Genomic DNA, 144,179 nt, shown 5'->3' with positions numbered 1-144,179 from the left:
CAAGGGGCTGCTTATAAGATGCCAGTAAATTGCCAGAGGGTGCAGGATAGCCCTCCTGTCCTCTGCTTCCCACCCCAGGTCACAGCAAAGGAGAGAGATGGCAGTACCACCACCTCAGCCACAGTTGCTGCTTCTGTCAGCTTCCACCCTAGAAGAATCCAAACAGGAACAATCATTTACTGAACAGATTTCCTAGGTACAAGGCACATATTAAACCTGGGAATAGAGGCTTCAGCCAGTGGTGATATAGCTATTGATAATCGCAATGCCCATTTAATTATTTTTTAAAAAGGTTGAATCAAAGTATGCAGCAAAGTATTTTCTTTATTTTTTAAACTCCAACACAATGAAAACCTAGCACATATATTACAGGATATGTATTTCGCTTCACTGTCTCTGTCCATTCTAACCTTGGAGAAGATTACAAAATCCTAAGAGAAAGATTCTTTTTAACTCTGTCTCCTACCACTGCAACTCTTAAGTACGTAAGAGAAACTCAATATATTTTTAAATTCTACTACTGTTTTTATTTGTTTCTAAATAAAATGCTAATGCCAGTCAAAGATATCTGTGATGCTGTTTGTTGGGCGCACAGACATTGGAGCTCCCACATTACTTCTCTATGTTGATAATCTCCCTCTACCTTCATCCAAATACACTTGTAACCAAGATTCTTTCTTTCCACACTGCATGAAAGAGGTGTCTTGGTTTGTGGCAACAACTGATACCTGCAATTTGAGGCTGCCTGGGATGGTGACTTGCTGATTTTTCGCTTCAGTTTTCCAGTGCTCCTATTTGCTTCCATGGAAATTCACCCTCAAGATGTCTGTCCTTCAACAGTGTCATCTTCCACCCCTCTTGTGGCTTTTGCCAGTGTCATTTGTCTACAGTGACAGGCTGTGCTGTGAACTGATTTTATTCAATGATAGGAACACACATTTTCCATGGACCTGGAGGCTGACCTTAACAAAGTAGGGCTTTCAAAAACACAGAGGAACCCTCCCTACCGCAGCAGGCCGAGGTCCTGTCGCTCAGCAGCCTTCTTGGTTCTCGCGTTATCAGCTTACTGTCCCAGGCTCAGTGTTTATGTACAAATAACCTTTATTTTACTGAAAATGACCCCAAAGCACAAGATGCTGACATTTAGGATATGCCTAAAAGGATCTATGAAGTGCTTCCTTTAAGTAAAAAGGTGAAAGTTCTCTAAGAATGTAAGAAAAAAATTGTGTGCACAGGTTGCTAAAATCTGTGGTTAAGAACGAATCTTCTATCCATGGAATTCTGAATAAGGAAAAAGATATTTGTTCTAAGTACATCAAAAGTTACAGCCACCGTGTGTGACAAGTGCTTAGTTAAGATAAAAAGGACATTACATTTGTGGGTAGAAGACATGAACAAAAAACACGCCCCGGTTGACGGCAACATGTTGCATCAGAAAGCACCGAGCCTACATGAAGACTTCAGGTAAAAACTTAGAGTATATAGGGTTCAGTACTGTCCATGGTTTCAGGCATCCACTGGGGGTCTTGGAATGTATATCCCATGGATAACGGGGAACAACCGTATATGTAAATAAATGTATATAATCTGAAAAAAATATGTAACATCTAGGTTATATTTATAACAATTTATTATAAAACACATTTAAACAATAAAACCAATAACTATAATGCAGATTCTAGACAGGTATGTGGTATTTATTAACAAATTCACTCTCTTTTTTTATTTATTTATTTATTTTTATTTAATTAATTAATATATTTTTGTTACAGATGTTTCTCCTTTTGCCCTCACTGATATCCACCCCTTCCCTCCCCGTCCTGTCCCCAGCTTTGTTGTCCATGTCCATTGTTCATGCAGACATGCATATAAGTTCTCTGGTTTATCTCCCCCCCTACCCCTTCTTCTGGGGGTTGTCAGTCTGTACCCCACTTTTTCTGGGACTACCCCATTCCTCAGACTGTTATGTTCATTATATTCCACAAATGAGTGAGATCATACACCTGTTTCTCTGTTTGGCTTGTTTCACTTAGGATAAAACTTTCCAGGTCCCTCCATGTCATCTCAAAAGATAAGAGATCTTTCTTTCTTACAGCTGCATAGTACTCCATTGTGTATATATACCACTGCTTTTTTATCCATTCGTCTACTGATGAACATTTGGGCTATTTTCAGATCTTAGCTATTGTAAATAGTGCTGCTACAAACATGGGAGTACATACATTCTTTCTGATTGGTGTTTCAGGCTTCTTATGGTATATTCCTAAAAGTGGGATCACTGGGTCAAATGGCAATTCCATTTTTAATTTTTTGAGGTAACACCACAGTGTTTTCCATAGTGGCTGCACCAGTCTGCATTCCCACCAGCAGTGTACTAGAGTCCCCTTTTCTCCACACCCGCACAAACACTTGTTGTTTGACGATTTATTGATGGTGGCCATTCTGACAGGTTTGAGGTGATACCTCATTGTTGTTTTAATTTGCATCTCTCTGATGATTAGTGATATTGAGCATTTCTTCATACGTCTCTTAACCATTTGTATGTCCTGTTTCGAGAGGTGTCTATTTAGTTCCTCTGCCCATTTTTTAATTGGGTTCTTTGTCTTCCTTTTGTTGAGCTGTATGAGCACTCAATATATGTATGAAATTAACCCCTTATCTGATGTATCATTGGCAATTTTGTTCTCCCATACAGTGGGTTGCCTTTCCATTTTAGTGTTGTTTCTTTTGCTGTGCAGAAGCTTTTTAGTTTGATGTAGTCCCATGTGTTCATTTTCTCCTTTGTTCCTGTTGCCTTAGGGGATGTATCGGTGAAAATTCTGCTGCGTATGACGTCTGAAACTCTGTTGCCTAAATTTTCTTCTTGGATTTTTATAGATTCTGAGTCACATTATGCCTTTTATCCATTTTGAGTTTATTCTTCTGTATGGTGTAAATTGATGGTCTAGTTTCATTTTTTTGCATATAGCAGTCCAATTGTCTCAAGAACATTTATTAAAGAGGCTTTCTTTACTCCACTGTATGCTCTTGCGCCCTTTGTCAAATATTAATTGAGCATATTGTTTTGGATCCATTTCTGGATTCTCTATTCTGTTCCATTGATCTATCTGCCTGTTCTTGTGCCAGTACCAGGCTGTTTTGATTACAGTGGCTTTGTAGTATAACTTGAATTCTGGTAATGTGATCCCTCAAACTTTGTTCTTCTTTTTCAAGATTGCTGTGGCTATTTGGAGATTTATTTGGTTCCATATGAACTTTTGAAGTACTTGTTCTAGTTCCATGAAGTATGTCGTTGGTATTTTGATGGGGATTGCATTGAATCTATAGATTGCTTTGGGTAGTATGGACATTTTAATGATGTTAATTCTTCCAAACCATGAACAAGGTATGTGCTTCCACTTTTTTATCTCTCTCTCTATTTCTTTTTTCAATGACCTGTAGTTCTCTGAGAATAGGTCCTTTATTTCTTTGGTTAAGTTTTTTCCCAGGTATCTTAAATTTTTTTGCTGCGATGGTAAATGGGATTGTTTTTTTAGTTTCTCTTTGTGTGAGTTCATCATTGATGTATAAGAATGCAGTCGATTTCTTGACATTAATTTTGTACCTTGTTACTTTGCCAAATTTATTATGAAGTTTAGTATATTTTTGATGGAGTCTTTGTTGTTTTCTACATATAGTATCATGTCATATGCAAATAATGACAGTTTCACTTCCTCCTTTCCAATTTGGATCCTTTTTATTTTTCTTCCTGTCTGATTGCTGTGGCTGAGAGTTCCAGTACTATGTTAAATAGCAGTGGCAAGAGTGGGCATCCTTGTCTTGTTCCTGTTTTGAAGGGAAATGCTTTTAGTTTTTGCCCATTGAGTATGATGTTGGCTATAGATGTTTCATATATGGCCTTTATTATGTTGAGATATGATCCCTCTATTTACAGATTGCTGAGTGTTTTTATCAGATATGGATGTTGGATTTTGTAAAATGCTTTTTCCACATCTATTGATATGATCATATGATTTTTATCTTTCCTTTTGTTTATGTGTTGTATCACATTTATTGATTTGCAAATATTGTACCAGCCTTGCTTCCCTGGGATGAATCCCACTTGGTCATTGTGAATAATGTTTTTGATGTATTGCTGGATTCTACTTGCTAGTATTTTGTTCAGGATTTTGACATCTATGTTCATCAGGGATATTGGTTTGTAGTTTTTTTTTCTTTATAGTGTCTTTTTCTGGTTTTGGAATTAGAATTTTGCTTGCCTCATAAAAGGAGTTTGGAAGTCTTCCTTCTTCTTAAATTTTTTGAAATAGTTTGAGGAGAATGGGAATTAGTTCTTCTTTGAATGTTGGTAAAATTATCCCGTGAAGCCGTCCAGGCCTGGGCTTTTGTTTGCTGGGAGAGTCTTGATTACATCTTTAATTTCTTTCGTTGTTATTTGTCTGTTCAAGTTTTCTATCTCTTCCCAGTTCAGTTTTGGGAGACTATGTGTTTCTAGAAATATGTCCATTTTCCTTAGGTTGTCAAATTTGTTGCCGTATAATTGTTCATAACATTAGTTAATGATCCTTTGTATTTCTGTGGTGTCAGTTATTATTTCTCCTCTTTCATTTCTGATTTTGTGTATTTGGGTTCTCTCTCTTTGTTTCTTGATGAATCTAGCTAAGGGTTCATCAATCTTGTTTATCTTTTCGAAAAACCAGCTCTTTGTTTCATTGATCCTTTGAATTGTTTTTTTTGGTCTCTATGTCATTTATTTCTGCTCTGATCTTTACTATTTCCTTCCTTCTACTTGCTCTGGGGTTTTCTTTTTGTTTGCTCTCTAGTTCTTTAAGTTGTGAGGTTAGATAATCTATTAAAGATTTTTCTTGTTTTTTGAGGTAGGCCTGTAGTACTATGAACTTCCTTCTCAGAACTGCTTTCGCTGCATCCCATAGATTTTGTGTTGTCATGTGTTCATTTTCATTGGTTTCCAGGAAGTTTTTAATTTCTTCCTGGATCTCCATGGTAACCCGTTCATTATTCAATAACATGCCATTTAACCTCCATGTGTTCAAATGTCTTTGCATGTTCTTGTTGCAATTGATTTCTAGTTTCATGCCATTGTGATCTGAGAAGATGCTTGATATGATTTCAATCTTCTTGAACTTGTAGAGACTTAGTTTGTGCCCTAACATGTGGTCTATCTTTGAGAATGTTCCATGTGCACTTGAGAAGAATGTGAATTCTGCAGTTTTGGGGTGTAATTTTTTGTAGATATCTATTAAATCCATTTGATGTAGCGCTTCATTTAGAGTCTGATTTTCCTTGTTAATTTTTTGTCTAGAAGATCTATCCAGTGATGTGAGTGGGGTATTGTAGTCCCCTGCTCTGATTGTATTGCTGTTGATTTCTCCTTTGAAGTCCTCCAGAAGATTTCTAATTATGTTGGTGCTCCTATATTGGTTGCATATATGTTTACTAAGGTTATATCTTTTTGTTGGACAGATCCTTTCAATATTTTGTAGTGGCCTCCTTTGTCTCTAGCTATGGCCTTTATTTTGAAATCTACTTTATCAGATATGAGTATTGCTAACCCAGCTTATTTTTTCTTTCCATTTGCTTGAAAGATTTTTTCCATCTCTTCACTTTCAACCAATGTGAGTCCTTTGTTTTGAGGTGTGTCTCTTGTAAACAACATATATGTGAGTCATGCTTTCTTATCCAGTCAGCTACTCTGTGTCTTTTTATCAGAGCATTCAGACCATTCATATTTAAGGTGATAATTGATATGTACTTATTTATTGCCATTTTTGTTTAGTGTGGTTCTTTTTTTCTTCCTATTTCTTCCACTAATTACAGTGGTCTTTTTGCATATCTTGCAGTGCTGGTTTGCTGTTAATATATTCACTTAGCCTTATAATGTCTGGGAAGCTGTTTATTTTATGTTCTATTATGAATGATAGCCTTGCTGGGTAGAGTAATCTTGGATTCAAATTCTTGGTTTTCATGACTTTGATTACTTCATGCCACTCCCTTCTGGCCTGTAGTGTTTCTGTTGAGAAGTCAGCTGAGAGCCTTATGGGGTTTTCTTTGTAGGTAACCTATTGCTTAACTCTTGCTACCTTTAGGATTCTCTCGTTGTCTTTAATTTTGGGCATTTTAATCACTATGTGTCTTGGTGTGGGCCTGTTTGGGTTCTTCTTACTTGAGGCTCTCTGTGCTTCTTGAACTTGAAAGCCTTCTTCCTTCACCAAGTTAGGAAAGTTTTCTGTCACTATTTCCTCAAATATATTCTCTAACCCTTCTGCTGTTTCTTCCTCTTCGGGGACTCCTATGATGCAAGTGTTATTATGTTTCCAGTTGTCCCACAGTTCTCTTAAGTTATCTTCCTGTTTTTTAATTGTTTTTTCCTTTTGGTTTTCTGTTTGGTTGATTTTTTCTACCCTGTCTTTTAATTCACTGATCCGGTCTTCAGCTTCCTCTACTCTGCTGATTAGTCCTTCCAATGTGTTCCTTATTTCTGCTAAGTCAGTCTTCATTTCCACTTTGTTGGTTTTCAATGTTTCTATATCTTTATTCATGGTGCTGATGTCCTTACTCATGCTGTTGAGCTTCCTCAAGATCATGGCTCAGGACTCTACCTCTGATCATTTGCTTAACTACATTTCATTGATCTCATGTTTGATAGAGTTCTCTTGTTCTTTCATTTGGGATTTGTTTATTTGTTTCACCAATTTAGATATCTCAGTGGGTTTTGAAGCCTGCCAAATTTTCTCTTTGGGTGTTGGTGTTCTGCTGTTTGTGGCTCCCTCTCCTTGGTGTGGATGGGCCTGGGCGGGCCCACGTTAAACACCACTGTCATGTCTTACTTTCCTGGTTAGATTTGCAAGCCAAGGAAAGGTTCAGTTATCCTTTAGCTTTTTCCTGGAGGCTAATAGTCTCAGTTACTCCTTGCCTTGAAATGTAGCCCTGGTGTTCTGCATAAGAGAATTCCAGAGGGTGGGATAGATGCTGGTTTTTAATGAGCCTCAATTTGCATTTCTTTGCCTCACCTGGGAAAGGCTGACTCTCAGAGGGGTGTGGGATTCTGCTTTTCCCCACAGCTCTGGGAAGGAGCACACTGGCCATTGGCCTTTGTGGCCACAACTCAGCAAAAACTCTGAGTGCCCTCCAAATCTGGGTGTTCCCATAGAGTTCCAGCCCAGTCTGCCCTACCTCTGAGGTAGCCCCCAGGTGAGTGGCTGTGGCTATTTTAGAGCTCTGTCCAGGCTCTCTGCACTGTGGAGCTGGCTTGGTCTTTATTTCTCAACGGTGCTGCTCACAGCTAAGACAGCTGCTGACCATAGATTCCCAGCCCACCACCCTTTCACACCTCCACAGATCCTACCACTGTCCCTGGTTATATGTTCCTCTCCTGCTCTTTTCTGTTGCTTTATTCCCGTTTGGGGGAATTCTCATTTTAATTCCCTTTTGGTCCTGGGAGATTGTCTGTGTAGCTTCCATTCATTCCAACTCCATTTCACATCCTCTATGCCTATCTTGTATGCAGCTGTGTTGCACAGGCCTCTTTGGTGCTTCAGCACTCTGCAGTTCCTGCAGGTAACTAGATCGCACAGTCCCTGCTGGGTCCCACAGGCCTCTCTGGTGTTTCAGCACTCTGCAAGTCCCATGAGTAACTAGATAGCACGGTCCCTGCTGGGTCGCGCAGTCCTCTCTGGTGCTTCAGCACCCCACAGGTCCTGCGGGTAACTGGATGGCACAGTCCCTGCTGGGTCACACAGGCCTCTCTGGTGCCCTGCACCCTGCAGGTCCCAAGGGCAGGCAGCTGGATAGCACCATTCTCTATGGGGCTCAGGCTTCCCACTGTTATTGCGAGCTGCTGGATTGCACAGGCCTCTGTGGAGCCCCAGGTCCCACAGCTGGTGGCTGGGGAATACTGCTGCCCTGTGGGTCTCAACTCCTGCTCAGCTTTTGCTGTAGTTTTGGGGGATGGGTCTCTGCTGCTGGTCTGTGCTTCTGTTGCCTGGGGATGGATGTCTCCTTCCCAGCCTCTGTTGCTGGGGGTATATCTCAACTGTGATGGGGCTGCTACTATGGGGGATGGTGCTGGGCTTCGGTTGTCCAAGTCTTCTGCGACTAGCACCTTGGGAGCTCCACTACCGTGCAGTGGTCTGAGTTGACACAGAGTGTCCACTGGTCCGATGGTGCCAGGTATGCTGGTGGGCTTCAGTTCCTGGGCCCTAGTCGCTCCCACTGCCTCCTCCTAGGGAAGACTTGGGATCTTCCAAAATGATGGGACCTCCCCACGGTGCAGGGAGAAGTGCCCTGAAGAGCTGCTTACTGTGGTAGCCGGCTGCTCCCATCCACAGCACAGGAACCTTCTGCTCCACGTCTCTGCACTGCAACACTTTGGTCATCCACCTTCACGTCCACACACTAGCTCACTCTCTCACACATTCACCCTCCCTCTGGTCCTGCCTGCTGCCATCTTCCTCCAATAACTTCACTCTTGCTGAGTATATCAGTAAGAGTTCAGTAACACAAAAGTTGCTCTACATAGATAGCTTCTGAAATGTATAGATTACAAACTTCCAGATGCTAGAATTACCTTGAGATTTAACCCTGAATCCAATTAAACATTGCCTTTGCTCTCATCACAAAAACTGTAAGATTCTACTCTGCTCAAGAAGGGCCTCCCCATCCCAAATTTTAGAGAGAAAAAACTTTAAATTTCGAGTGCAGATATAGAAATAAGGCAGCAATTAAAGTTTATATCATGTACTGGTCAATATTTCCTAACCCCTTTCACAATCCTACTTCAAACCCTAATCACTTTGGATCTACACTGCAGCAAAAATCTTCTATCAAATCCAACCCTGATCCTCCTCTTGCTCCTACTGCACTTGGTCACGCTCAGTGCCATCGACTGAGGAATATCAATGATTCAACCCAGGGGCAGGGAATTTACCAGAGTGGATTTTGCTGGACACAATGCTGCTTTTACAGTGACCCTGCATACACATTCTTTAGTGCTTCTATCTCAAAAACCTCATTTCTGGTGATGGCTAAAAAATAATTCTCACATCCCAACTCCAGATTTCTTCTCTGGATAGCTTTATTGAACTTATTTAATTTATTTTTTAAAAAAAACACACAAAAAAACTCTGGTAGCCACCTGGCAGCCATAAATTTCCAATAGCAGTTCGAAAGACTGCAATTTAATCTATGTTACGATTCATCATTCAACTGTCCTTACTCGTCAGTTTATAAAATGCAACATTTTATAAACTGACGAGTAAGGACAGTTGAATGATGAATCTGCGTATTTTTCCTAGACACGTATTAGCATGATTATAAATTAATTAAATATTATTAATCCAAGACTGTAACTGGCTACTATCTGATGCTGCTTAGTGACTTAATTATGTTAGACAGAATAAATTGTTTCAAATGAACCTTCACACAGGTCCTTAATAAAATCAAACAGTGATTTTATTTTGTGTTATCTACTTTCTGCCAGAAGGTTCTCTAGGGGCTTCTGCAGTTTTCTTTCCTTTCCTATTAGCTAGAAAGCACAATCTAGTAAGCCTGTGGAACTTGCAGGAGCTTACACTGAAAACATTTCTCTCCCTTTGACAAGCACTGTGGTAAGATTTGGGGCTTCTGTGTAAGCAGCAAGATTTACTGGTTTTACTCTTAGGAGCCCGTTACTGAAGTGACTCGGACTGCGGGAGGAAGGAAAGGGAGGAGAAGGTTCGTATTGACAGTGTGTGGCGGGGTAACTTCAGATACAATTTTGAGTGGAGTGGATACTTGAAATAGGAAATTTTAGAATTTTTAAATATCAGCAGATTCATAGCAGAACTGCCTCAGACAGCAGGCTGCAAAGACACTAAATTCTGAAATAAATTGTTTCCCTGGGTTGTCCTGCACAGCATCGGATGAATGCACACAGGCAGCCCGTCTGTTATTTCTAAGACACACGTGTATTAGCCAGTGACTTGGCTCAGGAGGCCCCTTACCTCGAGAGGCACGATGAGGTTCAGTGTGCTCAAAGTCGTTCTCACTCCCACAGCAGTTTTGCCAGGCAGGTCAAGTATGTGGAAAGGGATAATGGAATAATAAAGTTACTACACTCTGAGCAGGACGCGCAATGCAGCAGAGTGTGGTTCTTTGTGGGGAAGGAGCAGACAAAGGTGGTTCTCATGGGAAGAACTGCTTGGGAAGGGGGATGCTTTCTAGACTGGATGTTGCTATTCTTAGTCTTCCCTTAGTAGGACACATGTGCTCAGCAGAGCCAGGCCATCGTGCAGAATTAATTTATTTTGCCTTCCCCTGCACATTTCCAAGAAAATGCCACATGCACACCAACAGAGATCTCTCACATTTTGAAACTCTTCAATTCCCAACACGCCTTGCTTATCGAGGACCAAATCACACTGGGATTTTCCAGATGGTCTAGTCCTCTGTTTCTGAGGCCCACGCCCCTCATGTGGCGCACAGTGAGGCTGCCTGGAAAGCTGACAATAGGAATAAGGATTCCATTTATTGTCATTGAAATGTCCGTGCATACCAGAGCTCCTAGCAGGTAAATTTATATCAAGAATATATTTCTAGTTCTATGTTGATCTTTACAAAATTTAATTGGGCAATATTAACAAAGATAAAAAGCACATTGAATCTAAAAAAAATTTAAAATTAGCCCAAGTAAGTAGCTTCAGTTAAAGCTCAATTTTTTGTATGTTTTACTAAAGAAAGGAAAAAACATAAATATGATTTATTCCACATAGTTAAAGTAGGAAGACACAAACAAGGAAGTAAACAACTTACCAGCTAGTTGGGAGAAACATTAACAAAGAATTCACCAAATTTTAAACACAATTAGTGCTCATAAGAGGCCTAGTAGGCATTGATAATTGAGCTCCTGGGGGGAACCTAAGAAATACAAAATTAAGGCAGTATAAAGGAAAGTCAGTTTTCAAAAATGTGTTGTCAGATAACAAGAACTAGTTTTGACAGAAACTGAGCCAAGTTACTGGCCTGAATCTATATTGGAATATATGTTCGTCAGTACTCCAATGTTTCCTGGGCAGAGAAAAGCAACATATGCAAATGATAAGGCGGGTCATCTCTTTCATTTCGTTCAAGCAACTTCAGAACTGGTCGCCTACCCTCTTTATCACTCATTTTTCTTCTATTTCTAGAAGAGAGAATCCTTTCTGAGGCAGATTCTCCCAGAAACCAGGAGTAAGGATGTGCGCAGGAGGAGACAGGATGGAGGTAGCATAGGCCGTCTGCTCAAGTGTCCATCTCACACAAACCATGCTCAGTGCCATTGGTGCATTTTGGAAATCAGATTTTCACGTACCTTTCCTCATGTAAGTGTCATAAAGCTAGTCAAAATACATAGATTTATTAGTACATGAGTCTAGTATAACTATACTAGATGAACACATTCTTAGGTTGCACTAAGAGCAATGCATATTAATGTGTGTTGTTGATATTTTTCTACCAGTGAGTAGATTCAGTTTTTCCCCAGATGAACTGAAAAGAAGATTAAGCATTCTAACTTTTGGCAAACTTTTGGTCTGGAGAGGCCTTTTGTTCTTTGATAATAAAGTAACAGAAAATAGCAATACCAATTAAATTAATAATACAAGACTCCTGAATAAACATTGAAATATAAGTTTTGTTTTAGTTCTTTCAAAGTTGAGTTTGTGATTATCAAAATGTGTGAATTTGTGATGCAAAAATAAAGCAAGTGTCTGGCTTTGTGTGGGAAATTCCTCACATGGAATATTGACTTTTCTTCCATTGAAAAGAAAAGCAAAAGCAGTACAAACATGTGTATGTCAGAAAGTGAGCATGTTCAGACCTAAAATGTCTCAATATGGACCAGAGGATTGTGGTTATTCAATATCTCCCACTAAAGAAGATTTGTAAGAAGTTGAGCCAACTGTAAGTACAATTTCTCTGCTCTAATAGGCTCTCTTAAGAAAAAAATAATAAACAAAAGAAAATTAGATCCTCTTACCCTTATACCTGCACCCCTGCATTCCCCAGTGCACACATACACACACACTCACACATGCACACAAACACACACACACTACTCACACACATGTAATACACATAGATACTTCTCAAATATCTATGGTAAAATAAGAACCAGGAAAGGCCTAATTATAGTTCAGTTTAAAAGATCCAGGGAGGTGAGCAGGGGTAGGAGATCATATAAAATATCTGAAGCCTAATTACAGCTTTTATTCTGGGTTTGCTTTTTATCTAATGATTGTTGAGAATTAATCACATTCTGCTGAATAACTGAAAACGAGAGAAATAAGAAGCTAAGACATAGTCTAGGACAACTGAGTCACATTATCACAGGGATATAAATCCCAAAGAAAAGAATAGTTGAACAATGGAAATATTTCACTCTGGCATTAAGGAAAGAAAATAAGGATTGAGTGGTCTCTGACACATCTGTTTTTGCCCTTTTTATTAAATAACCATTTACTTTTGTTTTTAAAGTGCCCAAATAATTAGTCTGATTGATTAATAAAGATAGCCTGGCCGGTGTGGCTCAGCAGTTGAGCATCGACCCATGCACCAAGAGCTCTCCAGTTCGATTCCTGGTCAGAGCACATGCCCAGGTTGTGGGCCTGATCCCCAGTGGGGGGGCGTGCAGGAGGTGGCCAATCAATGTTCTTTCTCAATGATATTTCTATCTCTTTCTCCCTCTCTCTTTAAAATCAATGAAGAAAAAAGTATGTATATAAATGGGGAGAACTGAAAGAGGCAACGGAAATTAGCTGAGGAACCATTTGCCCATCGTTTGCCATGTGTTGCCAATATATTCCTCAGTCTATTCCTATTTTTCAAATTTTTAATTTGTTAAAATATTTTAAAACATAAATGCTATATTTTTATATATTAAAATCTGATCTTCCTTTTAATGATTTCACCTTTATTGTGAAGCTTAGATTATCCTTTCCCAATCAATAATCTTGTTATTATTAGTTCATCTAATTATTAGACAATGTAGATGAATTAAAAAGTAAGTATTAGCAACTCTTGGAAAATGCTATGTAATCAACATATTTTACTAAAAGTTGCTCAATAAAGAGAAAGTCAAGCATGTATTTTTTTTCCTATAAAACTGTACCTCAAAGTAACCAAATTGCTGCTAAGGAAAAAATTTTTTTCATGAAAGGTTTATGGAATTAGAATTTTATCATTTTTATAATCCTTACTGGAATAATGCATCTAGGCAATGATAATCCATGGGCAGTCACAACAAAAAGAAAGTACGTCTTATATTTCCCCTAGAAGCATATCACAGTATCTGTGAAGTAGTGTTGACAGAAAAAAATAGAACTTGAATCTGATCCAGCTTCTATCTTTAACTGAAAATTTAAAGGAAATACACGGTTGAGAGGAATATGTTAAATAAAAAATAATGACCCAAATTCTGAACAACTGAAGTACAAGGAAAAATTAGAAAGGGATATTAGAGGAGATCAATGAGATATATTAACCAAGTGTAATATATTGATCTAATTTATGCCTAATTTAAACAAATACGCTATTAAAAATATTAGACAGCTGAGGAAATGTGAACACTGACTAGATACTTAATAATATTGATTGTTATATGAGGTTTATTGCATAAAATCCTTTCTACATTTATATATGCTTGAAAATAAAGAAAACAAGCTGGCTCCTATGCCATAGGAACTGTTACAGATAGATGGATGCACTTTTTGATTAAATTTATTGGGGCAACATTGGTTAATAACATTTATATATATAGTTCCGGTGTACATTATAATTCAATATCTGTATATTCTGTTCAGTGCTCAGCACCCAAAGCCTACATATTTGACCTCCTTTACCCAATTCACCTCCGCCACCCGCCTTTTCCTCTGCTAATCACCATTCTGTTGTTAGTATCCATGAATTTGTTTTTGCTTGTTTTGTTAGTTCTTTTGTTACTTTTTTTGTTTTCTATTCCACATGAGTGAAATGACATGTTTTTTGTCTTTTCCTGTCTGACTTCACTTAGCATAATCCCCTCAAGATCTATCCATATTGTTGCAAAGGGCTATACTTCATCTTGTTATGGCTGAATATATATATATATATATATATATATATATATATATATATATATATATTCCTTACTTATGTCTTGTCTTTTTGACATTAGTCATTCTAACAGGTGTGAGATGATAGATGGATGCACTTTTAATTAAAACTCATTTCCATTTGTTTAATCCTGCTAATAAAGTATGAACCAAAACCAGAAAACTATCCAATGATCAAATTATTGATATATGTTTTCTCACCTCCCACTAAGACTCTTCACCAATAATATAACTTTTTCCAAGGGCATTCCAGGCAGACAGAACATTCAGTGCAAAAATCCGGCGGCAGATGTAGTCGGCTGATAAGGAAGCAGTAAAGGCCAGTGCGTGCAGAGTGGACTGTGCACGAGGAGAGACAGGAGGTGAGGGCTGCATGGGGCGTGGCCACAATTCGAAGGCCTCCTCCGACAGGAGCAAAGTGTTTTCTCCAAGTACGGGAGGGATCTAAGCACGCAGGTGACAAATTTTTATTATGAGAGTGCTTAGACTGTTTTGTGGAGAATTGATCAAAAGGGAACAAAAAAAAGTAGAAGAAGGAAAACAGTTTCGAGGTTTCTTCATTAATCCTGGCAAGAACTGGATTCAGATTAAACACAATGATAGGACCATTGATAAGTAACATGTTAAACATTCACTCTGTAAAATATTCTACAGCCTTTATTAATAATAATTGCGAATCTATGGAGCGACAAAAATACTGAATTTAAGACTTAAAATAAAATAGTTCAAATCTGTGAGTATAATTATAAAAATTCATTAGTGAAAATAAGACAGGAAGAGAAAAATAATCATTGATATTTTAGTACCATTTATTTTTAATTTCCAAATATTCTGTGATATTGTTATTATTTTGTTATGATAGTAAAATTTAAATGCCTGATAGTAGACTTTGGCATATCAAATTCCACATTGCAAAATTTATTTTTGTTTATAGGTCTGTTTTTGGTGAAGCCAGTCAAGGACATTTTAAATTTGCATGTGTGAATCAGCTATATTTAAAAGACAGTTAATCATGGTTTTGGATAAATTCACTCCCTTTCCTGTTTTATTGTTCTAGTAGGTAACATGAAGGATAAAGACAAAAGTGGGTAAGTCTGATTAATTATTTGATTTTTCACATTTATCACCTTTCATTATATGAGAAGTTTATTTAACTCCTGTTAAAATTACTGCAAATTTTAATAGATCACTGAAGTAATTAACCAGAACTCTCAGCTCTTTCAAAATCCTCATTCATTTGCAGAAACATCTGAACATTGTCTTAAATGACAGCATATCTAAATACTTGAAATATAGTCATATTTTTCTGCAATTTAGATTGATATGTGTTAATTTCACTCTTGTGTAATGAATACGATAGTAAAATATTCAAAATCTAAAGCTACAAAAAATAGTTTTCATTTGGCCTTTCTCTTCTCTTTTTAAACTAAGCATAGCACAGATATAAAATTATCTTGGTACTTTTAAGTTTAAACCGTTTCATTTAATGTTAGAAAACTAACAATTGGCTTTATGGCATCCTGTGTTATACGTAGACTTCTAAAATTATGCCATTCTTCATTGAATAATATCTTTTGTGAATCTCACTGTTGAAGTCTAAACTGGTTTTTAAAATTTTAATTTGTATTATTCCTTGAGGTTTTGTCCTTAACTTTAGCAAATTCTATTATGGTAACAGACCATAAAACATAGCTTTCAACTCCTCTAAAATCCATATTCACATTCAACTGAAACAGAAATTGTTTTTATTATTTGGGGTTCTTTACATTTTTTAAAATAACAGTGTCCTGAACTATTTAGCATTCAAATCTGTGACTTCTGCACAGCTTCCTATTTCAACTGACACACAAGGAGAAAGCCAAACATTAAAATCAGACTGTGCAGGACTTCCAAGGAACACACGCAGGGGGACTTCTTTCCTTTTTTTTTTTTTTTGGTAGAAAAATTCTTTACTCAAAACAAGTTTACATTTCGACACTTATGGCTTAACTAGAATAGTCTGTACAAATTTTAATTGTAGTAAGAACCAAACATATAATATAAGAGTTCCCTCAAAACAGTGGGTCCTACTTTCCATTGTAAGACCTCTCAAAAGTAAAAGTCCAATTATCGAAATAATTCAACTTTTCACGTACAGATTAAAACAAATTATCTGAGAGGTCAAAACATATAATGGATGCCACATGCAAACAATTAAGAATTAAATGCCTTTTTTCCATATTCATAGCTTCAAAACAGAAGCGTCATTTAGTTTAGAAACTATCCAACTGACCTAAAAATGATCTTAGAAATATTGTTAAAAGTTATGCTTAAAAGTTTTGGGTTAAGTTTGGTTCACCCTGAATTAGTCTGTATACACAGACTACCAAAATCAACTCTTTTACTTTTTCTACTGCCTCAGAGCAACTAATGTTTCCACTCTGTGCAATCCTGTCACATGCAATAAAGAAATAAAAATTCTTCTGATACAGCCATGTATTCAAAGAGGTTAATTTCCTTATATTGTATATACTTTTATTTACTGCATAAGCATCTCGGATTGTTTTCTTTCTTTTTTCAAAATGTATCTTTATTTTTGGAAGTATTACACATGTCCCTCCTTTTTTCCTCATGGCTTGTTTTCCAATGAAAAAGAAAAAAACAGAACTACTTGGTGGCATTCTTAATGAGTGTGACTTTTTTAAGATTTTAGAACTGGCCCAGCCGGTGTGGCTCAGTGGTTGAGCATCGACCCATACACCAGGAGGTTTTCAGTTCGATTCCCGGTCAGGGCACATGCCCAGGTTGTGGGCTTGATTCCCAGTGGGGGACATGCAGGAGACGGCCTATTGATGTTCTCTCTCATTGATGTTTGTATCTCTCTCTCCCTCTCCCTTCCTCTCTAAGTTAATAAAGAAAAAATAAAAATAAATAAAATTTCAGAAATGTCTCAAAAATAAACTTTTATCATTTAGTTTCCCATGCCATCTACTAGTGCCTATAGAGGATCTCAGATGGCTGAGCCCTAGAGCAGAGTCATTCCTGCACACACCATCCTGCTCTATGCAGGAAAGTCACGCGACTTTACTGACTTCCCAGCCACAGAATTAAATTGCCTTCTAAAGTTAACATGAGGTTTGTACCTTGTAGAATTGTCACTTCAATGTCAGTTGGCTATCCAGTTGTCATACAAAAAGGCATACAGACCGCTCATTGTTACAAAGCAGCAGGATAATGTAGCACAATATAGACTGAGATTAATTTCAGATAGAAGAAAGGAATAATTATGTAGACACAACATTTTATCTAACATAAAAATGTATAACTTCTACAAAAACCACAGTGAAAAGACATTCTGGTAAATCCAAGATTTATAAAAATCTCGCATGCACACATGCACAAAACCCACAGTATTAGGGCAAAAAGGAAAGGTTTAATACAAGTACCAGTTTATAAATGCAACTTTTTTTCTACTATCAATTGCACATTAAGATACACATGCTAATTGAAAATATGCTGCAGCCAATGTCTGGAAAGGCCGTTCTGCATTTCCTAAATGGATTTTCCCTCACATTTACTGTATAATGTAGCTGTCAATACTGCACAAGTTCCATTAAGCAATGTTAATTACTTTTAAACAAAAATAAAGGGATTTTCTCCCTCAAAGCATGCTTTAAACATCAAAACCTATACTTATAAAAATTTAGAACTTTCAGTAGTCTATTTCAAATGAAAACTATTACAAGCGTCTCAAATGATCTTTATATTCCAGGTATGTCAACCTAGATATCTAGTGTAGAACCTTTCAGCGATCGCTCAGCCTCTCTTCCCGGATGGCTTTTCTTACTGCAGGCCTTGTCTTTGCTTCTCCATTACGCTGTGGTTGATGACTGTCTTGAGCATCAGATCCTCCATTTAAGTCTTTGAACCTGTTTGTTCCATTGCTGGTTTTTGGTTTGGTCCTTTCTTCCTTTGATCTGTGGTCTTATCTGCTTCTTCACACTGTCTTTGTTCGGCAAGAGATTTATTCTGCACTTGTGTGATTACAAAATCACCGTCACCAACCAAAAACATGTTCTGAAATAAAAAAATCACTCAAAATGTATCATCTTGATGTGAACAGATGTACTGAGGCCTTGGGTGAACTCGCTTCACTTCAGGTCACAATGCAACAAGCTCAGAAACACCCAGAGATGATTAACACTGAAAAAGTGCTGTTCAAAGTGAGTCAGACTATCATGGAAAAATCTGCAATGTTGTATGAAATTTTTAAGAACAAGCAGGTTCCTTTATTCTAGACAAAAAGGAATCTTAGCACAATAGCCTGACACTGCACACCACCAAGTTAGCCACACGTGAGGAACCAATTGGCCAAGAGAAACTAAGAACACCTACTGTCTGATATGTCAAACATCATGTGTCCTGAGAGATGTGTGGTCAGTTACAGCACTTCTTTTAAAATCAGTGATGCTAGGGGATGTAACTATTTCCTATACAAATAGAACATTTATAAATGACAATTTAGGCAGTGAATTGGTTGCACTAGAAATGTAATAATTGGCTTTCATTTACATGTTCCAATGGAGAAATTAAGGAGTGCATTCACAGATGTTTTAAATTAGCAGAACATTTAAATATCAATCATACTTAACTTTGAAGTTTACAAATTAATATCTTTGTATCAAACATCTATGTGTATTAAATGGCTATCCAAATCCACTGTGAAGGCTAATGTAATCATGATTTTATATCCTGAAAACACCTATCAACTGACTAAGGGGAAGGTGATCCAAACACCATCTGTTCCTCGGCAGGAGGCTGGCAACTTGCATCTAAAATTTTCTACAGAGATAATTGAAAGTTAACCCTAAGTATAGAATTCATTACCCCAAATTTAGCTGCATGGAAATAAAAATGCAACCAATGTTAAATGCTAGCTTGCTATAAATAAATAAATATATATATATATTTATTATCGTAGCCTACGGTAAATTAGGTAGAGATGCCAGAACTGCATTATGGAGTATTGCTGAAGGGAGCAGAGGGGTGGGCATGCTAGAATAAATTCATACCTGTCACCACAGAACCCACCCGTTGCCTGTGCTCCCTTTGAAGCCCCAGAGGATGCTTCAATAAAACAAGAGGTGATGAGAGTAGCCGTGGCATGGTGAGCAGCTCAGTGTGGCTGTCCTTTGCAGACTAAGGTTGCCAGTAGGGAAGACTATGATGGAACTAAAGTATTTAACATGATTGGCAATGATAGAATTCAGAATAGCAGGAGACTTTGGGAAGCAGGTAACTATCAGAGGGAGATTAATATAATTACCATAAAAGAAGCAAATTCAGAATGATAATCAGTGAGCCAGGACTCACATGAATTCTTCACCACATTTAATAGACAATGGCATTCCTAAATGTCCTGAATATGTATGTAACATATTACTGTTACATAATAGGGGACAGGAATGAGAATGTCTGGATCCAACAAAGATTTACTGAGGTGCTTTTTGTGGTTTCTACAACCAGTGTAAACTCTAACCAGTCATTTGCAGCCACTGAAACCCGAAAGAAATGGTAACCACAAGTTTAGACAGCCACTGATGGAAACAAATCTAAAAAATCACAGGTGCTTCTTCAGAGTGAGAGGAATCCAGATCTGGTGGAAGAGAAAGATTATCCATGGTATCCATGACAGCCTTAGTACCAACTACACTGTACTGGTTAGCTATCGTATCCCTGCTCCCCAGCCCAAAGCAACCACTAATGTACTTTCTGTCTCTATAGATCTGTCTATTCTGGACATAATGTATAAATGGAATCACATCATATTGTCTTTATGAGTGCATTCTTTTGCTTAGCATATTGTTTCCAAGGCTCATCCATGTTGTAGCATATACCAGAATTTCATTCCTTTTATGGTTGAATCATATTTGTCTGCTTGCCATTTTACTTGTGGTTTCCATGTGTCTCATGTCTTTTCATTCCTCTGTTCCTCCTTTATTGCTTTATTTTTCATTAAGTAAATTATTTCTGACATAGCATTTTAATTTATTTAATGATATTTTCACAAATTTTTCTGAGTTATTTCCTTAGTGTTTGCTCTATGTCTTACCATATACATCTTAGCTTATCAGAATCAGCTTCAGATGTGTTCTAACTTAATTCCAGTGAGATATATAAATGTTACTCTTACATAACTCTATTCCCTTTCTCCCTTTTTATGATATTGTTATACATGTTACATCTATAAATATTATAAAATCAATAACACAGTTATTAATTTATATAACTTTGTCTTTTCATATATTTATAACTTTTGTTATATTAACCTTCTTATCATTTCTTCATTTGTTCTTGTGGATTCAAATTATATTCTGGTATCATTTTTTTACTCTAGTACATGTTTTCTCTCATTCACCTCCTTTGTTATTGGGAAATATAATGCATATCCATATGTTATAGGCTTAACAATACAGTATATACATAATTGAGAGATTGTGTGGGTGTGTGTGTGTGTGTGTGCGTGCGTGTGTGTGTGCACACACGTGCATGCAGAATGTCTTCTAAGGTCTTTTTTATTCCCACCTTTATTACTTTTGAACGATACTAAAGATAAAACTTTTCCCAGATCATTCACTAATTAGGTGACAAAATTAACCAACCAACTAAAAACAAAAACAAAAAAAACATAACTGATAAGCTGTTTTCTGAAATAACCCTGTGATCCCCTGTAATGTTAAATAAACGACCAGTTGGCAGAAGATGGTAAGAATGTAGCAATATTTTAAATGCCATTTATTCTGAACACTTATATTAGAATAGTTATAATACCAACTACATGAAAAGGTTACAATTATTCCATGTTAACAAAAACAAATTTCTCTTAACTTGATATTAGGAGAAAAAAAGTAAAGAAATTATATAACTATAATTAAGGTGCTTTCTTTAATGTTTATTGGTAAATTTAATAAACAGTTAAATGAATGTTCATTCTTTTTAATAAATTGAAAAAAAAAACACACTTTTCTATGGTGATTGTACTTACTATAATAAATGTGTTCATTCAATCCAGTGAGTAGAACAACTCCAAAGTTTTTTTTTTTAATGTGCTTGAACAACACACAGCATTATATTCTGTGATTGGATGGAAATTGACAGAAGACTTAAGTTACAACCTTAAATCTCCCAATAATCTAATTTGTAATTTCAGATGATCATTTTACTCATTTCTTGTACCTTATTTGTAAAATAAATGTATTCTTTGAAATGATGTACAATAATATTTCCTGTTCTAAAATTTTGAAGGGTTGTTAAATTTAAGAATCTTTTATTGAAATATAAACACTCATAATCTATTATTTTCTGTCACTTCCAAACTTTCCTTCCTTTAACTTATAATACACATGGTGTATATCTTACATATTTGAACAAAATATGTAAATTATACAGCTTTAATTAAATCACATTTTCATAGAGTAAAGCACCTGCTTAATGTGAAAGACACTTCTTTCTTTTCTCTTTTGCTTTATCTTTAAAAGTACTGTTCTTGGTCCTCTGAGTTCATATCACAGACAGGTTTTGATCCTCCATGTAACAAAATAACTACATCTTTGTGCAGGTTGGCAAGCCCTGTACTCAGTTTACTCTGTGGGTACTGATAGGTTTTATAAGATTCAGTGTATGAAAGCTGAATAATCACACAGTTAGAATATTCTGTTGCAGCCAAAGAAAGTAGGCAGCAAAGTGAGTGATGTACATATTCATTAAATCAATAAATGAGTTAGAGAAAGAGAGGAGTGACAAGCCATTGCATACTTTTTATATTCCATACATTGTGTAGGAAAACATAATGTTCTTAACATTATGTAGACAAACAATCATTTAGGGGTTAAAAACATGGGATACTATCTAAAAGAAGACAGTGTTAGGAGGATCATTGTTCAGTGATAAATGTTAAAAATAAAAATAAAAAACCCGAAAGTAACCCAAAGTAAGCATTGGCAGTGTCTATTGTAGCAGTGACCAAAACAAACAAACAAACAAAAAAACCTGATTCACTTATTTACTGAAGTGGTATTTATTAAATACCTACTATTGAGTAATTCCTATTTAATAATAATTAATGGGTAATGTTCTAATTATTGAAGAGTGCATTGAACAAGACAGACAAAAATCTTCCCTTAAAGGCTTTTCATTTTCTGCTCCGTATGATGTCCGAAATTTTGTTGCCTACATTTTCTTCTAGAATTTTTATGGATTCACGGGTCACATTTAAGTCTTTTATCCATGTTGAGTTTATTTTTGTGTATGGTGTAAGCTGATGGTCCAGTTTCATTTTTTTGCATGTAGCTGTCCAATTTTCCCAACACCATTTATTAAGAAGCTGTCTTTACTCTACTGTATGCTCTTGCCACCTTTGCCAAATATTAATTGAGTATATTGACTTGGGTCCATTTCTGGATTCTCAGTTCTGTTCCACTGGTCTATATGCCTGTTCTTGTGCCAGTACCAGGCTGTTTTGATTACAGTCGCTTTGTAGTATAACCTGATATCTGGTATTGCGATCCCACCTACTTTGTACTTCTTTCTCAAAATTGCTGTGGCTATTCATGGACTTTTTTGGTTCCATATGAACTTTTGAAGTATTTGTTCTAGTTCTGTGAAATATATCATTGGTATTTTGATGGGGATTGCATTGAATCTATAGACTGCTTTGGGTAGTATGGACATTTTAATGATGTTAATTCTTCCAATTCATGAACAAGGTATGTGCTTCCACTTTTTTATACCTTCCTCTACTTCTTTTTTCAATGTCCTGTAGTTTTCTGCAAATAGGTCCTTTACTTCTTTGTTTAAGTTTATTCCTAGGAATCTTAATTTTTTTGCCAAGATGGTAAATGGGATTGTTTTTCAGTATCTCTTTCTGTGAGTTCATCACTAGTGTATACGAATGCCGTCAGTTTCTTGACATTAATTTTGTATCCTGCTACTTTGCCAAATTCATTTATTAAGTATAGTAGATTTTTGATGGAGTCTTTAGGGTTTTCTATGTATAATATCATGTCATCTGCAAATAATGACAGTTTCACTTCATCCTTTCCAATTAGGATCCCTTTTATTTTTTCCTCATGTGTGATTGCTGTGGCTAAGACTTCCAGTACTATGTTAAATAAGAGTGGCAAAAGTGGACATCCCTGTCTTGTTCCTGTTCTTAATGGAAATGCTTTTAGTTTCTGCCCATTGAGTATGATGTTGGCTGTAGGTCTTTCATATATGGCCTTTATTATGTGGAGATATGATCCCTCTATTCACACATTGCTGAGCGTTTTTATCAGAAATGGATGCTGGATTTTGTCAAATGCTTTTTCAGCGTTTATTGATATGATCATGCGGTTTTTATTCTTCATTTTATTTATGTGATGTATCACATTTATGGATTTGCGAATATTGTACCAGCCTTGCATCCCTGGAATGAATCCCACTTGGTCATGGTGAATAATTTTTTTGATGTATTGCTGGATCCGATTTGCTAATATTTTGTTCAGGATTTTGGCATCCATGTTCATCAGGGATATTGGACTGTATTTTTCTTTCTTTGTAGTGTCTTTTTCTGGTTTTGGAATTAGAATTATGCTGGCCTCATAGAACAAGTTCGGAAGTCTTCCTTCTTCTTGAATATTTTGAAATAGTTTGAAGAGAATGGGTGTTAGTTCTTTTTTGAATGTTCGGTAAAACTCCCCCTTGAAGCCATCTGGGCCTGGGCTTTTGTTTGCTGGGAGAGTCTTGATTACATCTTCAATTTCCTTAGTTGTTATTGGTCTGTTCAAGTTTTTTTTCTTTTCCCGGTCCAGTTTTGGGAGACTGTGTGTTTCTAGAAATTTGTCCATTTCGCTTAGATTGTCGAATTTGTTGCCATATAGTTGTTCATAGTAGCTGTTAACAATCCGTTGTATTTCTGTGGTGTCGGTTGTTACTTCTCCTCTTTCATTTCTGATTTTGTGTATTTGGGTTCTCTCTCTTTGTTTCTTGGTGAGTCTAGCTAAGTAAGGGTCCATCAATCTCGTTTATCTTTTCAAAAAACCAGCTCTTTGTTTCATTGATCCTTTGAATTGTTTTTTTGGTCTCTATGTCATTTATTTCTGCTCTGATCTTACTATTTTTTTCCTTCTACTTGCTCTGGGGTTTTCTTTTTGTTTGCTTTCTAATTCTTTAAGTTGTGAAGTTAGACAGTCAATGATACATCACCTTAGGCAACAGAAACAAAGGAAAAATTGAACACATGGGACTACATCAAACTAAAAAGCTTCTTCACAGCAAAAGAAACAATCATCAAAATGGAAAGGCAACCCACTGTATGGGAGAACATCATTGCTAATGATATATCAGATAAGGGATTAATTTTCAATATATAGAGAATGCTCATACAAGTCAACAAAAGGAAGACAAAGAACCCAATTAAAAAATGAGCAAAGGAGCTGAATCGACACCTCTCCAAACAGGACATACAAATGGCCAAGACATATGAAGAAATTCTCAACATCACTAATCATCAGAGAGATGCAAATTAAAACAATAATGAGGAATCACCTCACACCTGTCAGAATGGCCGCCATCAACAAATCATCAAACAAGTGTTGGTGAGGGTGTGGAGAAAAGGGGACTCTAATACACTGCTGGTGGGAATGCAGACTGGTGCAGCCAGTATGGAAAACAATATGGTGTTACCTCAAAAATTAAAAATGGAATTGCCATTTGACCCAGTGATCCCGCTTCTAGGAATATACCCTAAGAAGCCTGAAACACCAATCACGAAGAATATATGTACCCCCATGTTCATAGCAGTACTATTTATAATAGCTACGATCTGGAAACAGCCCAAGTGTCCATCAGTAGATGAATGGATAAAAAAGCAGTGGTACATATACACAGTGGAGTACTATGCAGCTGTAAGAAAGAAAGATCTCTTATCCTTTGAGACAACATGAAGGGACCTGGAAAGCATTATCCTAAGTGAAATAAGCCAAGCAGAAAAAGACAAATATCACATGATCTTACTTATATAGGGAATATAATGAACATAACAGTCTGAGGAATACTATAGACCCAGAAACATGGAAGTAGGGCACAGACTGACATCCCTCAGAAGAGGGGGTGGGGGTGTGGGAAGAGACAAACCACAGAACTTATATGCATGTATGCATAACCAATGGACATGGACAACAAAGCCAGCGACGGGGTTGGAAGGATGGGGAGGGGGGTGCCAATGGGGTAAAAAAGGAGAAATATCTGTAACAACAACAACAACAAAAAAGACTTTTTATTTTATTATGATGAAACAAATTAGGCAAGTGAGACAAGTACAACTTTATGAGAGCCCCATCTTTGGTTTTAGTTAAAAGTATGTCTGAAGGGCCCTGGCTAGATGCCAGGTTAAAGCATCTAACCAGATGGTTAGAGTATCACCCCAGTACACCAAAGTTGTGGGTTCGATCCCCTGTCAAGGCAGGAATCAACCAATGAATGCATAAATAAGTGGAACAACAAACCCATCTTTCTCTCTCTCTCATATGTGTAAATATATATATATATACCCATATATATGTATATATACACACACTTATATATCTCATATATATATACATACATATATATAAATACATACACATATAAGAAATATATGTGTATGTGTATATATATTTTAAGTAAGTCTGAAGAAGATTCAGTTATGCAGGATTTCTGCCAACAAAGAAGAGTAGATGTTCGCCAAAAATTTTAAAACTCTACTCTGCTTATAAAATTGATTCATTGGAATATTCTATTGACTTGGTCAGTGTTTCTCGGATCCCCAAGATCACCTGGACTTTATAGCTGTGCTTGTTTCTAGGGCTTATTACAGTGAAGGGAGACACAATAGGATCTACATGGGAAAATGCCTCAAATGAAGTCTGGAAAAATTCAAACACAGGCTTCAGTCCAATGTTCTCAACCTCCCATAGGAGAACACACCAAGCATGCTCTTTTTCCCAGCAATAAAAAATGCAGTAAAAAAAAAAAATATATATATATATATATATATATATATATATATATATATATATATATAATGTTTCTACAAAAGTGCCTATTAAAGACTCAGATCATTAGTTTAGTTAGATTTACAAATACCACAGACTGGGTGGCTTATACAACAGAAATTTATATTCTCGTAATTCTGTAGGCTAGAAGTTTGAGATCAAGGTATTGGCAGGGTTGGATTATTCTGAGGCCTCTCTCCTTGACTTATAGATGGTCTCTTCCCCATGTCTTCACATGGTCTTCCCTCTGGGCCCGTCTGTGTCCTACACTCTTTATAAGGATACCAGGCATATTAGATTAAAGCTCACCCTAATGACCTCATTGTAAATTAATGACCTCTTTAAGGATTCTCTCTCCAAATACGGTGACATGCTGAGGTACTGTGGGTTAGGATTTCAATAAGTGAATTTTAGGTGGCCACAATTCAATGCATAACAACTCCAATAGAGCTATTTGCATGTGGTAGTTTTATTGCTGGTTTTCTATTATTTTCCCTAATTTTATACTAGTCTATTCAACATGAGAAGCACCTATGTACATAGTTTTTCAAGATTTTAGGAAAGAAGGAATTGGAGAAATGTGGCCAAAAGATATCAAACACCAGTTATATGATAAATAAGCCTAAGGATGTATTGTACAGCATGATAACTATAGTTTACACTAGTATATGATATATATACAAGTTGTTATGAGAGTAAATTCTATCAGTTCTCATTCACAAGGAATTTCTTTTTCTTATTTTGCTTTCTCTTTTTATTGTATCCATATGAGACAATGGATGCTAACTAAACTTATTTCAGCAATCACTTTATAATATATGATAGTCAAACCATTATACTGTATATCTTAAACTTATACAGTGATGTATATCAATTATATTTAATAAAACTGAAAAAATATTTAAGATGTAGTAAATAACTTTATTTTCAAAATGATGAGGAGAAAGAATAATTGTTTGCTGGTTAAGAACTCTTAGAACTTTGAAAAGCAAATTAATTTCTCCAAGCCCAAATTTCCTGTTTGGAAAATGGAGATTGTAAAAACTACCTCACAGTGTTAATGAAAGGATTTAACGGTATATGCACTGGTAGATGCCTAACACAGTGACTGGTACACAGTAAGCTTTAGTTATCTATTGCTGTGTAAAAAATCGCCCCCAAATTTCTCCATTTAAAATGACAAACATTTCGTATTTCACAAGTCCCATGCTTCAGGAATCTGGGCACAGCTTGGCCACGTGCATCTGGCTCAAGGTCTCTCACAAGGTCATGGTCAAGCAGTTGGCCAGCGCTGATGTTTTAAAAACAAACCATAGCTACTTGAATAATAGAGCAAAAATACTCATTTTTCTGGATAATACTTTCCAAATCTTTTTCAAACTCTTCTTCCCCAAACACACCAAATGTATACAACATCCTATCATTAGTAACTGAAATCAGGATCGTGGGGGCAATGTAATCCAACAATTAAAATGAAAAGAAATAAATCTATAATAATCAGAAAGTTCAGTCCTTCAGTGTCTGTGTGATTTTAAGCTAGAAGACATGGTACAGTGGCCAGGACTACACTGAGCTGGGGCAGACTGCCCACTATTTAAATTAATCATGCTCCTATTAATGCCACTCAATCATAGTAATGCTAATAATAAAATTATTGCTGATAGAGCATCTCTATGGGTTGGACAAAATGTACGAAGTAATAGTTTTCATGCAGTGGGCATTAGGCAATGCAGGACAATGATCTCTGAGAGACAATAAACAGAAGAGATGAGGCATACTATTGTCCCTGTTACCAACTTGAGGGAGTTTCCAGACCACAGCATCTCCCAAACCCAGGGGGGCCAACATGGCTGGAGTGCATGGAACAGAGAACTAGGGGGACAAGATGCACAGATCAAGAACTCCCAAGATGTGCAGAAGGTCCTCGTTGAGTAGTCCCTGCCGATCGGTCAGCATGCATGTGTGAGAGAAATACCAGACACCATGGAGAGAAGCACTCAAAAGGATTTGAACTATTGCTGGGCACTCACCACAGAGCTTAAAAGAGTAGTACCTATTCCCACCAGGTACTGCATAGAGAACACAGAAGTTTCTTGCCTCAGGATTGGGCAAAAATTAACACTAGACTATTCTTGTTTTTCCTGACAAATCTTAAAAATAAAATCCAAAAGAATTTCCTAATAACTTTAAAAAGAGCCAATTCCAGCTCTAAGCCTTCATTCTTCGAGCTGAAATTCCAAACTTTAGTCTTTTAAGACTAAAGTATTTGGAAAATTTATTACTTAGCTATAGTTAAGTTCATAGATCTCTAAATTAACAAAGACAGTATCTAAGGAACTTCCCCTAGACATGACTGTAGATCACAAGATACTGAACTGATAATTGAATGAAATTTCATAATTGAATAAAAGTTTTGGTAATCTTACAAGTGGTAGTTTTTAAATATGGAAGGGGCATGAATCATAGGGATCAGAGAATGAACTATAATGATTTTTGTAGTAATGATTTCCATGCCAAGGAAGCAAACCTTATGGCAACCAAACCCTCCTATGCTGACTTGGCTTGGCTATGTAACTTGCTTGGGCCAAGGTGGTGATAGAAAATGTGATGCAAGCAAAGATTTGAAACACACAAAAGCACATTAATGTTTACCAACTCTCTTGATGCTAGGAACACTGAGAATTCCATGTAAAAAGCATGGTCTAACCACCTGGTGGATGAAAAGAACATCTGCAGAAAGTGGCCCAGCAATCCCAACCGCTCCAGCCATCCCATCCGAGGCCCTGGACATGTGAGTGAAGCCATACTAGGTAACTCAGCCCTAGCTGAGCCAGCCCAGGCCAAAAGAAATACAGCAAACCCAGAGTTGTGAGAAATAATAAATCATTGTTTAAAGCCATTCAGTTTTGTGAATGGTTTGTTATGAAACAAATGCCAATAAATATGGTCTCTGAAGAGACCCCAAACTACATAAAACCCAGATACATTCTCATTTTTAACAGCTCCAAGAATGCATCAAATCCTTCGTTACACATAAATGTAGATTCCTGCCTCTCTATTCTCAGCTTCCCATGGCTTTCCTATAAAAACAGCTCACATATTTGATATGCTTCTTTAGGGAACTCATTTACTTTTCTGGCTTAACTGTTCCCTCTACAATCCACATTTGTCATCTACCCTTACCAGCTTCACAACAGCAATCATTCCCTCCAACTCTGTTGTTTTCAAGTAAGTGAGATGAGGAAACCCCGTTATGACAATTTGCCTCACATGTCTCTCAAATCCATTTTCTTCCCTTCATTCTGATCACCTTTGACGCATTTCTGTACATGTTTGTTTCTTGCCTATGTGACTACATGTCATGAATTCTCCCAGGCTTCCAGTCGCTCCCCTACAAATACACCCTCCATATTGTCATCAGAATAATCTTCTAAAATTAGAAACGCTCCATAGGTTCTCATTCAGGTTGGCTAATGACATTAAAAATAGACGTAGGGCTCACTAAATGCTTGCTGGACACTCTGGTAGCTGCTGTGCACATAGAGCTGAATAAGCCAACACCTGCTTTCAAGGAGCTTCCACTCTATTAAAGTGAGACTGACAGGTAAAGAGATATTTTTTAGGTAACGTGAAAAATGCTTTATGAAGTGAAACAGAAAGAATTGGTCAGAAAGCCTTTCTAGAGGTGACAATACTTAACAAGTCTGAAAGGCTGACTGAAATTAGCCAGGACTGGAATCAGCAGGCTCGGTGTAGGAAACTAACTGCCAACAATTCTGCATCATTCCAGGTTCAATTTTGAAAGTGGTATATGGAAGCTGAGTCTTAAAAAGGGAGAAAATATCTGAGATAGGTAGCATGACATCACCCAAAGTTGTCTACACTTTAACTTCTAAGACCTGTGAATGTTATGTTTCATAGCAATGGGGAATTAAGATTCCTTATGGAATTAAGGTTGCTCATCAACTGGCCTTAAAATAAAGAAATTATCCTGGGTCATCTAGATAGGCCCAGTATAATCAAAATATTTTTAGTTATGGAAAAGGGAAGCAGGGGTCAGAGTCAGAGAGAGAACTGATGATGTTACACACTGAATTTGAAGAGGGAGAAAAGGGAAGCTTCTAGAAGCCAGAAAGAACAGGAGATAGATGGTATCCTACAGACTCCAGAGAAACTCAGCCTTGCCAACACCTTCATCTCAGCACAGTGAGATTCATTTCAGACTGGTGACCTCACTTACTATAAGATGGCACCTGTGTGTTATTTTAAGCCACTAAGATTGTGGTAATTTATTACAGCAGCAATTAGAAACTAATACAGGGACCAAGTCACAGAGGCTGTTATATTCAGTGTGTTGTCTTCCTGGGAGAAATTAAGAGTTTAATGCAGGGTCGAGAAAAGACATCAAAGATCAATTTGACAAAAGACTGACTGTTGAGAATAAATGGTGGTAGGTAGGAAGATGTTTGTTATAAGGCTGTGGCAATCACACAGAGCAAAACAAAACAAAACAAAAAAACAAGAAGAGTGGTTTAACTGTGGGAGGACCATAGAGATAGAGAAGAAAGGACCAGTTAATTTCAGTGATAAAATCAGTAGGACTACGAGATCAAATAAATGTGGGGAAGAGGGGGAAAGGAAAGTATCCAGGAGCATTTCTCAGTGTCTGACTTGGGTAGATATGGGAAATGCAGGGAGAACAGGGTCTTTGCTCTGTCCTGCTGTGGTGGAGAGTGTGGGTTGAATTTGGGTGCACTGAATTTCGAATGACTGTGACACACCCACATGGAGAGCCGACTGGGGACTACATCCTTCGGTAAGATTTCAAACTTAGGAGTCCCAAGCATATGAGTAGCTCAAAACAAACAGAGCAGATGTATTGATTAAGAAACTGTCTCTGGGGACACTAATAGTGATTATAATTCTTCTTTAATCTTTGAATAAAAAAGGGTAATTATTCACAAGGCTGTGATCAAGATTAAGTGTGGTATTTAGCACAGTGTCTGGAGTTAATAAATTCTCAATACATGGTAGATATTATTACTACATGGCCCAGGAATAACAGAGAATGAGGAATCTAAGAGGCTACGTCCAAATTCCTGAAATCAAGGACAGCCACTGCCCTCAATGTCCTCAGTCTAATCAGCTCCTTCAAGAAAAGGGTGCTGTTTTACTCACCACTGAATTTCCAGTGCCCAGTTCAATGGCTGGACAAACGAGTCCGGCACGTGATATATTTTGGGCAGAGGGCTGACAGGAGAGAGCTACAGGAGAAAGCAAAGGAGGCAGAGAGGAGGGAGTGGAAGGGAGAGAGGAGAGCTGGAAAGAAGAGGGAGACTATAGGGAGGAGGATAAGAGGAAGGCAACATGCCATATACAAGCCTGGACCTTATGTAAGATCTGCAGTGGGAAGAGCTTGTGGGAGCCTGGGATAGGGTGTGGTCATGGTGCACATGCGGGGACAGGTGGAAAGCCAGGCCTCTGGCCCCAGTACGAGCGGCACAATCACTCCTGGATTTTTCCTTTTTCTGGAACCATAGCTCCTTGGACGCCAGAAGAAACGACCAGCTATGAGCCAGCAAAGCTTTAAATGTGGTGGGTTTTGTGTGATTTGACTGTTGGTTCAGTGTCAGTTTGAGGGAGAGATGATATTTCGATTGTGGGCCTCTTAGACCAGGCCCCAAGACTGATCTCCCCAACTCTGGATGCTCAAACCTCAAGCCAGAGGGAAGGCCCTCTGAGGGCTCCGCCCTTTGTGAGCCCCACATTCGGACCTGGAATGCTGAGAGGGTGGGGCCTCAGGACAGGGTACTGGCCATTCCAGGTCCCTTAGGACAAGGGACGTGGAGGGAGGATCCAGGGCCTACGATGGAGCTCTACCTCAGCTCCTGCTCCAAGCCTGCTGGCGTTGCCGCCACCAAGACAGCCACCAGCAGCGTGGTTGAAGACATGAAGCAGTGTGGAGAAGTGAGTGAGGAGGCCTAGGTCCTTGTCCCCGGGTGGGCGGGGCAGCGAGAGCCACGGGCGGCCCGGTTCCTACCCATCTTGCTTCGGGCGCCCTCGTGCGGTGCAGTGTGTAGCGGGGTCCGCAACTGGCTGGTGACCTAAAGGTCTTCAGGGCTGTGTGGCAGGGTGGCTCCCTTCAACCCTGACTGTATGATCTTTGCTTCCTTTGGTTAAAGTAGGAGTAGATTGGCCTAAACTAAGCAAATAAAGTCTAAAAGGAAAGACAAAAGTCTCCCATTTTACCTGACAGGTCGTGCACAAAACCCACATTCCAGGCCTAGGAGCAGCTGAACTCCTGGATCTGCCTCTTGGGGTCAAGCTGCCTGTGATCCCAGGGAGCAATACCGTATACTACACCACGAAGTTAAGTGAGAAGGTAATTTCTGTCTTGACATCGGTTGTCTTTGCCCATTTCTTCTTGCTGTTCAAGTCAGACACTACATTATACAAACTCCATTAAGGGAATTCATATTAACATTCACAGCAAACAAATCAAACCCCACATCTAAACCAAGGTATTGTTTAGGACTCATGCCAAGCAACTTCATCTCGTAAGGCTTGCACAGAAACAGGCTAGAAAGTTTCAATTTTTAGTTCTCTCAATTTGTGGAAGCATACTAACTTTTCTTTATAATAACACTTAAGACATATCTAGTGAGATTTTATTTACCTATAAATAAGTGTGTTTGGTTAAACGATGGAAAATTATTGGTGCTGGCTGGCATTTAATGATGTTATGATTTTAACCAATAAAACTTGGACAAAGCTCTCATTACAGAAACTTCTTTATGATTTTGTTTTGAGAGAAATTCGATTTCATACACAAAAGTGAGGGGAAAATGGAATTGAAATGAGTTAACATGTTTAGGTGCTTTAGCCTCACATTAATGGAAGAAGGCTCTGACTCTCTTAGAGATTCCATGATATCCTCCAACCTTCCTATCCACTCTTTACTCCAACCCAGAACCTCAGTTTCCTCCAGCCGGGGTCTAATACACACACGTGACCACAGATACCACATTAATGCTTCTGTGCTTTCATTCACCTTGCTCCCAAACCTGGCATCCCCTCCTCTTCTCCTCAATCTGAATCTCAGCCATCTTTCAAGATTTCATTCTGAACTATCAGAGCCCCCAACGAGCTTATATTTTCTTAGAATTTGCATTGCCCTTGGCTTGTATACTTTTCCTCAACACTATAATTTTATAGTTATAATTTTATAACTTAAATCATACTGGGTTATAGTGTGTACTTCCCTCAAACCCTTTCTAGTTTTCAGTCCTCAATGCTACTCCCACCCTTGAACCTCTGCAGGCCTTGACTCAGGAACTAACACTGAAGGAGGTTCAGTACAATCCTTTTTTTTTTTTTTTTTTGCTTAATTATCACCTGAGATATTTTTCCATTTACATTTAGATGGAGTAGAAAGAAGGTAGGGAAGGAGAGAGAGAGACACACATTGATTGGTTGCCTGGAGCAGGACCCCAACTGGGGCCAGGATCAAACCTGCAACCCAAGTACCCTTAACTGGGAATCGAACCCAATACCCCTTGGTCTGAGGGCCGACGCTCTAACCATGGAGCCAAACCAGCCACGACATAGTATATTCTTTTTTAATAGTTTTAGTGATTAATATCATAAAAAATTCTACAAGGAAGAATTCTAAGTGACCCTCTTACCCTTCTACTCTCTATGACATCAGAAATGAGTAGGCCCCTTGGCATCTGATACTTGCTTAATAGACATGATTTTTTTTAAATGCTCACCTGAGGATATTTTTCCATTTATTTTCAGACAGAATGGGAGGGGGGGAGAGAGAGAGGGAAAGAGAAACATTGACGTGCAAGGGACACATTGACTGGTTGCCTCCTGCATGCCCCCAACCAGGGCTGGTGTCCGAACCACAACCAAGGTACGTGCCCTTGACCGGAGTCAAACCTATGACTCTTTGGTCTATGGGCCGATGCTCTAATCGCTGAGCCAAACCAGCCAGGGCTAAACATGATTTCTTTAAGCAAGTTTTGCTTCTGGAAAACATTTGTTTTTAAAAATAAATATTTTCTACTACAATAGAGCAAGCTAACTAAAAACATGCCTACGTCAAACAATTTAGCTGAGTCACATGCACACAAACTAGCTGTCCTAAAGTATGCTTAAAATCTATGTCACTCTTTTGTGTCTAAACTTAGCCCTGTCTTTCTTTTGTCTGCTTCTTCAGATATATTGTTTGGTGCATTACCATTTTCTATCAAATATTATTTTACATGTCAACTACTTTCTAAAAAGATGTCCTCTGGCCCTGGCTGGTTTGGCTCAGCGGTTAGGGCATCAGCCCGCAGAATAAAGATTCGTGGATTTGATTCCAGTGCAGGACACATACCTGAGTTGTGGTTGTGTGGGAGGCAACCAATCAATGTATCTCTCTCACATCAATGTTTCTCTCTCTCCCCTTCCCACTCTATCTGAAGATAAATGGAAAAATGTCTTCGGGTGAGGATTTAAAATAAATGAATAAATAAAAAGGTAGATTTTTCTCTCTATTCTTTGTTACATTTATTCCCCCAAAACTGTCTTCATTTAATTATAACGAGGAACCAAACTATTTCTTTGAAGACTGAGTTTGTGAGAACTTTCCTTTTCTTCCAGTAAAAGCTCCTTGATGGGATAATGCTTTATATTTATACTTTTAGTTTTGGGTTTTTGTTTTTGTTAAGGGAAACAAACCAATTATTTTAATTGACAACAGAAGGGTTACACTAGCCCAGCCAGTGTGGCTCAGTTGGTTGAGCGTCATCCCATGCACCAAAAGGTCACCAGTTTGATCACTGGTATGAGCACATACCTGGATTTTGGGTTCCATCCCCCAGTAGGGGGCATACAGGAGGCAGTCAATCTCTGTTTTGCTCTCACATCAATACATCGATGTTTCTATCTTTTTCTCCCTCTCCATTTGTCTATCTGAAATTTTCCTTTCTTTGCCTTCTCTGGAAGCACTGGAAGTTAAGGAAGTACTCATAATGACTTAGGACCCCGGAAGGAATTAAAGTCTGGTGGTAAGCAAGAGAACAGAAACTTTCCAAGGAAACTTTCAATGAAAAAGGAAACCTAGCATCTCATCAGGTTCCACCAATATGCCCTTTTGCCCACATATGAAGCATCCTACCACCTACCTTAAGGGAGTTCTCTGAGGATCCTACCCAACCAGGCTCCTTAGTGATCAGAATTTGACCGACATGGCTACTGCCAGACAGAACACAGAGGTCACAAATTGGCGCATGTAGACAGGTCAGGACTGTGGAGTCTTATCAATCGAATTGGATGCCTGCAAATGGAGCAGGTGTGCTGAGATCTGACATCTCCCACACATTCCAGTTGCCTGTCACTTGGGCCAGTTCCTGCTTTCACACTACTTTAGACTCAAAATTCTGTTTTCCTGGCCAAAAAAAAATATGAAGGGAAACAAAAATAATGTCAGGACATTAGGACAACGTCTACACCTACTTCTGTCCTCCCCTTTTTCTCTTTCACAGGTTCTCCCTTAACACATTAACAACATGCTGCTATTGAAAAATGGATTAGCCCTGGCCGGTTTGGCTCAGCGGTTAGAGCGTCGGCCTGCGGTCTGGAGAGACCCGGGTTCGGTTCCCGCTAAGGGCATGTACCTCGGTTGCAGTTTGTCCCCGGCCCTGGTTGGTCGTGCGGGTGGCAGCCACTCAATGTGTCCCTTTCACATCGATGTTTCCCTCTCTCTCTCTTCCTCTCTCTCCCTCCCACTCTGTCTGTACAAAAAATGGAAAAATGTCCTGGGATGAGGATTAAAAAAAAAAAAAAGAAAAGAAAAAAGAAAAATGGATTAAGAACTTACACACACACACACACACACACACACACACACACACCACTTTGGTAATGTTTTAATTTACAAATGAGATTCAATAACTGAGCTGTTTATTTCCTCTAAATTCGCAGATATAGAAACATGACTCTTAGTTGATATTTTTCTTCATTTACATGCTAATGGCTATTGCACAAGGTTGCAGCTGATCTTTCATTTGGAGAAATCTGAATTCCTATCAATATCCTTTATAAACTGGCTCATCAATATATTGACCTTTATAATTCAGATCTTGAATTCTTTTCTGACAGTAGCACTCAGAAATTGTTGGGTTTCTTCCATTTTCCATTTTCAGATGATTGAGATATGACAGTCATAATTAATATTATGTCTTTATACTTTGAATGCAGTGTCTTGACCTGGAAGAGGGAGGAGGGAAATGAAGAAACTTAGCATTAGCTTTATACATAAAAACAAAATTTATCCCATTCTCTTTCTTTTCCCCTCTTCCTTTCTTCTCTGGCTCAGGACCAGGGACTGATGGAGATCAGTGGAGGAATTGAGTGAGGGTGGGTTTTTAGAATAATTCAGGTCCGTGGGGGGAAAAGAATAAGCAGTTAGCATTACTTACACTATGTCTTTCTGTTGCTGGTTTTCCCCACTTCAAATTCTTCTTGCATGCTTTATTTTTAATGAACATTCTAGACATTTTAATAGGTTGATAATTAAAAATAAAATTCATTAATTTTACATTTGTCATCTTTTTAAATCTGTTTTACAGCTTTTTCAACCTTCTTATGGTTTTAACCTGACTGATCCTTATTGTCGACTTTTGGAAAACCAATATAAAAGTCTTCATGATCCACATTTAAAAGAATACTATTCACGCAAATATATCCTGAAGAAATTAAAGAAAGATGGCTACATCACCAGTGATAATAAAGTGGGTTGAAAAGTACTTTTTTAAATCATTGACAACTTCTAAGACTTGATATAAGCTTGCTTCTATACCTCACTACTATGGTGGGGTTTGAACTTTAACTTGGTCATGAGAGATACTGAGAAATTCTATAAATTAGTATTTTGGGTTAAGGGAAATCATACTACTACTAAATGATACTACTTCTTCCACCTTTTTAAATCTGAAATATCAAAAGATGATTACCAAATAAGTTGAGGATATAAAGATAATTTCCCAACTGTAACATAGTTCTCTTTCTCTGTCTCCAATGGTTCTGTATGCTTGTCAAGGATTATTTCTTATGAAATTTTTAAAAACTTGAGACAGAATAGGAACACAGCAAAATTAGCCTGCTGGAATGTTGACAGAACATAAGAGTAGTCTTATATTCTAATTTGTATTAAACATTATCATTACATTAGTATTGTATCTTAATAACTCCAACTATCTATATTAAATTTATGTCGTATTGTAAAAAGTAATGACATTTGGATAGGAACTTCCTGCTGTTAAACAATTGTACAGAGATACTGTTTACAAAATTATTAGCACTTTATTACTCTTGATAAAAAAATGTTATCAAGTTGTATATTATTACTGTTTTTCCTCCTGAAAGTGATTGGTATGATTTTTAAATGTTTATATTTATATTTTTTGTTATTGTTTTGTTTTTTAGGTTGTATGTGACTTGAGAGAATTTAATACATACAGGCAATATCTTACCAATTTGAAATTAGACTATGAAAGAAACTACATAAGAGTACAAGTAAGTTAAATACTTAAATTTGGTTTCTCACATAGTATTTAAAGAAAGGTTACTGGTATAAAAAGTATCTTCTTATAATATTTTTACCTTTAATTTTGCAAGAATAATTAAATATTTTTTCCAAATGAAAATTGAGAGCTGGAATAAATAATAACTTGGGGTTGCTTTATTGGGCCAAGAAAGGAAAAGGAACCAGGTCATCTATTAATGTCAGTAGTAGCTGGCATCATTTAGTAATTAAATTGCTACTCCAGTGTGTGCCTTCTATCTAAGTTGAGGCCAATAGGAAGAGTATTGTGGCAGCAAGATTCTTAGGCTGGAACACATAAAAGCTTGAGTAACAGGAGAGGGGAAATGTGAATAATTATAATGGCCTTCGGGTGACTCAAAGAACATGTGCCCTTTGTTTGTATTCACACACATGCAGCTGTGTTCATCCAGCAAAAATTATTTTAAAGGTAAAGTGGAATGATTGGGTGTAGAGTGAGTGCGTATAAAGAGTAACTTCCTTTCAAGTTTATTTTAATTTTTTAAAAAAATAGTTTCATTGATTTTTGAGAGAGAAAGAGAGAGAGAGAGAGAAACATTGATGTGTGAGTGCAACATGGATCAGCTGCCTCCTGCATGCACCCCACTGGGGATCAAGCCTGCAACCTTGGCATGTGTCCTAACCCAGAATTGAACCAGCAACCTCTCAGTCCATGGGAGAACGCCCAACCAACTGAGCCACACCAGCCAGGCTCCTTTTAATTTTTTGACTCAAAGTTAGTGCGTGTGTGTTTGTCATGCACACACATGTCCATGAGTGAATTCAGATTTTAGGATTAAGAGGGTTGGATAAAAATTAGAAAGGTATGTGTATGTGTACTTTTAGAAATGTATGTTCTAAGGTTGAGAGAGTGGTATAGAAATGAGAATAGCTACCTATACTTTTAAGTGGTCTATATTTTCCGCCATTTCCTCATCTCTGTCTAGATGTTCTCCTGCCCTTTTTCCTTATTTTCATTTAATTTTTTCAGAATGGATGGAAATGTATGATGAGATATTTATCTTTCATTTTCAGAGAGAGAAATTTTTACTTTGGTTCAGTTACCCAGGTCTGTAATAGATTCAAAATAAATTTAAATGCAGTTAAACAGAATTAGTTATTTAGAAAGTACTAGAATTTTTACTAAACACTAAATATAAAAAGGCATATCAAAGGACAGTTTTGTTCTGTAAACTTTAAAAACATTTAATATATATATACATACATATGGATATACGCATATATATGATATACACATTTTTTAATAGAAAATGCTTGCAAATCAAGTAAATAAACTACAAGAAAACAATTCTGATGCTGCACGGTTGCACAACTGGTTGTTACGGGAGGATGACCAATCTTTTAAGGACCAGGAGCGATTACTCGGGCACAGGTGAGATTGAAGTTAATGTATATTTTATGTATACACTGTGGACTCAAATAAGTTGGAAAAATACTAGAAAGAATGGCAGTTAGGATTTTTTAACATACTAAACACCTTTTAACTCCACTACTGCCCTCAGTATGGAGAGGAAGGGAGACCAAGTGGTACAGAAATGGAGGACTTTGATGCCAAGGGGAGGAAGAGCAGTTTCTACCAGAAGATGACAGGGTTTCTAGGAGTCCTAGAGGTAATCCAAACTGATAAGTAAAGAATGAATCAGATCCAAAATCGTTCCTGTAGTGAAATGGAGGAAAAGAATCTTTCAGCACATGCCTCTAGCAGTAGCTTTGTATGATTCATCTTTAAGGGCTGACAGCATTAAATTTGAGGGAGGGAGTGCAAAGTCAAAAGTGAAGTTTCATTAAATTCTATCTAATGCACCGTCCCTAGAAGCAAATGTGTAAGCTTTTCAGATGTTACCTACTCAGTTCAACCATTACCATTCTGGGGTCAAGCCCACATCTTAGGAAGTGAGGGATATTACAGTTTTCTCCTCCTCTCTTTCCTCCTTCATTAAGGTGAGGGATCGGGCTGCACAGCCTGACATTCATGTTCCATGGGTTCAACCTCTGGTAGTTCCACACGCATATTGACACACCAGAGACCCAGGAAGATTTGTTCAAGGCTTTGTAAGTCACAGGCAACCCAGGATACATCTTTTTCTTAGGAAATTCAAATTTGTGGGTTTTTTTTCTGGATTGGAAATCAATTTTCACTATTTCAGCCTCTTTTGCAAACTCATACCCCTAAACCCACTGAGTTATGAATAATTACTGCACAAAATATTATTATTGAATCTGCTCCATTCATTGTCTTAGCCATAAAAACAGATAGTGGTATGGTAGGGAGACCTGGATAACAAAATACAGTGAGAGCTGGTGTACAAGTCCATGAACAGAACTGATAGGAAAACTGTAAATTTCCTATAGTTTAAGAAATAAAAAGTAAGGAAGGAGGTAGTTTGGGCATATCAAAGCAGCTAATGCAACAAGGGAGACACTCAATTCACCCTCACTTGCATTTGCACTTTAATTTAGATATCTGGATATGATAAGTAAGGAATTAGAACAACGTGAACGCGCAGCGGAAGAGCAGCGCCTACTCTGGATGGACAGAGAAGAAAGACGACAGCGAGAACAAACAAGAAGAAAACTTTGTCTTCGTAGAAAAATGGAAGAGGTGAGAAGATACATTTAAAAGTCATTTCTGGTCTAAATAATTTACCCACATTAATCTTTCTTCATGGCTCGAACATACAAGTTGTTACATTAAATAATGATGCTAACAGCACAAACTATATATATATATGAGCCAATATCTGCTTTTTTTTTTCTTGTTGATTTTAGAGAGAGAATAAGGGAGAGGGGGAGACAGAAACATCGATTCGATGGGAGAGAACATCAATTGGCCACCTCCTGCATACCCCCCACTGGGGATTGGGCCCAAAATCTGGGCGTGTGCCCTGACCAGGAATCAAACCAGCAACCTCTTGGTGCATGGGTCGATGCTCACCCACTGAGCCACACTGGCTAAGCTAATATCTGCTCTTAAAGAGATGACTGTGAAAGTTACTAGACACTATTTAACTACCCTATAGCCCTCAGTGTGAAAAGGATAGTTGTTTAAAATTTAGCTTTAGTAAAAAATAACCATAACCAAAATAACCATGCCTGCATTCCTAATGGGAGTGCAGGAAGGAAAGAAGTCCATTCGAAACCCAATGTATGACTTGCATTATACTTGACCTGATTTTGTTAGGCTCTTGGCTTGTTCCAATTTGCTTGTTGGTGGACACAATGCAAAGGTTTATTGTAAACACTAATTACAGTAACGTGCTCTCTAGGAATGGAAGACAAAAGAGATGTTACTTCTAACAAAGATTGGAGAAGATGTTAAAAGAGAAGCTAGGATAGAGAAACACCGGCATAGAAACAAAGAAGAGAATGACAGAAAGGTAGATTTAACTTGAACCTCTAATTTGCTGTAATTTGGACTGTTAAAGGAGAAACGTTTCCTAGTTTTGATTTTTGAAAGTACACTATATAAAATAAAAATGGGTCAGTTTTCCCAAATGATATGCATTATACAAAACTGAAAGTTATGAAATTTTTACTATATTTTGACCATGTAGTATTCTGACTATAATACAAAAAGTACTTCCCTATTATTTGATGTAACTACTTTTGACTCTCACACCATAAACTATACTTGTAATTCCTATAGAAAACAAAAATGATATAACTGACTTTTTCTTACAATCAGTATTTATTGGGAAAAGTTCTCAACTTTTACCCACCAGTTAATTCTCTTTCTTTTTATATTTTTTCAAATGACTTTATTATTTTTTTAATTTATTTATTTTTGTTACAGATGTTTCTCCTTTTCCCTCCATTGATTCCACCTTCCCCCTCCCTCCCCACCATGTCCCCAGTTTTGTTGTCCATGTCCATTGTTCATGCAGACATGCATACAAGTTCTGTGGTTTATCTCTCCCCCACCACACCCTCTTCTGGGGATTGTCAGTCTGTACCTCACTTCCACGTCTCTGGGACTACCCCATTCCTCAGACTGTTATGTTCATTATATTCCACAAATAAGTTAGATCATATGATACTTGTCTTTCTCTGTTTGGCTTGTTTCGCTTAGGAAGATACTTTCCAGGTCCCTCCATGTCATCTCAAAGGATGAGAGATGTTTCTTTCTTACAGCTGCATAGTACTCCATTGTGTATATGTACCACTGCTTTTTTATCCATTCATCTACTGATGGACATTAGGGCTGTATCCAGATCTTAGGTATTGTAAATAGTGCTGCTACAAACATAGGGGAACATATATTCTTTCTGATTGGTGTTTCAGGCTTCTTAGAGTATCTAGAAGTGGGATCACTGGGTCAAATGGCAATTCAACTTTTTTTAATTTTTTGAGGTAACATCATATTGTTTTCCATAGTGGCTGCACCAGTCTGCATTCCCACCAGCAGTGTACTACAGTCACCTTTTCTCCACACTCTCACCAACACTTGTTGTTTGATGATTTGTTGATGGCGGCCATTCTGACAGGTGTGAGGTGATACCTCATTGTTGTTTTAATTTGTATCTCTCTGATGATTAGTGATGTTGAGCATTTCTTCATATGTCTCTTAACCATTTGTATGTCCTATTTGGAGAGGTGTCTATTTAGTTCCTCTGCCTATTTTTTAATTGGGTTCTTTGTCTTCCTTTTGTTGAGTTGTATGAGCACTCTATATATATATTGGAAATTAACCCCTTATCTGATATATCATTGGCAATTATGCTCTCCTGTACAGTGGGTTGCCTTTCCATTTTGATGATTGTATCTTTTGCTGTGCAGAAGCTTTTGAGTGTGATGTAGTCCCATGTGTTCATTTTCTTCCTTGTTTCTGTTGCCTTAGGTGATGTATCAGTGAAAATTCTGCTGTGTATGATGTCTGAAATTTTGTTGCCTACATTTTGTTCTAGGATTTTTATGAATTCATGAGTCACATTTAAGTCTTTTATCCATTTTGAGTTTATTCTTGTGTATGGTGTAAGTTGATGGTCTAATTTCATTTTTTTGCATGTACCTGTCCAATTTTCCCAACACCATTTATTAAAGAGGCTGTCTTTACTTAACTGTATGCTCTTGCCACCTTTGTCAAATATTAATTGAGCATATTGCCTTGGGTCCATTTCTGGGTTCTCTGTTCTGTTCCACTGGTCTATATCCCTGTTCTTGTACCAATATCAGGCTGTTTTGATTACAGTGGCTTTGTAGTATAACCTGAAATCTGGTAATGTGATCCCTCCAACTTTGTTCTTCTTTTTCAAGATTGCTGTGACTATTCGAGGTCTTTTTTGGTTCCAGATGAACTTTTGAAGTATTTGTTCTAGTTCTGTGAAGAATGTCATTGGTATTTTTATGGGGATTGCATTGAATCTATAGACTGCTTTGGGTAGTATGGAAACTTTAATGATGTTAATTCATCCAAACCATGAACAAGGTATGTGCTTCCACTTTTTTATATCTTCCTCTATTTCTTTATTCAGTGACCTGTAGTTTTCTGTGAATAGGTCCTTTATTTCTTTGGTTAAGTTTATTCCTAGGTATTTTAAATTTTTTAGAGACGATGGTAAAAGGGATTGTTTTTTTAGTTTCTCTTTCTGTGAGTTCATCAATGGTGTATAAGAATGCTATTGATTTCTTGACATTAATTTTGTATCCTGTTACTTTGCCAAATTCATTTATTAAATCTAGTAAATTTTTGATGGAGTGTTTGGGGATTTCTATGTATACTATCATGTCATCTGCAAATAATGACAGTTTAAATTCCTCTTTTCCAATTTGGATCCCTTTTATTTTTTTCTTCCTGCCTGATTGCTGTGGCTAAGACTTCCAGTACTATGTTAAATAAGAGTAGCAAAAGTGTGCATCCTTGTCTTGTTCCTGTTCTTAAGAGAAATGCTTTTAATTTTTGCCCATTGAGTATGACGTTGGCTGTAGGTCTTTCATATATGGCCTTATTATGTTGAGATATGATACCTCTATTCCCAGATTGCTGAGCATTTTTATCAGAAATGGGTGCTCGATTTTGTCTAATGCTTTTTCCACATCTATTGATATGATCATGTGATTTTTATCTTTCATTTTGTTTATGTGGTGTATCACTTTATTGATTGGTGAATATTGTACCAGGCTTGCTTCCCTGGGATGAATCCCACTTTGTCATGGTGAATAATTTTTTTGACATATTGCTGGATTCGATTTGTTAGTATTTTGTTCAGGATTTTGTCATCTATGTCCATTAGGGACATTGGTCTGTAGTTTTCTATCTTTGTAGTGTCTTTTTATGGTTTTGAAATTAGAATTATTCTGGCCTCATAAAACGAGTTTGGAAGTCTTCCTTCTTCTTGAATTTTTTGAAATAGTTTGAGGAGAATGGGTGTTAGTTCTTCTTTAAATGTTCGGTAAAACTCCTCCATGAAGCTGTCCAGGCCTGGGCTTTTGTTTGCTGAAAGTGTCTTGATTACATCCTCAATTTCGTTTGTTGTTATTGTCTGTCCAAGTTTTCTATCTCTTCCCAGTTCAGTTTTGGGAGACTATGTGTTTCTAGAAATTCCTCCATTTCAGTTAGACTGTTGAATTTGTTGCCGTATAATTTTTCATAATATTTGTTAATGATCTTTTGTATTTCTGCAGTTTCAGTTATTATTTCTCCTTTCATTTCTGATTTTGTGTATTTGGGTTCTCTCTGTTTCTTGGTGATTCTAGCTAAGGGTCCATCAATCTTCTTAATCTTTTCAAAGATCCAGTTCTTTGTTTCATTGATCCTTTGAATTTTTTTTTTGCTCTCCATGTCATTTATTTCTGCTCTGATCTTTACTATTTCCTTCCTTCTACTTGCTCTGGGGTTTTCTTTTTGTTTGCTTTCTAGTTCCTTAAGTTGTGAGGTCAGATAGTCTATTAGAAATTTTTCTTGCTTCTTGAGGTAGGCCTGTAGTGCTATGAACTTCCCTCTGAGAACTCCCTTCGCGGCATCCCATAGATTTTTGTGTTGTTGTGTGTTCATTTTCATTGGTTTCCAGGAAGTTTTCAATTTCTTCCTTGATCTCTATGGTAACCCATTCATTGTTCAATAACATGCTATTTAGCCTCCATGTCTTCACATGTCTTTGCATGTTCTAATTGCAATTGATTTCTAGTTTTATGCCATTGTGATCTGAGAAGATGCTTGATATGATTTCAATCTTCTTGAACTTGTAGAGACTTAGTTTGTGCCCTAACATGTGGTCTATCTTTGAGAAGGTCCCATATGCACTTGAGAAGAATGTGAATTCTGCAGTTTTGGGGTGTAATTCTCTGTAGATATCTATGAAATCCATTTGATCTAGTGCTTCATTTAGAGTCTTTGTTTACTTGTTAATTTTTCATCTAAAAGATCTATTCAGTGATGCAGCAGGGTATTGAAGTCCCTTGCTATGGTTGTACTGTTGTTGATTTCTCCTTTGAAGTCCTCCAGAAGATTTTTAATATATGTTGGTGCTCCTATATTGGGTGCATATATGTTTACCTAGGTTATATCTTCCTGTTGGATAGATCCTTTCAATATTATGTAGTGGCCTTCTTTGTCTCTAGTTATGGCCTCAGATATGAGTACTGCTACCCAGCTTTTTTTGCTTTCCATTTGCTTGAAAGATTTTTTCCCATCCCTTCACTTTCAACCTAGGTGAGTCTTTTGTTGTGAGGTGGGTCTCTTGTAAACAAGATACATGTGAGTCATGCTTTCTCATCCAGTCAGCTACTCTGTGTCTTTTCATCAGAGCATTCAAACCATTCAGATTTAAGGTGATAATTGATATGTACTTATTTATTGCCATTTTTGTTTAGTGTGGTTATATTTTTCTTCCCATATTTTCTACTAATTAGAGCAGTACTTTTAGCATATCTTGCAGTGCTGGTTTGGTGTTAACATATTACCTTAGCCTTTCTTTGTCTGGGAAGCTCTTTATTTGACCTTCTATTTTGAATGATAACCTTGCTGGATAGAGTAGTCTTGGATTCAGATCCTTGTTTTTCATGACTTTGATTACTTCATGCCACTCCCTTCTGGCCTGTAGTGTTTCTGTTGAGAAGTCAGCTGAGAGCCTTATGGGGTTTTCTTTGTAGGTAACCTGTTGCTTATCTCTTGCTGTCTTTAGGATTCTCTCTTTCTCTTTAATTTTTTTGGCATTTTAATTACTATGTGTCTTGGTGTGGGCCTGTTCAGGTTCTTCTTACTTGGGGCTCTCTGTGCTTCTTAAACTTGAATGCCTTCTTCCTTCACCAAGTTAGGAAAGTATTCTGTCACTATTTCTTCAAATATATTATCTAACCCTTGCCCATTTTCTTCCTCTTCACGGACTCCTATGATGTGAATGTTATTATGTTTCCAGATGCCCACAGTTCTCTTAAGCTGTCTTCCTGTTTTTTCCTTTTGGTTTTCTGATTGGTTGATTTTTTCTAATTTACTGATGTGGTCCTCAGCTTCCTCTACTCCATTGGTTAGTCCTTCCAATGTGTTCCTAATTTCTGCTATGCCATTCTTCATTTCCACCTGGTTGATTTTCAATGTTTCTATATCTTTACTCATGGTGCTGATGTCCTTACTCATGCTATTGAGCTTCCTCAAGACCATGGCTCTGAACTTTACCTCTGGTAGTTTGCTTAGCTTAATTTCATTTATCTCATATTCAATAGAGTTCTCTTGTTCTTTCATTTGGGATTTTTTTCTTTGTTTCACCATTTTGGCTATCTCAGTGGGTTTTGCAACCTGCCAAATTTTCCCTGTGGGTGTTGGTGTTCTGCTTTTTGTGGCTCCCTCCACTGTGTTTGGATGAGCCTGGGTGGGCCCACACTAAACACCACTGTCAAGTCTTACTTTCCTGGTTGGATTTGCAAACCCAGGAAAGGTTCAGTTATCCTCTAGCTTTTTCCTGGAGTCTAGTAGTCTCAGTTACTCAGTGCCTTGAAATGTAGCCTTGGTGTTCTGCATAAGAGGATTTCCAGAGAGTGGGATAGATGCTGGTTTTTAATGAGCCTCAATTTGCATTTCTTTGCCTCACCTGGTAAAAGCTGAAACCCAGACGGTGGGGGCAGGGGAGGACTGCAGCTTTTCCCCACAGCTCTGGGAAGGAGCACACTAGCTACCGTCCTTTGTGTTCACAACTCAGCAAAAACTCCAAGTGCCCTCAAATTCCAGTTGTCCCCACAGAGTTCCAGCCCAGTCTGCCCTCCCTCTGCCGTAGCCCCTAAGTGAATGGCTGTGGCTATTTTAGCGCTCTGTCCAGGCTCTCTATGCTGTGGAAATGGCTTGGTCTTTATTCCCCAGGGTGCTGCTCACAGCTAAGACTGCTGCTGTCTGTGGGCTTCCAGCCTGCCACCTTCTCTTGCCTCTGCAGAGCCTACTAGTGTCCCTGGTTATATGGTCCTGTCTTGTTGCTTTTCTGTTGCTTTTTTCTGAGGATTTGTCTTTATTTTAGTTGTAATTCCCATTTGGTTCTGGGAGATTGTCTGTATAGCTTCTATTCACTCTGTCTCCATTTTCATATACTCTATGCCTATCTTGTACACTGCTGGTTCCACAGGCCTTTCTGGTGCCCCACACCCTGCAAGTCCCACGGGTAACTGGATGGCACAGTCCCTTTGGGGACCCGGCTCTATGCCTATGTTATGGACTGCTGGGTTGACAGGCCTCTCTGGTGGTTCTGCACCCCGCAGGTCCCATGGGTAACTAGATGGCACAGTCCCTGCTGGGTCGCACAGTCCTCTCTGGTGGCCCTGTACTCTGCAGTTCCCTCAGGCGGGCATTTGGATCACCAGTCTCTCTAGGGCTCAGGCTTCCCACTGCTCTTGTGGGCTACTGGACAACACAGCCTCTCTGGAGCCCCAGTTCCTACAACTAGCAGCTGGGGAGTGCTACTGCCCCCGTGGGGCTCAACTCCTGCTCAACTTTTGCTGTAGTTTTAGGGGATGGGTCTTAGCTGCTGGTCTCTGCTTCTGTTGCCTGGGGATGGATGTCTGTCCCCCAGCCTCTGTTGCTGGGGGTATATCTGGACTCTGATAGGGGTGCTACTATTGGGGATGGTACTGGGCACAGGGCTGTCTGAGGCTTCCGAGATCAGCACCTTGGGAGCTCCACTACTGTGCACCAGTTTGTGTTGACACAGTGTCCACTGGTCCAATGGTGCCAGGTGCGCTGGTGGGCTCAGGTTGCTGGGCCCTAGCTGCTCCCACTGCCTCCTCCCAGGGAAGACCTGGGATCTTCCAAAATGGTGGGACCTCCATGCAGCGCATGGAGAAGCACCCTGAAGGGCCGCTTACCGAGGTAGCTGGCTGCTCCGTCCACAGCACAGGAACTTTCTGCTCTGTGGCTCTCCACTGCTGGGGTTTGGTCATCCACCTTCAAGTCCACCCACACTCTCTCATACACTTGCTCACTCTCTCACACACTCACCCTCCCTCCGGTCCTACCTGCGGCCATCTCCAGTGCATTTCATTTTAAATAATATATAATATTTTAAGATATAGAGTTTAAATCTGTTTTTTAAAAAAAGATAAATCATTTGTTAATCTCAGCACCACTCTATTAACTTACCAGTACACACACACACACACACACACACAGGCACATATACACTTGCATAATATTTCTATGAATGTTTTTGTATTCTAATAAATAAATTCATGTTATATCTCATAGGCTGTTCTATAGATTGTTTTTTATTATTTTATTTAAAAAAAATTTTTTATTGATTTTTAGAGAGAGGAATGGAGAGGGAGAGAGAGATAGAAACATTGATTAAAGAGAAAGAACATTGATTGGCTGCCTCCTGCATGCCCCCCACTGGGGATCAGGCCCACAACCTGGGCATGTGCCCTGACTGGGAATTGAACGGGTAACCTCCTAGTGCAAGGGTTGATGTTCAACCACTGAGCCACACCAGCCGGGCTAGATTGTTTTTTTTAATTAACACTGACAACTTGCCATATCAATAAATGTTGGTCTAAATTGTAAATAATTGTAAATAATCATCTTAAGTAGCTTATTTTAAGATGTACATAATTTGGTTACATTGATATATACTGCTATATCACAATTTTTTTAATATTGGAAATTCAAATATGTATGATAATCTTTTAAACTACTTTTGTCACATGTATCTTTTAGTATTATCCAAAACTCACTACTCAGATGGCAAGTTTCAATTTTTTGTTCCAAGCTTATTGCAAATTTTTTATTTTTAATTTTTTGTTTATCCTCACCTGAAGATATTTTTCCATTGATTTTTAGAGAGAGTAGAAGGGAAGGAGGAAGTGAGGGAGTCACTGGGGGTAGAGAGAGAGAAAAACAATCAATGTGAGAAAGACACATCCACTAGTTGCCTTCGCATGCACCTGGACTGGGGCCAGGATCGAACCTGTAACCCAAGTTCATGCCCTTGACTGAAAATCGAACCCATGACCCTTCTTGTGTGGGCCAACACCCTAACCACTAAGCCACACCATCCAGGGCCAGCTTATTCCAATTCAGTGGAATTATTATTTTCTGATATGCAATTTTTTACCACTTTTTTAAAGTGGGAGTTCTCTCCAAGTTGGTCAATTTTTCCCCTTTGATTCTAGATATCTCTGAAAATATCTTGGTTTTTAGAGAGCAATAGAATGCCTCAGGTTTCCCTTAATTTTTCCCTGGTGCCAATTTCTGTTCAGTGAGTCCTGGCTAATTTTAGTGGCATAAATTCTGGCATGGGGAGTAACCATTAGACGTGACCACTACTGGTAGGAATGGTAACACCACAGGATGCTTAAAGTATGTTAATGGCAGAGCTATTTGAAGTATGGAGATTTCCAATGTAGTTATTCTAAATTGTCTTTTTTAAATCATGTTTTAGTAGAAGAGGTTTTCAATTCATTTGTGTGTGGTTAATCAATATTTCTATATCTTTGCTTTCAAATTTGACCTTATGTATATTTTTGCTCCAAATAATAGGCTTAAACTAGAGTTAAAAATCTTTAAAAGATTTTGCCTCTGCAACTTGGTCGAAAATAAATTGCACCAGTCCAATTTTGAACTATTTTGATCTTTGACTTAATTGTCTAATTTATTGTCTTATTATATTTTTTAAAAAATTTATCTTTATTGTTGAAACTCTTACAGATGTCCTTCCTTTTTTCCCCCATTGACACCTTCCTCCATACTCCTTCCCCACCCCCACCTTCGCCGCATGGCACATATACATAACCAATGATTACTGTATTTTTAATAATTGTTAAATAAGTACTATTAGCCTTTCTATTATATTCTCCACTTTTAAACTTTTTGTGGCTAAACTAAGGCCTTTAACATATCCATATAAGTTTTAGAATCAGCTTGTCAATTTCTACAAAGTAATCTTACTGAGATTTTGATTTGAATTGTTTTGAGTTAATAGATCAGTGTGGAATCAGTTGCTCTCTTAATAATACTGACTTTTCTAATTCATGAACCAACTATGTCTCTCCATTTATTTAGGTATCCTTAACTTTTCTGATCAATGTTATGAGTTTGCAGTATACAAGTCTTACATATTTTTGATAGATCCACCCTTAAGTATTTTATAATTTTTGCTACTATAATTTTTTTTCAAATTAGAGGTTAGTATATGGAAAAGCAATTTTATATTCATCTTGTATTCTGCTTTATTTAAAATCATTTATTAGTTCTAGTAGGTTGTTTTTTTCCAGATGCCAACTGATATTCTACACAAGTGATCATATTGTCTGAAAATAAAGGTAGTTTCATTTCTTCTCTTCAAATTCTCTTCTCTTTGTATTTCTTCTCTTGCCTGACTGCATAGACTAAAACCTCAGAATAATGTTGAATAGAAGCAGTGAGGACAAACATTATTGTCAAATACTTATTTTTCCCCTCTTTCCTCTCTACAGACTTATCAGGCCTCTTGATAATATCCCATGTCTCACTGATACTCTTTTCATTGTGACTTTTTTCTCACAGTCTTTTCCTTTTGGATAGTTTCTGTTCCTCAACAGACATTAATTAAGCTCTTGTTCTGAATTGTCTACTATGGCGTTAATGTGTCCATTGTATTACTGTCTCACGCATTTAAAAAACTGATTTTGATCCTTTTTATATCTTTCATGTCTCTTTGCCTTGTGAATATGTGGGATGCAATTATGTTATCATTGTTAATGTTCTTTTCTTTAATTCTAACATTTATGTCATTTCTGGGTCAGTTATGATTGATTTACTCACTTGAGGGGTCATATTTCTCTGCTTCTTTAAATGCTTAGTAGTATTTGATTGGATGCCAGATATCATGAATTTTACTTTTTGGGTGTTAAGTATTTTTATATTTTTATAAATAATTTTAGCTTTTCCTTAGATGTAGATAATTTATTTAGAATCAGTTTGATTGTTATAGGTTTGGCTTTTTAATGTTTGTTAGGTAGAGCCAGAACCATGTTTAACCTGGGACGAGTTATTCCCCACTGTTGAGGCAGGACCCACTTTAGTACTCTACCCAGTGCACTGTGAATAAATGTTCCCAGAGTAGCTGGTGGGAATAGACAAGATAGGTAGGTGAGGAGTGCTATTCTAATACTTTCGGATGGTCCTTTCTGTGGCCTTGGGTAGTTTTGTTCACATGCATGTACTGATCCATTTTCTGCTGAATATGCTAGGGAACCACCTGAGGAGCTCTGGGGTTATTACTCTGTGCAATTACATCCTTCCTGGTACATCCAGGATCAATACTAATCAAGAGATTCACAAAGGGAAGTCACAGTTCATGTATTAATATTATTTTTACCTATGGTAGACCTGAAAAACTTTGTGGTTAACTCACTAAGAAACCCTCCAATTGAAGGTGATTTAGAAATTCCCTCAGCTTTTTTACTCACTCGCCTACTGATGGACACTTGGGCTAATGAAATGGCTGTGGTACATTTACACAATGGAATACTACTCTGCTGTAAAAAGGAGGAAATCTTACCCTTTGTGACAGCATAAATGGACCTAGAAAGCATTATACTAAGTAATATAAGACAGCCAGAGAAAGACAAGTACCCTATGATCTCACTTGTATGTGGAATTTGATAAGCAAACTGAACCACCAAGCAAAATAGAGATAGACTCTTAGATAGAGAGCAGGAAGACAGTCTGGTGGTGGGTTGCGAGGAGGCAGAATAGGGGCATTGAGCAAAATAAAGAAAAAGAGAGAGGAAGCTCATGGACATGGAGAACAGTGTGGTGATTTCAGGGGAGGGGGAGAGTAGAGGGGTGGAGATGGAAGAGGGCATAGAGGTGATAAATGGTGAAGGAAAAATAAAATAAAGTAAAATAAATAATATGAAAATAAACAAACAAATCAACAAAATAAAAATAAAACGCAAACAAAAAAGAAATTCCCAGGATAGGTATGGATGAAGAGACCCCTTTCTGATCTGAAACTGGACTGCTTCCTTTAAAATTTGCAGTTATGTAAGTTGCATCTACACATTAACTGTGTATATTCATCATGTTTGACCCAAAATGGAAATTTACCCCTTCCTACTCTCCGTTATTTGTACTCAGAGTAACCTTACAAGTCACAAGACAGGAATGACTGTTCATTTCATATTATAAATATTTGTTGCGCATTTCTAAATAGCAAGTGGATGTTAACCAATATATTGTCTTTAATGTTTTAGAAACAATCCCTTGTAGAGAGAAAAGTGGATTATCATTTTAAAAAAATGCAAGAAAACGGCTTGAAAGGGGAAGATTTGGAAAAAAATGTATATGATTACAGAGGACAAGATGGAACACAGTGTGAATGTAAGAACACTAAAAGCTGTTGTGGTTCTGTAGAAAGTACTTTCCTATGCTTTTGTATAAAATTTCTTTTATAAAACTTTATTTTCTTACACTTGCTCGACTTGCTTTGTACCAGGCATGGTTCTAGGCATTTGCCTACTACAGTTCAAGTTGAAAAGTAGACATATATGTACAAATCAAAGTGAATCAGAATAACCTTACCAAGTGGTTCAGTGGACAAGCTTCCCTATACTGCAGTTCTAACCAATTTTTGTCTACTGAAAATAATGTAATTTTTGCTACTGAAACTTGAAAAAGTTGTGTGTAAGATAATGGCTATGACATACCAACATAGTTTTCTGCTATGGTGTCAGGCAGAGAGAATAGACAGTACCAGATAAAAACAAAGGGAAGAAGGAGGGAGGAGTTAGAGAAGGAAGGAAAGTAAGGAAGAATGGGAGGGAAAACAGATGGAAATGGAGAAAGTTTAAAGAAGAAACATTAGGTCACAACTCTGCTATGCCTGATCTCTACCAGCTTCCCTTTACTTATTATAAAACTATAGGGAACTTGATCAAATCAATTTAATTAATAATGTTAATTAAACTTTCATGGGCAGAATGCAAAAATGTAGACTTATTTTATTTATCTGTGACTATGTAGTATCAGGAAAAACATGATCATCTTCCATGCAGTTATCATCATAGCATCTCATCAATTTTATCTCTGTCCCATTAATCCTCTTTCTGGATGAGTGCCTACCAAGGTCACTCCAGTAAATTACTAAATAGTCTCCAGTGGTCCTTGACTACACCTAATTCAAATTCATTTTTTTAAACTCCTACCTAATTATACTTTATACTTTAAACTTTCTTCTGATTGTTTCTTCTCCTGGCCCCAAAACTTAAAGATCCCCATTCCGTCTTAAATGAAGCTCAGACTACTTAGGCAACCATTCATCACCATCTAGAGTTCAAACCAAAACGAACATTTTTTTTTTCTTTATTTTACATGACTCCTTGAAGAAGAGAGTTGTGACCTAAATGTTACACATATAGACTCTTGAGCCAAATTGATGAAGCTCAGGTCCTGCTTTATCATTTTTGAACCACATAAACAGCTTGGACAAATAACATCATCCCTCTAAGCCACAGCTTCATCATTAGAAAACAAAGATAATACTCCTATATTATTTCTCTAGAGAGTTTAAAAGTACTAGCCTATAGTAAACTCTCAATATATTTCATTGACCAATCAAATGAGACTACTGACCATTCCTCAAATACAAATTACCTTTCATACTTCTGTGCCTCTCTTTTCCAATTTTCTCTGTCCGGACTGACATGCTCACTGACCATCTATCCAAATCCTACAATTCTTTTAATTCAATTAAGCTCCACTGTAAATAAACCTCCATGAAGTATTTCTTCATAACCCTAATTGGAACATCCCTCCTCTTTAGATCCCTATGGTACTTTGTGTCATTCTTGATACACTCATTACATAGTTCCAACTGCCTTAATCACCCATAATATTCTAACCTTTGTGTTCCACAGAGCACCTAGTACTGTATGTATGCATGGAAGTATACACTGAATATATTTTTGCTGAATGAACTAATTCAGTCTATCCAGCTCACTAAGTTAATGACAGCAATGTCATGCTTTAGAAAATAAATCACTTCAGTAACTATATACATTCCTTACTCAACTGTTAACTTTCTCATTTAATAGGAAAAATGAGTTTCAAGTAGACATTTCAAACATTTGTGACTTCAAATCCCCTCTTTTGAAGTAGAATATCAATTAACTTCATTTATGTCATCAAGGTGACAGAGCATAAGAATATTTGTTTCACAAATAAAAAGAAATTATACCTGTAATAGTGTTGTCATTTTCCACAAAGTAGGCAGCTTCCAGAGGGACACAGAGAATGGGAGAGGGAGGGCCCATCCAGTGAATCTGCTCCAGTGGGGAGACAGATCGCTCCCACATTTCATATCCAATAACCCACTGAACACACGTTGTGAGGATCCCTTGTCCTCCCAAATGGTTAGGAACAGGAACTATAATCATCTCTATCATGAAAAGGGATATGTAGATGGTTGTTTAATCCAGGCTTCGGGGCACATCGAAGAACTAGTCACTATGGGCTGGTGGGTCTCCAGCCAGCAGCTATGATGGTATGCATCCCCACAAAGAGGAAATCACATGTTACAGTTGAGCTGGGCGTAGCTTTTCTTCTCTGCCAGAAGAAAACTCTGTCCCTCATTGAACTTGAAGGGATAATATTTCAAGAGTTACTGTCTTTATTCCTATTTCATATCTCTCTGTCTTCTCTAATACCTCCCCACAGTCCCACCTATAAATTAGCATATGGCTTAGCTCCTCCGGGGCATGAAAAGATCGTTTATCTTGGGTAATTCTGTCTTCATCATGATTAAAAATAAATGTTTTATTACATTTCTTTAAGCTTATTCTCCAAAGAAGAAAAGGATTTCTGATGATATAAAGATAATTTACCATGTTGATGACCAGAAAGCAAATAAAGGAGTTAATGGTAATTGAATAGTGTGATAAGAATACTAGATAGTAATTGGGAAAGACTGTGTTTACATGGCCTCATTGCTTAAATGCAGATCAATCCTCCATTCTCTATTGTTAAATGAGTGGTTTAGAGTGATTCTTACCAACAGTGATATGACCTTAATCCTTTCCGAATTTGATCTCTAGTCACTGATTTAGTATTTTCAACTTAACATGGTATCATTTTAGAAAAATTAAATGGTCTAAAACTATTGAACAGTGCATGAAACCTAACAATTTACAAAAGTATTTATTTATTTTATCTTTATTTTTTAAAATTATTTTTATTATAGATGGTTCTTATTTTTCCCCCATTGACACCCTCCTCCTAATCCCCCCCACACACACAAAATAATTTTATAGTGCTCAAAATGAATTTAGAAAACTGTGAAGAGTCACATATTAAGTACATTAACTGCAAAGCTGTGGCAGGCACCTCTCACAAACACCAGAGAGGTTATCAGACAACCCCTGAGTCAGAGGGAAAGGGCTGTCCCCATCTCCCTCTGTCAAGCTCATATGAATGAATTTAAACAAGTGACTCCAGGTACTATGTGTGTGTGTGTTGTATTAAAGTGAATTTATTAAGAAAATTAAAGCATGCACTTTTATTAAAGAAGCAAGGCAAGCAAATCTATGCACCTGGCTGATAATGTGCAGATGGGCTCTCACATAATCTGAAGAGGGAGTGGGGTGGGGGGTTTCTGCCTTGTATACCTTCCTATGTATAGGTTCATTAAAAATTCCTCTGCGAGATATCCTGGTACAGATGAACTCCAAAGGTCTCTTCTTTTTTTTTCTTATGGCTTTTCCACAATTTATGAGAAGCACCTGGCAATTAAATCCTGAGATTGTTGGCTCCTTTGTTTAAACAGTGGGATGAGTTACGTCTGCACTCTTCCTTCCCCTCCTCCCTGCTGTTTTAAGAGCTTCAGGATGGTTTGCACTAAGTAGTCTTAGTGAGAACTTGAATTAGGCCTCCTCCTCCTCCTCCTGTCCTGCTTCCTTTCCTCTTCCTCACCTTCATTCCTCTGTGAGAGAGTAAGTTTTAACCCTTTGTTCTGAAAATAACACCCTGTTACACGTGGCCTGCCAAGCATTTGGGCTTTGGCAATCTTCCTCGATTCCTCTATTATTCCTGCCCTGAAGTTTTCCTAGCTTCTTACTATAATAAAGCCACTGTGAATGTTATTGAAATATCCGTTTATAATTTATCTCATACTATGTTACTTCGTGTTGTCTCTGTGAGCTCAGTGGAACCCAGGTGACAGCATAAAAATTCTCCAAATATTACACTAGCCAAAGGATAAGACTGGTAAAAATTGAACAATATTAATCTCCCACTATTAAATTTCCAGGGAAAAAAATTAAAATATAAAAGTTAAATCCTTTGTTCTTACCAGTTAAAATCTAAAGAATAAATGGCAAAATCTTTCCTCCCTGAGTCTGTAATTGGATTAGTCGGGCTCCTCAAGATGCAGAAATCTGGGGAGATACAGAGTAGCCTTAACTGGAACTCTATTTCACTCTCAGAACCACTGAGGTTGAGGAAATTCATCTCTAACCTTTATGGATCTCATTTATAAATTCCAATGATTTTTTAATAAAACACCAAGAGTTCTTACAACACACACAATTGTGACAACAGCAGTCCCACATTTACCAAAATGTGGACAATAAAATTAAAGTCTCCGTGTCTAAAGCAGTTCTCTCAGACAGGGTGATCTTCACACAGCAGTTTTCTCACACAGGGTGATTAAACTAGTGTTTAATGCAGCCCAGACTGGTCGTACTGATACAAAAAATCTCAGTGGAAATGAAGGAAGGATGCTGCATGGAAAATATTGTTTTCAGCCGCACCGGGTTACCAGGCTATCTGTGACAACTTCCAAGGATCAGACTGTAAATTTAAGCATAGTTGGAAGACATATCCTATTAAAAGAGAATTCTAAAACTATATTGATACATATCGGGAAGGGGGGATGTATCTATCCACCCTGTACTCTAAGAAGAGTACCATATGAGTCATTTGTTCTTGTGAATTTTAGAAATGTACAGTAGAGACATTACAAGTTATGTAGTATTAGAAGTGCCTCTCTTTCCCATTCACCAAATCAAATCAAACCTCCTTAGTTTCCATTTTATCATGGATCTCTGAGAACAGACTCTACAGAGTTACCACCTCTACACTCCTAGGGATAGTGGGCCCCACAGTGTGTAGCTGGCAACTCTCAAACCAAGTTCAGAGCCCTGAATTCCCCATAGTCCCTGCTTCTGGTCTTGTCTCTGCATTTTTTCATTTTCAAAAAAGGATCCTGCAGTATTTATTTTGCTTTTAAATTACCCTAAAGCAAAATGGAATTTTTTGTGTGCAATTTCATGAGTTGTAACATATGTATAGATTTGAGTGACCTTTACCACAGTCACATAAGAACAGTTCCAACATTCCTTCTGAGTCACACCTCCCACCGTGCCACTAATAACCCCAAGTAACCACTGACGTTCTCGAGACATCACTATAGTGTTTTTCTTCCTTTGGAAAATGTCTTATAAACAGAACGATAAGATATCAGACCTTTTGCTAATGGCTTCTTTTACTCATAATGTCTTTGGAATTCATTCAAATGATTGCATGTGTCAACAGTTTACTCCTTTTTACTGCTGAGGTGTATTCCATTGTATGTTTGCACTAGAGTTGTTATATATTCACTAGCTGAAGAAAATCGGGGTTATTTTCAGGTTTTGATTATTATGTGTAGAAAGGTTAGCAGTATTTGTATTAAGGAAAGGGATTATTGGATCATATGATGAGTATGTGCTAAAGTTTATAAAGAACTGCCCCAGTTTTCCAGAGTGCTATAACATTTTGCATTTCCCTCAGCAATGCAGGAGAGAGCAATTTGCTGTGCATCCTTGCCACCATTGGTATTACCCGCAAATTTTACTTTAGCCATTCTAACAGATGTTGTGGTATCTCACTGTGGTTTTCATTTGCATTTCCCTGATGTACAATGATGCTGAATATCCATTCATATGCCCTTAACATTTTGTAAATGCTGCTTGGTGAAGTATCTTTTGAAACTTTTTGTTCATTTTTCATTGGATAGTTTTCTTAATGTTGAATCTTGAGAGTTATTTATGCATTTTATATAAATCTTTTTCAGTTATGTTATTTGTACATATTTTCAGTCTGTGGCATGCCTTTTCATTTTCTGTGCCATTGATTATTCCTTGCAGATACTGCACTGTCTTGACTATTACAGCTTTTCATTGTCTTAAAATCAGGTATAATTTCACCAAATGTATTTTTCCTTCTTCAAAATGTTTATGGTTAACCAATTTGCCTTTTCCATGTAAATTTTATAATTAGCTTGTCTACAACAGTTATGCTGGGATTTTTGAATGAAGTACATTAAAGCAATCTACACATCACTATGAGGAGAAAAGAAATCTTTACTATACAGGGTCTTACAATCCATAAATATGGTATCTCTATTTATTTAGGTTGTCCTTGATTTCTTTCATACATATTTCATAGTTTTCAGCATAGAGATCTTATATATGTTGTGTTGTATTTATGCATAAATACTTCATTTTGTGATACTATTGCACATGGTATTATTTAAATTTGGTTTCCAGTTGTCCATGGCTATTTTTGTTACTATATATTTTTGTAGAGATTTTTCAAGTTATTGTTCTAGATAACAATGTATTTGGTTAGCTTTTACAATTAATTATGAATAAATATTTTACCTCTTTAAGTGGAATGTGAAAACCTTACCACTATATGTGTCTCTTCAATGCCTCTGACTTTTGTTATAGTTGTGATGTATTACATGTACATACCCCAAACAGCCACTTAAAGGATGTAATACATTTGATTTTAAATAACTGAATAGAGGAAGAATCGTCTATTATATGCACTTGAACAGTTACCATTTTGGTTGCCCTTTTATTCCTGATATCCCAGGTTTCTCTTCCTTCCTTCCTTCCTTCCTTCCTTCCTTCCTTCCTTCCTTCCTTCCTTCCATCCATCAGTCTATAGAACTTTCCTTAACATCTCTTACAGATTTTCTGGACTGAATTATCTTAGATTTTCTTCACCTACAAATGTTTTTATTTTACCTTCATTCCTGAAAGGTTCTCTTTTCACCTGATATAGAATTGCAAGTTGATAGGTGTTTTTTGTTTTGTTTTTTCCCGCAGGTCTTAAAAAATGTTGTTCCACTTTTCTGTGGTCCCCATGGTTCTAATGAAATAACTACAGTATTTGAATTTTTAATCTTCTTACAGTAATGTGACCTTTTCCTCTGGTTGTTAGGACTTTTGGTTTTGCAGGGGGTAGTTTTCAGCAGTTTGATTATGATGTTTCTTGGTGTGGGTTCCTTTGTTTTCATTTTCCCCCTCTTTTAGACCTCTTTCCTAAACAAACAGAACTATTATCCAAATCTGGTGATTATCAGACCCGTTATTTTAAAATATATTTGCTACATGAATATGTACCCTCAAACATATGTAGACATGCATGTACAGATACCATTATGAAGATACCTTAATGTGACTGATATGCTGTTGTGACTTGCTTTTTACACTCTGCCTTATGTTTCAGAAGTGTTATCTATGTGCTGCCTGACACTTAATTTCTTTACAGATCTTATCTCATTATGTGACTGCATCACAATGTATACATCAGTTTTTCTGTTGATAGACTTATCTGTTACTTGAACAATCTTTGGCTAAACATTCTTGTACATATATAATTCCTGGTACTCGTGGACAAGAAATTTTCTAGGGGTCACATACCTCAGTACAGGATTTCTGAGTCATGTTTCCTCTTCTGAGAAATTATCTTTTCAAATATCTTTCCTGTTTCTTTCTTTTCTTTTTTTTGGTACGTGCCTCTAGCGGGAACCAAACACGGGACTCTTTGGTCCGCAGGCCGACGCTCCAATTGCTGAGCCAAACCGGCCAGGGCTCTTGTCCTGTTTCTTACTGGGTTGCTTTTCTTTTGGTTTTGAAAGATTTTTTTAGGCATACTAGACACTCATTAATATATACATTTATATGGTATCACAAATTTCTTCCAACTTATGGTTTGCTTCTATCTCTTTATCTTTAGATGTGCAGTATTAATTCTATGCAATAAAATTTTACATTTTTTCCTTCATAGTTTGTAGATTTTGTTACTGTTTATTTGAGGTAATTCTGTATGAGTTACCTTTGCTATGGAAAAGATATTAATCTTTTGTCTTATTTATGCAGCATATATTTCTACAGCATTGTCACTGACTTTTTTTTTAGCTTTCTTACTAAACATCCCAAACATAAAAGTATAAAAACAACAGAACCCTTATGTGCCATTCATTTAATTCCAACAACAACTCATGGAAAGCTTTGTTTGGGCCATGCACTCGACCTCTCTCTGCTGCCATACTGTTTTCAAGCACCTCCCACCCATAAAACCAGCTCATCCATCAATATGTCGGGATGTAACTGAAAGACGAAGATTACATTTCATGCATAACAACAATACCATTGTCGCATTGTACAAATGAGTAATTCTTTTATGAACCAAATATTTAAGCACTGTTTAACTAATATCATGAATGCCATAAAAATATTTTGATTTTCTTTTGAATCTACGTTAATGCACATTGCAGTAGTTTGTCCTATACATCCCTCTACCTCTCTGTCGCCCTCTTTTTATAAATTACAAGGTATTTGTTGAATACACTGCTCTGCTTGTTCTGTTGAACTCCTCACAGACTAAACTTTTGCTGATTGCATCTATATAGTATAATTATGTATGTTATTTCCTCTGTATTTTCTGTGAAATATTGATTGGAGAAATATACTTTCAGGTGTTTTTGTTTTTTAGCAAAACTGACTTAGAGATAATGCTGTGTCTTCTCACCAGGAGGCATATATTTCATTGTCTTTCTCTTTGTGATGTTTGTAGCCATTTACACTCAAAATCTAGATTTAATAATTAATTAGGAGCTGCAAGATTGGAATGTTTTAAACTCTATCATTCCTGTTTCATAGATAATCTGGAATATCTCTATAAAAAGAAACTTCCCCTCAACTACTGTTTGGTTACACTATAGTATATGATGCTTAAGAAAAGCAGACTGATGCTTAATATTTTACCTTCTTATCAGTTTTCAATATAAGGAATGGTTCAGTAGCATCCTCCAACATCAAGCAATTATTTTTTTGTGTCATGAATTTGTGTATTTAAGTAAATTTGATGTGCTTCAATACGTTGCTGTTATTACATTTATTAATGCTGAGATTGTGACAGCTCTGGCCCATGGGAGTCCCATCAGTATAACACTGAGTCCTTTGTGACATAACCCTAATGATTTTTGATAGCTTCTTTGCTATCTGGAAAGACAGGATTATACAAGCTTATGTTGTATACCTTCAACTACTTTAACATTGAGTTTTATTGGCATCTCTGAAAAGATCAAAGTGACCGTATATAGATGGACCTATTTCTGGACATTCTCTTTGGTTTTATGGATCTATTTGTCTGTCTTAAAGTGATGACAGTATCCTCTTAACTACTGTAGGTTTATAATTAATCTTGAAATTTGGCAGTTTGAGTTCTCCAACATTTGTTATTTCTCAAGACTGACTTACTTCTCTAGGGCCTTTGCACTTCTGTAGAAATTTAGAAGCAGCTTTTCAATTTCTACAACATAGTCTACTGGGATTTTATTTAGGTTCACCTTTCATTTCTTTTTCTTTCTGGACCTTCAGGATAGTGTTAAACAAAATGGTGACTGTGTACATTCTAATCTTGTTCCAAAACTTAAGGGAAGTTAGAATATTAGCTCTAGACCCTTGAACATAGCTTTATCAGAGAAAGGACTTAGCATAATCTTCTTGGTTCACTAAGAGGTTTTGTCATGAATGGATGCTAAGTTTTATCACATATTTTTCGTGCATCTTTGAGATAATGCTCTAAATTTTCTCCTTTTTTCACTTAATGTGACCAATTATTTTGACTTATTTTTTTAATTATTTATTTATTTTTCCTTGAACATTTATCACCTCTATGTCCTCTTCCACCTCTACCCCCCACCCTGCAATCACCTCACTGTGGTCCACATCAATAAGTACTTTGAATTATTTTTGATTGTTAAACCAACACTGCATTCTTATGATAAACCTCATTTATTCAATATACATTATCTTTATTATATATTATTTTCAGCATATTTTATTTATAATTTTTTTATCTTTGCCCAAAGGGAATATTGACTGAGGTTTTCTTTTCTTGTAATATCTTGCAATGATTTTAGTATCACAATGATCCTGGTCTCCAAATACGATTTGGATAAGACATTCACTCCTCTTTTTTTTCGATTTTTTGGAATTGTTTGTGTAGAATTATGTGATTTCTTCTTAGATATTTGGTACAATTCAGAAGTGTAGTCACATGAGCCTGGAGTTTTCTTTGTGGAAATGTTTTTAACTACACATTTAATTTCTTTAATACATACGAGGTTCTTCATACTATCTATTTATTCATGAATGAAATTGGTAGTTTGTACTGTTCTAGGAATTTGTCACTTGCATATAATTTTTAAAATTATTGCCATCGCCCTGGCTGGTTTGACTCAGCGGTTAGAGCGTCAGCCTGCGGTCCAGAGAGACCCGGGTTTGGTTCCCTCTAAGGGCATGTACCTCGGTTGCAGTTTGTCCCCGGCCCTGGTTGGTTGTGCGGGTGGCAGCCACTCGATGTGTCTCTTTCGCGTCGATGTTTCTCTCTCTCTCTCTCTTCCTCTCTCTCCCTCCCACTCTATCTGAAAAAAAAAAAAAAAATGAAAAAATGTCCTCGGGTGAGAATAAAAAAAACATAAAAGAAATAAAATAAATAAAATAAAATTATTGCCATACGTTTTCATAGTGTTCCTTTATTAGTATTTTCAGTATTATCTGTGAACTCTGTTGTGCTGTCATCTCTAATTTTTCTGATACTAGAAATTTGTGTCTTCTCTTTTTTCTGATCAGTCTGGCTTATACCTTTTTTAACTACTCAGATTCAGCTGTTAGTTCCATTTTTTTTCTCATTTTTCTATTTTATTTTTACTTTGATCTTTACAATTTCCTTTCTTCTGCTTACTAACTATTAACAAGATGTGGAAGAAGTGAAACGCTGATGCGCTGTTAAATGGTACGTAAAATGGTAAAACCACTTTGGAAAAGAGTTGGCATTTCTTAAAAGTTAAACACATACCTACCATATGAACCATTTATCCCACTACTAGGTATTTACCCAACAGAAATGAAAACAATATGTCCACACAAAGACTTGTGTATGAAAGTTCATAAAGGTTTAGTTGCAAGAGGCTAAAATGGTAAACAACCCAAACAACAGGGAATGGATAAAAACAAAGTGACATCTGCATACACTGGAAGTCTCAGGAAAAAAAGGAACAAATTATTAACACATGTGACATTATGTTGAGTGAAAGAAGCCAGGTAAAAAATAAGACTACAGACTATATGACTCCATTCATACAGAATTCTAGAAAAGCCAAGATAGCCTTGTGTGTGAAAGGTAGAGACCCGTGTTGTCAAAGGTTGGTAGAACAAAGATGGATGGATTACAACGATGGGTGAAAAATCAATCCTTTGCAGGTATTGGAAATGTTATTTTGATATCAGTGATGGTTTCAAAGTTGTAGATATTGAAAAGTTGACAAAACCATTCAGTTTAAATAAGCAAAGTTTAGCTCTGGCTGGTTTGGCCCAGCGGTTAGAGCATTGGCCCATGGACCAATGAGTCGCAGGTTCGATTCCGGTTGACATTTACCTGGGTTGCAGTTCATCCTGGGCCCTGGTTGGGGTTGTGCAGGAGGCAACCAGTCGGTGTGTCTCTCTCACATTGATGTTTTTTCTCCCTCTCTTCCTCTCTCTCCCTCCCACTCTATCTTAACAAAAATGGAAGAACATCCTCAGGTGAGAATTAAAAAATAAAATAAATAAGCAAAGTTTATTGTATTTCAATCATACTTCAATAAGTCATTTTTTAAAAATCTACAGTGTTTTTTTCTTTCATTTACTTTTAGAACCCACAACAAATATTCAACAATCTCCAAGTTGTTCAAAGAACATTGTCAAAAAATCAGCAACTACAGTTCTTTGTCAAGCAAACATACGAGATAATGGTATTGAACAAAAGGTATAAAATTATGTCTCAAATTTGTACAGTGATTATTAATTTATCTAGTTAATTTTCACCTCTATGAACTCTTTCACTACCAGCATGGTACGGATTGGTTAGGAATATTAAGGTCTCTTCATGAGATCTGATCCCGTTCCCTAAGTGCTGAATTACCTATGGGCTATACTCATATAATTTAGCAGAAACTAACCTGAACAGACATTTAGCAATTATAATAATAATAATAATAATAGCAGGTAATATTTATTGAGCACCTACTGTTGGCCAAACTCTGTGCTAAGCCAGAGGGAAGGGAAAATGAGAAAAAGGGGTCACATGGGGTATAAAGATAAATAGGACAATCACTTGAGAACTCATTGTCTAGTAGGCCAGAGAGACACAGTAAAATGTTTTAACAATAAAATGAGATCCTGGGATGATAAATTTTATTTTGCTTCTAAGCTATATCAAGCATTAGATTGTTAGAATAAATTGGAGTATCTTGCCCTGAAACAAACTCTGTGATTCTAAACTTTTAGAACCAAATATGAAATGGACTCCAAGCTTTAAACAAAATATGGAATATTGGAAGAAGAACAAATTTGTACATTGTTACATACTGAACTCAATTTCAAAATAGTTAAATTTGAGATCCCTGTGAAAGGTATCCTAGGAGGTTGGGAAGATGGATTGTCCCTAAAACAATTTTCCTGAGAGACTTAGGAGATAAAGGGTAGGAAAAAAAGGCCTATATTGGTTGATAGAAGGTAAAATATTTTTCACAAGTACAGTTACTAATAAATGTTTTTCTCTTTAATGTTGTACCACATAGAAAAATGGATTATATAAAAAAACAAGTATGTACGATGATAGAGGTAAGAAAATGAAAACATTCATCATTTTGTTGTTTATTAAGAATATGATTATGGTTTCATCATAGTTTTTCAAGCTATTTGTTTTACCTGATTATAAAAATCATGGTTATCTTAGAAAATAAAGCATGGTATAACATTATATATTATTACATATGTTATAATTCGCTCAAATATTTGAGTAATTGCTTGATGAGTACAGCTTTTGAAATTTGCAAAGGGTGGAAGTTAGGCTCCCTGCTGTAGCTGTTTATAGTGACAGGTAGAGTGATTGCTGACATCATGGTTCAGTAGGTTACAATAAAGAAATCTGTCCCAGGAAGGTCCATTTGGGGACCAGTGCCATCAATTCCCCATAGACAATTCATCCTATTTCCCATATCCCCGTGAATGCAATGTATATGGACTAAGATTTTACGTACTTTTATATGCCTTGTTAGATTTCTGGACATCACTAAAAAGCTCCTTCCTATGCATATCCCACATACACACACAGAAAATCACACATCTCCATCCAGTGGCCAATGACCACCTCAAACTCAATACAAAATCAAATTCTTCATCTTCCTGATCCTTCTATTTTCACCTAGAAACAAAACCTGAGTTATCTTTGACTCTTCTTCTTTATTGTACTTTGCATCCCAAAGTTGCCACTTCCTGTCCAATCCACTTTCTTAATTTGCCTCGCCCTCCTCTTTCCCCTTCCCACAGCTTCTGCCCTTGGTTCCTCCATCCTTTACAATTTTAGTGCCCCTCTTCCAGCATCTTCCTCCTATTTTTAATCTACCATGCATTTGCTATGAAAGAATTCTTCCTAAAAAAAAAAAACAGCTTTGGTTATTCAAGTTGTTAGTGGTTTTTCATTGCAGATTGAACTAAATGAAACAGTTTCTCTGGCCATGGTCTCTGGTTAGCTACTGGGATAAAGCTGATCATAATATTAAATAATTTAGGATCAGAGTTAAGTCTTGTCCTAGGAACTGATGGTGAACCACTGGAAATGTTGGAAATGTGTAGTCAGTGATCATCAAAAAGGGTCATGCTATCCTTTTAGACACTTCTTTAATGCAAATAAATCCCCTATTGTTTTAATTCAGTGATTGTGGTAGCTCAGCAGGGAGAACATGGATCAATTCTATTCATCAATATTCACCCTTGTTTCAGCAATATATCTTCTCATATTTAAGAGTATCTCTTCTTTTTCTAGGAGGTATGTGCATCTCAGCTCAAGATCCATTTATTCCAGCTCAACCTTCACCCACAAGAAATTTTCCCAGATCTTCACAGTCTTATATGGGTCCTACAAAAGTTGAGGTATACAATATTTCTTTTGCCCCGAATGCAAACAGAATTAATGAAGTACCAACTTAAGATCATCATTGGTATAAAAAAATTCATTCATAAAGTGACCATGCAGAACAGCTTTATGCCCTGAAATTCATCATGCCATAATATATTTAAAATATATGTTTTTCTTTATTGATTTTAGAGAGAGAGAGGAAGGAGAGAGAAAGATAGAAACACCAATGATTAGAGAACATCAATTGGCCACCTCCTGAAGGCCTCCAACTGGGGATTGGGCCCACAATCTGGGCATGTGCCCTGACCAGGAATCGAACCGGCAACCTCTTGGTGCATGGGTCGACACTCAACCACGAAGCCACAACGGCTGGACAATCATGCCATGACATTTTAATAGCTCTAGGATAGCCTTCCTGAAGTACAAAAAAGTTCACAGAATGTACTTGTAGCCGTAAGAGGAAGTATCAAATTGAGTTTCTTTGACTGGCTTTGACTAGTACTGATAAATTGTTCAGAGACAGCCACACTATCTCACCCAATTTGCTTTGACCAGTGATCAAGTTACCTGCTGTTGGAAAGTCACCAGCAAAGATTCAGGGTTCGGCTTCTGGACATAATTATTTTCTCTATCGCTTGCAACCTTGTTACTATGAGTGAAATCACATCTTCCTTTCCATTAGTAGCACAGTATTAACTGGTTCAACTGTGCTGAAGAGGTAACATGGTTTGAAAGAGATTTCAGTAAGCTGGAAATTTAAATTCTTTCCAAATGAATTATACCTGATTAGGGTGAAAAGTGGTATTATTTTTGGTGTCATCTAATGCATAATATATAGTAGACTACATTATGCATCACTTCCAAAATGTAGTGTGATTATTATTATGCATATTATGGTATGCTTCTCTGTAGTGAAGTTTTATTATAATTAAACAGTTTAATGTTCAATGTTGTACATCAACATCTACATTAAGTATGCTGAGTCATAAAAATATTTCTTAACACCTTTCACATTTAAAGTTCTCAAATTGCCCAACATATTTCTAAAGCTTTGTCCTTTACTAAAAACCAAACAAAAGAATTCCTTTATAAACAGTGTCTAAATTTTATAACTGAGTTTTTTTGAGGTAATGTGTGTATCATTAAATTATCCATTCACATTGATCTTAAATGAGTATCAAATGTCCACAAACATCTAATTTATGAGAAATAGCATTTTATTAATGTAATTATTCAGCCTGTTGGAAACAGGCTACCACTGTCAGACAATGTATTTCTGGTGTCCTATCTTCATCTTTCAAAACTTGTAAAATAAAGAAAAAGAGAGAGAGAAGTCTATTGCTCTGGATTGACCTCCCTGATCAGGTTGAACTCTTGGACAAGTCTAGAGAGTTACATCCCTTTGCATTCAGAGAACCTGTTCCAGCTCCACTTACTTCTCTATATTACAAGCTTTATTTAAAAAACTAACCTCTACTTTTATTTCACTGAGTTATTTAACTTCCTTACTGATCAATGCACTCCAGAGACAGTAAATTTTAGAATACTAGTGCATACTATTGTGCAGGAGAGTCAACATAGCAGGCTTCAGACTACTGCTTCTAGAAGGGCCTGCTTGCAAGGCTGGCATCTGGTTAGCATTTTGGAACTTGGCTTTTGTAACATCCCCCACCTGACAGAATTCTTCCTAACTGAACAGGTGGGGCACTGTACCTAGACTCTGAAAAAAATGTAATTTTTGCTGAACATGCAATTACATTTGGGAGGCTGGAATTTTGGTATGCACTAAGGGAGGGGTGTCTTCTTGACCAGCCTTCAATAGAAACCTCGAGTGCTAAGTTTCTAATGGATTTCCCAGGGTAGAAGCATTGCACTCATTTCTGCATTTTTTTATTGCTGGAGAAAGAACATGCTCAAGGATGTCCTCCCATGGGAGAGAGAGCCTATGCATGGATTTTCCCATACTTATAGCCTGTGTCTTGTTCTATTACTAATTCTATAGTGTAGCCTTTTCATGTAACAAATCTTAGATGTGAGTACACATATATTCTGAGTCCCATGAGTCTTAACAAATCACCAAATGTGAGTGGTCTTGTGGAATTCCTATGATCCAACTATGAAATTTTAAATTCTGTAAATTATAGATGGAATATAAACAGTGCAAAATGTGTATACATCTTAAAAATTGACATGTAAGGGAAATTCTCAAAATCTTAAATTTTTGTCATACACATACACACACACACACAGGCACATACATACATACACACATATATTAGTAGCTGATGCTCCAGTCCTTCAAATCCTGGGGCAAAAATCATTTCAAGATGTTTGTTTTGTTGTTTGGATTATACAGAAGGAGATAAACAGTGACTGGAGTAAAAGACAAAACAAGAGATCAAGCTACATCTGTGAATCAGGTAAATATCAACAACAGCTACTAAGTACATTATGCAAACTTTTAATTTATTCTTTCAACTAACATTTATTGAGCTCCTGACTCATGCCAGGTATGGTGCTGAATACTGAATGAAGGAAACCCATGGTTCTTACCCAGGGCTGGTACAGTGAAGTGAAGAAATAGCCATGCCAGTAACCACAACACAGTATGATAAGTGCAATAAAGACAACAGACAAATCAGAGCAAGTAGAGAGAAGACAGTGCCTAGGTCTACCTAGGGTAGTCAGGGAAGCTTTCATAGGATAGACATATTTGAGACATACTATCTTCCCAATTCAAAAATAAATTGTGCTTGCCATAGTATAAATTTTCATATTTTTACATTGAATCTCCTTTATTCTATTAATAATGTTGATTTTTTAAATGCATTCCAAACTTTTATTACTTTAAGTAATAATATTTTTGTTGTTGCTGTTAATTCTCAACTGAGGATTTTTTTTCCCACCAATTTTTAGAGAGTGGAAGGGAGGACGGGAGGAAGGGAGGGAAGAAGAGAGCGAGCGAGAGAGAGAGTTTATGAACTGTACAATAACTTATTCTACTACTCATCACTGGATTTTTCCAGATATGAGTTGACAAAGAAATTTTTTATGAATTGTAGTGTGTGTGTGTGTGTGTGTGTGTGAGAGAGAGAGAGAGAGAGAGAGAGAGAGAGAGAGAGAGAGAGTTTTAGTGGATATATATCTAAGAATAAACCTTTGGGTTATTATGTATGTATCTGTATATTCAATTTTGGTAGATGATGCTCAAAAACTTTCCAAAGGGGTCACAGCATAAATTTTTATTATCAATTAGTGAGAGATCTTATGATTTCATATCCTTCCTCTTAGTGTTTTAATATTTAATTTTAGCCATTCTGGTGGGTTGGTATCTCATTGAGGTTTAAATGAACATTTGTCTTATTATTAATGAAGTTTCATATCTTTTTTTTTTTTCTTTATTGGTTTTAGATAGAAAGGTAGGGGGAGGGAGGGAGAGAGAGAAACATCATTGAGAGAGAACATTGATTGGCCGACTCCTGCACGCCCCACACTGGGAATCTGGCCCACAGCCTGGGCATATGCCCTGACTGGGAATTGAACTGGTGACCTCTTGGTGCATAAGTAATGTTCAACCACTGAGCCACACCAGCTGGGCGAAGTCATATCTATATTGGCTATTTGGAGATCCTGTTTTTTGATGGTTTCACTTAAGTCTCTATCCTATTATGCCTCTGTTTCTTACTGATTCATAAGCAGGTTTTGATACATTCCAGATAACGAATCATTTGTTGGGTATGGTAGCGTAATTATATTCTCACACTAGATGCCTTTCCTTTTCTCTTTTTTATTATGAATTTGAAGAACAGTTTATCATTCACATTATCTTATTTTTGATTTGTTATTTCCCTCTCCTATAAAAGAAATCTTTCCTAGACAGTCTGCATAGAGATATTCCTTTTTTTTCTTAAAATTTTTTGTGTGAAAAATGTAAGTTTTACTCTACTAGCAAATTGCAATTATGCAATACAGTATTATTAACTACCAACATTATGTTATACGTTAGATCCTCAGACTTTACTCATCTTAAAACTAAAAGGCTGACACTTCACCAGCCTTTCCCTATTTCCTTCATGCCCTGCCTTGGGCAACCGCCATTCTACTCTCTGTGTCTATGAGTACTACATAAAAGTATTTGTCTTGTCTGGGTTATTTTAGCTAGCATAATGTTCTATAGGTTCACCCATGTTGTCACAAATGACAATTTTCCTTCTTTTTAAGGACAAAAAATATTCCTGAGTGTGCATATGTGTGTGTGTGTGTGTGTGTGTGTGTATGTATACATACACACACACACACACCACATTTTCTTAATGCATTTATTTCTCAACAGATACTTAGATTGTTTCCATATCTTGATTATTGTGAATCACTGCTGCTGTGAACATGGGAGTACAGATATCTCTTCAAGATAGTGATTTCATGTCTTTCGGATATATACCCATAAGTGGAATTGCTGGATCTACCTTTAATTCTTGAGAAACCTCCGTATTGTTTTCCATAACACCAGTTCGCATCCCCAACAGTAGCGTACAAGGGTAACCTTTTCTCCACACCCTGGCCACCATTTGTTATTTCTTGGCTTTTTGATAATGACCATTCTAACAGGTGTAAGGTGATATCTCATGGTTGCTTTGATTTGCATTTCTCTGATGATTAGTGACATTGAACATCTTTTCATATGTCTGTTTGGAGACTCTTAGTTTTAATTCCCCATCTTATTTACCACTGATGACTTGTTTTACATCTCTGAGCCATCATTAAGTTTGCTGGCATGGCCAAGGCCCGCAGGACAGGCATCAGCTTCAACACTTGCTTACCACTCCAGATCTGTGCCCTCCTGAATTTTTAACTCTCAGGGATTTATCTTACCTCCTTGAAGCTTAGCTATTTTTAAGAGGATGGCTGTAATGTTTTATATAGAATTGTAGGCATACATTGTTTCAGAATATTTACTCCAGTATATTAGAAACTGCAGAAATTTTTAAAATTTTGCTTTTAAGATAGAATTGTCTTCATACTTAATTTCTCAGGTGTCTGTACTCTTTTTCCAGTTGCTTCTTCTCCAGAACTGAACACACACAAAAACATATTTACACAAACCAACTCAAAAAGTTTCATAGGAGTTAAGTATGTCTTTTTATACAAATCATGGGCACCTATGAGTCACTCATTTATGGAAAAAACAAGTGTTAACTTGACTTTGAACTGACTCTAATTACTAAGACTACTTTCTATAACCAGGACATTCTTTGGTCTAACACCTGTATCCACCTGAGCATTTGCATGATCCACACACCAATCCAGTGTGCCTGTGGAGATGTTCTGCACAAACACTTCCTAGTCACCTGCACCCAGAGTATCTGCTAACATCCAGTAATGCAATCTTGCCAGATGACATACAAAGCCTGTTAGACAATATTTCAGTGGGAAAAGATTCATGTCAGAAAAATCGATGAGTAAAAGTTGAGGACACATATTAATTATGTATTCAACAAATAAACATCATTAAATATTTAATATGTATTAAGTTCTGAGGATAAAATGATACATTTATGTTACAGCCAAGGAGACAAAAGAGTAAACACTTAATTACAATAGAGCATTATGAGTTTTATAATATAGACATATAGAATACTTTAGGAGAAACAGAGAAGTATATTTACTTCCTTGGGCAAGTTTGGAGGAAGGCTTGCTGGAAGACTTAACACAGCTGAAGGAGACCAAAAAAAGATGAGAAGTTCAAAAAAGGCACAGGGCTCCCTAGACAAAGCAAACAGCAATAACGAGGGCCCAGAGGCACGGAAAACATGGTGCCTTTAGGAAATTATAAGTTATTCTATGTGTTTAAACCACAGAATACATCTGAAAGACTAGCCAGAGAAGACATTGGACAGTTGGTAAGAACATCAGAGTGTATGATATATTTTATGCCTTGCTAAAGAATTTGGACTTCATGATAGAGAGTTTCTGCAGACTTTTAAACAATGCAGTGACAACAGAGAATAAACACCTACTGCAGGATACTAGTTACAATTTTACAAGTTGCTGGGGATGGAAACAAACTATAGCTTTCTTTTTCTGCTAATAGGACCTCAGACGCCTGCCGCAGCCCAGGATATTCTCCCTTCTCATGTTTTATCAAATAGGTAAGTATCTAAGGAAATTAATGTGTAATTATAAATTAATATTTTAATAATTACATGAGCTCTATTCAATAGTGAATGGTTATGTGGGATCCTTTGTTCTTATAGTTCTACAGAAGACAGTGAAAATTCAGTCTTTTGATGACTCTCAGCACTAAGCTTAAATTGTAAAGAGAAAGTGAGTGTTCCTTCTCTGTTTCCCTAGCCTCACTTTCCCTGTGTTCAGAGCCTTCGTGCCACTTTCAAGTATGTCCTATCATGACCTCTCCTCCTCAGCATCTGGACTTCTCCTTTAGCCCTGCTCCCTTTCAAACATTCACCATTCCGTACGCTTTTTCCAGATTATTGGCTACCGAAGGATGGTAAGTGAGGTTACCGTAAACATTAATGACTTAATCAGCTATTCCTCTTTTAAATTTATTGTATTTCCTGTATAACCCAAAATAATAATCTTTAATGATAGAAATTACTTGGAAAATAAATTTTAAGGACCTGAGGGTTTTCTTTCTTCAAACCTTGGTGGCCAAGGTTTTCTTGTTGGTGTTTCTCAACTTTAGAAGAGAGACTATTATTTTAGACCTGAAATTATCACCTTTAAAAAAAAACCAATATGCCATATCATGTCCAGAATACATACTTTACAAACCCCAAATATCTCTGAAATTGGGTAAAGTTAAGTGGAGTAAGGTGGCAAAAAGTGAGTTATTCAAACCAAGATTCCTTGGAGGAAGGATCTTGACTTCAGGACATCAGTTTGACTGACTTACTGAGGGTTCATAGAATACACAGCATTGTAATAGATGCAGAAGGAAGAAAACAGACCAGTCCAGTTTAAATAAATAGACAAAGGTGGAAGAATGATGAGCATGTGTACAAAATGACCATTTTTATTCACTGAAACATAAATACCTGCCTCTTTATTAAAAAAAAAAAAAAAGTCAAAGGAGGCTTATAATGAAGTTTTAATTCCTTCCTCTTCATATTCCTCCACCCAATGTTACAGAACTACAGAGTTACTTCAGTATTTTATAGCAAATACTGTGTATACTCTTTCATTCAGATTTTAGGTCAGCCAAGAGGAATAGCTCTATGCATGACCCGGAGCTGCTTCGTCATTCCCTGACAAATTGACAGGAATAGAACACCTTTAGCTGCACTCACCCAGCCTGACATCATGTCAGAGTACAAACAAAACACACCTACCAGCGCTTTGCAGTCCAACTCTGTCCATCACACACATGTCACATTCTTCTCCTGGTTTAACTTCACATTTCATGACTTTACTGTGGAATCATCACTTCCGTTCCACCACCCACCTCCCTCTCCACTGTTGCTTAATTCTATTTTTTATTTTATTTATTTATTTATTTTTATCCTCACTCGAGGACATTTTTCCATTTTTTATTCAGATAGAGCGGGAGGGAGAGAGAGGATGAGAGAGAGAGAGAAACATCGACGTGAAGGGACACATCGAGTGGCCGCCACCCGCACGATCAACCAGGGCCGGGGACAAACTGCAACCAAGTTACATGCCCTTAGCAGGAACCGAACCCGGGTCTCTCTGTACCTCAGGCCGACGCTCCAACCGCTGAGCCAAACCGGCCAGGGCTGCTTAATTCTAATATTTCTCATGTTAATATATATTCAGAAAGCTTTATAAAATGGACATGGAAATTTAGTGCCAATAGAATGAAAACAAAGCAAATATAAGCAGTGGGGGTAACCAGAGTTGCAAAAAATTAAGCATTGCACTTAGATAGAGTAAGTTCATATTACTGAGTGGAAGATGTAAGGAGTGACAGAGTAAGAAGGCAATAATCTGCTGCCCTACCAACTATGATCAGAAATTCAAAGTTTACTTCTTGGGTGACTTTAATAATCATTTATTGACATGGTTTGGGGAGAGGATATTATGAAAAAATTAGCATATATGACGGATAACTTGGGCAGCAATACATAAGAAAAACTGAAGGCAAGAAACTAGGACCCAGTTCTAAAATCCTGCCCAGCTGGTATGGCTCACTGACTGAGCGTTGACCCATGCACTGAGAGGTCAGTGGTTTCGTTCCTGGTCAGGGCACATGACCTGGTTGTGGGCTCAATCCCCATTTGGAGGCATGCAGGAGGTGGCCAATCGATGTTTGATGTTCTCTCTCATTGATGTTTCTATCTCTCTCTCCCTCTCCCTTCCTGTCTCTCTAAAATCAATAAAGAAAAAAAAAATTTTTTTAAGTTCTTTAGTGGCTTGAACAAAGACTTTATTTTGGATTGGAGAGCAGGCCCAAATCCAAAAGACTTTAAATGGGAATTTATTTATCAAACAATTAAGGAGAACCTACTATGTTCAAAACATAATGCTAGATGTTGGGCAGATACCACAATGAACAGTATGTCCCTGTAGTGGTGAGATGTTATTTTTCAAGGATACTCTGGAGCTGGAGAAAGGGGTTGGAAGTAGGGCAAGTTAAAATACCATGAATATCACTGTTCTTACCTAGATGAGACACTTTTCTTAAACAAATTCTGGCATGCTGAAAGTCTTTTTTTTTTTTTAAGCTTTTTATTTATTTATATTAATATTTTTTCTTCATTAATTTTAGAGAAAGAGGAAGGGAGAGGGATAGATAGTAATATCAATGAGAGAGAACATCAACTGGCCACCTCCTGCATGCCCCCCACTGGGGATTGATCCCACAACCTGGGCATGTGCCCTGACTGGAAATCAAACTGGCGACCTCTTGGTGCATGGGTTGATGCTCAACCAGTGAGCCAAACTGGCTGGGCACGGAAAGTCTTTAGTTAATTTTCAAAGTCCTGAAAACTATGAAAAACTTTACTATGAAACCTTTACTAAGAAATGATGAAAAGGAATTTTTCCAATTTACCCATTACTTTTACTGAGGAATACATTTTCAGAACTCCTTACTCTGCCATTTTTACTGATAGCCGTTATCTGGCTATTACAACTGTTTTTGAGTGGCCTTCAGTGATGTTTTCTCAGTTAATTGGTTAAATTTATTTCTAGGTCTTTGCTCTCTAACTAGACCTATATGTACACCTTTGGGGCAGAAAGCTCCTTGAGGACAGGTGTCAATCAATACACTGAACTCCTTTTGGTGCCCACGGTATAATGTAGAGAGAACAGAAAAATGAATATGGGGAGTTAGGTCACAGAATATCTAAGGAAGGTAACTATGGTTTGGTTAACCTAAGAGACCAGTTTCTGAAAAAATAGTGGCCAAAAAGTAGGGAACATGTCACTGACAACAGCTGTCATGCTCCAGGTTCCACATTCAAGAAGGCCTAGTCTAAGTACAGACTATTCAATCCCAATTTCTGTGCTGAAACCAACGAGGTTTTCTTTTTCTGCCAAGATTTAGGATATAATTCTTCATCTTAATGTTTCTCAAAATTGAATTTTAGGCTTTGGTAAAATCAAATTTCATAATGTAAAGTACAGGCATAGAATAAATGAAAAGGAGTGTCCATTTTCTCTGAAGAAAGTAGCAAGAAGATAAGCAAAGGGCCCATGTGAAGTATATAAAAATAAACCTCATATACCTGAAATATATGAAAGTAAACCAGAACTACAGTCCTAGATCTTATCTTATGAACTATTTGTTTTGTTATTCTATAATTTTCTTTATTGAGTGGTTCATTTATTTGTTTATTTGTTAAGAAAACTATTTTTTATATCAGTGTGTGGTGATCATTCTAATTAGAACACTTAACAGATTACTATCATACACAAAAAAGGGCTACGTTATCAGTTGTACTGAGTATAACTAGAAACCTGCGATTTTAACCATAGTTACTGAATAATCATCCACATACTCCCTTTCTACTATGTGATGAGAATGTGGGCAGGACTATGGAATTTGAAGTAAGTAGTTAATTATCAGAGCTCTGGTCAGATGCCTTGCCACCTCATGTCATTTAGAAGACAGAAAGGACTAGCCTACCCTCTCCCTCCAATTCTATGTCCTTCCTCAGAGACCCATAAAGCAGGCATGGATAAGGCAGGACAGAAGTAAAATTTTCAGACAGATGTATATTTTATGCAGTATGAACAGATGCATATTTTATTACTCCTCTAAGTAATAAAGCATGGGGGTCAGTATAGAAGGTGGAGGAGAAAGTGTGGGGAGGGGGTGACAAAAATAAAGTTCATTCTTCCTTTTGAATTTCTATAGAAAAACTCTTTGATATAAGGAGATGAAACTGATACAATGATTAGAAATTTTGGGAAAAGTTCCATAAATTTTGTACCTAAAGAAATAACTAAATGATCCCCCTTCTTGACTTTACAGGCAACAGAAACTCCTACAATACTACTTGCAAAAAAAAGTAAGTAGCATAAAATCCATTGATAAAGAGGCATATTCACAGTACTTTCTAATGTGTCATAATGGAAGAAATAATGAATCAAATAATGAGTAATTATCTACTGCTATCAGTCTCTCCCCTTGCCCCCTTTTATTCTTTAAAGTTTACTTGATTAATTCTTAGATTTTGCAATGGTCTAAAGTTCTTATAAAAAGATATTGTTGGCCTTTCAGGAAGAGGTCTCACGGGGACAGATTAAGAGTGGGCATTAAGGGACCTAGCCATTATACGAACAGCTTCAGAGAGCACAAACCCTTTCTTTCATGGGAAGCCATTAAGTGACATGGATTTGCCGACTTGGCTGGTAAACTGGGAAGCCTGGGTCTGTCCCTAGCTGTTGTCATAGGAAGGGAGATGGTCACCCAAGAAGGTCACAAAGAAAGATACCTGGTCTCCTATGAACTGACACATGGAACAGATAGATAGGAGGGCGTATTTGTAAGTCACAACTCTGGATCTGGTCAGACCAGCCAGGAAAGAGAAAGGGATTGCAGAACAACACATATTCGACATGCTTTTTCACATGGACACCTGTTCAATTCATAACGTGTAGCAAATACAAAAGCTTGGATTCCGTTTAATGTTATAATGGAATGCAACTGAAAACTAGATTCTACTTACCATATTTTACTACATAGAAAGTTTAGGAATATCTCTTTTTCATATATCAAGGTTGGAAACACTTCCTCTCACCTAGCCTAAGAATAACAATGTAGGTCTTTAGTTTATTACCTCTGATTATAAGAAAAATAATACATGTTGAATGTCCCATTTACATGTGTTGTAGTGGACAAGAATAACCACTTTCTCTGTTAAAATTGAGATTTTATTCTTAATGTACTTGATTTAAGATGTGATTATATGAGACAAGTATTACACAACATACACTGTCACCCTAAATATGTTGTACAATAAGTGAAAAAATATCTTTAGGAGATTAGGTGATTAGAGCAGAATAAATGACTTTCCCTGGGGTACCTCCAAACACTCTCAAATGCATCAGGAGAGAGTATACCACATAGGTGTTAACTTTTCTTTGAATGTTGGCCTGAAACATGAATAATGCCATGCTAACTTAAGGCTATATGTGAACAGCCCATTACATGAATCCTACTGTGTACCTTGGTACCTACATACCAGCCTTGTACCCATTCGTGCCAATTCCTATTCATAGCCTTTATGTCTTAAAAGTAATAACTATTTTTAAAGTTTACTAGTTTATTATAGACGATAGGATTTTTGCAAGCCCAAAAATGGATTTTTGGTCAGTAGAGGTATATAGAATTGCACAAATGCACTTGGTTCTACTCTTGGTTCAGTTTAATTTTTGACAATACCACTGACCTATAAGAAAATGGTCAACCAAAGATGGTCCTTGGGTTTATATTTCCAGCTCAAAATTAGAAATTCTCCAAGTTCTCTGCCCTTGCTCAGCCCTCCTGAACCCTAAAGATCCAGTTGTACCCTGGCCCCTACTTGTTTCTAAACAAATGGTTCCTACATTGCATTATCTTTTTTCAGCCTTCCTGACCAAGACAGTTTGCAGTGATACTCTTGTTGGATACAAAGACATTTGATCTCCTCAAAGCATTAACCTTTTGTTTTCTACCAAATAATACTTTAAAAAAAATTTTTTTTTCCTTAATTGATTTTAGAGAGAGGACATGAGAGGGAGTGAGAGATAGAAACATCAAAGAGAGAGAACATCGACTGGCTGCCTCCTGCCTGCCCTCCAATGGGGATTTGGCCAACAACCTGGGCATGTGTCCTGATTGGGTTCAAACCGGTGACCTCTTGGTACATGGGTTGACACTCAACCACAGAGCCACACCAGCTGGACCTACCAAATAATTCTTAACAATCAGTTGTAGTAATTTACAGATTATAGGTTTATTCCTGCATGAGGGGAAAGGGAGGAGAGATGAAATATTTTCCATCCTTACATTTTAGCTAGATAGATGCTTTTAAAGGCACCCAAGTATTCTGAGTAGCTCTGTTTTGATAGATACTTGTTAGAAATAATCTGGTATATTTTTATAAATTTGCTGGGTCATAGACACTATGTTTCCTCTTGATAAAATACTTGCATGTTATGATTCTAGACAGCAATCTGGTTATTTTTTTTCTTCTTTAATCAAAAAGTCATATATCCCAGGAGTAAATGTTAGGGGAAATGAGTTCTGAGGGACTGTGACTCAAATGGGAACTTATATAAAAATATTTTATGGTAGTACAGATTAAACCAACTTGAAATTAATCTGAAATTCTAAATAGAATCTGTACATATTCTCTTCATAACCATATTGGTATCCAGTTATGCATTGCTTGATATAAAAAAATAAATGTTACCGTCTATCCCAGAATAGAATACGTTGCTACATGACTTTCTTTTCCTTCCTGCTTGCCTCCTTTCCAGGTAACTTCTGAAGAACTGAATAGTATAATTCAGAATATAATGACCTGGGTTGTGGCTACAGTGACCAGTATATTATACCCAGCCATTACAAAGTATGAAGAAAGGTTGCAAAATTATGCATACCCAGTGTCTGATGATTCTGTCATTTCTTCAGATAGTTCAAGTTTCTGTAGCACATGCAGTGAAGTGTTTACACTAGGAAGCTATCCATCTGCAACAACTAAAACATTTCAGGGAGAGCCCTGTGAATTCACTGTTGACACTTCAATTAGGCGACCACCTACACCTTTAAAACCAACTTCTACCCATGTGGAAAGAACAGTTGTTGATCAAACGTATCACATGAAAGGGCCACCTTCAGCCCATGTGGAAAGAACAGTTGTTGATCAAACATATCACATGAAAGGGCCACCTTCAGCCCATGTGGAAAGAACAGTTGTTGATCAAACGTATCACGTGAAAGGACCACCTTCAGCCCATGTGGAAAGAACAGTTGTTGATCAAACGTATCATGTGAAAAGACCACCTTCAGCCCATGTGGAAAGAACAGTTGTTGATCAAACGTATCATGTGAAAAGACCACCTTCAGCCCATGTGGAAAGAACAGGTGTTGGAAAAACATACCACATGAAAAGACCATCTAGAACACCTGAACTCAGACATACTAAAACCATCATGACATATGCACACCCTAAGCTCAGAAGCTGTAAATCTGATAGTAACCTTTTAGCACCATTTGCAACAGGAACAATAAAGTCTAAGGATGCTACCACTGAAACAGATGGCTTAGAGAGTTTACAGTTTTCTGATCAAAAAGCAAAAGCTGAAATAAAGAATTTAGAGAAGATTTTTGTTAAGCTTAAATGTCACTTAAAAGGGGAAACGGAATTGATTTTAGAAAGCATTTTTCAAGAAATAATGTCTGATTTAACACAAGCCATTCCCTCTATTTCTTCTGTTACTGCTGAAGTTTTTGTTGACCAAAGTGAGCCTGAAACAAGAGACATGCTCTCTAATGTTGATATCAGCGCTGTAGCTTCAGAGATTGTGGAAAATATGCTTGAAAAGCTACAGTGTGCCGTTGAGAAAAAATGTCTTCAGATGTTTTCACAAGAAGATTGGTCAGGCGACACGGAAACAAGCTTAACACCCAGTGGAGAATCTCTCACTCTATCGAGTGGAGAACCTTTGAGAGCTTCACTGCCTTGTGCTATGGAGCCCATGCGTGATGTTGCAGAGGAGATGGTGCATTCCATTTTACAAAAGCTGATGACTCTTGCATCTTGTAAGCAAAATGAACTTCCTCATCTCAAACATGCAACTAAACTTTCCTATCAGGAACACATGACAGACCCAACGTGCCTGTTCCTTAAGAAAGCTGACAAAAAGAAATGTGGTCCTGAACCCGATGCAACCAATTTAATTGTTAAAGAAGAAATACAACATTTAGTATCAAATATTCTTTCCCAGTCCTCTATGGTTGGCTACATAGAGGAAGCAATCAGCACTATACTAGGCTTTGTGCAAAATGAACTTAACAATGACAGACTTGTGGCATCTGAAGAAACGGTCATATTCCTCCAGCTACTCAGTGATGTCTTCACTCAGCTACATCGGGAGCCAGCAAAAGCAGATGCTCAAGAAAGTAGACTCCCTAGACTGAGAAATCCTTCTGACACCGAAGAAACGTACAGACTTACTAGCACTAGGTTATCTAGTGGTCCTAGGTCTAGAAAACCATTTCCGCCCATTAATGTTCCTGGCATGGTTCTTTATTCTGAAGATGATAGTGAAGAAATAGACAAAATTGTGGAAAATGTGCTTGATTCATCTTTTAAAGATGTAAAAGCAAAATCACAAGAAAAGAATCCTGAACATAGGTTTACAAAAGGAAACACTTGTTTTGAATACAAAAGAAATAGCAAACCACCCACAAAGCCTGCTTCTCTAAGAAGCAGAGTTGCATTTTGTGATGGATTAAACACTGAGTTACCATGTATTAATAATAAAGAAATTTTAAAGGAAAACCCCTGTTGGAATAAAGACACTTTGATTTTCAGCCAAGATCAAAAGCATCACATACAAAAGGCTTCAGCAAACGTAGTTAAAACCATTTTAACAGAAATGTTCAAGGACATATCTTCTGTTCCTCCTGGTCACTTGGGCAGTAAAACTGGTACCAAAGCTTCAGTTCTTCTTTCACAAAAACCACAAGGACTGTCACTTCAAGAATGGATAGACCAGATGTTCTCAGTGTCAGAAATTAATACAGTGGCTCAAGAAATAACAGATGCTGTATTAAATATACTTCATAAGGCATCAAGCTGTATTCCCAATACCACCAAAACTTCCACTTCATCATCAGTTCATCACACTTCTCAAAATAGTTCTGATTCTACCAATATGGTCAAAACACCAAACAACAAACCATTAAATATATGGTTTGACAGCGAAAAGAAAGTGAAATATTTATCTTCACTCAACTTAGATCTTGAAAACCCTTCCTTGTTCAAGTCTGAAAACAGTGAACTTAAACCTGTAGATGACATTACTGATAACATCATCAATACAGTGTTTAAAAGGCTGAAGTTACTCATTTATCCAAAATTGCAAATGGGCTTCAAACCTTCATTTGTAGAGCAATCTTCACTATACTCTCAACTTAGTGCTTACACAACCAAGGTGGTGAACCTCGTTCTGCGTGCTGTCCAGAATGAACTTGAACCCTGTAAGAAAAACCCGACCCTTCAGGAAACAGACTGCACCAAATCCCTCACAGGGAAAGAATGTTTTGCAGACACTGATAAATTAGAATCTCTTGTCTCAAATCTCAATGATGACATTATGGCATCTCCATTATTAACTTGTATTTGGGAAATGCTATCAAGTGGACATTCAGATCAAAGCAGTATTTCACTCCCTTCAGATAAGCAGAGCCCTTCAACTTCATGTGGATCTGACAGTGTTGAAAAACAAAACACTTGGCCAAATAAGCAAGATACGAAACATTTTCGCCAATATTTAGCTACTCCATGTGTTCTCCACAGTGACTTTAATGGAAAAGTTAACAAAGACAATGCCAGATTTAAAGTGTTAGATAGTATTGCGGAAACACTGTATGAAATGTTATGTAAGCTCACAGGAGCTCGTCCTGATTGCCAGATATCTTCTAGTAAGCTAAACGGAGAGAAGATGAACAAGAATCAGCAGATGGCTACTAAATTGCAGTCTAATATTCAGCTCATTTCCAAAACAATTTTGGATTACATCCTTGAAAAACTGTGCAGTGCTGACATAGACACCAGTTCTGCAAGTTCTGGAATTAAAGCTGTGTCAGAGCCTCTTGACATTGATAGTCTATCCTTTAATTCAATTATTGAGGAAATGGCCAAATGCGCTGACGTAATCTCCAGCATAGTTTCCAGGATGGTTCAGGAGAGCAATAAAGAGGTAACTAAAACAAAGGCAGAAACTATTGCTCCTGTGTCTTCCAAACCAGGGGGAGCAAAAGTACTGCATCCAAATAATCTGATAGCTATGGCTTCAGATATTCTTAATATGGTTTTTGCTAAACTGGAAGGATTTGCTGATGGAAATTTAGAAACTCTGGATTCTATTAGTGATGGAAATAAAAAGAGGAATAAGATGGACTCAAAATGTGAAAGTCCCAGTGTTTTCAAAGACACAGCTGAACAACTATTGCAGTCTGCGTTATACATGCATGCAAAGAAGGTATCAAGCACTATTTTGAAAGTTATTCAAACAGAACTGAATATGAACTCATTAGATTTGAGGAGAAGTGTAAAAACCCCATCACCTAAGAAACAAATTCTTAAGAACATAGTTAATTTAATTTCAGATGCAGTATCCTCAGATGTGTTTAATGAAACCAAATCTGAAGAGAGAGACATTGAAACTTATCGATACAGACCAACCTATGGAAATTTTCTTCCTGGAGGAGCTGAATCTGATTCATTTCTAGATGCTGCTGAGAAAGAATTCTCAGAGAAAGAATTCCCTGGAGACAGAAAATCACCAAGAGAAGACTCTAAATCAGATTCTCTTAAACAGTGGGTTCTAGGAAGAACCTTAAACAAACTTGAAGTGAAACTGAAGGAACCACAGAAGTCTCCAATTGGTCCCATTATAAGAAATATTTTGAACAAAATTTTTAAAGATGCTTTGGTCAATCAATTAAATGTGCTCTCTTTCTCCGACTCTCATTTAAGAGGCATCCCTCACAATGCTGATGAGCCAATTGCTCAAATAACTGTTCCATTTATAGAAAAAATGATGGGTCCTTTAGTGTCTGAAGCAGATGTAACCATAGTGGTAGACGATGTTGTTACAACTGTATTTCACAAACTTTATTCAGCTGCCATGACACAGAGAAATGCAAGAGAAAATAGGTATAAAACCATCACCTCTTTAACAAATGTTTCTTTTCATGTACCCGCCTGTGCAGAAAAGTCCTCTGATATTGTGCTGGACAAGAATTCATGTACTGTTCAGTCCAGATTCAATCAGGCCAAAGTAAATGTAGCTGAAGATATTGTACAGGCAATATTAACAAATCTAGAAACTTTTACTATTTCCAAAGTGAAATCTTTTTATTGTCCCCAAATCAACTTCACAGTTCCAATGGCTTTATCTTTCCAGCCGCATCAGAGTATATTAAGTAAAGCATTATCAACCAAAGGTTTATATTCTGATGATCAATTTTCTAGCTGCTCATTGGACCATATAATATCAGAAAAGACCAACTCATGCCCTCTCTCTAATAAATTAAATACACATGCAACAGAAGTGGCCAGAAAAATTTTACAAGGAATTAAACAGGAGTTAGATAAGGAAAGGGAAAGTCCTTTCTTAACTCCTAACATTGTGGTTTCTGAAGGTATTGCAAATCAAATTGTTAACACAGTGTTAGATATTGTATCATCTAAAGGCCAATGTGACAAAAATAATTTTGACAAAGAGAGTAATTCAGATCAGCCAGAAGGTATTATTGAAAAGATGTTTAACAAGACTCAATATCGAAAAGAACTTCAGTTTCAAATACAAGATATCATTGAAGGTATCTTATGTGATATTTATGAAAAAACAATGTATCAAAATAATCTCTCATTTGCCACGCCCTCTCTGAAATGCAGCATAGCTGGTAAACATTCTGGAGCAAATTTGGAAATGTACATGGAGGGTGCAAATAAGCATATTCCAAAACTTTCCGTTCCTAAGTCAGATGTAATGGTGATGTCCAATGAAATGGTGGATATTGTTCTTCATAATCTCAGCTCTGCTGTCATGCTTGCCATAAAAGCAGAGGATCCCACTTCCGCAAGATTGCCCTTTACTTTTTGTGATATATTTCCACAAACAGAGTGTCAACTGCCTCCTCTTATGGGGTCAAAAAGTGGAAGACAAACAGAGTGTTTTTCATCTTTAAGAAATCTGAAATCAACTTATGCTGTTGATAGTCAGATAACTGTAGTAGAGAAAGAAGATACCAAGAAATCAGCTCCTGACCCATGTGAGGAAAATGCTCACTTCATTACCAGAACTATTGTTAATCAGCTACAATCTTTTGCCACAGAAAGAATAGATTCGTTAGTTACTCTTGCTTTACAGCCTAAAGAAAATTCACTTGTTAGTCCAGGACTGGAAAACTGTAAACAGGATGACAGCATTTATCATGAATCTAGTCAATCAGACTCAAATGTGAATGTCCTGAAATTATCAACTGAAACTATTAATAGCCAAGAACTCACAGATTCCACCTTTGCCAGTTGCAGAGAAAAACTTGGATCCACAATTCACATATCACAAGCTAGTCTTAAGGAATATGCTGACATCATTGCCAGTGTCATTTTAAAGCATATTAAAAATGACTTAGACCTAGAAATCCAAAAGGCATATCCACATCCAAACAATGTTTCATTCCAAGAAAACATTTTTGTGAGTGAAATTGTCAACAGTACCTTAAAGATTTTAAATGATAAAAGATCTGTAAAGGAAATTAACTTTAACTCAAAAGGCAATCCCAACCTATTTTCACAATTAACTGTACAAAAGGAAATACTGTTAGAAAAAAGAGAGCAGGAAAAAAATACCAATTTATCTCTTTATTCACCGTATCCATTACAACAGAACCAAATGACATCGGAAAAGATAAATCAGAGAACTATTTTGGAAGAAATATTTATGAGAAATGGAGAATCAAAACAAAATGAAAAAACTGCCTTGCTCAGTCCAGTGAAAGAAGTTTTAAATAAAGTATACCAATGTGTAATGGATATCAAAGGTAATCAGCCTCCAGTTAATGAAAGCCCCTACTTTGTATCTACTTCTAAAATTAAAACATCAGATATAACACAAAAATACCTTTTTCAATATACTATTGACAGTGTAGCAAATGAGATAGTTGAAATTGTTTTGGGGGAAATGTATGCTGTAGTTATGACATTGTTATACGAAAGTAACAAAAAAGAGGAAGCATCTGACAACAAAGATTTCTTACCCAAGAAGCCATCATGCACCAAAGAAACTAAACAGGCAGGAAAAGGAAGTAATTCCTCTACATATGTGATACCACAGGTTTATCCTTATATTGGCAATCAAAATATCTCTCTATTAGAAAACAGTTTACTGCAATATTCACCACTGCAAGTGGGGAAGGATTTAGTCCAAATGGTTCTCAATAAGATCACAAATCTTGCCTCATTTTGTCTGGAAGAGGTTTCATCCCCTGAAGGATGTTCTGATGAACTGCAACCTCTAAGGCTAGAGAGTTTTAAAGTGAGCCCTAAGGGCAACCCTCAGCCAGGCTTTAAAACAAATTTAAAGGAAAAATCAAAAGTTACTTTACCTAAATTTAGAACAAAAACACACCTAGGACCTAGTGCTGCTAAGGTCAAGAGCAAGATCAAGTTAGGTCCTGGAGAGAAGACTCTAAAAGACAGCAGGTCCAAGACTGCCATTGGGCTGCCACACATCTCAGCCACAGGAGACACCAAAGGCTTGCTAGGAACCAAACTGCCCACTTCAGAATTAAACATGCATGCCAAGCAAATAATAAGGGATATCCTGGAAACAACTGTGAAAGAATTTGAAAAGGTGAAGCAAACTAGAGCAATGGTCAGTGTGAAAGCTTTACCTGTTGATCAAATCATGGCAGCAAATAAAATAGTTAATACAGTTTTGCAGGGGTTATATGCTACAAATAACCACAATTTGGCTCATCCAGTCAAATTCCCACATCCGGATGATCTCAAACATTCACAGGGGACTATAGGTCCTGGGCGTCTTGCAGAAACACAGCCATGCTTTTACTTGGAAAACGTTTCTTCACAGCTAGAACAGATTTTCCCTAAAGACGGTATATTTAAAAAAATGTTTGACACATGGCAAGCAGAATCAAATGACATGGAAAGTGAAAAATGTAACTTGTTGATGATAGCTGAAAATGTTTTGACTGTAATTTCAAAAAAAGCAAAACAATTAGAATATTGTCTTTCCCTTGTCAATTTGCCAGCTCTTGAGGATTGTGAAGGTAGGTCTCATAATAGTTTTAAAGGAACTTCTACTGGAGCTGAGGATACCAATGCACAAATTAATGTGTTTGGAAGGGAAATTGTTGAAATACTATTTGAAAAATTACAGCTGTGCTTTTTGTCACAGATGCCCATCCCAGAGAGTAAAGAAACTCTAACAAGTAGAAAACAACACACTACAGAAAGTAAATACAGTCTTCCTACCAAGGACATTGTCAGCAGTGTACCAACCTATTACATGAATATACAAGACCAAATTTCCTTGGACTCTACCAAGCTAACTCTTCTAGAAATAGTGGAAAGGGTTTTAAACATGTTAGAGTCATTTGTAGACTTGCACTTTAAACATAACTCCAAATATGAGTTTTCCGAAATAGTGAAAATGCCTATAGAAAACCTTTTTCCTATCCAACAGGAACTGTTAAGCAAAAAGATGCTGCCAACGTTAGAATCACTGGAAAAGTTTTCTGATGAATCCAATACAAGTACTGTTATTTCCAAGGTAAATGTACAAAGTATTCTTTTACAGATTCATTCATTCCATTCAGAATTACTTACATATGCTGTTAATATCATCAGGGACATGCTTGGTGTTATTAAGAACAAGCTAGACAAAGAAATAAGCCAAGTAGAATCATCATCGATTGGCATATGGAATGAGAACATTGTAGCAAGTGAGATCATTGGCACACTGATAGACCAGTGTACTTATTTCAATGAGTCTCTGATCAAAAACCTTCCAGTGGAAAGTTCGTTCCCAAAAGTGGAAAATACTTACATTGTTAATCAGGTTGAATTGGCATCTAGTGTGAAAATTCCCAGGTCAAAGTTAAAGGAAGTTAGTTTCAGGAATAATCCTTCACAAAGTAGTATGTCTGGTTCGGTGTCTTATTCTGTTGAAGATAGCAAAACAGAATATAATGCGTCATCAAGTTTATCTTCATATGCCAGAGCCTCGATAGAAGACACAATTAAAAGCTCAGACCCCATGAAAAGGACTGGTTCAGAAAACACACCAGCAAGCTCTAGAAACAAAATAAAAGACAATAGCCCAAGGGAATGGCCCTTTGATCAAGCCATGAAAGGAAATAGCTCCCTTCCAGAAGGCAGTGTCTTACAAAAACTGTTTAAAAGAGCAAATGAATCCACAGAAGAATCACTAAAGCAAGGCTTGTCATTCATAGAGGTGGAAAAAAGTGAAAATCCAAAAGTGTTTTATTATGGGAACTTAAACCCAGTTGTTGGGCCTGACCAAACTCAGACCACTGTTTCTCCACTCAAAATATGTGTAGCAGCAGAAAAGATTGTCAATACAGTGTTGTCAAGCTCTGGTTTTCCAAGTCAACCACCCATTAATGAAAACATGGAAACAATGAAACCATTTTTCATATCAAAGCAAAACCCTGGAGGAGGAAAGAATGAGGAAAAAAGTTTGCTTACAGTGTGGGATGAAAGAATCAGCTGTAGACCTGAAGAAGAAAACACAAACTCTGAAGCCAGCAGGGGACATCTGTCTTTACTGAAAAAATGGGAAAACAGGAGGTGCCCAAACATAAAGACTCTGAAGGAACTCGAAGTCATTGCTTTTGCTGATCATGAACTGGGTCCAAATGAAATTAATTTGGTTGCAAGACATGTAACCACATCTGTGGTCACATATTTCCAGAACTTCAGAACTAGAGGTAAGCAAAAGATAACTTAGTTTAAAAGTTTGCATAACTCAGAAAAAAATAGTCAGACATGTTTATTTACTATTTTTCTGACAACCACCTTGGAGGTGGGGTATTTAGTACTTCTTAGTACATCAGAATACCAGAAAAAGAGAAGTTAAATATTCACATGGTTTGAACCTGAAAGTGTCTGTTGTTCAGTTTCCCATGTCTGCAGATGACAGAAAAGCAGGGTTGAGCATGAGGTATGAGTTCCAAAGTTTTTTCAAGTTCTTATGCATGACTTCTTTATACCAAAGCCACAGTTAATTGATTGAAGATTTGTGATTCATCTTCTCAAGGTGCACAGTGGAAGTCTTTGCCAATGTTAGTCACAGTTTTTGAGAGCAGTGGTATTAAACATCTTATTTTATTTGCAGTGCAGTATTCTTAATTTCCTTTTAGGTGTAATACTCTAAACATATTCTAACAAAGCTATTTTCACTCCCTTTCTAAGAATGCTTATCTCTGTATGTTAGGTTGAACCACATGTAATAGCTATTTTTTTATGTCCCAACCTGTTGAATATTGGCAATTTCATAAAGTTGAAGCTAATAATACTACACTAGCCCTGAACTGAATCAATTATTCCAGTTACCAGTAATTAGATGCTACATTACCAGTCCAGACACATCACCTGTCCAACATTCAAATATGAGAGCGCATACTACCAGTCCTAACACAAGGAGATAACAGAATCTCCGAACATAAACTAAATAAACTAAAGAAAAAGAAATCTAAGAAAAGGAGATTCATGATTCTAACCCGCTGGTATGTGGCTCTTTTATCAAATCAATTCTCTGTTCTCAGACATGTACAGGGCCTGGCAGTGATTTTACTCGTGTTCCTTCTTTCATGTGGAATATTCATTCCTCACTCCCTTCATCTCAATATAGGCCAATCTTGTCAAGCAGTCAAAGCTCAGCTAATAACCCCCCATCTCCCCCATCTCCACAAAGACTTGCCTGATTACACATGCTGGGGCATGATAGATGCCTGAGTTCTGAGGGAGTTCTGAAACACAAGAGTGATGCTCTGGCCGCCACTCCAAGAAGTTGGCCATCCCAACCAGGTGTGTGATTTGCAGTAAGTATTTTGTGGAATGGAGAGAAGACTACAGTCCTAAGCCTGGCTGGTTTGACCTTCCAATTGTGTGACAAACTGCAAGCTTAGAGGTTAAAGTACTACTGACATAATCATGTAACCCTTACATTTCTGGAGTTCACACACTTTTATTTCAGTCAAGTTGCTATTGAAACACAACTCCTTAGTTGCTATAAGCAATACAGAGGATAACATTAAATGTTGTCACTAAAAATATGTCTTCAATAATTAGATGAGGTCCCTACAGATCACTGCAGACATGCTAGGATGTAAAACTGAACATGAAAATCACTTTTCTGCCCCAGAATTTTCAACTTCTTAGAGCCCATAACCCTTTCAGCAAGACAGACATTAGCACTTGACTTAGAATGAAAATTCTTAAGGGTTATTTCCCACTTTCTGGCTGAATTTGAGATTACACAAAGTAGGAGGTAAACATTACAAGAAAACATAATGTCTTTCTTAACTAAATATTTCTATTGGTTTAGTGTGGTGTCCAAATGTGAAATCCATATGTAAATAATTACTAATAAAGTAAACTTTCCATATTTTTCATAATGCATGCTAAAATTATGTTTTCTTTTTTAAGTGTCTAGTCAGAAGATGTCTATTGTTTCTACACTGTCAAAGAAAATATATGAATCAAAACAGCCTCTAAGAAGCATATACAAAGATCCTTCACTTTATCAATTTTGTGAAGAGCTCACTGAGTCTGTCATTTGCCATTTATCTTCAAGCATTTCTGACAGGACCCAAGATGATAGAGAAAAGGAGAACGCATGGGAAAGCCAAAATGCAGGATTTGACAAGATTATTTCCATTGATTCTCAAATGTTTGAAAGCAGGTCAATTTCTATTGGAGAACTAGCTTTAAGTATTTGTGAAATCATTACTAAAATCCTTTGTAATAGTAATATTATAGAGGTTGACATTGCACAGCATATGTTTTCTTTAAAAACAAAGTACATTTATTGCCCAGGAGTAGCTGCTGCTGACTTTGAAAATCTCTTTCAGGATCTCTTAATAGGAGTGATTCATATACTGTCAAACAAAATAGGAATAACTCATCACTTTGAAAGCAATGGAAGGAATAAACCACTTTCCATGCTCATGCCCATTAGCAACAAAACAAACACCATGAAAAGACAGATAGTTTGCAGAAATTGGGAATCATCTACTCACCAAAATGATAATCTCATTCAAAGAAATAAACTGAATTATCTGGCATGTAAGTTAGACAGTCTAGTTAGCAGCCTAAAAACTCATGAATCCAAAGAAGTAGTCAATAAAGTCTTTAATATTGTTTTAGATTTATTTTTACCAGATGAACACCTAGATGAGGCTATGGATTCTGATAAAAAAGCAAGAAAATCTTTATCCTCCTTGAGTGATCAGCAAAGTAATAGCATACTTGTAAATAACTTAGGGCTTACCCCCAAATCAATTTTCCTTCTCAATGTCGTGTGTGAGAAACTTATTAGAACACTTTTAGAAAAATGCACAAGCACTGTCCTCCTTGATAATGGTCCTCTTTCGGATGAAATATCAACACAAGAAAGTCAACTTTTAAAAGTACTTCAAAGTGTAGAAGATGAAGAATTTGATTACTGTAAGGGAGCAATGGACCATGAACAATTTCAAGCAGATTATATGTCAGACCTTTTGGAAAATCGGGCAGAAATAGATCAAGATTTATTGTCATCAGACTCTATACTTACTAATATTTCCCAAAGCTTGGTTAAATCATTGATGGACAAACTATGTCGCACTATGCAACTCCCCCAAAGTCAACCTACTGCAAGCAAGCATTTAAAGGATAGAGCAAGAGAAATACAGTCTAGTTTTAAAAAAGCAGAAAGGCCAGAATTAGGACAAGGTAAATATTCTTACGGATTCATGAGTTATGATGGTAATGCTCTGACAGCATCCTTGAATAATCCCAGCATGGTTAGTTCCAAAATACAAGCACCATTTGGCAAGAAGCGTTCAGCAAATTCCTCTGCTGTGTCACCTCTTAAAAGACAGAAAACAAAGGATATGCATACAACAGCTATCCAGAACAAGCTATATTGGGGAAGTATGAACACAGGTATTTATTCGGCCACATTTTTGGAAGAAATAATTTCAGACCTGTTTTTTAATCTCTCTATTTCACTGTGGGGCATAAATGAAAACATTACTGAGGCTCGGCTTAATGAGATGAATATGTTATTTGTCAACAACATCGTGGATGAGTTAAATAACACCCATGTCGCTGTTTTACGGAATGTTGAAGAAAGGCTGTGTTTTCCACCAGTCCATAAAGAAACTGTTAGGAGGATTGTTGACTCAGTTTATTATGATGTTGTACAGAAATATAAATCGAAGGTGACCTGTGATGGCAATCTGGCACATGACAACACCTCAATAGCAGAACAAATAACGAATGGCATATTACTAGAGATTTTAGACTACCAACTCCCACCTTGCTTCAGGGAAAAACTCATACCTAACTCATATTGCCACCTCACAGCTGAGATTATACTTCAGAAACTACAGAATAAACTCAGAGAATTTACCTCCAAACCCAGTTCTTCACCAGGCTATAGCACCACGTTGTCATACTCATTTATAGAAGACGTCATCAAAAGACTTTTCTCTCAACTCATTACTCCATCTAGTAAGGTTTCTTCTTTGGGAAGAAAAGATTTCATGAGCTCAGATTTTATTGAAATGTCTAACTGTATAATAAATAAGGTTATATCAGCCATTTCAAAACATAAGATTTGGTTCACTATATGTGATAATCAACATCTATGTACAGGAAAAAACCTCCAGAAGATGGTGGATTCTGTTTATAGTAATATTATACAAATGTCTGACTCTCTTGCTTCAATTCAGAAAAGTATAGTTAGCCGAAGCCCAATTATGGTTGACCGAATAGCCAGTTTTATTATCCAAGAGATTATTGAAAATCATCTTCAACCATTTTTGTGTGAAGAAAGTTTGCCTCGTCCAAATACTCCATTGGATGCGATATCAAACATGGTTAAACAGGTGCTCAGTGAAGTCACAGAGTCACATAGACCCAAGATGCCATCACCCTTAGGTATTTACCCTGATATATTGATAGGAGAAATTGTTGCCAAACTTTTATCAAAGCTTTTCAGTTCAAAGCAAGACACTGAAATTGAGCTGAAAAGCATAACACAAAAAATAGTAGACTCAATAAGTAACCACATTGACAAAGCTAAAATTCACCTTCTATGTGGTGGCAAAGAGCAGTCTTACCCCTCTCTAGATACAGACATTGTGGACGAACTCGTCACCTCAGTTTATAGAAATGTTTTAAAACAGCATGGGATAAACCCTGAGATTGATAAAGAGTGTAAAGACAGTGAAATTTTTGTGGAAAATATTGCCAATTTAATTGTAGCAGCTATTTCAGGTTACCTTCTTCATCCACTGTTTTCTGGGGATTTGTCAGCATCTTCCGCTTCTATTTCCACAGCTGAGAATATTATTCAGGACATTATTAGTAACATCAATAAATCTGCCAAGCCAACTGAAAGTTTATCTCCATATAACACCTTGCTGCCTTACACATTTTTAGAAGACATGATCAGATTACTGTTATCTAGAATCTTTTCTTCTGCATCTAACACTGTTCCAAACACAGAAACTCTAAAAGATAGATCAAGAGTAAATTTCAATGAAATGGCTTCAAATTTAATCAGTGATATTAGGATGAAAATTTCCCAACATGAAATTCGATTTTCAAAAGATGAAGAAACCAAGCCTCTGTATTCAGACGATGATGTTCAGCATCTTGTTGACTCAGTATTCAAAAATATTTTACCAAACTCTGAGTCTCAAAAATCAGTTGAGCAAAATATCACAAGCAGTAAAGATGTTCTCATTGACAGAATAGCAGGTTTTATCATTAAACACATTTGTCAACAACATCTTCAGCCATTTGTGGATGGAAAGTCATTGCCTTCATCATCGTACACAGGTCTTGACAATGAGAGAATGCAGTGGTTTTATGCCCATGTTTATTCTTCAACATTTTTGGAAGATGTGATCTCTGGGGTTTTAAACAAAATATTCCACAGGGTGATAGGCATTGTACAAACAAAATCAGTAAGAGATTCGGAAGATGAACTTTTTGATAAAGCTGAAAAACTCATACATTTGATAGCAGAGGAATTCTCAAAAGCCCAAGTTATCATTCTAGAGAATGCAGAGGAACAATTGTGTTTGCCTCCAGTAGAGAGACATGTAGTCAAAAACATTATTGACATGGTGTTCAGCAAAGTTTTGCAAGAATACAAAATGGACATAATGCCTAACAACAATTTTCTAAATGATACCAAGACATTGGCTGCGAGGATAACTAAAATCATCCTGGCTGAGACTTTTGATTTCCAAATTCATTCAAATATTACAGGAAAGCTTCCTCATAAGTCACATGGCAAACTAAATGTTAATGTTTTGATAAAGAGAGTTCAGTGTTACATTACTAAATCAAGATTCCACAGACAGGCATCAACAATATATACAACGATGTTACCACATACTCATTTGGAAAAAATCGTCACTCAGCTTGTATCTCAGATGGGTCCATTGGCCTTCAGTGCAGAATACACAGATCCTTCTCAATCAGATTTAAGTAGTACAGTCATAAAACTTATAAATGAAATTATGTCAATAATTTCAAAACATGCAATATGTATTATTAAACATGGCAATGGAAAACAAAGTATGATTTCAGAAAAAGATATCCAGTCTATGGTTGATTCCATTTATCTTTCATATTCAAAGCTATACCAGTCTCATTCAAAAAATAAGAAAGGAATAAGTAATATGCCCATTTCAAAAATAGCAAGTTTTATAATAAAAGAAATATTTAACCATCATCTTCAGTCATTTTTATCTGGAGATAAAACCTTCCTTTCAGCTGCAGTTGATCAAAATTATAAACAGAAAGCAATAGATCCTACACAAAGAGAGCTGTCTTTCATTGTGAACTCAGCTGTCTTTTTGGAGGAAGTAATTGCTGAGCTTTTATGTAAACTCCTTTATGCATTCTCACATAATGTCTTGGCTGCTGAAAACCCAGATACACTAAAGGTAAAAATTACTGGCATTGTTACAACATTAGTCAAATCAATTGTTCTGGAGTTCACCACATCAGAGATTTTAGTTACAGATTATTTCAATAATGATGTGTGTTTTTCAGAAAAATATAAAGAAATGGTTCAAAAAACAGTCAACCTTATTTATGATAAAATATTAGATGAATATAAATCTCTGATTCAAGTATATAGGGCTATACAAAGCGACACTGTTTGTTTTGGAAGGAAAATATATCATTTGCTATTGGAAGAAATTTATGATTATCAGGTGCAAACATTAGTTTCAGGAGAATTAGTGTCTTCTTCCTATTTTTCCCCTAAAGCTGATAATATTATCAAAAATGTGCTAAATGTCATCCTGAAGGATAGCCACACCTTCCCATCATGCATTACTGTGCTGCCTCACTCTCTTTTAGAAGATATAATTCACAAGCTTATAGTGCATATCTCCCCTTCAACTGACACTGAAAGGGAACTCGAAAAGGAAGATGGTACACCAGATGATGAGTTTGTGGATGCAGCTTCAAAACTGACTGATGAAATTATCAAAGAAATTTCTGAACATGAAATCCGTCTTGCCATGGCAGAAGAGAATGCAGAAAGTACACAATTAGAAGTGATTGAGAATTTGGTTGACTCTATATGTAATGGTATCTTGAAAAAATCTGAATTTCAAGCTGAAGTGAAAAAAGATGCAGGTAAAAAAGGAGGCTCCATCCTCAGTAAACTAGCTGGTTTCATTATGAAGGAAATCATGGATCATCACCTGAAGCCATTTTTACAGGGTGACAAATCCTCTGTCAGTGATGATGACCAAGTCTCTGTACTTACTAAACCTGTTCCAGAAAAGACACAGACTTCCCTATACTCAGCTACATTTTTGGAGGATGTAATTGTTGACCTTGTTCGCAAATTTTATTCTCTTCTAAGTATTACTGAAGATTCCAAAAAAAAAGAAATGCCAAAGACAGACATTGTGGGCTTGGCTATAAATTTTGCAAACTCTCTGATAGGAGAATTTAGGAAAAGTGAAATTAAAGTTCTACCCAATGCTGAAGAAATGTTTGCTTTTCCACCAATTAATAAAGAGATCATTGATAAGATATCCAATTTTGTGTACGATCAATTCATAGGAAAATACGACTCTAATAAAATTCCAAAGGATGATAAAAGTAACATTCTAACACAAACAATTGCTGCTTTAGCCCAAAAGGCAATCTCTGCTTTCAAGATTCAACCACTTTTTTCAGGAGACTGGTCTTCCACCTTCTTTTCATTTCTAAATCCAGATAACATCACCCAAAGGATTCAACACCTACCACAGAAAACCTCTACACAGAAGAACACATGCTTAAAAGGAAACCAACTTACTTTTTCAGAACAATCATATAAACACACTTCTCCAACCTCAGACCAGAAATATTTGTTGGAAACTCTGAAAATAAGTAGAGGTGAAACGAGTGAAAAGAAAAGTTTTCAAACTGAGGAGACATCAATAAAAAAAGGTGATATGCAAGATCCGAAAGCTACCTCGATAACTAGAAGGATGAAATACAACATGGTTACCTCGTTAACGGAGTCAGCTGCAGGTGTGGCAAATAAAATGAAAGAGAATGAAAATAAAACGACAATTTCCACTGAAAAATATACTGAGAATGTATCAAAAGTTACATCTCCAACTACTAGTGTGAAAAGTAAAGATACTCAGAAGTCAGATGTGAGGGTAACACTTAAAAATAATGAAACTGAGAAGAAATGCAAATCAGCTTCAAAAGATAAAGAGAGGCAAGATAATGAGGCACACACACAAATTCCAGTAACTACTGATGATACAGAGTGTACAAAGGAAATACGTGGACAAGAATTCAAATTAAACAAGGAAAAGAAGATTGGCAAACCAAGGGAAAGTTTATTTAAAAAAGAAGACAAATCCTTTGTGAGAAATGCAGAGACCACAGCAAAGAACACAGTAACTCAAAAGCCAAACATTGAGGAGAGAAAAGACACTGCACCTCTAACAGATATAAATGAAAAACAATACTCTGACTATGAATATGTTCAAAATATCACTGAAAATATTTATGAAAATATCTTGAAAATTAGTCCTTCTCAAGAATCAGTAGATTATTCAAATCTCCAATGTCCCTCAAGTGACAAAGTTCATGTAATTCAAGAGGTTGGCAAGGATTTAGCACAATCGGTTTCAACAAAGGATTTAGCTCTCTCAATTAACGAAAATCTCCCTCCCAAAGAGAAGGAAGAAGAGAAAGAGAGAGTAAGAGAAAGAGAGAAAAATCAAGAGAAAGAGAAAGTTAAAGTTAAGGAGATTAGAAATGAACATAGTAAACCAGATAGTCCTCAGTACCCACCAAAAAGTAAACCTGGAATTTTTCCTGCTAAATTTTTAGAAGATGTTATCATCGAAATGGTTAACAAATTGATCTTTTCTACCTCACCAGAAACACAAACACAGGATAGATGTCAAAATGTAAGTGATGGTCAAAATCAAGCTGAACTGTATGATACAGCTATGAAGCTCATTGATTTACTGTTAAAAGAGTTTTCAGAGGCTCAAATTAAGGTATTTAGGCCAGATAAAGAAAATCAGGATTTTCCACGTGTAGATAAAGTGTCATCCGTTCCTAAAGTACCTCTCAAGCATAAAGAATCAACTACAGATGAAGCATCATCTAACATTAAGAAAATAATGGTGGATAAAATGCCCCATGTGCATAAAGTAACTAAAAATGTCCCTCTAAATAAGATACCTTTCTTAGACAGAATACCAGCAATAGATAAAACATTGATTAACAAAGTTGTTCACTCCTCTGTATGCAATATTTTAAAGGAATACAGATCTCAAGACTCCATTTGTAAGAATATAAAGAGTAATGGGGACAATTTAGCAAGAAGACTAACTAGTGCAGTGATAAATGAAATCTCTCAACATCAGCTTAATTTGACATTTTGTGATGAGGTTCCAGCTTCAGCATGTTTGCCTCTGAACTCTAAGGATGTTGTTAAAAAGATCCAAAAGGTGGCTCAAACAGCCAGTAAGGAATGCCAAACATCATCGCCATATACCATCATGCTGCCTTATGAATTTTTAGAGAATGTGATTTCTGCTCTTTTATCTAAAATTTTCCCAAGAGTATCCAAAATCAAAGCAGAAACATCTGAGGATGATTGGCTCACAGAACTGGATTTCCTTCAAATGAAGTTATTAAGTACAGTCACAACCGAGATCTCCAAGGATGAAGATATGATTATTCAGTATGTGGAATCCTTACATCCCAATGATGATGAAATGATTCAATTAGTGGTCCATTCCATTTACACTAATCTCTTGTCACAGTTTGGATCACAAGAGATTATACAAAGTTGTGTAGCCAGTGGATGCAGAATGCTTTCAGAAACCATGGTTGATTTAGTTCTACGAGAAGTGGCTGGTAATCAGTTGCAGAACTATTTTTCTGGAGAGCTAACTCCACATCAGTGTGCAGAAGTTGATGGGATTATTGAAAATATTCTTAAAGATGTTATACAAACTACTGATGCTCCCAAGTCAAAACCGTCACATGCTCACATATTGCCTTATAACATAATAGAAGAAACTGCTGTAAAATTTTTATCAAAACTTTTAGCTATGTTTCCAAAAGTGGATAAGGAAAGAAACAAATCTCTAGAAACTGAAATGCAAAATATCATCTCAAAAATATTAAATTCAGTGCAAGAATTTATCTCAAAAAGTAAGATTAAACTCACACCACCGGCCAAGGAATTGCCTACTGTACCTTTAGCTGACAAGGAAACTATTGAAAAGGTAGTTGATTCTGTTTATACTAGGATTTTAAACCATTCTGGCTCACATACTTCCATATTCAAAGATCTAATGGGCAAGAGCAATGTCCTCTCTGATATCATAGGTTTTTTAATGGTGAAGGAAATTTCCAATTCTGAATTTCAACCTCAAGTAGAGGAAGAAGTATCAAGTTCAGAATTAGTTCTGGAAGCTGCAAAAATCATGAAAAAAGTAGTCAAAATTGTTGATGAATTTAAGTCCCAGGAAAAGTCTTCATCTCAGAAAGGTTCTATGTTAGATGCCACATTTCTAGAGGAAGCATTGGCCTTGTTCTTGGCTAAAATAGTAAGGTTGCCAAGTGCCTCAAGAAAAGATGCAAAAAATTTATCAAAGTCCGAGTTAAATAAAATTGCATCTCAACTGACAAAATCTGTGACAGCTGAAATTTCCAAAAGTAATATTAGTCTTGTTGCTGCTGACCCTGAAGAACAGCTTTTAAACCCAGAAAGTGTAGAAATGATTTCTCAGGTGATTGACTCTATTTATAGTAATGTGCTCCTACAATCTGGAACCCACAAAGACCTTTACTATGATATAAAAGGTACAAACAGAGTCTTCCCTAAAAAAGTGGCTAGTTTAATTATTAATGAAGTTTCAAATTTTTCAGCAGATACAGATAGCTCAAAGAATTCAAAGGCTGATTTCTTTGGAGATCTAGACATTAATAGAATTGTTCAAAAGACTCAAGAACATGCTTTGAAAATGACCCCTGACATAGAGAAAGAAGAGTCAGATCAAGATTCGGGTGGAGAGGAAATGCAAATTAAAATAGTTCCACATATTGGGAAAAGGCCAATCAAAATAGACCCAGACATTATTTCAGAACACTTAGCAGTACTTTCTATAAAAACTGAACCTCTTGAGAAACTTAAGATGGACTGTTTAAGAAACACTGGACATAGCATAGCAGAAGTGAGAAGAGCATCATTGGCTGGAAAAAGTTCCTCCTCACCAAACATATCTAATGTGGGAAAGATGAAGAAAGAAAGACGTATCTCATTGAGTAATACCGGACGACTGGATATAAAACCCTTAGAGGTAAGTGCAAAAGCAACCACAGAAAGCAGGTGAAAAGTGAGACGTGGTGGTTCTGAGATTCTCTTCCTCAAACAGATATTTTGGAATGCTTCTTTGTTGGTGTTGTTATTGTCTAGCCCAGTAAAAGAATTGGTTTTACTGGTTCATCCATACAGTCATATGGCTTACTGAGACTTGCCATATCTGTGGCTCACTCTAAAGGTCACAAGTGAGTGTTCCTACACAATCAGTTTAAACAGGCTTTAAGGGGGGAAAAAGAATGGGATTCAGGGATAACAGTAAAATCAGACTGACTAAAATTATAATCTTCATTGAAGATTCAGAAGAAACAGAATCTCATATAGTTCCTATAGTTCTTATTGTGGATAAAGGTGTTTAAAAGGGCCAGTTAGAGTATCAGGATATATGGAATTTCAAAAACTATCTGAAATATTTTTAATTTCTCAAACTTATAACTCTACAGAATAGTAATCTTTTTAATTTTAGCAACATTTATCAACAAACTTTAGATTATACTTGCTTCTTAATATTGTACTTTAATTATATTAGCCTTTTCCAGTTTCTTCTATCCTCCCAAAGAAGTAACCTGTTATTTTGTCTTCTATCCTTTTCTAGATCCAGCAGCCCTAATGCTGCCATATTTTTGTTGTTGTTAATCCTCACACAAAGATATTTTTCCACTGATTTTTGAAAGAGTGGAAAGGAGGGAGGGGGAGAGAGAGAAATATAAATGTGAGAGAGACACATTGATTGGCTGCTTCCCACATGACCCCAACGGGGGCCAGGGATGGAACCTGGACCCCTTAGGTGCTCAGCCAGTGCTCTAACCGCTGAGCCAAAGAAGCCAGGGCCTGCTGCCATTTGTATGATTCCATTTCCTCCTACTGTAGAACTAGCTCTGCCTTGTAGCTCCATATTCAGGCCCCACATATATTACACTAATTGGAACATTTAAATGCCAAAATGAAGCATCGACCCATGCACCAAGAGGCGGCCAGTTCAATTCCCGGTCAGGACACATGCCCAGGTTGTGGGCCTGATCCCCAGTGGGGAGCATGCAGGAGGCGGCCAATCAATATTCTCTCCATTGATGTTTTTATCTCTCTCTCCCTCTCAGTTCCTCTCTCTTTAAAATCAATAGAGAAAAAAAAATTTTTTTTTTTTCCTTCTGGTGCGTGCCCCTAGCGGGAACTGAACCCAGGACTCTCTGTTCCGCAGGTCGTCGCTCCAACCGCTGAGCCAAACCGGCCAGGGCAAAAAAAATAAATAAAGATGTTTAATAAATAAATAAGTGCCAAAATGGTATCCTTGTTACAAGGAAACTCTATCACTGAGAGCAAAGGGATTGTCTGGACAATGGAATTACACTGATCCACTACACATTTTGGTTTTTATCGAAGCCCCTTGTACTAATGGGTGTTCATGCATAAGAGGAGTAAGTGTGTTTAGATATGTAATCTCCCGCCCGGAAAATGAGAACAAATTTATAGGACCATTCTCCCTGGAGCATCAACTTAAAGTCAGTTTTATCCAGCACAGCCCTGCAGCCCCCTGAATGAAGTCTCAGGGCTGGTAATTATGTTAATGAGTGTATTATGTTTTTACACCCAAATACTGAGATTATCATGGGCTGAAACACTAATTTCATCTCTTTTGTCCTAAACTTTTTGGACCACATGACAGTCCTTTCCAGCTCAAAATTTCCTTTTCCATATGGGTTCTCATCATTGCATTAGCATGTTACCTGGTAGTCTTCATTTATATAATAGTAATGCCTTGTGAGTAAAATTTGTGTAAACAAACTGTAGAATGATATTATTCAAAATCGGTTTTTAATTATCTGTAGAATTGTCTGTCACAAGTCTTGCTCTTAGTTACCAGCATTCTTTGCTTAAATTATTTATAGACCACAGAAAGTAAGAACAGAATATTTGAACCAAATAGTTACTCCTATCCACTGAAGGGGAAGAAAAACTATCCTAAGAATAAAAATAACAAATATAGGAGCAGACATAGTGAACTGAGTTAAGACGTGTGTGTATCAGTCTGGGTACCAATACTGTCTACCTCCAGCACAGAGGAAGAGAAGAGACAAAAGTATAGCAAATTAGATGTGAGAACCCATACAACTTTTTGGCTCCACCACAGGGCTTTATTTTCTATTTTGAGGTACCTTTATTTCCCAACACACTAGACAAATACATTATTAAAATCATATATAGTAGCAAATTCCAAAGCCATATAAAATGATTTCAGATTTTCTAAACCACTGGTTCCCTTCATTAACACAGAAAATCAAAATTGATTGTTTTAACTTCTTAAGGAGGCAATATCTATATTTTGTTTCCACAGAAGATATTCCATTAGGCAGCATTATCTGAAAACTGGCCAACTGTGTTACAAAGATATGTTGAGGACTATGACTATTCACTTAAGTCAGTTTGGAGGTTCTGTGGCATCATCAAAGAAAACTAAAGTGGAGAAATTCTATTTTTTTTTTTTTAATCCTCACCCGAGAACATTTTTTCCATTTTTTTGTTCAGGTGGAGTGGGAGGGAGAGAGAGGTAGAGAGAGAGAGAGAGAAACATCGATGTGAAAGGCATACATCGAGTGGCTGCCACCTGCACAACCAACCAGGGCCGGGGACAAACTGCAACCGAGGTACATGCCCTTAGCGGGAACCGAACCCGGGTCTCTCTGGACCGCAGGCCGACGCTCTAACCGCTGAGCCAAACCGGCCAGGGTGAGAAATTCTATTATTTGATCATTAGTCTTTGAATTGTCTTTAGATATTGAAAATGGAAAGTGAGATTTGATTAGGGAGGTATGAAAAAATTGAAGATACATGTTTTAAAGATTCTTTTAAAAAGTGTGCCAAAGGATCACAAGTGAAAGAACAGGGATGAAAGAGTCAAAAACTTCCACAATTTTGGTACTCATGTTTTAAAAATCAAAATTAGATAATAACTAGATTTATATTGAAAAAAAATAGGTTACTCTGTTATTCCTTATCTAGAATTTTAGAAAAATAGATGATCATATCTACTTCTGTAAAAAAAAAAAAAAAATTAGAAGTAAATGGACGAAAAGTAAATTATGATACAAAAAAACTAAAGTTTAAGGAAAAAAGGACCTGTGTTAGACCTTGTATACTTTGAAGTAATATGGTGGATTAATATGATTTCTGAGTAAAAAATAAATAACAGATATCAAAAATATCTTATAATTTTCATTTGTTTCTTCTTCTTAAAATATTGCTACATATAAGTGAGTGACGTGAAGATAATATTACTTAAATTGAAACCATCTATCATATTAACATAGCTCTATTATAATAGAACCTTAGGAAAAGTGATTGATGCTTTTGTTTTTAATATTCATTGTAACTTCAATTTCAGGCTGTTTGCAGAAATTCATTTATAAATATAAGAAAGCCTGATCTCACCAAGGTGGAGCTTTTAAAAGATGTTCAGAGCAAAAGAGAACTTCTCATCCGATTAGTAGCTCATGATATTGAAAATGATGCAGAAAATAGCACAGAAGATAAACGAAGGTCTGATGAATATGAAGATGTTCTGAGAGAGCTTATACAAGCCGAGGGCTTAGGAGAACTGGAAGATCAAGAGAAAGAAGCCACAGAGGCAAATATTGAAAACACTAAAGCAACCTCAAATCATATAACAGAACCTCAGAAAAAAGACATTAAAAGATCTGTTGCTGAGCTTGACACGCCCACCAGTTCTACAACCATGGCTGTAACAGACTCTTCTTGGGAGAAAAAGCCACAGCATAAGGTAAGTGAAAAACATGACCGTCAGTAACCAGACATTCTTCAGAAATTCTGTCCAAAATAAACCTTAATTAGATGGAAAAGAGTACTAAAATGGTTCTAATCATCTCCTAAGCCTGGTAATATTAATAGGATAAAAGAAGTAATGAACAGATTAAGCCATAAAACTCAATTGAGGGCATGCAGACAATAGAAACAGAGCTGGATTAGTTACAAGCCCAAGGAGAACAAAAAATGGAAACCATGTAAGAGAAGCGAAAGCTGATTGATAATATCTATTATTTAATAGAGCCCAACCCTTTTGTATTTCTTCTAGCAAATACCCATTAAAAATTCTGTGTAGAGAAGACTTATGCATGTAGGATGTGACCAGAAGGTGGGCTAAGGTAGGAGGAAGAAATAATGGCTAAAAACTTTACTAATCTGGGAAAGATAGAGGTATCCAGGTCCAGGAATCCCGGTGAATTCCAAATAAGATGACCCCACAGAGAGCCACATCAAGACACATTATAATTATAATGGTAAAATATGAGGATAGAGAATCTTAAAAGCAAGAGAGAGAAAAAAAAAACTTATTACATACAGAGAAATCCCATAAAGATTGGGAAATCCAATTAGGATAGGGAAATCTCATAAGGATACTAGGTTTTTTAGCAGAAACTATATAGACCAGAAAGGAGTAACATGACATTTTCCAAGTGCTGAAAATAAAAAAATTCCAACCTAATATTTTCTACCTCGTAATGTTATTATTAATAATTGGAAGAGTGATGAAGAGATTTCCAGATAAGCCAAAGCTAGAGTTCATCATCACTAAACCAGCTCCACAAAAAAATGTTACAAGGATTTTCCTAAGCTGAAAAGAAAATGCATTCATCAATAATAAGAAAATATATAAAAGTAAAAATCTCAGTGGAATAGATAAATATATAGTAAAAGTAGTGTATCAATCATCTATAAAACACAGATGTAGATTAAGAAATAAAAGAAGTAAAATTGCCATAATTAATTAAGGGAAGCATAAAATAAAAATGTAAAAGGTATCATCAAAAAATAAAACAAGGGAAGAATAAAAATATAAAGCTTTGAAATGTTTTTAAATTTAAGTTGCTAACAACTTAACCTAGACTGTTATATATTTATGATGTTATCTGTGAACTTCACAGTAACCACACAACAAAACTATAGTAAACACACACAAAAAATAAGAAAGGAATCTAAACATAACATTAAACAAAGCCATCAAACTACAAAGGATGAGAGAAGGACAGAAAGTATAAAAGCAGCCTGGAAAACAAGTAACAAAATAGCAATAAATATATACTTATCAATAACTACTTTAAATGTAAATGAACTACATCTACCAATCAAAAGACGAGTGGCTGAATGAATAAAAAAAAAAAAAAAAAAAGCTCAACTATATGCTACTTATAAGGAATTTACTACAGAAGTAAGGACACACACAGAATGAATATAAAAGGATGGGAAAAATATTCTATGCAAGTGAAAACAAAAAGGTGTATAGTTATAATCATATCAGACAAAGTAGACATGAAAACAAACACTGTAATAAAAGACAAAGCCCAGCACTACATAATGCTAAAAGGGGCAACCAAGCAAAAGACTAAAACATTTATAAATATATACGCACTAAATTTAGAAGTACCAAAATATTAATGGACCTAAAGAAAAAAACTGACAGCAATGCAATAATAGTAGGGGATCTCAACACCCACTTGCATCAATGGAGAGATCATTGAGACAGAAAATCAATGAGAAAACATCGACCTTAAATAATATATTAGACCAGATGAATATATACAAGATGGGGCAAAAATAGGTTTACAGTTGTGTGTATGGAAAAGAATACAAGAATTAATACATAATCAAGAATAAACTCTGTTTCACATACTCACAACTGTAAATCTACTTTTGCTCCACCCTGTAGATGCACACACAGAGACCATTCAATCCCAAAACAGCAAATACACATTCTTCTCAAGTGCACTTAGAACATTCTCCAAGATCAAATGTTAGGCCACAAAACAAGTTGCAATAAATTCAAGAAGATTCCAACTTTATAAAATATTGAAATCTTTTTTGACCACAACTGTATAAAACTAGAATTCAATTAAAAGGAAAAAACACAAAAGCATGGCAGTTAACCAACATGCTATATAACAACCAATGAGTCATCAAAAAATCAAAGAAGAAATTAAAAACACCTTGAAAAAAATGAAAACAGAAATACAACATATCAAATTTTAAGGAATGTATCAAAAGCAGTACTAAGAGGAAGTGCAAAGTAATAGAGGGTTACCTCAAAAACAAGAAAAATCTCAAAATACCTAACTTTACACCTACATTAACTAGAAAAAGAACAAACAAAACCTAAAGTTAGTAGAAAGAAGGAAATAATAACAGAGCAGAAATAAATTAAATAGAAACTAAAAAAAAAAAATTAGGAAAAAAAGAAAAACAATGAAACTAAGAGTCTGTAATTTGAAAGGATAAAATCAACAAACCTTTAGCTAAACTAACCAAGAAAAAAGAAGACTCAAATGAAAGAGTAATTGCAACAGATACCACAGAAATACATAGGATCACAAGAGACTACTACAAACAATTACACACCAACAAATTGAACAACCTAGAAGAAACAGATAAATTACTAGAAACATACAATCTTCTATGACAGAATTATGAAAAAAAAAAAAAAACATGAGTAGATGAATTATATGTAAAAATACAGGATCAATAACAAAATTCTCCCAACAAATAAAAGTCTGGGACAGCTGCACTGATGAATGCTTCCAAACATTCAATAAATATTTAATACTTAAGCCTTTTCAAAACCTCCCCCCAAATTAAAGACAAACAAATGCTTCCAAACACATTTGACAAGACCAGCATCACCCTGGTATCAATACACCATACAAAAAAGTTACAGGCCAATATCCTGGATGGACATAGATGTAAAAATTCTCAGAAAAATATAAGCAAACTGAATTAAACAACACAATGATAGGATTATACAGAACAATTAAGTGGAATTTATTTCAGGGATGCAAGGAAGGTGCAACATCCACAAATCAATCAGATACACAACATTAACATATGCAGGATAATCTAATCGCTAACATGATCATCTCAATACATGCACAAAAAGCATTTGATAAAATTAAACACTTATGATAAAAACAAATTGGGTATAGAGGGAACATAATAAGGGCTATATATGAAAAACCTACAGCTAATATCATACTCAACAGTGTAAAGCTAAAAGCTTTTCTTCCAAGGTCAGGAATAAGGCAAGGATGCCCACTGTTGTCACATTTATTCAACACAGTGCTAGAAGTTTTAGCCACAGCAATTAAGTGATAAAAAATAAAGTGCATCCAACTCAAAAAGGAAGATATAGAAAACCCTAAAGATTCCACAAAAAAATTGTCAGAATATATGAGTACAATAAAGTTGTAAAATAAAATAATCAATACACAGAAATCTATGTAATTTCTATAAACCAATAAGTATTAATGAAATGGAAAAAAAAATCCCATGTATAATTACATCTAAAAGTATAAAATACCTAGGAATAAATTTAACCAAGGAGATGAAAGACCTATACAGTCGTCCCTCGCCACTTAGCTTTGACTTCCATGGCTTCCCTCTATCGTGGTTCTTTCAAATCTATTCATTGAAAAGTTGATCGAGACAGTGAAAATGACACAGTGCACGTTCAGATGTCTGAGTCAATTATACACCCCTGTATTACAATTAAAATTAAAATTACTGTACATATGATCTGTAGGCCTATGTATTTGAGCACCCCAGGAATCCTTCAACACCAGGTGCAATCACTAGAGTCTGGAACTGATTAACCATGATAAACAAAGGACAACTGTACACTGAAAACTATGAGATACTATGAAAAGCAATTGAAAACAAAAAGTGAAAAAATATTCTGAGCTTATGGATTGGGAGAATTCATATTGTTAAAACATCAATACTACCCAAAGAAATGTACAGATTCAATGCAATCCTTACCAAAATTCCAATGGCATATTTCATGAAATTATTCTAAAATTTGTATAAAAACACAAAAGATCTCAAGTAGCCAAAACAATCTTGAGAAATAACAAAGAAGGAGGTATCATGCTTCCTGATTACAAGATGCTTGTCAAAGCTATAGTAATTGAAACCATATGGTATTGGCACAGAAACATACACACAGACCAATAGAACACAATTGAGCACCCAGAAATAAACATATATATATGCAATTTATGACTCAGGAAGCAAGAGTATAAGATGGAGAAAAGTCTGTTCAATAAATAGTGTTGATAAAATCAGACAGCCACATGCAAAAGAATGAAACTAAACCACTATTTTACACCATATACAAAATTAACAAAAATGGATTGACTTGAATGTAAGACCAGAAACAATACAATTTCTAGAAGAAAGCAGAAGCAGCCAACTCCCTGATATCAAGATTCTTGATGTCTTTGTGGATCTGACTCCAAACACAAAGGAAACAAAGCAAAAATATACAAAAGGGACCACCTCAAACTAAAAAGCTTCTGTACAGTGAAGAAACCTACATTAAAACAAAAAGACAACTTATGGATTGAAAGAAAATATTTGCAAATCATATATCTGATAAGGGGTTAATATCTAAAAATATATAAAGAACTCATGCAACTCAACAATAATTTTAAAAAACAACCCAATTAAAAATGGGCAAAGGATCAAAATAGACATTTTTTTCAAAAGAACATATACAGATGGCCAACAGGCATATGAAAAGATGTTCACCATTACTAATTAATAGGGAATTGCACATCTAAACCACACACATATAAAATGCCTATTATCAAAAAGATAAGAATGTGGAGAAAAGAGAACCCTCAAAAAGATAAGAATGTTGGTGGGAGTGTAAAGTGGGGCGGCCACATGGAAAACAGTATGCAGGTTCCTCAGAAAATTAAGAACAGAACTACCACTTGATCTAGCTATTCCACTTCTGGATGTTTATCTGAAGCATATGAAAACACTAATTCAAAAAGATATGTGCACCCCTATATTCATGCAGCATTATTTACAGTAGTGAAAATATAGAAGCCACCTAAGTGCCCACCAATGAATGAGTGGATAAAAAAACTGTGATTATATATACAACGGCATGTGACTCTGCCATAAAAAGGAAAGAAGTCTTGCCATTTTTGAGAAAATGAACAGACTTTAAAGGTGTAATGCTAAATGAAATAAGTCAGAAAGCAAATGACAAATACCTGATGACTTCACTCATGTGAAATTGAAAAAATAATAATAAAACAAACAAAACATAAAAAACTTAATAGATGCAGAGAACAGATCAGTGGTGAGAAGAGGGCAAAGAGTTAAGGGGATTGGTGACAGGGAGGAAGGGGTCAACTTTATGGTAATGGACAGTATTTTTAGTGTATACAGATGTTGAATTATGATGTTGTACACCAAAAACTTACATAATAATATTTTTTAAAGAAATGTTTTAGTATAACATTAGCAAAACTCAGATTGTGTGAATGATAATCTCGGTAATAATAGCCTTTTGTGAGACTCTAATAAACATCAAAAGATAGATATTCTTATAATAGACATAGCCGTAAAATTACACGATTTCCCAACAAATAGATCAGAGCACTGGTTATAATGACTGACCTGGTAAGGTTCTGAATTGACCAGAGTTACAGCCATTCCTTTTATTTTTGAACTCAGTAAGATATGATTAAAAATATTAGTAATGTGCAGAAATGGAAAATTATATTCTTTAAACACTGTGCTAGATTTAGCCTTAAATTACATTCAAACTCCAATATAGATCATCTTCACTAAGCCAACTCCAAAGAAATATATTAAAAAGAGACATTTTAACAAATTAGAATTATAGGGTTCACTCATCTTTTAAATAATGTCTAAAACTTTTTCTCATATTATAGAGTGCAGTAATACCTGGTTTTCAATTTTTCAGAAAGAAGAAAATAATATTACTGAACCACCACATCACTTCATACACAGAATTATGAGTTTATCTTCATACAACCAAGAAGATCTGATTTCATCAGCCAGGTACAAGAACTTAAAACAATACAAAAGTAAAAAACTGAGATGAAAGTCATGTTTATTGAAAAAATGGGTTCCCTGGTAAAACTATGATTGGCCAATTATTCAGTTTTAAACCTTCCCTCATTCCTTATTCTCCGTTCCCACAGCTCCCGACTTGGATAATTCCAAAGTCCTCCCCTTTCTACTTGACCCCCATTTTTATTCTCCTGGACTCTACATCCTTTTGATCTAGCAGTATGTTGGATAAAGAATTTACGTGTGTGTGTGTGTGTGTGTGTGCGTGTGTGTGTGTTTTACCTGGGAGATAAGGCTTGGGTCACAATCTTATCTCCATCACTTGTGCAAAGGTTCCTGCTCAAATCTCTTGAGTAGTAAATGGGTTGTTAGTAATTCATGAGTACAGAGTATCAGTTGGGGAAGATGAAAGAGTTCTGGGGATGGATGATGGTGATGGTTGCACAACAACGTGAATGTACTCAAGCACACACCTGTACATTTAACATAGGTCAAAATGTTAAATTTTATGTTAAGTGTATTTAGCCTAAAATTTTAAAGTGAAAAACGGTCAATTTAGAAATCATATTTATCAATTTTGAAACTCAGCGATATAGTATTTCATGTTATATCCATATGAAGAATGATTGACATATTGTTCTCTTGCTTAACCAGTATTTCCTTCATTCATTAAATATACAGAAAATGAAATGCTCTTTATCTTTTCTTTTAGTGAGACCGAAGATTGTACCCCAGCTACACGTGCTAAGATATTAGAAGGTTAGATTTATTTTATTTAACTTAAATTAGAAAGTATTCAAAAGAGGACTTAGTTTATTTCTTTGATAAATGCTGTAGTTATCAAATCTAATGTTGATACTGCTTTGTTTCTTTCTGTGAGCATTAACTACTTTTAGAAATATGATCCAGTCCTATATCACTCAGGTGTTAAAAATGAGCCAATTAGTTTGTCTTGTCTGAATCGCTATTACATTTTATTAATGATTTCGATCAAGAATGTGGCATAATATTGAGAAATAACATTTACCATGCTCCTGTGAGACATACCCACAAAATAAGGCTATATCATACCATAGCTTCTGTCTGAGCCAGAACCCATGATGCTAGGGTATAACAATTTTTTTGAGAGGTTATTCTTTTGGCTTAGCCCTATAAAAACATACTAAGGGGTAGAGGGCTGTAAGAGATCAATTTATTAGCTGACATTAAAATCTGGCCAGTATGGACCTCACTTTTTTTTTTAATCTATTGGTACTAACTCCTTAGAACATTTGTGAGGACTTTCTGGTTCTCCGTTTGTTGAATCCTCAGAGGATCAACGTGGCTCTAACAGTAACAACATGTACAAAAGATGCAGTGCTGTGTTACTGTTAAGTGGCCTTGAAACTCAAACCACAGGCTTACCTTGGTTATCTCAAACACATAACCCACTCAAGGAGATAGTCAAGAAATATAAAGTGGAAGTGGAAATCATTTTCATTGAGATGGTTCATAGTATAGCAGTTAAGTATGCCAGAATTCTATGAACACACCATAACCAGAAGATGTCACAATAATCACTAATATGATACCTGTATTATGGATTCATAGCTGTTAGACTCAGAAACTATTCAATACAGTGTCCTTCATTGTTTACATGAGGAAACTCAAGTTCAGGATTAGGAAATGATTTGTCCAAGGTTACTTTCAGTCAGAGACAGAGTACAGTTTAGACCCACAAATTCAGTTTGTTTGTCTTTTCCAGCTTTGTTGCAATGATCATAGCTAATTCTTATATCCTTTAGTAGTATTGCAGCTGTCCAATTCAACCATTTATTTATTCATTCATTCAAAGATTTACTGAGCATCTCCTCTATGTTATGTCCCATGTATGAACAAACCTGACAAAGTCTTTGTTCTCATAGAATTTATATTGTAACTTGGGGCAGGGCATCAAAGGGTGAGAACATGAACAAGACAATTCCATACAATAAGTACTTCCCATCTCATCTGAGACAAAAACCAAGGAAACGTCAAAGGCTTGCAAAACCCTACATCATCTGGACATTACCCCAGGTCCCCTGTTACCTTTCTACCACTTCCTCTGATTCTCTTTCTGGAACGCTCTGCTCCAGCCTCACTGACCCCCCTTCCTGTTCCTTAAACATCCCAGGTATTCGGGGCCTTTGCACTTGCTGATCCTTGTGCAGTGCTCTTCCTCCTATATTTGCATTGCTCACCTTCAGATCTTTACTCAAATGTCACCTCAGTGAGGTCTTTGAATCTGTAACCTCATTTCCACCATTGCATTAACCACTCCACTTCTTTGCTTGTTTTTCTCCCTGTCATTTGTTATTCCCTGTCAATTGTTTTTTTCATTATCCCCTTCTAGAATGTGAGCTCCATAAAGATCACAGCTGCATCTCCAAAAGCCTAAAACAGACATATAGTAGGAGGAGGCATTCAGTAAAATAGGAGAGACTATGGGAGTAACTAAGGGGAGGGGCACAAAGACTCTGTTTGGTTATGTTTAGATTGAGGTGCCCATTACATATTCAACTTGAGGTGTCACATAAGCAGTAGGATATTTAAGTCTGGAGTCCAATGGTGAGGTCAGGGCTGAACATACACATACTTAGTTTTGTATAATATATACAATGAAATCTCAAACAATTTAGATCTGAATATCTGAGATCCTTAACTATCAATAATTTTTCTGTAACTCTTCATCAACAAACTAAGACAATGTGTACAATGTTTAAGGGAAAGGACAAGAGATGTCAACCTTCAATGTAGCCAAAATTTTAAAATTTTCAGACACAAATTTTAAAGCTGTGATTATAAAAATTTTCATGAAGTAATGGTATATATGCTAGAATCAAATGGAAAGATAGATGTTCTCAGAAGAACTTGAGTATATTTACTCATCTCAGACACATGCTAGCATGTGCTCCCTGCTTTTGGATTAGGGTTTCTCAACTTTAGTTCATACACATTAGAGTTTCGTGGGCATTTATTTTTAAATACCAATATCGGCCCCACCCTCAGGGATTTCCATTCAATTGGTGGTATGTGATCCAGGAATTCATTTCTTTTTAAAATTTCCACAGATATAGACAATGATGAGAATCAGTGCTTTAGATGGTCTCTAGTTTATTCTATTGTTCGGGCTTCCTACTTAATATGTCTTAATATGTAAACTGCACTGAGGTTTCACATATTTTATGTTGCATGTATTTAGTTAGCCCTTACTTTGCTGATTTTTCCCTTCGTTTTTTTAATTGCTAGCATTAAGGAATATCTGCAATGAAACCCAGTTATCTGTCCCAGATTATTCTATGCCTTTCTAAGAAAATTGCTGCTTCTGCATTCCAAGAGGTGTAAAGGCTCACAGAGTAAAGCTGGTACTGAGCCATGATTCCCTGCCCTACCAGGTCCACATGCCACTTTATTGCTTCAGACTTCAGAAGAACTAAGATTTCTAAAAGAGGAAATTGAAATTATTTAGTGAACATCCATTTTCCCTTGATTCTTTATCATTGCCTCTATTATCAGAAAAGAGTTTATAACTTATGAATTTTTTAAATTTAGTAAAAGGAGGGAGGAGCCAGACAGAGCTGGCATTTTTTGTGATTTAAGATGTTTGAGTCTTAACACACTGTATGGGAGAGCATAATTGCCAATGATATATCAGATAAGTGGTTAATTTCCAATATATATTCAGTGCTCATACAACTCAACAAAAGGAAGACAAAGAACCCAATTAAAAAATGGGCAGAGGACTAAATAGATACCTCTCCAAACAGGACATACAAATGGCTAAGAGACATATGAAGAAATGTTCAATATCACTAATCATCAGAGAGATGCAAATTAAAACAACAATGAGGTATCACCTCACACTTGTCAGAATGGCTGCCATCAACAAATCATCAAACAACAAGTGTTGGAGAGAGTGTGGAGAAAAGGGGACTGTAGTACACTGGTGGTGGGAATGCAGACTGGTGCAGCCACTATGGAAAACAATATGGTGTTACCTCAAAAAATTAAAAATTGAACTTCCATTTGACCCAGTGATCCCACTTCTATGAATATACCCTAAGAAGCCTGAAACATCAATCAGAAAGAATATATGTACCCCCATGTTTTGTAGCAGCACTATTTACAATAGCTAAGATCTGGAAACAGCCCAAGTGTCCATCAGTAGACAAATGGATAAAAATGTAGCGGTACATATACACAATAGAGTACTATGCAACTGTAAGAAAGAAAGATCTCTTATTCTTTGAGACAACATGGAGAGACCTGGAAAGTATCATCCTAAGCGAAACAAGCCAAACAGAGAAAGACAAGTATCATATGATCTCACGTATTCGTGGAATATAATGAACATAAAAGTCTGAGGAATGGGGTAGTCCCAGAGATGTGGAAGTGGGGTACAGACTGACAATCCCCAGAAGAGGGGGTGGTGGGGAGAGATAAACCACAGAACTTATATGCATGTGTGCATGAACAATGGACATGGACAACAAAGCTGGGGACAGGGCCGGGAGGGAGGGGATGGGGAGAATCAGTGGGGAAAAAGGAGAAACATCTGTAACAAAAATTAATTAATTAATTAAATTTTTTAAAAAAGATGTTTGAGCCTTTGATAATAATTTAATGGTAGCCAAGGTCCATAGAGTCAATCCTAGAAAAAAAATGCAAAAAATTATGGGGCTAAGTCTCAGAAAATTTTTAGGTATCTCTAGTGTGTAGTGTCCAACAAAAGACTAAGTTAAGAACTTTGCTGTGTCTTGGCAGTTTATCACCATCTCTGATGGAAACAAGAATAGCCTTGATAGTTGTATCCCTTATGGAAGTCATTTCAGAACAAACTATACCATCCTTTTAGCATTCCTCCTGGAATGAGTGGCTCCTCCCTTGCAGCACGTATACCTATTATCAATATGAGATTCAAATAATATTTCTACTACTTATATGTAGAGCAATTTGCCATTTGCTTTGCAGTTCTCCTACTTTACAAACCAAAGGGATGGTAATAGATCATGGAAACAACATTCACTAAGTACCAGCTATCTCCATTTTATTAAAGAGAAAAGTGGGCATCTTTAAGGAGGAAAGTGAGTGTAGGTTGCTCAGAGTCACTCCACAGCTCATAAGCTGCAGAGCTGGGATTCAAACCCTGATCCGCCCAACTTCAAAGCCTAAACTCATTCAACATGACCAGAGTTCACACACTCAAATGTTCACAGGAGTCAGGCAGGTAATATAAAGGAGCAGTAGATGCCCTGGCCAGTTTGACTTAGCCATTAGAGCATCGGCCCAAAGACCAAAGAGTCACAGGTTTGATTCCAGTGCAGGGCATGTACCTCAATTGTGGTTCAGTTCCTTGCCCTGGTCAGGGTTGTGCAGGAGGCAACCAGTCGATGTGTCTCTCTTGCATTGATGTTTCTCTCTCTCTCTCTTTTTCTCTCCCCCACCCACTCTATCTGAATATAAATGGAAAAAAAAATACCCTCAAATGAGGATAAATAAATACATAAATAAAGGAGCAGCAGGTTGAGCCAGGGAGGTCTGTGGTCCACAGGAGGTGTCATACCCCAACTAAAGGCAGGAGTATGACTAAAGGCAGGAGTATGTTGGATTGTTGCCAGGTCTTCCAATTCAGGTCTTAGCATTTTTCCAAAGAAGCTGAAGATGGAAGTTTTATGTCAAAATACTTGACATTTAAATGTTATCAAATAATTCAATGCTTTTGTGAAATGATTTGTGGACAAAATAACAAAAAAATAAATAAAAATAAAAATAAACCTGCCCATGTCCCATATACCTTACTATTGACCTTCTGCGAGTCTCAAAGCCTAATTTACCAAAGAGGAAATAGAGGTAAATAACCGCCTGAGGTTACACAGTCCAAAAATGTACAGCTTTCAGGGCTCAAAATGGGTCTTCTGACTTTGATCCTATTCTTCCCTGCACATTTTGGCTCCATAAAGTTGCTATTGCATTCCAGAATGGGGGCCACATTGGATAAATGACCAAAGATATCATACAGTTTTGCTGTGAAAAAAAAATTTTAACTGATAAAAATAAGTGTGCGCCATTCCCTCTGGAGATGAGTTATATGCATACTATTAACCTAGGATGTCAGCCACCCACCAGTCTTTTTTGTTTGCTTGTTTTTTTAAGAATAGCTTATTGTTTTTTAGAGACAGAAGAAGGGAGAGGGAGAGAGAGAAAGAAACATCCATGTGAGAACTAAACATCGATCAGCTGCCTTCTGAAGGCCCCCTACCGGGAATCGAGGCCACCACTGGGACGTGTGCCCTGACCGGGAATAGAACTGGCAACCTGTTGGGAAGACGACCAACCAACTGAGCCCCACCAGCCAGGGCAGCCACCCACCAGTCTTGAAAAAGATGTAGGAATCTAGTAATGAATGCAGAACCACTCAGGATACTTTTAACAATGCAGATTTCAGGATCCTCTCCGGATTGGCTTAAATTAGCAACTTGGAGTAACAGTGCCCAGGAATCTGCATTTTAAACAAGACCAACAACTTTCAAGAACAGACACTAATTTTACCTCTGGAGTGAGACTTTCAAAGTCTTGCAACAATATCTTGATAGTGTTAGTAAAACATATACATTGCTTCTCCAGGCACATCTTTCTCTGTCATGCATGCTTTTGTCTGATGTGCTGCACACGGTGGTCTTTTCCTCTTTAATTCTTATGTCATTAAAAAAACCTAAACAGACTTCTGTTCTTTATTTATGTTTTTGGTGGTTTTTTTTGTTTTTTGTTTTTGTTTTTTGCTGTCTGGTATTTTAGGTTTAACCATAGAAGATATTTCTTGCTAGAAAAAACAAATCTGGATAAATGTAGAGGGTAAAGTCATGTACTTAGGCATGTATTAGAATTGAGAAAATAGAGACTTTTGCTCTCTGTTTTCCTGTCCTATCACATCTTACCATAAAGTTTCAGAAAAGCACATAAATACTGACTTCTGTCTTTATACATAAAATAATTTTGTGAAATTAAAATATATTCTCAAAGAGCCAGTGTGCTGAATGGTGCAGAAAAATGAATTCAAAAGCATTAATCTTTTATTATCTACAGTCTTATCTCACATGACACACAAAAAAGTTAGTCAACTAAAAATTTACTCCAAATAGGTGAGAAATTACAGCAGTTTGAATGCTCTCACTTGACCACTCAGAAATGGGCACCCTCACTGTACAGAACTGACAGCTAGTTTCCACAGTGAGTTTAGCTCACCAGGCTTTTCCAGAGAGTTTTAGGCTAGAAAAAGAAAGGCATACTTTGCACACCTGACTAAAGAAGCATCAGCGTTCAGTAGGTATAATATGCCAAGAGAGTCAAAAAGCTGAAGCCTAATCCCACCTTGGCCACTTTCTAGTGGTGTGACCTTAGCTAAGGTATTTGACCTCATCAATATTCAGTGCCCAAAAATGGAAATAGCATTCTCTTTTTTTCCTTTGCAGAAAAATAAAGAATCTTCGTGAACTAATTTTTAATCCATGTTGTATTTTATAAATGTCACTTTTTAAAGTCTACATAATCAATGCTGTAGTATGACTATAGTATTAAAATGCTTACTAAATATCCACATTACTTTTTTGCTTTCTCCACAGAAACTCCAAGGGCTGGTATTTCCAAACAAGGATCTAAAATGATGGCAAAGGTATCGTCAGCTCTGTCAAAGGTGTTTTCTCGAACTAAAACAGATATTTCCAAATCTTCATCACCACCTCACCAGGACAAAGATTAAAACTTTTATACCTGATATTACAATGCTTACTTCCCTTAGAAAATAAAATTATTTTTAAAGCATAACATAGTGTGCCATAAGATGATTTATAAAACATTGAGCAAATAAAAGTAAAATAGAGGCCTGGTAAGAGAAGGGCTCGTGAGTGTTTTGACAGGCATTTCGGTATGAGAAGACGCTGAGTGCTGGTGCTACCTATGCGCCTCAAGGATAAAGACAAAAGGTCACCTGATACAGTCACCTCTCAGCAATGACCAGAAAATGAACTTGAATTTTTTTCTTTTAAATTTTTAGAGGTATTTTTACCAAAACAGTGAGCAAACTGAGATGAGACTGAAGCTAGATTCTATGCCACAGCTATGAAAGTGGTTGGTTCTCTGCTGAAGATGTATTTGAATATTCGAACAAAAGTATGTATACCACATATAAGAAATCAGTTTTTCCCACCTGAAGATAAAAGTTCATCATTTTATAATATATGCCCCAAGATACAAGATCCAAATATGGATAAACCACCATATACAATCAAATAATTACTTTGCATAAAATAATAAATATACATGAAATATCTTCTGGGACTGAAAAACATCTTTTTAGACACAATACCTTTGTGGATAGAATACTATCAATAAGTCACTGGTCACTAAAGTTATTAAAACATTTATGTAAGTATTTTAGCATGGAAATATATTATCAAGGCTCTATTTGTAAAATCAATATAAAAGAAAAGGAATATTTAACAAGATGGATAGCTAGTACAGTGATAAAATAAATGTTATAAAATCAGTTAATATGCTACTTTGTGATATGGATCCAACTTCAGCATGTTTGCCCCTGGAATCTATGGATCTTGTTTAAAAGATCCACAACTGTAAACCAAATAGAAAAAAAGTGTCAGTCAATTTTTTAGGGGAAGATGGTGATGGGCAGGACCCGAGGGAGGGTGAGTGTGTGAGAGGGTGAGCGCATGTGTGAGAGAGTGTGAGTGGACATGAAGGTGGACAACCAAACTCCTGCAGTGCAGAGACCCAGCACAGAAGGCTCCTGTGCTGTGGAGGAGCAGCCGGCTACCACAGTAAGCAGCTCTACAGGGCACTTCTCCCTGCACCACAGGGAGGTTCCACCATTTTGGAAGATCCCAGGTCTTCCCTGGGAAGAGGCAGTGGGAGCCACTAGGGCCCAGCAACCTAAGCCTACCAGTGCACCTGGCACCACTGAACCAGGGGACACCCTGTCTCAACACAAACCAGTGCACAGTAGTGTAGCTGCCAAGGTTCAGGTCTCAGAAGCCACGGACATCTGGGAGCCCAACCCATCCCTCACAGTAGCAGCAGGATCAAAGTCAAGATATACCTCCAGCAACAGAAGCTGGGGAGCAGACATCCATCCCTAGGCAACAGAAGGACAGACCAGCAGTAGAGAACCATCCCCAAACACTAGAGCAAAGGCTGAGCAGGAGCTGAGCCCAACAGGGCAGCAGCACTCCCCAGCTGCCAGCAGTGAGACCTGGGGCTCCACAGGGGCCTGTGCAGGCCAGTAGCCCACAAGAGTACTGGGGAGCTGGGGAACCACACAGGCCTGTGTGACCAAGCAGCCCACAAGAGCAGTGGGGAGCTGCACCCCAAGAGGGACTGGTGCTATCCAGCTGCTCAACCTCCGCACCCAGTAGCCCCCAAGAGCGGTGGGAAGCCAGAGCCCAAGAGGGACTGGTGCTATCCAGCTGCCTTCCCACGGGACCTGAAGGGTGCGGGGGCACCAAAGAGTCCTGTGCGACCCAGCAGGGACTATGCCTTCCAGTAATCCATGGGACTTGCAGGGTGCTGAAGCACCAGAGAGGCCTGTGTGACCCAGCAGGAACTGTACAATCTAGTTAACCATGAGACCCGTAGGGTGCTGAAGCACCAGAGAGGACTGTGTGACCCAGCAGGAACTGTACAATCTAGTTAACCATGGGACCCGCAGGGTGCTGAAGCACCAGAGAGGCATGTGTGACCCAGTTGTGCACAAGATAGCCTTAGAAGATGTGAAAATGGAGGCAGAGTGAAAGGAAGCTACACAGACAATCTCTCAGGACCAAACGGGAATTAAAATCAAAATAAAGAAAAATCCTTGGGAAAAAGCAACAGAAAAGCAGCAGGACAGGAGCATATAACCAGGGACATTGGTAGGATCTGCAGAGGCGCAAGAGGGTGGCGGGCTGGGAGCCCAAGGACAGCATCAGTCTTAGCTGTGAGCAGCGCCCTGGAGGAATAAAGACAAAGCCCCCTCCAAAGCATATAGAGCTGGGACAGATCTCTAAAATAGCCACAGACACTCACCTGGGGGCTACGGCAGAGGGAGGGCAGACAGGGCTGGAACTATGTGGGGACACCCGGGATTTGGAGGGCACTCAGAGTTTTTGCTGAGTTGCGAACACAAAGAACAGTGGCCAGTGTGCTCCTTCCCAGAGCTGTGGGGAAAAGCAGCAGCCCCCCTTGGAGATTCAGACTTTCCTAGGTGAGGCAAAGAAATGCAAATTGAGGCTCATTAACAACCAGCATCTATCCCACCCTCTGGAAATCCTCTTATGCAGAACACCAGGGTTAAATGTGAAGGCACTGAGTAACTGAGAATAATAGCCTCCAGGAAAAAGCTAGAGGATAACTGAACCTTTCTTGGGCTTACAAATCTACCCAGGAAAGTAAGACTTGAAAGTGATGTTTAATGTGGGCCCATCCAGGCATATCCAGGCCCATCCAAACCCAGTAGAGGGAGCCACAAACAGCAGAACACCAACACCCACAGGGAAAATTTGGCAGACTCTGAAAACCACTTAGATAGCCAAAATGGTGAAACAAAGAAACAAATCCCAAATGAAAGAACAAGAGACCTCTATTAAAGATGTGATCAATGAAATGCAGTTAAGCAAATGATCAGAGGTAGAGTTCAGAGCCATGATCTTGAGGAAGCTCAACAGCATGAGTAAGACCATCAGCACCATGAGTAAAGATATAGAAACATTGAAAACCAACCAGGTGGAAATGAAGAATGATATAGCAGAAATAAAGAACATATTGGAAGGACTAATCAGCAGAGTAGAGGAAGCTGAGGACCAGATCAGTGAAATAGAAGACAGGGTGCGAAAAATCAACCAATCAGAACACCAAAAGGAAAAAACAATTAAAAAACAGGAAGATAGCTTAAGAGAACTGTGGGACAACTGGAAACGTAATAATGTTCGCATCATAAGAGTCCCCAAAGTGGAAGAAAATGGGCAAGGGTTAGAGAATATATTTGAAGAAATAGTGACAGAAAATTTCCTAACTTGGTGAAGAAAGAAGGCATTCAAGTTCAAGAAGCACAGAGAGCCCCCAGTAAGAAGAACCCAAACAGGCCCACACCAAGACACATAGTGATTAAAATGACAAAAATTAAAGACAAAGAGAGAATCCTAAAGGCAGCAAGACATAAGCAACAGGTAACCTACAAAGGAAACCCCATAAGGCTCTCAGCTGACTTCTCAACAGAAACACTACAGGCCAGAAGGTAGTGGCATGAAGTAATCAAGGTCATGAAAAACAAGGACCTGAATCCAAGACTACTCAATCCAGCAAGGCTTTCATTCAAAATAAAAGGTCAAATAAAGAGCTTCCCAGATAAAAAAAAAATGTTAAAGAAAAAAAAATATATATATATGTGTGTGCGCGCGCGCGTGCATGTGTGTGTATATAAATATATACAAATATATACAAATAAATAAATAAATATATATATATATATATATACATATAAATATATATATATATATAAAATCAACCAGGGCCGGGGACAAACTGCAACCAAGGTATGCGCCCTTAGTGGGAACCAAACCTGGGTCACTCTGGACCACAGGCCTATGCTCTAACCGCTGAGCCAAACCAGCCAGGGCTAAGGGAGTATATTGACACCAAACCAGCACTGCAAGATATGCTAAAAGGACTGCTGTAATTAGTAGAAGGAAAAGGAAGAAAAATAGAACCACACTAAACAAAAATGCCAATAAATAAGTACATATCGATTATCACCTTAAATCTGAATGGTTTGAATGCTCCGATAAAAAGAGACAGAGTAGCTGACTGGATAAGAAAAAAATGACTCACATATATGTTGTTTACAAGAGACCCACCACACAACAAAAGATACACATAAGTTGAAAGGGAAAGGATGGAAAAAAATCTTTAAGAAAATGGAAAGCAAAAAAAAGCTGGGGTAGCAATACTCATATCTCATAAAGTAGATTTCAAAATGAAGACAATAACCAGAGACAAAGAAGGCCACTCCATAATATTGAAAGAATCTATCCAACAGGAAGATATAACCTTGACAAATATATATGCACCCAATATAGGAGCACCTACATATATTAAAAATCTTCCAGAGGACTTCAAAGGAGAAATCAACAGCAATACAATCATAGCAGGGCACTTCAACACCCCACTGACATCACTGAATAGATCATCTAGATGAAAAATTAATAAGGAAACACAGACTCTAAATGAAGTGCTAGATCAAATGGATTTCATAAATATCTACAGAGAATTACACCCCAAAAATGCAGAATTCACATTCTTCTCAAGTGCACATGGGACATTCTCAAAGATAGACCACATGTTAGGGCACAAACTAAGTCTCTACAAGTTCAAGAAGACTAAAATCATATCAAGCACTTCTCACATCACAATGGCATTAAACTAGAAATCAATTGCAACAAGAACATGTGAAGACATTTGAAAACATGAAGGCTAAATAGCACATTATTGAAAAAAGAATGGGTTACTATGGAGATCCAGGAAGAAATTAAAAACTTCCTGGAAACCAATGAAAATGAACACACAACAACACAAAATCTATAACATACAGCGAAAGCAGGTCTGAGAGGGAAGTTCATAGCACTACAGGCCTACCTCAAGAAACAAGAAAAATTTCTAATAGACTATTTAACCTCACAACTTAAAGAACTAGAAAGCAAACAAAAAGAAAACCCCAGAGCAAGTAGAAGGAAAGCAATAGTAAAGATCAGAGCAGAAATAAATGACATGGACACCAAAAAAAACAATTCAAAGGATTAGTGAAACAAAGAGCTGGTACTTTGAAAAGATAAACAAGATTGATGGACCCTTAGTTAGACCCACCAAGAAACAAAGAGAGAGAACCCAAATACACAAAACCAGAAATGAAAGAGGAGAAGTAACAACTGACACCACAGAAATGCAATGGATTGTTAACAAATATTACGAACAATTACACAGCAACAAATTCGACAATCTAAGCAAAATGGACACATTTCTAGGAACACATAGTCTCCCAAAAATGAACCAGGAAGAAATAGAAAACTTGAACAGACCAATAACAACAAAAGGAATTGAAGACGTAATCAAGACTCTCCCAGCAAACAAAGGCCCAGGCCCGGATGGCTTCATGGGGGAATTTTACCAAACATTCAAAGAAAAATTAATACCCATTCTCCTCAATCTATTTCAAAGAATTCAGGAAGAAGAAAGACTTCCAAACTCATTTTATGAGGCCAGCATAATTTTAATTCCAAAACCAGAAAAAGACACTACAAAGAAGGAAAACTACAGGCCCATATCCCTGATGAACATAGATGCCAAAATCCTGAACAAATACTAGCAAGTAGAATCCAGCAATACATCAAAAAAATTATTCACCATGACCTAGTGGGATTCATCCCAGGACTGCAAGGCTGGTACAATGTTCAAAAATTAATTAATGTGATACACCACATAAACAAAATGAAAGATAAAAATCATATGATCATATCAATAGATGCTGAAAAAGCATTTGACAAAATCCAGCACCCATTTCTGATAAAAATGCTTAGCAATCTGGGAGTAGAGACATCATATCTCAACATAACAAAGGCCATATATGAAAGACCTACAGCCAACATCATATTCAATGGGCAAAACAAAAAGCATTTCCCTTCAGAACAGGAATAAGACAAGGATGCCCACTTTGGCAACTCTTATTTAAAATTGTACTGGAAGTCTTAGCCACAGCAATCAGACATGAAGAAAAAATAAAAGGGATCCAAATCGGAAAGGAGAAAGTGAAACTGTCATTATTCGCAGATGACATGATACTATATGTACAAAACCCCCAAATACTCCATCAAAAACTGACTAAACTCAATAAATGAATTTGCAAAGTAGCAGGATACAAAATTAACGTCAAGAAATCAATGGTATTCTTACATGCCAATGAAGAACTCACAGAAAGGGAAACTTAAACATTAATCCCATTTACCATCACAGCAAAAAAAATTAAGATACCTAGGAATAAACTTAATCAAATAAATAAAGGACCTATTCGCAGAAAACTACAGGTCATTGAAAAAAGAAATAGAGGAAGATATTAAAAAGTAAAAGCACATACCTTGTTCATGGATTGGAAGAATTAACATCATTAAAATGTCCATACTACCCAAAGCAATCTATAGATTCAATGCAATCCCCATCAAAAAACCAATGACATACTTCACAGAACTAGAACAAATACTTCAAAAGTTTATATGGAACCAAAAAAGACCCTGCATAACAGCCACAGCAATCTTGAAAAAGAAGAACAAAGTTGGAGGGATCACATTACCAGATTTCAGGTTATGCTACAATGCCACCCTGTAACCCTTACAAAGCAGCCCCACACCTGGCACTAGTGGCAATCAGACTGGGTTTACATAATAACCACTCCAAGGCACCTGTGAGCCCAACACAAGCAGCTACCAATCACAGATCACTTTGTATCTCCTACCGGGGAGCCCCAGGACATACACAAGCAGCAGTTGACCTTGGCCTACATCAGAGCCCCTCCTAAGAGATCCCAAAACCAACACACCTGTTGGTGTGCCTCAGACCACAACAGAGCACTACCCTACTAGCAACACAAATGACACACCTAGAAGGTGAACTTGGTAGGCCCCAGAGCTTCAATACAGTGAATCCGAAACAGTAGGTTCAGCCCCCACACAATAGCTTATTTTTTGTCTTCATGGCCAGTTCTCACAAGTCTGCCTGAGGGTCATTCGCACCCACTGATATGGTATTAGCAATCAAGGTTTAACTACAACAGCAGGGTATACATAATACACACAAGGGACACACCAGGAGCACTCAGCTCAGGTGAATAGGGAGACTGTGCCACTGGTGCCCACAGGGTGCCTACTACAGAAGTCCACAATGTCAAGATCTGGAGACATAGCAGATCTACCTAATAAACAGAAACAAATACAGGAAGGCAGCCAAAATGAAGAGACAAAGAAAGATGTCCCAAACAAAAGAATGGAATAAAACTTGAGAAAAACAACTAAACAAAATGAAGGCAAGCAATCAACCAGATATAGCATTCAAAACAATATTTAAAAGGATGCTCAATGAACTTAGGAGAAGAATAGATGATCTCAGTGAGAACTTCAACAAAGAATTAGAAAACATACAAGGAGATTTGAAAACAGAACCAGGCACCAGGTATACAATACAATATATAGATGATGTATTATAGAATAGTACATCTGAAACCTATATAGTTTTATTAACCAATGCCCCATCCAAAAAATTCCATTTAAAAAGTCTACAACAACAAAAGAACCAGACAGAAATTAAAAATACATTAGATAGAATCAACAGAAGATTAGATGAAGCAGAGGACAGAATTAGTGATGTAACAGATAGGACAGCAGAATACCCAATCAGAACTGCAAAAAGAAAAAAATCCAGAAAAATGAGGATAGCTTAAGGGACGTTTGGGACAATATCAAACCTACCAACACTTGGATCATAGGGGTACCTGAAGGAGAAGAGAAAGAACAAGGGACTGAAAACCTATTTGAAAAAATAATGACTGAAAACTTCCCTATTCTGGCAAAGAAAATAGACACATAAGTCTAGGAAGTGTAGAGAGTCCCAAACAAGATGAACCTGAAGAGGCCCACACTACACATCACAATTAAAATGCAAAAGGTTACAGACAAAGGGAGAACTTTAAAAGCAGTTAGTTACCCTCAAGGGAGCTTCCATAAGACTGTCAGCTGATTTCTCAGCAGAAACTTTGCAGGCCAGAAAGGATTGGAATGAAATATTCAAAGTGATAAAAAGCAAGGACCTACAACCAAGATTACTTTACCCAGCAAGATTGTCCTTTAGAATAGAAGAAAGCATTAAGAGCTCTGCAGACAAGAAAAATCTAAAGAAATTCATCACCACCAAACTAGTATTACCACAAATGTTAAAGGGACCCCTTTAAAAAGAAGAAGGAAAAAAAAATAAAAGTAAGAATAAGAAAATATTCAAAAAAAATTAATTCTTACTGACAAAGGCAGACATGTAATAAAGTAGTGGATCAACTTATACTAAAGCTGGTATGAAGGTTAAAAGGCAAAAGTAGAAAGATCATGTACAGTTATAACAGTAAATTAAGGGATACACACAAGTCCACAAAAGTGAAAAAATAATAATGAAAACAAATGGGTGGGTTAGTAAAAATGACAGTGAAGCAGAATGTGTTTGAACCTAAGCAACCATCAAGTTGAAACAGACTACTATAAACATAACTTAGTATATGTGAAGTACATGGTAAACAAAAACCAGAAATCTATGTGATATCCAAGAAATAAAGAGAACGAAATCCAAGCACAACACTACAGAAAGTCATCAACATATGAGAGCAAGTGAATAAAAAAAGAACAAAAACAATCAGAAAACAATTAATAAAGTGACTACAACTACATACCTATCAAAAATTACTTTAAATGTAAATGGATAAAAAGCTCCAATCAAAAGACAAATGGATAAAGAAGGTGTGCTACATACAATGGAATATTACTCAGCCATAAAAAAAATAGATTACAATGATTACTTAGTAACTGACAGTAATCACAAACTTTGTAGTAAGTGGTATGGCTAATGTAATCAGAGCATGAATGATAGATAAAAAACAAATCTACACGTACTGAATCACATTGTTTTTAAATTACTGAACTTTCAGTTCTGTAGGAACTACATAAACCAATTTGTAGAAAAGTACAAAAATATTTTTTCCTTTTTTAAAATTAATTTATTTATTTTTGTTACAGATGTTTCTCCTTTTCCCCCCACTGATACCCCCCTCCTTCGCCTTCCCAACTTTGTTGTTCACATCCACTGTTCATGCATACATGCATATAAATTCTGTGGTTTATCTCTCCGCCCACCCCCTCTTCTGGGGTTTGTCAGTCTGTATATTTTTTAATAAAAAAATATATAGCTGCACAACTAATGGAAATAGCAGTAAATAACTCTGCAATATCTTCATCATTGTAAAAAATCTGGAAGTCAGATATAAAAACATGCCAAGAAACGTAGATAAATATGCATGTATATAAGTAGAAGTCTAGAAGGTGATATGGGAAATTGAAACACTGGTGTTAGCTCTGAGTAGCATTCCTTTTTTATTTTACAAAATATTCTTGAGGGTAAAATAGGTAAAAGTAAATGCCTGTAGAATTCAATATTCATTGTTCATTATTTGTTTCAATATAAATTTTTAACATTAAAAATCACTCCTTTTATATTTCAATGTCATGGATTTTCATGCACTTTTGACCTCTGAAATTGTTCAAATAATGATAAATTTAGCAATGTTAGAGAAAGAATTATATAAAAATACATATTTACAAACCACCTTTTCTTACTACATTAAATGCATATGGGTAGGAAAGTTCTGAAATGTGAATTACATTTTAATTTTCTGGTTTCTACAGAAGTAATTTGTTTCTTGTTGCATAACCCTTCATTAGATTATATAATCACATGATGTGAAAAAAATCTGATTCTTTTACACATTTCCAGATTTACAGTCAAGATTTTGTCAATTCATTTTTTCAGTAAACATTAGAAAACAAAATTATTATTATTATTATTATGTTTAGTCCTCACCTGAGTATATTTTCATTGATTTCTAGATAGAATAGAAGGGAGAGAGAGAGGGAAAGAGAGAGGGAGAAAGGGAAAGAGAGAGGGAGAGAGGGAGGGAGAGAGAGAAACATTGATATGGGAGAGACATATCAAATGGTTGTCTCCCACACAACCCTGACCAGGGCCAGGGATCCAACCTGCAACCCAGGTACATGCCCTTGACTGGGAATAGAACCTGCAACCCCTTGGTCTGTAGGCCGATGCTCTAACTGCTGAGCCAAACCGGCCAGGGCAAAACAAAATAATTTTTAATTCTCTCACAAATATCCATTGAGTAGTCTAGATAGTCTTCCTCAAATAGTCACATTTCAAACATGTCTGGAAATTGTTCAATGTTATGCCTCTATGTTATGTTTTTAATAAGCTGGGAGTCCATGTTTAATTATTAATAAAACATATTAGGTAATAAGTACATTGTTCTGATGATTATTATAGCACAAATATCAATATGGTTAGTTCATTTACAAAAACAAATTAAATTATCCTTGCATGTCACAGAAAGTAAGATTATTATTTAAACAAAATGAATTTTTTTACATAAGAACCAAAGAACATTTGTCTATCTTCTATCTCGATCATTTTACAGGTGAAGATCATATTTCAAAACCCTTTTCTAATGAATTTTTAATAAATAAGCAAAGGTAACAAGTAACAGGGAACAGGAATAAGAATATCTGGATCCAAAAAAATTCACTGCGGTGCTTTTTGTTGTTTCTACAACTGGTATTAACTTTAACCTACAGTTTAGCTCCTATGTCCAATGAATCTAACAATATCCTCCCAACTGCCTTTACAACTACCTGTACTGTTTTTGGCAGCACGCTTAGGCTTCACATTTTTCACCATGGTTACAAATGAACTCAGTCCCTTTAGGACAAAACTATGAACTACCAGTTTTATGGCCTGCTTTTCTCCCCAAGAAAATTATCTGAGCCATGGCTCTGGAGCTGGGTGTAGGGAAAATGATTCACTTCTCTGAGTGACAGCCTCTACTTTAGGATCTGCATGGAGTACAAGACAGTAGTCCTTCTTCTCAGAGTACCTCTCCTTATATAGAATGTAATGAGCTCAAACAAGAACAGCTGGGGTCCCAGTATTCTCCGTGGTTCAACAACCATTGTAGAGTCTCTGTACCATGAGTTCAGGTAAGCAGCAGAAAGGAGCATCTCTCAGCTTAACTCAGATCAACAAGAGGTTCAACAACAGTAAGCTGTGGACAAGATGAGCCATTCTGCCTCCTCTTGGAAGAAAACCTTCTGACTGAGACCTGGGGGGAAAGGGGACCCTATGTTCTTGACTGCAATAGTCTAGTATTTCTGTCTCACTGAAGGAGTGGGGGGAAGAAACTGGGCCTCAGTTCATATACCACTGACTCTCCTTGGTCCTAACTGAATTTTAGTAGATTTTCTTAAGTAAATGTTTCTTAATTTTCTGTATGCCCTTGGGATCACTTCCAGAGACTTAAAGGGTTGGATTTTTTATGTTGTTAATCCTCAATGGAAGATATTTTTCCATAACTTTTAGAGAGAGTAGAAGGGGTGGGAGAGAGACAGAGAGAGAAACATTGATGTGAGAGAGACACATCAATTGGTTGCCTCCTGCACACCCCGACCAGGGCCAGAATTGAACCTGCAACCCAGGTACATGCCTTTCACCAGATTCAAATTTGAGACCCTTTGGTCTGCAGGCCTATGCTCTAACCACTAAACCAAACCAGCCAGGGCAGGGTTGGATTTTTTTGTTTTATTATTTTCACCAGCTTCACTGGGGAGCAAATCCACAAAACTCACACTATCATGCTGGGAGTAGCTCCTCTGGGTGAGATAACTTGGAGGCATGTGTTTTACACCATTTCCTGATGAATATTTGGTAGCAGACTTACATGCTACTCTTTAATGGCTGCTTTCCCTACCCTATGTCACTTTTCTGTTCCTCTGGTGGTGTTCCTTGAAACTCTTACATAAAGTCCTTGCTCTTAAATCCTTACAGTCTGCCTTTGAATGATGTTAAACTGAAGTCTCAAGGATGAGGTTTACTTTTCTGACTTTGACAACTGAACACTTGATTGGGACTGAGAAATAATGGACAGAATGGAGTGTATGAGAATATAGAAAGGGGATGGGGTCCTTAGCACAGGTGCAAAGACTTGATTTAGTTAAGAGAAGAGACATTCCCTCCATTAAAGCAGGACAGCAGGAGAAAGAAGGAGAGAATGTAGAGACATGTGTGCATTTAGTAGCAAAAATCACACGACTGACATGGTTTTTCCATGGGGTTCCTTACACTACTTGAAGTCCTTCAGTTTCACAGATCTTTAAATACCCTAGCACTATGCTTGCTTGCTCAAACACGTAAATGTTAAACCTAAGGATTCCTCTTTCTCAAACTTCCTTTGGAGGCCACAGCCAACGTCTACCTAAGACTTCTCTTCATTATTGCATCCAAGTCTAATTTATATGATTGTCTTATTAATGCTTTCATCATATTAATATGGTCAATTAGGTAATGATCAAGTCTTTTAGAACTGGGAACTACTTCTCCTTCTTTGGGTGTCTTTCAACTCTGTACTGATTCCTTAAAACTGACTTTAAAGTTTACCTTTCTGAGGCCTTATTAACTTATAATTACTGTGTGCAGTTTTTAACTGTAGATCTAAATACTCACTAAATACACTAAATAGTCACTAAATCACTTGTGGAAAAAGACACGAGATACTAGAGAGGCTTAGAAAAGGGAGAGCATATTTTGTTAGCGACTATACAAAAGACAGATTTGGGTTTTAAAACAGACCTTGAGTGACGGGCAAAGGAAAAAAGTTAATGAGGTGTTTTGTGTAAAAAGATATGAGGAACTCATGAACCACAATAAATGTTCCAATAATTACAGAAGTTTTAGCAAGATAGTTGTTATGAACGTTAAAGAGAAACGTCAGAGTTGGTTTGTAAAACATTACAGAAGGCCTTGAAAGAGGAAGTACTTAAATTGTTAGATAATGAAGGATTACAAAAAAATGATATTAACTTAAGAATTTGACTTGAGCTATGCTTTAACAAAATGCTATCCAAAATGATATGGTTCGGTCTCCATTCTTATTGATGCCTAGTATATCATTGTGGCTACTAGCTGCCACATTAAGGATGGAGTCTTTCATACTGCCATCCTAGAATATGTGCGTCCTTTTTTCCTTCATATTACTCGAAAACTAATGATGATAACTGGACAGTGCATTTCCTCGTATTATCATCTTTCCTGTATTGTTCCCACATAATGCTTATTAGGTCCTGAAAGCATACCTGCCTACCTTATGTGAAGTGTTTTTCTTCCTTTTGCCATTCAGCTTCCTGTTATTATCTGTTTTTTGTTGTTGTTTTTTTGGTTTGTGCCCCTAGTGGGAACCGCACCCAGGACTCTCTGGTCCACAGGCTGATGCTCCAACCACCAGGCCAAACAGGCCAGGGAATCCAGTTATTATCTTTATCTTCTGTTATTGTCTTTCTTCTTGGATAAGAATCTTTGTGCAGCTTCTTTAAAAAAAAAATGTCAATGCCTAGTGGAGAGACTATATTCTCAAACTTCATTACCAGAAATATTACTACAAAATTTGATTTGAAATATAAAATGTAGGTGTCCACAAATGTAACTTTACAAGTTATAATATAAATTTTGCATTCAAAGTGTCGCTGCCTCTCTGTGAGAAACTCTTTTATGCAGTTTTTATATAGTTCATCCTCACAATAATTTGGTAAAATAGGCATGCGAATATATGTATGAAAGACAGCCTTTATCATGTAGTACAGTTTTGGATATAAATTCTGGGAGATATAGATATACATATATATGTATGTATGTGTGTGCACGTGTGTGTGTGTGTGCGTGAAATCATAGAAAGTACACTGTATTTGGTATCTCAAAACTTGGCTTTAAAGCTCAATTCTTGCTGCTTACAAACTTGATGGACTTAGATAACTGACCTCTCCGAATCTCTATAGCATCATCTTCAGAAGAAAGATATCATGAAAATTATATAATGGAAATAAGTATGCCTAGCATAATTCTTGTATTAGTAGGTATCTAAATAATATTTCCTTTTTTCTCTTTGGTGTAATTACAGTCATTTGGGTCAGCCACTACACTTTAGCCACTTTAATTCTGGAACACAATAACTATTTCACATTCATCAAGAAAACTGGATATAATAGATCAAAATCTATGGTCATAAAATAAGATGTTTCTCATATTTAAATGGCTATGCATGCTTGAAGAAGTGATATCTGTTATAAATTCTAATTTCGGATTTGCTAGGGTTCATGATACATGTGGTCTATATCAGTATTCTCTTTGTTTAAACCCCAAATTAAAATCTGGCCATGAAATGCACATCATGTTTCATGTGAACATAATATCATCTAATATAAAAACATTAGTAAGCTGGGACACAGAAATAGTTTAATTATTAGAGTAATAAATTATAAATATAAATCACTTAATATATTGTCCACATATGTAAATCAGAAAATAGGACATCTACATATGCTCGAGGTCTAAAATCATGTTTTTATTTTAATGTTTTAATCCTATTAATTTTCTAATAAAGCATTAAAAAAATAAACTACCTTCAAAATACTAGTGCTTCAAAGAACACAGAAAGTATCTTCAGTTTTCTACTTTCATCAAAGATGAGCCTTACCTTCCTTGGGTTTATATCATAGTTCAAATATTGTTTGTCATTTTCAGCAACTTAAAAAATATGGAGGTTCCTCAAAAACTTAAAAATAGATCGACCATATGATCCAACAAGTCCACTTCTGTGTATATAACCAAAAAAAATAAAAACCAGATTTTGAAAAGATATATGCACTCTCATGTTTATTGCAGCATTATACATAATACCCAAGATAAGGAAACAACCTAAGTGCCCATCAATGAATAAATGGATAAAAAAATATGAGGTCTTTATATACAATGGAATGTTTTTCAGCCATGAGAAAAGAGAACATCCTGCCATTTTCAACATGGATGGACCTTGAGCACATTATGCTAAGCAAGATAAATCAGACAGAGAGACAAGTATTTCTTTCTCATGATATGATATCAATTATATGTAATATCTTAAAAAAAAAACTTGTAAAAACAGAGAGTAAAACAACTGTCCCCAGGAGAGAAGATGGGGCATAGGACAGATTTTGTTTAAGTGTGCAAATTTACAATGAGTATTAAATAAGCCCTAGCGATCTAATGCACTGTATATTCACTAATGCAGTGAATATAGACACTATTATATTATAGTCGTCAAATTTACTAAAAGAATTTAATTATTGCAACCACTTAAAAAAAGATAATTATATAATGTGATAGAGGTACTAATTTTTGCTACAATAGCAATCATATTACAATATATGTGTATCAAATTAACATGTTGTATACCTTAAATATATAAAATATTATATGACTACTATATTTTGATAATAAACATAATTGAGGGGTCAAAGATGGAATAAAATGATATACTTTAAAGAAAACAAATACAAAATAACAAAAAATGTATTTAAATCCACCATAAAAGCAGAGGGGACTTTTCCATTTTCCTATAAAAAATGGTCATTATATGTACTGCTTCTACTCTTCCACATTGCCAGTTTCAGGATGTGCATCATTACATGTTTTAATCGCAATGTAACGTGATAGTTATCGGTCCTATGAGTAATTACAAGGTGAGATGTGTACTGCATGAGACCGTCCAGAGCATGAACCAGCGGGGAAAAATAAAAGGCTAGATTTCTTCATAGCAGAAAGTTATAGTCACCCATGCACCTTTTCAGCTTTGTTATTAAATGTTCTCAGTGCCCAGAACCTCAGCTTTAATGATGCTATTTTCTCATCTTTTTATAATGTGGCCAAAAACTGTCATCATTATCAAATCATCAAGTCAATATCCCCTTCTGTGTTAAACAGAGTTCTCCAGAGAAATAGAATCAATAGGATATATAGATATACACAAGAGGAGACATTATAGGAATTGGCTCACATTGTTTTGGAGGCTGCTGGGTGGAGAACCAAGAAAGCTGGTGGTATAATTCAGTCTAAGTCCAAAGGCCTGAGAATCAGGGGAGCCAGGCTTAACTCCAAGTCCTAGGTCAAAAACCTGAGAAATGTGGGGTCATTAGTGTAAGTCCCAGAGTCTGAAAGACCATGAAACAGCCACCTCTAAGGGCAAGAAAAGATAGATGGACTTTCCAGCTCAAGAAGAGAGAGATGGAATTCACCCTTTTTCTATTCTAGGAGCCCTCAACAGATTGAATGATGCCCATCCACACTGGTGAGGGCTTTTTTTTTTTAACTCCAATCTACTGAAAATGCTAGTCTCTTTCAGTTAAGTTGACACATAAAATTAACCATTACAGCCTTCTCTAACTCACTCTGTTCCATTTTACAGGGTACTTAGGCAAACATCCCAATTGTAATACTTATTATTGAGAACTTCCATGAACTGACTATTCCGCTTTATCCATAAGCCTCGGGTGTCTTCACCTTTCTTCTCATCCTGCTTAAATTCAAGAGACAGTCACGGCAATAATTTCATTGCCTATATCTTCAATTTCCATCCCCCTTTCTATCCTTCACACATGCTCACCAAAATCCTGTTGATTTCCTTTGAGCCTATATCCTAGCAGCTGAGAGTCACTACATAAAACAAACATAGACTGGCATGATTACCAGTATTAATTGAGTAGTCATCATTGCCTACCAATCTTACTTTTCAATAGGGTTGGTACAATATTCACAATAATGACTTTTTCAACACATTCTCTACACTAATAAAACCTCTTACTCCCTGTAACATTTTTATCTCCCTTTCAGCCAGTTATTTCAATCATAGTGGAACCTCCGTTCTTAAACTTAATTCTTTTTAGAAGTCTGTTCAAGAAGTGATTTGTTCAAAAATCAACTCATTTTTTTCCCTTAGAACTAATGTAAATTGAGTTAATCTGTGCTAGATCCCTAAATGATTCCCTATTTTAACATTTCTTATATACAGTACATGTCTAATGTACTGTTTAATCTATAAACAAACACTTCTTTTCTTAAATTTGTCAAACCACCCCGTACTACCTTAAACTCATCACTTTCAGCACTCAGCCCAGAGGTGTCTTTCAGAAGATGCATGCAGCATCTTCACTTTTTCACATGTCATTGCCTCCCAAATGCTATCACCAGCTAACTGCTTTTCATTTATCCAAATCAACAACAGTTTTTCTACCTCTTCAGTTGCCTGTGATCATTGTTTAGTGAGCACTTTCACACCCTTAGCAACATCAGCACACCTAATGGCCTCTTTATATTTTAAAACTTTACTAATCGTTCAAGAAAAAAAAAAACAACATGAAAATATTCACAGCACAATCTCCTGAGATGTAAACTACTCCAGCAGTAAAATGACTCACATTCTCTGCTTTGTCTGTGGCCTTAGAAATACTTTTTGCTATGCTGATGTATCAGCATGAAAGGGCTGTCAGGTTGAGAACTGAAGTTTAGTTGGAAAACAGACAACTCGGTGGAGAACTGAACTGTTCAAGATGGGAGACCATTAGAGAACCGAGGTTTGACTGTACTATTTGTAAAGAATCTTGAAGCCATTGGACAAGAAGTCACTTCATCTCATCACTGAAGTGCAAGCTTAACCTGATTCTGCACCAATCCCCCTTTCTCCATTCTCATTATAATGGGTGTGGAGGTTGGGGCTTCTCTTCTCCTTTAAGGCTATTATTCCCATTTATTATGGATCCCATTTTTTCTCATCTTCTCAGTCATAACTCTATTATATCCTCTCTTTCTACAGTTCCATTAGCATTCAAACATCTTCTGGTATCTCTCAGATTAAAGGGAAACACATCTCTTCTCCCATTCCTTTCCATATACTAAAATATTTTCTTACTCTTTTCAAGCCAAATTTATTGGGAGGGATTTCTATATACACGACTTTATCTTCTAAACCCTCATTAAATCTGCACTGACTTCCTATCTGGCTTTGCCATTCTACCAAAACTGCTCTTACTAAAGAAGCAATGTCTTCTGCCCACCTCTAGTCTTTCACTTTAGTAATTTCTGCTGGGCCTCAGAGGGTTTTAGATTTCATTTTTTCAATGATACCTCCCACAACATCATTTCAAGTATGCTGTCATGGTACTCTGTACTTAGTCTGCTTAGATTTTTATCATAGTTTGAAATTCAGTCCTTTCTTATTTTGTTGTTGCTCCAAGGAACATCTCTCCATGATGTTACAAATAAATAAAATCTCTGACCCAGCAGCATTACTGAGTATGGAGAGTAACACCATTGACACACAGCAAAATTCGTGGAAAGAAGCCTGCTTGTCTCAACGATCCCCCTGAAGACTCACTCAACAATGCAACTGCTCTGACCGCTTTTCTCACTCTTCTCTGCCTGACACAGTCTGAATTCCACGTCCCACTAGGCAGCTATCCTCCTCACTTCCTACTTGATTACTTGTATCATAAAGACAAGCCTGGAAGCACAAATTAAACATCTTCCAAGAAGGACATGTACCAGGAAAGTAAAAAAAGTTATACAATTTTCAATAATTTCTAATGTATAACCTTTCCCACTTACCCATTCCCCATCTTTCTTTCTATTTATAAGTAAAAGAACGAGTGAATAAATGCTTGACAAAGAGACCTAGCAATGACTTATTGGTCCACCGAGACTATTGCAAGGAAGAATGAGAATTGTTAGAAGGAAATATTTGTGCTTTTTCATGGTTTTGAAAGTCTGTTCTGTCTTTTAGATGTCTAAAGAGTTAGAATTCCAGTACTTTCATTCAATTTTGCTTTATTAGAGTGCTAAGAGCATAACTGTGACATGTCATTTAATTACTTTCTGAATTGTTGTGCCATTTTAATTACTTCAGATTTAAGTTACTTACTATAAGATATAATGGTAAGATTCATATTACCCCTTTGGTTTTCCCATTGTTCTAGGGAAGAGAAGAAAGAGTACTAAAGCTATTAAATAACAAGTACAAGCTGATAAAAATTTAAGTTTCACACAGATTCGGTGCTGTTCAGGTAAGACACACACTAACTGAAGAATATTAGACATCAAATATATTTATAGACCTTCTCAGAGATTTTCCATTCTGAAAAACTAATATTGTTCCTTAGGAAATCATAAAAAATACTATGGGTCAGTTTCATGGTTTGTTTGTTGTTTTTTTAAATCCTCACCTGAGGACATTTTTCCATTTATTATTCGGATAGAGCAGGAGGGGGAGAGAGACAGAAACATTGACGTGAAAGGAACACATCAAGTGGCGACCACCCGCACGACCCAGCCAGGGCCGGGGACAAACTGCAGCCAAGGTACATGCCCTTAGTGGGAACCGAACCCAGGTCTCTGTGGACCGCAGGCCGATGTTAGTTTTTAAAAGCCATCAGTACTTATGCTTTACTGAAACATGTCTCTTTAAATAAGCAGATGCTGTCTGACTCGATATCAAAATCAAAATAAGAATTGTTTATACCAATATTATCAAGTAACTAAACTTTTCTATTTACCCACTATCATATACTATCCCTTTTTTCTCATTCAGCCAAGTGCCCAGTGTGTCTGTCTCACAACACTTGCCATACCAGTGCTCAGAATTTAGCCCTGCAAAATGGCACCAATGCGGGCATCCTTAGTCCTTTTCCCACTCTGAACCATTCAATAATGTCTCACCTTTTATAAGAGAAGCTGCTGCCCAATTCTCTAGGGTTTCAGCTCATTATGCATGAATCTCCAGTAAGGTATTCATGGCTTATTTTCTCCAAAAGAATTTGTGAATTTCATGCTCCAAGGAATAATAAAGAAAATAATGACTCATATTCATCTTCATTTTATAGGATAGGTTTACTTTGCCATAGATCCATAGACTTGGGTAACTAGCTATTTTTAAACCAGGGTTAGCAAACGGCCCAGCTAGTAAATATTTTTGGCATTCTGGGTTATATTGTTTCTGTCACAATTATTCAACTCTGCCACTAGTTAATTCTGCTACAGCAGCACAAAAGCAGCCACTGACAATCGATAAATGAATAACTGTGGGCAGCCCAACATTAAAACTTAATTTTTTAAATACTGTTTTTAGTTGTGGTGTACCAGGTTGGACCCATGGACATAGTTTGCTAACCCCTCTTCTAAACTAACTATTGACATACAGAAAGGCACGATGGCATAGGGGAAAGGGCACAGTTACTGAACTCAAGCCAACATGTGCTCAAATTCTGTCTCTGGCAATTTACGCAACTTGGGGTCAATCATGATTCCTCTTTAAGTCTGTTTTATCATCTGTTAAAAGGAAATTATATCTCCCACCTTGCACATGTTCTGTGAATATTAAATGAGATAAGGAATGTGTATAAAAAGTTTAAACAAAAAATATGTAATAATGAAAACAAAAATGATAAAATAACATTTCTGTTTTTGTGAAGAATAACCATTATTATTTCCACTTCTATTGATCTTGCCCCAGACTCAGTTCCATGCCTGGCCTAGGATGGTTTCTACCTATATAAACTAGATCATTTTAAACTATGCTAAAGGACAAAACACAGTAAATGTGAAAAATTAATCAACTATTTGAGCAGCAATCATCAATTAGTAATTTGAGCAAAACTAAAATGCTTCATTATGTAATCTATTATAGCTTTTATTCTGCAAACCCAGATTTGTGGGTTATTATCAATTTCATCTTGAAAATCCATCTAAATTAGTAAGATAGATGACACTGAATATAATTTTATAAAATTTGTGTAATATAATTAACTGAGATAATCTTCATAGTGAAAATATTTAAGTTATTTGTAAATTATGCTTCATTTACATATATTTATAATAATTTTTAAACTTTCATTTGATTATTCTGACTAAATATAAATGTCACAGTCTTACCATATGATCACTTCCAAATTTTAACTAGAATAGTAATAGTATCTATTGTTAATGAAATTCATTCATCCTGTCTTTTAATCTAAGTCAAATATAATAATAAAAGTTGTTCGTATTACATTTTATGCAAAAATACAGTTTATGTCACTAGTACTGAATTTCTTTTCAGATAACGTGTCAAATTCCATTCTAAAGAAAGTCATGTGTAGAAAGAAGATAGATATAGGAATACAGGGAAATATATATTTGGCTTATGTGAACCAAATGTTTTTACTATCTGTTATGTACAGGATGTTGAGAGATAATTCATGGCAATTCTACATTTCTGATACCAGCTTTTGTTCCAGAGTATCTTTTCAAGGACATTTATATAGCAAACAGACTTGGAACACAGATATGGTATCTCCCTCCAGGGAAAAGGGCAGCTATGTTTCTTGACCATTATAATAAAGATAATGCCTCCCTCTGGAACAAAGATTGGGCAGGTTTGTTAACGGTGCCTTACAAAATTGGGAATCTCCTAATATCTGGATTCCTCAGTTACGACACCAACTTACTGAGTGTGCAGCATCTACTTGGATCCACTTCTTCACCTACTCCTGTGGGACTTGGGGTGATGTGAATTTAAAGCTCACTGCAGGCTACAGTGGCATGAGTAATAAAGTCCTTTTTCTCTTAATCCAGGAGTACTGTGTCTTCTACTAGCATCTATGAAACTGTAGCAGGTTATCTTGTTAGTTCAAAAGCAGGATAAAATCTTAGAACCTTTAATGTTCTCAATATTTGCACATTATAGTCTTTCTTTTTTAAAATCAAATACTAAATATTATGAGCATTACATTATTTGGTGCTATATTTTGATATTCCTGCAAATGCTTTGTATATGTTTAGTTGTCCAGTTATGTTACATGGAATTGGTTGTATCTGGCTTTCTTTTCAATGTTTTTAGGTTGGTTCAGGGGCAGCTTTCAGCAGAGTGCTAACTTACCTCCTGCATCAAGATAATACCCTTCAGAAGATTCTACCCAATACACATCACAAATTATTCCTCTCCGGCTGATAGCAACTTTATTTCCAGGGATGTGAGTGTGGGAAGTTGTTCAACCCACTGCTTACCACTGGTTTTTTACCTAGGCTCAGTGGTGTCCTCTAAAGCATATACAGACTAGTACTCAGAAAAAGACTGAAGAGGGTACTTCTATACATATATCTCCAGACTCTCTCTCTTTACAGCTATCATCTTTCTGGTCCTCTACCCATAAATTCTAACCACATTCATATTACAAATTCTATTCTATCTCTTCCATTCAAGGAAACTACCAGGCTACGTTTTGGTTTTGTTTCCTGCTCTGTGACTGGAAATGACTTCCAGTTAATACAAAACTGAGACCATTGCAAGGCTTGTTTCTTTTGTTTTCTTTCCATCAGAAGTCATGGTCCTGTGCTGCCTATTGTCCCATGTATAAAAAACAGTGTTTTGTATATTTTATTCATTTTTCTAATTGTTTATGGGGAGGAGAAAATTGAGTCCCTATTACACTTTTATTGCTGACAGTAACCAGGAGATGAGCTAGAGGAATAAAACTTTTTATTTTCTAGTAGCAGGTTTTGCTTTTTGTTTTTATTTTTTTGCACATCCCTTTTCACTTTATAGTACATTTGACTGTAGTGCACAACATGATTCCAAGTCAAAACAGTGGCCCATTGGGCACTGAGCTTCTGATTGTTGAAGGGCAGTCCAATCAGTGCTGGTGTCACCGGGTTACCCCTAGCCACGTCCGGCCATAATGGCACTACACAGTAGCAGTGAACTGTCTAATTAAAACCAAAATCCCCCAGGGAAGATGCTACACTAGCAGAGTCAGTCTTGAGTCAGATCTTTATTTGGTGCTCCATCCAGATATATTTTTAGTGCTTTCTCTTTTAGAGGTGAGTACGTTTGGGAGTGAGAAGAGGGAGAAATATTCTCTCCCTGAGCATATTCTCACTAAGTAATACACTTTGTAACACTTTTAAATGCAACACTTTGAGACTAGTATTTTAAATGCAGTTATATGGGATGAAAAGATGTTAGAATCGCAAAACAATAATAGGTAAAATAAAAGAACAGAAAATTAAAGTGTCATAACTGGGCTCAAATACAAGACGAATATTTTTGAGAGCCAGAAACAAATAGCACTTAACTGGCTGGTGGGACTGAAGCAGCAAGTGTTCTACACTGTGGATCCAGAGACGGCAATGTCTCCAGTTTGGCTCTGGTGGTAATAAACATTGATACTTGAGACATAGACTGGAATCAACTCATGACTTGATGCCAGAAGGTAGAAAGGTTCATAGTTAGGCCAACATACTCTATAAAGAAGGCTAAGCAAATTGTTTTCAATCTTCTGAATGTAATTACGACAAACAGAAAGCTATAGGCAAAAAAGACAGACAAAACTAAACCACATAACCAGGTACAGAGCTAAGAAAATTCCCTGCTCTTAGAGTTTAGCCCAAGACCCAGATTATATGAACTGTTTGCCAGAGTGTTGGACTGAGGCAGTCCCAAAACTCACTAATTTTTTTAAAAAGCAAGGAAATAAGTGTATTGCCAAGAAAGACAGCAATCAAACATCAACATCACAATAGTTGTGTACTCCAGAAGAAATTTAACTTCATGGAACAATCTAGCAAAGATTTTAACATAAATATTTTGGATAGTCAAAGATAAATGGAAGCTTATAAACTATGAAAGAAACAAGAAACTGTGAAATAAAATAGGAAGAAGTGAAGCAAGAAATGTAGAAAAAATTAAGCATTAGAGTTGAAAAATATAATCACTAAAATGTAAAGCCCAATTTTAAAATAATATTTAGACATAAAAGAATCTAAAAAGTAAAAATATAGTTGAAAAAATTGTTCAAAACACAGCATAAAGCAAAGACATAAATGTCATAAACGTAATCAAGGTCTGGCCGGTGTGGCTCAGGGGCCTGAGCATTGTCCCATGGACTGAGAGGTCCCAGTTGATTCCCAATCAGGGCACATGCCCGGGTTTCAGGCTCAATGCCCAGTAGGGGGCGTGCAGGAGGCAGCCGATGGATGTTTCTCCCTCACATAAATGTTTATCTCTCTCTCACATCCCCTCTCTCTCTAAAAAATCAATAAAAATATATTTTTTAAAAAAAGTAAATAAGAAACAAGTGAATATCTAAACAATGGTACAGAAAAAAATCAAGGAATAATGAGCAATAGTTGAGAATTTTGCACAAATGTGTATGTGACTAGCAAATAAAAATATACATTCTCAGTGTCAAGCAGAATAAATACATAAATAGGTACAAATCCATAGCTAGTCACACTGTAGTAAAACTACATATCCCTAAGAATATAAAAGAAATATTATAAACTGCCAGAGAGAATAAAGTTTGTTCTAAAAAAATTTAGCAATCAGTATGATAAAAATTTTTCATCTGTTATTAGAACTGATAAATCTATAAAGTAATATCTTCAAATTGCTAAGAGAAAACCCTGTTCATATAAAATATTATACCCAGATGACATATTTAAAAGCAGGAGCAAAATAATGACACTAATAGACTTTCAGGGAAAAATAATAATTAAATATGTAATTCTACTATAAGATAAGAGACTTCAGAAAATGTTTTTTATATTCAAAAGCAACAAAAAAACTCCTTAAAGTTCTTGCTTAGTGTCACCTACTCAAATGAGGCCTAAACTCATAAACAGCAAATTAAAATGAAGGTTTATTTCTAGAGATGAAGAGAAAAGGTATTGTAAAAGGTTCACAGGAGGCTTCAACTGTGACTAATATTCTATTTCTTAAAAAAAACAAAAAAAGGACAAAAACAACAAAAAAATTTGAAGAACCAAAACCAGAGGCCAGTAATGAAAGCATTATTAGGTTCTGATAATCTAGATTAGTTTAATTAGTCTCTGTACTTTCTTGTATGCTTTTTAAAATGTCTTACTCTACAAAAAAAGAAAATGACAATAGAAAAAAGTTTAAAGCAGTAGTTGGTATTTTCCACATGCTGTTGAAATAACAACACTCAATATATGACATTAATTAAGAAGGTATCAGCAAGAGGTAAATGGTTTACGTTCTAACTCCATCAAACTAGCACATACCTAACCCAACTTTCCACTAAGGCAATCCCTAACTCACTCCCTGAAGTATTCAAATCTGTCCAGGAAACACACTTTGAGTTTGTGTAGTAGTTTCTAGTGGATGGTGACAAAATAAGAATGCAGCCCACCAGATATAAGAGAATAGAGAATAACATAGTGAAAAAGCAATAAGTGTAAGGATATCTGCACCTCTACATGGCTCCACATAGCAGTTCTTCAGACTTTGGCACAGATCAGACTTGAGCATTGCCATAGAAAAATGATAAAACAGTGACATTAGGATGGAGCATTGTTTGGGAACATTTTGAAGAAGATAGCTGAAGAGGTATGGTAGGGTCATTTGATAGAGATCCTGGAAATCCATCTTGAGGATTTCAGACTTGTAAATTTTATTTGAGCAAATTAACCTTACTACATGCATGCATAATATTGTTAAAACAGCAAAACTGAGGTAATTTTTACAACCATGATAGAATATTTAGTGGGAAGTCTAAAGGTATATTATAAGGTTGTGAAAACAATCAAAAAAATTAAGTCCCAGTTAAATGGTGAAATGAGTACATGTTTTACATTAATCTAATTTTGTAATGAGAAATCATATTTTTTTTACTGAAGATAAAGACAAAAGAATGCAAATAAATTCATCTTTAATGCCATTCACAGTACAATGAGATGCCTGTGTTTCCTAGTTTTGCAGAAAATTTACAGGTGAGAGAAGAATGAGAGGGGAGAGATAAATACCTTAACATTTTCCTAGTTACTCTACCTTTAAGTCATCCTTCTGAGAATGTCTTTAGAGTGCAGATAATTTTGCCATCCCACGAGTACTAGCTTCCAAATAAGGCAAGAATACTAATTCAAAGTAAATGATGATATTGTAACAAAAGCTGAAAACTTACATATTAGGAAAAAGATTTGACCGATTTAAACTAACTTGATGCACTATAGAATATTTTATTTTTTTATCCTCACCCGAGGATATTTTTCCATTTTTTGTACAGATAGAGTGGGAGGGAGAGAGAGGAAGGGAGAGAGAGACAGAAACATCGACGTGAAGGGACACATCGAGTGGCTGCCACCCGCACAACCATCCAGGGCCGGGGACAAACTGCAACCGAAGTACATGCCCTTAGCGGGAACCGAACCTGGGTCTCTCCGGACCGCAGGCCGACGCTCTAACCGCTGAGCCAAACCGGCCAGGGTGCACTATAGAATATTTTAAGAATCAAATTTTATAATAATGTTTCCTCCAAGATTACACTCAGTGAGCACCATAACAAAACTTTGGAATAGGTACTTATTCAGATGTTTCTCTGTGAAAAAAACCAATTCCTCCATATCTGGCATCTAGACTAGCACTGTCCAATAGAACTTGCTGTGATAATGAAAATATGTTTTCTGAGCTGTCTAGTATAGTAGCTAAATTCTTGAGACTACTGTGCTCATGCCATATGACTAGTGTAACGAAAGAAACTGAATTTATAATTATATTTTAAATAATTAAAAATTAATATAACCTGAAATCTGGTAATGTGATGCCTCCAACTTTGTTCATCTATTTCAAGATTGCTGTGGATATTTGAGGTCTTTTTTGGTACCATATGAACTTTTGA

At 36.6% G+C, this 144,179-nt stretch overlaps 1 protein-coding gene across 1 annotated transcript; it reads left to right on the top strand.

The window, feature by feature from the left end:
- Positions 1-32,047: 32,047 nt before the first annotated feature.
- On the top strand, positions 32,048-117,502 carry LOC118625027 (fibrous sheath-interacting protein 2-like). The gene is given in 22 exon segments (XM_036253344.1): positions 32,048-32,146; positions 32,436-32,561; positions 36,802-36,963; positions 37,658-37,747; positions 39,044-39,168; positions 40,257-40,398; positions 41,063-41,173; positions 52,446-52,608; positions 64,220-64,332; positions 65,147-65,189; positions 66,394-66,500; positions 68,843-68,906; positions 72,838-72,994; positions 76,943-76,979; positions 79,435-79,784; positions 80,070-86,158; positions 86,219-88,666; positions 90,387-99,814; positions 103,214-103,609; positions 109,619-109,716; positions 110,441-110,487; positions 117,366-117,502. Coding segments are annotated over 22 exon segments (20,532 nt in total).
- Positions 117,503-144,179: the final 26,677 nt, after the last annotated feature.

Source organism: Molossus molossus, unplaced genomic scaffold, assembly GCF_014108415.1.
Source record: "Molossus molossus isolate mMolMol1 unplaced genomic scaffold, mMolMol1.p scaffold_m16_p_11, whole genome shotgun sequence".
NCBI classification, from domain to species: domain Eukaryota; kingdom Metazoa; phylum Chordata; class Mammalia; order Chiroptera; family Molossidae; genus Molossus; species Molossus molossus.
Note: the sequence above shows the minus strand (reverse complement) of the source record. Positions and strands in the feature narration are given on the sequence as shown.